General features: G+C 45.0%; 1 protein-coding gene, 1 long non-coding RNA gene and 1 pseudogene across 6 annotated transcripts; all 3 read left to right on the top strand.

The window, feature by feature from the left end:
- Nucleotides 1–4,924: 4,924 nt before the first annotated feature.
- Nucleotides 4,925–112,513, top strand: Tbc1d9 (TBC1 domain family, member 9). 3 transcript variants are annotated; one of them, NM_001111304.1, is made up of 21 exons: nt 4,925–5,777; nt 49,994–50,104; nt 61,011–61,129; nt 73,053–73,281; nt 73,685–73,946; nt 76,085–76,292; nt 79,404–79,610; nt 81,111–81,281; nt 82,095–82,245; nt 88,975–89,189; nt 93,031–93,148; nt 94,200–94,485; nt 95,368–95,497; nt 98,568–98,666; nt 98,877–98,945; nt 100,492–100,732; nt 104,420–104,485; nt 105,654–105,740; nt 108,556–108,630; nt 108,717–108,820; nt 110,467–112,513. In NM_001111304.1, exons 1-21 carry the CDS (start codon nt 5,648–5,650, stop codon nt 111,181–111,183), a joined length of 3,795 nt encoding a protein of 1,264 aa, NP_001104774.1. In that variant the 5' UTR covers nt 4,925–5,647; the 3' UTR covers nt 111,184–112,513. The 3 variants fall into 3 exon arrangements, with proteins under 3 accessions (NP_001104774.1, NP_082034.1, XP_030099631.1); XM_030243771.1 differs by lacking the exon at nt 4,925–5,777 and adding an exon at nt 40,387–40,560; NM_027758.4 differs by lacking the exons at nt 73,053–73,281; nt 73,685–73,946; nt 76,085–76,292.
- Nucleotides 62,478–69,569, top strand: Gm42027. 3 transcript variants are annotated; one of them, XR_003947409.1, is made up of 3 exons: nt 62,491–68,474; nt 68,606–68,844; nt 68,968–69,569. It is a non-coding gene; the product is annotated as a predicted gene, 42027 (long non-coding RNA). The 3 variants fall into 3 exon arrangements; XR_003947408.1 differs by having other exon boundaries at nt 62,478–68,844; XR_001778598.2 differs by having other exon boundaries at nt 62,481–68,730.
- Nucleotides 106,632–107,201, top strand: Gm17999 (predicted gene, 17999; annotated as a pseudogene).
- Nucleotides 112,514–121,896: the final 9,383 nt, after the last annotated feature.

Consider the following 121,896-nt stretch of genomic DNA (forward strand, 5'->3'; position numbering starts at 1 on the left):
TGGAGGACTCTCCTTGTCTATGATTTGCTGAAGAATGACACCAGGGACTCAAATAATATGTAAATGCAAAGAGTGTTTTACTCCAGCTGGGCGTGGTGGCGCACGCCTTTAATCCCAGCACTCGGGAGGCAGAGGCAGGCGGATTTCTGAGTTCAAGGCCAGCCTGGTGTACAAAGTGAGTTCCAGGACAGCCAAGGCAAGAGTTTTACTTCGCAGAAGTCCAGCATGCTGAGGTCTCCCCATTTGCAAGACAGAGAGACACCCAAGTGAGCTTGCAGGCCTGATTTAAAGCACATTAGGGAACCCTGGGATAGGTGGCCTCTATGTTAATTTGTTGGTTCTATATCTAGGGACATTCCATTACCAGAGTGAGGGGGCTGGAAACTTTCTGGGGAGGTATAGAAACTGTTACTGAGGAAATAGCTGAGGAAGTCTGGAAACTGCTGCTGACCCATTGTCCTTGCCTCAGGCCAGGTCAGGAGGCAGCTTCTGAGGCCTGAACTTGCCTGGAATTGCCAAGTTCTTGGAGACAGAGATTTAGGCTTAGTCTCCTTAACTGCCGATTTGAAGCCTGTCATAGAATCAACCTAGCCTTCTCTCTTGTTCCTCCAATCCTGTCTGTGAGGATGGTCCTGGCCATCTTAAAACTGAAAGAAAAAGGTGGCTTTTATGTCAGGAATGAGCTATATTAATTTCAGGCCTGCCATTGTGACTGGTCTATCTAGTTTTTCCAGATGATCCCATTGTGAAGATTTCTATAACCAACATTAAAGCTACTGCAAAGGCTTAGATCCACTATACCAGCCTCTTCTATACCAAATAGCCAGCTTTGGTGGTTTGAATATGTTTAGATCAGGAAGTGACACTGTTAGGAGGTGTAACCTTGTTGGAATAGGTGTTGCCTTCTTGGAGAAAGTGTGTCACTGTAGGGGTGGGCTTACAGACCCTCCTCTTAGCTATCTAGAAGACAGTCTTCTCCTGGCTTCCTTTGGATGAAGATGTAGAACTCTCAGCTCCTCCTGCTCCATGCCAGCCTGCATGCTGCCATGCTTCCACCTTGATGATAGTGGACTGAACCTCTGATTCTGCAAGCCAGCCCCAATGAAATGTTGTGTCTATTCACAACAATGGAAATCCTAAGATGTCAGCGTTCTTCCATCTCTAGACAGGAGAAATCCCAAAGAGCCTGCTAAAGCTACCATCCTTCCAGGTTGAGCAAGGCAGATGGGGTCATTTAAACCACATGTTCCTTATAAAGATGAGAGCAGCAGGCTTCTTCTGGGAAGTGATAGCCGTTTAGCTACCTGGGAAATTCCCTCCGCTGAAACTGAGACTGGATTCTCTACTGACTGAGCATACCAGGAACAGCCAGGGATGAAGGTCTCCTGGGTCAGACTCGGTGCTGGTCAGTAAACGGCTTGATTATTCGAGGACCTTTGTGTGTTGGTTCTTCTCAAGCAACACACGAAGTGGGAGAGCTCAGGGCAACACTGACACCCCCTTGAATCAGTGACCGCTCCCTATCTAAGCATCTGTTGCATGCTTTTCTCTTCATATGAAATGAAGTCATTTTGGAGCTTTAAAACAAAATGAACAGAACACTGAAGCTGTTCATTCATCTCACAGACTGTTAGAATAGCTAGAGCCTCCACGGATCATTTCTAATTGAGATGTATTTGATTATTTGTTCATTACAACACCACCTTATAATAAAGGCGCAGAAAGCAGAATTATAACGACTCTGGTTATACCGGAAAGAAGGTAGTCTAAAGAAACCCTTGTGGTGTCCTCCTCTCCTTTAAATGTCATACCATTGAAATAATGGTTCCCCCCAAATTAGATTTTCCTCCAAAATCTTATGTTGGATGGAATAGTTTGAAGCCTGGTGCCAGTAAGAAAATGAAATTGTACCCAAGGAATAGATTCCATTCAGTAGAATACCTTGTCAGATCACCCTGCAGGATAGACAGGAGCTAAGACAGTGACGATTGACAGGACCATACCCTGACCAGGGCTGCTTAGTTCATGTAAACCTATGCCTTAGAGCATTCCAGGACCCTGAAGATGGACGGGGGTAGGGGTAGGGGGATGGAGAGATGGGGTGATGGGGGTGAGACTGGGTAGGGATAGAGGGGTGGGGGGATGAGAGCCACCCAACATCTTTGTTCCAGTTCCCAATGAGGCCATATTGAGTAATCTCTTTTCTCTCCTTTTCAGTGCCTCTTACCTGTTTAACTAGCCTGTGATAATGGGCAGTTAAGCCTAGCTTGTTAGGGCTATCAGGCCCAGACTCTGATCCTGAAACCTGTTAGAAGCTTGGCACCAGCAGGTCACCACAAACTCCCTGTAATTCATCCATTTTGGTCAATGCCCTTAGGTTATCTGGTAGTCTAATTTGCCATATGTCCTCCATGAAAATAACTAAAGGTTGTGTGTGTGTGTGTGTTTATTCTGTTCAAAGTCCAAGTTTGTTCTCCAAGCATTTTTTTGAAAGATTTGTCTTATTACTAATTTTATGTTTTAATCTTTGCAAAGGCAGAGTTTTCCCTATGTTTTGTTCAATTTCTGTCCCCATGCCATGGGTATAATAGACATTCTATTGAATTAATGAGTAGGTGATTCAATGCATGCATTGCACAAGAAAATCATATTTTGGCGCCAAAACACTAATGAAAAGCTAAGCTAAATTTACACTTTAGGTTGTGTAGAGGTTTTGGTGTCAAGTCATGTATTTGTTGGTTTGATTTGGTTTTTGGAAAAAGGGTTTCTCTGTGTAGCCCTGGTCTGTCATGGAACTCACTGTGGAATAGGCTGGCCTTGAACTCACTCTCAGAGGTGCAAACGCCTCTGCTGGGATTAAAGGTGTGCGCCACCATGCCCAGCAAGCCAGGTGTGTGATCAAGATAAGGATCCTACAAATGGTGTGATTATGGGACCTTGTAGATTCTTTGAAAATGCTACTTTACAAGGTGGGCAGTTATGGAGAAGACCTTTAATCCCATCATTTGAGAGACAGAAGCAGGCAGATCTCTGAGTTTGAGGCCAACCTGGTCTACATTTGAGTTCCAGGACATCCAGGGCTACACAAAGAAATCCTGTTTCAAAAAAGAAAAAAAAAATACTAGTTACAGAAAGTACCTGTTGTTTTTTGCTTGTTGATTTTAATACTGAAAGTGCCAAACTATTACCAAATATTTAGGTCCACAACCCAATACCTCAGTTTCTATGTAGGAAGTAGAAATTGGTAATGGAAAACAATCTTTATTGTGTTTGCCAAACAAGACAGAAAGCACAAACTTTCTCTCCGTTGTGCCCATAGAAGTGCCTACATTACAGAAACCCAAGACATAAAGGACAGAAAAAACCCACAAAAAAACAGAAGCTAGATTTAACTGTGAGACAGTCTAATGCATGCTTTTCTCAAGGTGGAGAGACTTGAGTTCAGGCTGCCCCACTGTCTCCGTTCTCAGCATGGCGGGTTTATTGTAGTTTTAGAAATTATACTGCCACAAAGCAACATACCTGCGTCTGTTAACTGTGTTGAGCATCTTTAAAGGCCTGAAGGTCTAGTGTCTGTCTCCTAAAGAGACTGAAGATGAAAAACAGGTGAAAAGCCAGACCGTTGCTAGTGCAGACCAACCAGAGAGCTTCATGCTTATGCTTCATGAGCCCAGAGGCTCTTGAGTGCAAAGCCATTCTGGGCTACACAGTGGGACCCTGTCAATGGACAGGTATCTAAATGATTAAACAAATCAGGGAGAAGACCCTTGTGGTGACAGGAAGAGAGCCTTGTACTTCTTTAGCACCCTCAGGGCTGGGCACAAAGCCTTGATGGAATGGCTGCCAGTTTGCTCATTCAGCTACTTGGAAGAGTCCTTAACACAGTCAGAAACACACCCAAACCGCTCTTAGTCCATCTGTACTGTTGTCATGAAATACTTGAGATGGTAACTCTTTTTGTTGTTGTTGTTGTTCGAGACAGGGTTTTTCTGTGTAGCCCTGGCTGTCCTGGAACTCACTTTGTAGACCAGGCTGGCCCCGAACTCAGAAATCCACCTGCCTCTGCCTCCCGAGTGCTGGGATTAAAGGCGTGCGCCACCACACCTGGCAAGATGAGTAACTCTTAAAGGAAAGACTTTTATTTCGCATGGTTGTCAAGGTCAGTAAGTCTACAACCATGTGGGCCACATCTGCTGCTGGTTCTGTCTGCTTCCTCACAGAGTTGAGCTGATGGATAAACTAACCCAACTCCTGTGTGCTGCTTTCTGTGTCTTTCTCCATTCCTGATGAGGGACCCCACTCGGCCTAATTGCCTCTAATGGCCCCACAGATTAATGCTGTCACAGTGACTGAATTTGGGGTTGGAAGGACACATTTAAATCATAGGTACACACATAAAAAATGTGTTTGAATGGTTTGGTTATTTGAAAAGAGGAGATTCTCACGATTGGCTAACTTTTGGGCCATTGCAGAGTCTAGTCAACAACTCTGGTCATCTGAAAAGGAAAACCTCTTTGGCTGAAAACATTTCTCCGATCTCTCGGGTGAATGCATTTAGTCGCGTACGATACGCAGTAAATGAGCTGAGACCAGAAAGGGATTCCAGGAATGCAGGGAAAGACAAATTGTTAAAAGCATAAAGTTGCCTGGTCTGAGTGCCTCTGGTTTAATTTTCATAAACAAACAAACAAACAAACAATGCTAGTGTCCCTCAAAGCTCCTAATGCCCAATATAGGAACAGCTGTGGGGAGAATTAGTTGGTTTAAGCTTTTGGTCTGTTTCCAACTTCTCTATAGCTTACGCCCTGTAGGTCAAGGAAAGAAGTGATGTAATGCATTTAGCTGGGCCACTTTAATTACAAAGGAATGGAAGGGGAGTGGCCACCGGTGGTGACAAGTTTAGCGCGTGACTTGATCCAGGGATGCAGGAAACAAAAACATTACCAACCATTGGCTGCGTCCACCTTGGACTCCTGGCTCTAGAGCCAGGTCTGGAACCTGGGAACACACGTTTCCGGGGCAGGGGTGGCGCTGTCCCGCCGAGCGTCAGCCTTGAATACACACGCCACACGCAGGCTCTGGGAGCGGGGCAGCTTCCTCCCTGCTGGGATGGGCGTGGGGCCCTGCGCTCCGCACACAGTCCCTACCGGGCTCGCGAGAAGCCACCCGCGGTCACCCGGGCTCGCGGCGACTGAGCCGCGCTGTCGTCATTCATTCCCAGCGCCGGGAGCGTCCTTCCAGCTCGTTGCCCCGACGCGCAGTGTCCACGAGCGGTGATCTCGGGCTCGGCAGCTGGTGATCACGGCGCCCTGGGGGCTCGGATTCCCGCACAAGCTCGCCCTTGAACACCGCCGCGCCCTGAGACCGAGCCCCGACGCTTGCTCGCCCTGCGGTGGGCAGGGCCGGGCTGCGAGGCTGTGCACTTGGCGAGCGAGGAGCCGTAGGGAGGATGCTACTTGCTGGGTCCCGATCCCCGTCGTCGTTCCCGGCTGCCCGCTGGGTCTTTGTCGCGGGCCGGGAGCCGCGGGCCGCAGCCTGCTGAAGGCCGTCGCGGCCCCGCACCCACGGGCGGGAGGGCGCGCGTGTGCCCGGGAGAGCGCGCCAGTGTGCGGGCCTCTTTGTGCGACTGCCCGCGGCCACCAGGACCATGTGGGTGAATCCGGAGGAGGTACTGCTGGCCAACGCGCTGTGGATCACCGAGAGAGCCAACCCCTACTTCATTCTGCAACGAAGGAAGGGCCACGGGGGCGACGGGGGTGGCGGCGGCGGATTGGCGGGTAAGAACGGGCACTGCGGGAGGCTCCGCCCGGGGCTCTGGCTGCGGACACCCGGGACGCCGCCCGGTCTCCGGGGCTGGGCCTTTTGCCGGCCCTGTCTGGGGGCCTGGAAGGTGTCTCGAGTTGTGATTTTATTTTCCCCCAGACTAGGAGAGAAACGCCTCTTTCCTGACCCTGTCGGGCGATGGGGTCTTTGAGTTCTGGGTGACCCATAGTGGGTTAAGATGAAATTAGCAATGAGTGAATTATTAAGAATCGAACGCCGGGTTGCATACTCTCCCTACCCCCCTTTAACATACTGCTGAATGTATTGAGAAGAGAGATGGAAGATGCTTAGCTTGGACTCAGCTGTCTTTATGGGCAATTAGGTATAAAATACCCTTTTGTTACCAGGGAAGCAATCTGTCAAGAGGCTGATGTGGTCACTTCCTACATGACCTATGAGAATGAATAAGGAAAATGGAATTCTTTTGTTGCATGAGATCTGACATAAAACAAAGCAAGTTATTTGGTTCTGGTCATAAAAAGAATTCGCTGTATAACTGCATTTTAACTAGTTCAGTTAGTTCTCAAACTCCTTCAACAAAATGTTACCAAGATTATTAGCAATCTTTCTCTCTTATAACCCGGTTATTTCCATATTAACTAGCTGTTTTGCATAGGGGGAGGTTACAGGTAATACTGACTTTCAGTGCTAGAGATAGTGGGCCTTCCTTCATGTACTAGAATATTTATTATAGCCAAAGTCAGTGAAAGACATAAGTAGATGGTTTACTAGGAGAGAGACTGCAGACATGGGATGGACTGCTGACATCTTCGGGGTTGGGACCGCATTTCCCAGAGTTTGAGTGTTAGGTAAATTGCTCCCACAGTGCCCGCTGTGAGAGGATAGTTCTTGATGAGGTGAAGACATAACTGTGATGTTTATAAACTGCTTTTTTTCACATTAAAATTCAGATGTTTTCCAGTACAGCATATGCTAGCGTGCTTATGTTTGAAATATTTGGCTAACGCAAGCAATGGCTTGTAGGTGACCTGATGTTCTTTACACCTTAAAACAAAACAAAACAAAACAAAACAAAACAACAAACAAACAAACAAAAACAGTGATATAGAAAAATCTGTAGAGTTGCAGATCTTGTTGTGAAAATCCTGGCTAGCAGTCTCAGAATCCTGACTAGCAGCCTCAGAATGTTCCAGTTCATTTTGTAGATGGTCTTGAACTGTGTATTTTAATGTGTTACTTACATTGTAGTTTGGGGGATGTGCCTAGGACAACAAACATGAATAAATGTTGAGTTTGAGTTTCTGTATCATGCACTAAGTATTCATCTTTCCCAGTCACTTGCACTAGGGTGTGAAAATTAGTCAGGGGGCTAGGTATATCTTCTTAACCTTCTGATTGTAGTCTGATATTTAGAATTCCAGTTTGGGAGTCCATTGGCATCTCATCTTGTCCACTTAGAATCTGTCATTGACTTAGTCTGCAAAGATAAAAATTCTATGTTTTAGATGCTTTTGTAGATGCTGTTTCTGGAACAATTGAAATGATCTTGGAGCGTATGGCTATTCCTGCCAACAAATGCTGCTTCTCACCAACGGTGGTGATATGCCTGGTCTGGTACATCGGTACTTTCTCAAACCTAGCAGGAGCATCTTGGAAGTAGTTAGTTGTACTATGTCTCCAATGTAGTAAAGTGGGGTTCATTCATAAATTGTGAGATCATTAACAAGTGTTTATTGGCAGTGTCAGTGTCATGATGCTTGCAGCTTAGTAGAAGAGAGATGACAAAAAAAAAATCATAAAGCCATTTAAAGTTATTAGTGTGCAGGGTACCAGCCAAAAAGCAGAGTTCAGCTTTCATCAAATGATGAGGCTTTACTGAGCACTTAGGAAGACAGAGGCTGGGTTGGTTAGCTGAGTCAAAGCAAGAAAGTCTGTCAGTGAATTAGACCTGAAAGACACAAAGCAGTGACTTCACCAGAGCAAATCACGCTGGAGCCAGGGAGGAGGTGGTCCATCCTGGAAGAAGCCGCCTCCTGCCAGAAAGAAGGATGGACGTGCCCTGCCTCCTCTGTCCTCCCAGCTAGTCTCCACTGGAGATGCTATGCACAGGTTTGCTTGCTTGCTTTTGTTTTCTTTTGTTTTTTAAGGCAGGGTTTCTCTGTGTAGCCCAGGGTGTCCTGGAATTCACCTGTAGATCTATCTGGCTGGCCTTGAGCTCAGGGATCTGTCTACTTCTGCTTCCTGAGTGCTAAGATTAAAGGTGAATCCATAGTTATTGATAAAGCTTTTGGTGAGGTGATACATGCATTTGACATACTTATTTAAGAAGTTTTAACTGAAAAATTTAAAGTATTTTTAAATAAAATTGCACAAAATAAGGTGCAGAATCCAAGAATTTACCAGTAAGTGAAAATTTTGCAAACCCACACCAGGACAAAAAGAGGGGACTAGTACCAACACCCAGCCGAGCCTCATTTGACACTCTTACCTGCCCTTAAAGCTAAAAGCTGTCTCAATGCTTTTTGGTCAACACATCCTGCTTTTCTTCTGTTTGTTTGTTTGTTTGTTTGTTTTGTTTTGTTTTTTCCAACAAAGAACATAGACCTAAACCATGATATTTTTAGGTCTCTCATATTTTCCTTTTTTTTTCTTTTGCTTTTTTCAGAAAGGGATGATATGGAATCATAGATTGTTCTCTGTGTTGTTTGGTATTTATAAACACTGTTGCTTGTGGCTGTTTACTTTGTGTAAACCCCTTTATGAGTGTACTAGCATCAGCTCATCATCTGCTTGTCTATTAGTTACATTGCTGGTGAAACCTCGGTGGCTGGCGCATTGGGGTCCCTGAAGGCTGATTCTGCAACTTGTAGCTGCTTCATGGCACCAGTGGCCACATTCTCTCTCTGGTTTTTAGTGATACTGAGTGGCTGAGTTTTTCTAACTGATAAAGCGATTACATTCTTACATACTCATTGGCCATCTTGAAATACTTTGTGACATGGTTGCTGAAACATTTAGCCTTTTTCAACTGAGTTGCCTTGTCCTTTTCTTACTAACGTGTAGAGACTACTAAAAGTTCTAGACATGAGTCTAAGTAGGATCTCCATTTTCTTGTTTGCTTTTTCAGTTCCTTAATGAGAACAGGTTTTTCATTTTAACATTCAATTCCTTTGTAGATTCCTCTTTATTTACATTAAGGCTTTTGTGGTGGCCAGTAACTTATTCTTCTCCTTCTAGAAGATAAAATGTAATCATCGATAATATTTTCCACAGACTCTGTAGCTTTAACTTTCAAGTTTATGTCTAACATTCACTGGGGTTTAATTTTTGCATATCACCTGATGCAGAAGACAAGTCTTACTTAAGAAGAGTGTGTGTGCATGCCTAATCTGGCATAATTTACCAGAAGCTCATTGTACTCTCACTACCCCAGGGGTCTGCTTTTATTACAAAGCAAGAGTCCAAATATGTGTGCTTAGTCAGGGCTTTGCCCTCTCTGTTAGTAAATTTTCTACAAATACCACAATGTATTTTCATAAGAGTAGATCAAGTAGAACGCACACTCCCTCACTTCTTGTTCTTTAGGAACTTATTGACCATCCTTTGACTTTCACACTGATAATATTTTAGAATTAATTTAAATTCACCACAGGAAAAAACAGCCCCCTCTACTGGTGGGGAATGCTTCCTGCATTGGCATACTCTGAGAAGGGCATGAAGCCTACGCTGCTGAGCAAGCCATTTCTGCTTTTCACTTGGTCAGGTTTGGTATCTTCAGTGATCAAGTATGTCATAGCTTACCTTCTTTTAAAACCATAGTCTGGCTGGGAGGGTTGGGGTGCACACCTTTAATGCCATCCTTGAATCCCAGCAACTTGGGAGGCAGAGGCAGGCAGATCTGAGTTTAAGGCCAGGCAGGGAAAGCCTGTCTCTAAATAAATAAATACATACATACATAAATACATACATAAATAAATACATAAATAAATACATAAATAAATACATAAATAAGAAAGACATTTAAATAATCAGAAATAAAGTTGAATTCTGTACCCACAGAGAGCTTGTATGAGTGCCCATTGTAGGCACAGCTTTGACCCCTCCTCCCTCACCTTTCTCTTTTGTGTGTCCTGAGGTGGTGTTAGTAGATGTATTTGTACACTCGTAACTGCAGCAATCTCTTAGCAAGTTGAGTTCTTCACTCATTTTAAGAAACTCACCTGTGTCTTCTGACTTGCCTAAGTCTTCTCTATGACAGTTATAACGGTTTATTTTCTTAGTGGTTATGTTACCTTTTGAAATTTTACTTTCTTAAAATTTATCATTGTGTGTGTGTGTGTGTGTGTGTGTGTGTGTGTGTGTGTGTGTGTTACATGAGCGTGTGCCACCATGTGAGTGGAGGTCAGAGAATCGCTTGTTGGGAGTTGGTTTTCTTGCTCTCCTTTGTTTCTTTTTTTTTTTTTTTTTTTTTTTGTTGGTTAACAGAACTTTATTAAGTCACAGAAACTTTAGTGCAAAACAAAATCTAGGTCCATTTAACTGCACAGGCTGTCTCCTGGCAACCGGAGGCACAGGAAGCTTCTACTCTACACAGAGACCCCTCAGTTCATGGCCCACTGCCAGGCAGACGCTTCACTCATGAGGTGAACAGGCAGGTCAACAAGAGCTACAGGTGGTGGGAAAGCCGTGCAGGACTCTCCTTTGTTTCTGATTTTGCTCTGCTTCTCGCTGGAGGCTGACTGACCCGAGCTTCTGAGGGAGACGTTTCCTTCACTGAGCTGCAGGAGCCTTGCAGTTATGAACTCTTCTCATCTGGGCTCTGGGGACTGATTCAACTGCATTGAGTTTAGGTTGTTAGGCTTGCAGAGTAAGCAACTTTAGCCCTCTGAGCCCTGCTTTTTCCGTGTAAATTTAATTTTGTGAGATTTTCCTATGTAGCTGGCTGGCCTGGTACTCACTGTGCAGCCCAAGCTGACCTTGAACTCATGGCAATACTTCAGCTTGAGCCTCCCTGCTCCTGGGATCAGAATCAACACCAAACTGACCGCTTGCTTTGACATGATCTTGTGTTTGGGGCTTGTTTCTTAGCAATAGCAAATGTTCCTTTTCCTATGCATGTGGAAGCCTTTGCTTTCGCCGGCTTGTGCAGTCAGGGCACACATGTCTTGAGCATAAGCATACTATTTTACTAAATGCTATTGGCTACTTTCTGTTTTTTATCTCCACTGCCCTGTGGCGGGATGTGAGAGTTGTTGTTGTTGTTTGTTTGTTGTTTTTTCAAGACAAGGTTTCTCTGTGTGGCCCTGGCTGTCCTGGAACTCACTGTGTAGACCAGGCTAGCCTTGAATTGCAGAGATCTGCTTGCCTCTGCCTCCCTATTGCTGGGATTAAAGGTGTGCGCCACAACAGCCTGGCCGAGCTACTCTTTACTTAAGGTTATGTTTGTTAAAAGGTCTTTAAGCTACAACTTCTATGTGTAATCCAGTATTCTTTTAGTGGAAAAACAAAGGGAAATTACAAAACAACTTTTGACTTAGCAGTGTATGCTGGTAGTGCGCGTGCGCGCGCGCGCACACACACACACACACACACACACACACACACACACACACACACACACATTTTTTTGTTTTGTTTTTTTTTTTTTTTTTTTTTTGTTTTATTTTGTTTTTTTGAGACAGGGTTTCTCTGTATAGCCCTGGCTGTCCTGGAACTCACTTTGTAGACTAGGCTGGCCTCGAACTCAGAAATCCACCTGCTTCTGCCTCCCGAGTGCTGGGATTTAAAGCGTGTGCCACCACTGCCCAGCTTATACATTTTGTTTTTTAACTTTAAATTTTATTATTATCATTGTGTATATGAACCCCCCCCCAGTGCTTGCTCTCTCTCTCCTCTCTCTCCCCCACCTCTGTGTGTGTGTGCGTGTGTGTATGTGTGTATGGAGTGGGGTGGTGGTGGAGGATACATGCCACAGTGCATATGTAGAGATCAGAGGATAACTGGAGATCAGACTCAAGTTGTCAGGCTTGAGTGACAAGTGCTTTATCCACTGAGCCACCTCAGTGGCCCTGGTTTAAACTTTTTATTGGGGTTTTTGAACTTGAGATCTTCCCACTTAGCCCCGGGTACTGAAATTATGGGTCTGGACCACTCCATCTGGCTTGGTAGGCATGCTTTTTCTTCTTTTAATCTGTGTGTGTGTGTGTGTGTGTGTGTGTGTGTGTGTTATATCCTAGAAAATATATTATCCTAGGATTCTTCTTTGCCCCCAGTCCTCAAATTTTTATAACTCATTTTAATTAGTATATTTTCATCTCAAGAGTGTATAATCACTGTTATTTAAAAACAATTTTATTTTGTGTTTTTGAGTGTTCTATCTGCATGTGTTTATGTGTGCCACATGTGTGCTCAGAGCCCACGAGGTCAGAAGAGGGCATCAGACTCCCTGGAACTGGAGCTAAGCCATTTTTACATATTCAGTTATAATCACCCACATTTACCATTTGTTTATTTAATGTTCTTCTATCTTTGGTCCTTATTATAAAACCATCTTTTTATTTCCTCCAAAGTACCCTCTCCTCTCTCTGGGAGCACGCTAATGGGACTTCCCGAGTTTGCAGGCAGACTTTAGTGTGTTCTAGATATTCATTGTCTTCTGTGAGTTGTTTCTCTTGGAAAGCGCGCTAACTGTCCCTCAGACGCTGTCACTTTGTTGTCCCTATGGCATGTTTTCACCTCCTGCTTACATTTCTTTTTTACTTTTTCTGCTTGTTTTTGTTTTGTTTTGTTTTTCTATAATCAAGATTGGTGGTTTTCTTGTTTGTTTTTTTTTAAAGGCACCACCCTTTGGGCATAGTATAGTTTCTTTATATATTCTTTATATACTGTTTCATCTGTTTATCCAACCAACACCCCTCACCCACCACTGTCTGTGTATATCTCCTACTTCTCCATCTCTCTTTGCCACTCAAATAGATATACGTCTGACCATCTTACTGTCTCTTATTTATACCAGAGAGTGATTTTTTACATGTTTATTTTGTTTTGGTTTGTTTGTTTTGTTTTGTTTTGTTTTGTTTTGTTCTGTTCTGTTCTGTTCTGTTTTGTTTTGTTTTTCGAGACAGGATTTCTCTATGTAGCCCTGGCTGTCCTGGAACTCACTTTGTAGACTAGGCTGGCCTCGAACTCAGAAATCCACCTGCCTCTGCCTCCCGAGTGCTGGGATTAAAGGCGTGCGCTAACACGCCTGGCTGATTTGATATGTTTTATCTATTTTCTTCTGATCTATGTTCCAGTTCTTGGTTTCTCTTGCTGTGTTTAATCTCCTTTTAAGGACATTAACTCTGGAAAGTCCATTTGGTTTATTTTTATAATTTGCATATACCACAGTTCTCACACTTGGTTTTTAATATTATTGAGCATGCCTTGCTCTTCTGAGAGCCCTTTTCACCCCTGCTGCCTGCGGCCCTCTGTGCCTGTTCCCCTGCTGTTCTCAGTTCTCATTTAGGCTTTGTCATTTCATTTTTTTGATAATTACACTTCTAGTTTTAAAGATTTTTCTTTATTTTCTGTGTATGAGTGTTTTACCTGTCTGTCTGTCTGTGTACCATATGCATTCAGTGACTGCAGAGGGCAGAAGAGGGTGTCAGAGCCCATGAAACTAGAGTTACAGATGGTTGTGAGACACTGTGTGGGTGCCGGATGCTGGAAACTCAGTCCTGATCATTTTGTTTATTAGAGAATTTTGCTGTTGTTATTGTTATAAATCAAAGTTGCTTTAAATTTAGGTATTGATAACAATTTGAAATCCAGCTTCCACGTTGGTGATTTTGTTGGCAGCTGCTGTCATTAGGTTATGCGCTCTTAACACCTTCGTCATTTCCAGAGTGACCAGGAATCCTCTCCCTTCTTTCTTGGTAACGACTCCTGTGTCTGTCTGCCCATCTGCCTATCTGCCCATAGTTTTATTAAAAGCTAGTCGTCAGCACCGCCTGGCCTGGCCTGCCAAACAAAGTTGAGTTTTTGTTTTTTGTTTTTTTGGGTTTTTTTGCTATTGTCCACCTGACCCTGCCCAGCCCCCATACATAGTTTACTCAACAGACTTGCTTCCTTTCTTTTTTATGTTTTGTTTTTTGCTTTGTTGTTTTGTTTTTCCAGATAGGTCTCTTTGTAGCCCTGGCTGTCCTGAAATCTACTTTGTAGATTAGACTGGCCTCGAACTCAGAGATCTGCCAGCCTCTATCTCAGGTAGAGTGCTGAGATTAAAGGTGTGGGCCACCACTGCCCACCCCCCACCTGTCTTTCTTTTCCTTGGGTGATGTAATTGGTCTCTGAAGTTTTTGCTATTTTAAGGTGCATTTTGTCCAGTTTGTATGGCTATTCTCAGAATTGGGTATTGGTACAAATTACTTTATGTCACATATGCACCAGACACTATACCCTTTGCTTTCTAGAAAAGGAAACCAAGGCTCAGAGAGTCTGAAGGGCTTGTTCTCTACCCCACAGCTGATAGTGGAGGCTGTGTGAGTTTACATTTACTTTACAGTCACTGCAAGACTAATGCATAGGGTATATGCTGATCTAATTTCCATGTTACAACCACTGTGTTTGAGAATCTAAAAACAGCCCTGGGCTTTTCTAGGAAAAAAAAAAAAGAAAAAACGGATTCTAAGGTTTCACCTGTACCTTTAGGAGCTTCTTAGATTGCTGGTGAGTTAGCATTAGCAACTTCACCAGAGAGAATGGCAGGTTGTCAATTGCCCAAAATCAAAGTGTGATTCCTGTTCCTATAAGATGTGGTTGTAGGTAAAGTTGCCATTAAAGAACACAGCAATTCATAGTTTTTTTCCCTTAAACATTTATATAGCGTGTATACACATACTATTCACATATATGCATACATTTATACTTGTGTATATCAGTTCAATTATGTGTTAAGTCCTAATGGAACTTAATGATTTCATGACTTCTTTATGTAATAGTCCCTGGCTATGTGACTCTTGGCTCATAAAAATTTCATGCCGAGTTAAGTGCTACTAGAGACAGTCTTTGCCCTGAGCAGATCTCCTTTGCTTAGTCTGTTATCTCTTCCCGATGCTGTTCTCACCGTGGTCACCGTGCACATCTGCCTCAAAGAGGCAGTGTGAACAAATGGGTATAATTTGTAGAGGATTTGGCAGGATTTTTGACACCACTTAGGTGCTTTCAAACTTACCTAAAAATCTAGTCAAGAGACAAGCAGTGGCAACTTCCCTGTGGATCTATGAGGAATTTGAGAGGCTGACAGACTCCCTGTGCCAGAACACTGCATGCTCTGTCCAGCCTGGTTGGTACAGACAGGACCCATGCTAAAGAGGTCAGGGTTCCCACATATGTATACACGTCAAGGATTTGGAGCTGGGAGGTTCATCTAGGGCCAGATGTAAGTCTCCGATGAAGTAGATAGGTTCTTCTATCCTACAGCAAAGGCCTGGACCACAGACACACAGTCAAGTCAGAAACAGAAAGTTATTAGTAAAGAAAAAGCTTTCCTGAGAATGGATGGGCTGGTGAGCTGAGGGGAACCCCAACACGCGTGCCAGGAGGTGTCCAGCCCTTGATAGCCACTTTCATGGCACCTGCTCCTGCGTTCTTTTAGCGGGCTTTTCTGATGCAAGCTCTGTCTGCAAGGGAAGCCCCGTCTTTCTCTGCTGGCCTGAGCATGTGCCTGAGCATGCGCCGTTCGTTTCCTGAAGCCTTCCAGTCTGTCTCCCCCCGCTGCCTTTCTTCATATGTTCATCTTGGCACAACTTTCCCCACTCGTTTTTTTTGTTTTGTTTTGTTTTTTGTTTTTGCATTTTCTTTATGAAGCAGACAACATGTTTCTCTTGCTGTGTCCAATGTGCTTTGCAACGTTTCTCTTCCTGTGAGAGTTTAGATTTTGCTGGTTTGTCTGCCATGCGGCTAACTAGCCTTTTAGCACTTGCTTCAGACAGTGTCAGGGACATTATAAGGAAGTATAAAAAGCATCCCTAGCTGTGTGACCCAGCTGTGTGTGCACAGCTGGATGTATTTGTAAGCAATGGAGTCAGGATTCAGCAGATATCTGCCCACCTATGCTGAGCATAGACCTACTCAGAATAGCCAAGCACTAGAACCAGCTTAGGTGCCCATCGTCAGATGAATGGGCAAGGAAAACATGGCACACAGACACAATGGAATATTAGTAGAGAGAAGAATGAAAGTCTTGTCATTTGCAGGAAAATGAATTGAGCTGTAGGTCGTTGTGTTAAGCAAAATAACTCAGATACAGAAAGATGAGTACACCGGGTTTGCTTTCATCCATCATGTGTGGAAATCAGATGATTTGAAAGTAGTAGAGGGACACTCGGGACAGGGAGGGGACCAGGAAGATCAGAAGTAGAGGAAACATGGGAAGGATGGTTGGGAAAAATGGGGCCAAAGTATAGCATATGAGTGTTGGGCATGCTGCAGCAAACCCCACTGATAGGATGTACTCTTGATATGGATTGAGTGTAGCAATAAATTTGTAAAAGGAGCCTTTATGGCTGCTAGCCCATTGTCTTTCTCCCCTGGTCTGTGTTATCAGGTGCTTATGGAGGAGTGGTTGTTGTACTTCACCAGTGTGTTAGTGAAGGAAGAACTCTGCAGCTGGGGGGAGGAGGGGAGATGGGGGGGGGAAGAGACAGATGGGAGTAGAGGGGGAAGAGACAGATGGGATGGAGTGGGGAAGAGACAGATGGAAGTTGGAGGGGAGAGAGGCAGATGGGTATGGAAGGGGAAAAGGCAGATAAGGTGGGGGCGATAGATAGGGGTAAAGAGGGAGAGACATATGGGGTGGAAGGGGGAGAGACAGATTGTGGTGGAGAGGGGGAGAGGTAGATGGAGGTGGAAGGGGGAATGACAGATGGGGAAGGGGGGACAGATAGGGGTGGAGGGGGAGAGACAGACGGGGGGGGGAGACAGATGGGGATGAAATGGAAGATGCAGATGGGGGTGTTCTTTTAAAGCAGTCTGTTAAAGTAAATGTCTCTCTGTGTGACATTAAGGCAGTTTCACAGTTATGGCAGATATATATAGGCTTTGCAGAGAGGTAAGACCCTGAGACATCATTGTTTCTACTTACCTCATTCCACTTTCTCTGCTTCCACTTCTTTTTCTTACCACCACCACCCTGCCCCCCCCCCCGTCTCACTCCCCCACCCCCACCCCATCTTCTGTGCACATTTCAGCAGCTCTGTCAGTAAGCAGTCCTCAGTGGCTCTCCTCTCCTCTTTTCCTCCCTTTCTCCCTTTCACAGGACCGATCCCCTGAATCCCTTTGGATACGGATGACCCAGGGGGAGGACTGGGTGGGAGACAGAGGACCTCAAATCCGCCAGTCTCCTCCCTCATCTCTCACTGTAGCTGAAACAGGGGACTCTGGAAGTTGTTAATCCGATTTTTCCCTTCCTGTCAGGCACAGAGGACAGCCCAGTCACTGCCTACAGTGGCCCGATGTTGCCCCAACCTCTGGCTCGCTTTAATGGCATTTCAGTTTTCCCTTAGGTCATTTTACACATCTTTTCAGAGCTATGGAAGTCCACTCAGCAGATCTGCTAGTGACCCAGTGGCTCCTGACTCTCAGTTGAGTCAGAGGCACAGAACCGCAGGGACCAGACCCTTTACTGTGTGAGAGCACAAGGGAGAGAGAATTTCAGGCTGACTTCAATGAGAGAAAGCTGTTTCCCAGTGTGACTGGATGTGGGCATGAGCCCTGTCCCCCTCTGTCATGGTTCTTCATTCATAGTGTGCCTCATTATGATGGTACATCCTCTGCCTGTGGTGTGATCCTTACTATTATAATGAGGTAAAGGCTAGCCCAGTGACGGTCTATGCGCATGTATGTGCTTCCTGTTGTGGGGAAATGGCTAGCATTGTCTTACAGCAAGCATAGTTAATTCAATCTCGTAGTGAATTTGCAGAGAAGTTGCCAGACTTCAAAGCCATTGTTAGATTAATCCTTAGCTGAGGCCACGACTTCCCTTTGCCCCTTTCTCTTTGCTCTTCTCTGTGTCCTCTTTCCCAGAGGGCTTGGTGACCGCATAGCTTTGAAGACAGCTTTGAGTTTCTTGTTTTATGTTTCTTTGCCTCTGTCCTGTGTGACACTCCCGCCCCCCGCTGGTTTGTTTGAAGCCAAGTTAATTCTCAGAGCCACTGGTTTCTCTTAAATCTCCACTGCAGCCTGTGCTGAGAAACTTCCATTTGAGTGAAATCGACTCTTCTGACTTTGGCTTGGGGGCACAGACAGGTGACTAGTCCTTGGCGTGACACCGGCCTGGGAAATGTAAACTGGGGCACACTTTGCTTTGCTTTGCTTTCCCAGTCTCAGCATTCTGGGACTCGCTGGGCAGGAGTTTGCTTGACTGAAGGTCAATGCAGCTCAAGGATTGATCTCTGTTTACACTTCAGACAGGAAACGTGAGCTCTGCTTATCTGGTTCTCCTCCACCCCATCGGCATTCTGTGATGTTTAGTGACAGCAAAACTTAAGCCCAGGCTTGTTCTGAACTCTTGTGTAATATTCTTCAATTGCATTTGGTATATGTAGTGCGTGTGTGTAACTGTGTATGTGTAAGTGTGTGTATGAAGGTGTGTTGAATGTGTGTGTGCACTCATGTGCACGTGCGTCACCATGCACACTTGGCAATCAGAGGACAACTTGAGGAAATCTGTTCTCTCCTTCCACTTTGTAGAACTTGGGGACTGAACTTTTTGGTCAGCGCCTTTACCCACATCTCAGCTGGACTCTCCCTGCCTCAGCCCTCTGAGCATTAGAATTGTAGGAAGCATTACCACACTTGACCTTAGCACTTCCTAATAAAAGAAATTGTATGAACTTCAAAATTTGGAAAGAAATTTAGTGGATCTATGGAAAGATCCACTAATCTAGTAGCAAAGGTAATCTTTCATAAAAGTGCTTTTATTATATTAACTATTAATTATTATATTATTTATATTATCTATTATACAACATTTAGGTGAATTATTTTGTTTTTATATACTATTCATGTTATATCTTTATACATTTTACATATTACTTTACTTTATTTATCATTCTAGCATTTATTGTCTCTATTATACATAAATATATAAGATATATTTATTATTTATATTTTCATTCATATCATATGTGTATATAATTATGTTAATTATATTATATTTGCATATATTATTCATTATTATAAATTAGTAGACTTACTTGTGAACTCTGTGACTAAAACATAAGGGGAAAATCATGAGTTCACTTCAGTCTGACACTCTACACTTTAGCACATTTACTTACTTGTCGATCGTATAATGAAAAATGTAAAACACATTTCTAGAAGCATCTTTGTAATAAATCTTTGCATCTAAGTCATCTAAAGCTAAAATTTAACACTGTTACTGTAGCTGTCTGTTTTCATTAGTCTATGATTGTATCGCTATTTTTTAACTACTCTTACAGAAGCTTAAGGGAGGAGGATATAACATTTATATAAGTCCTGTGGGTCTGGCCTTCTGCTGAGATCTTTCCATAGATCCACTAATTTCAAAATTGTAACAACCCAAGAGGTTTGATATTCCTTCTGTGACCAGTAAGGAAGCTAAGTGCTCAGAAAAAGTATGTGCTAGCAGCAAGCATCCGTTGAGTTTGTGTGCTTAGCTTTGACTGATATCAGAAGGGAAGAGGCTAAACAGGGAGAGGAAAAAGGAGTGGGGTCGGAGCCTGGGAAGGCCAGCAAGGGGGCTAAGCCAGTTCAGGCCTCAAAGGTGAAGCCTTGAGTATGCAAATTAGGAGACTGGTTAAGAGATGCTGCACCTTACCTCGTACAGTTGTTATTGACTAGTGACTGTCTGTGAGTTACATCTCTGTGACTTGTGTGGCTCTACAAGGCAGCCTGTGCTGAAGGCCCACATTCCCTACTTAAAGTTTTTGGAGGTTAGTCCTCTGGAGAAAGAACAGCAGATCCCCTTGTGAGTCTGTGCTTGCAACCAGACTACCTCCAGCTTCTCAAGTAGGTCTGAGTTGTAACCTGTCATCTTAGGAAGACTTGCCCTCTGGCCTTTACCTAAGACAGCCTCCTTCCCCTCCCTACTCCCTGGCTAAATACATTTTCCCCTTTCCTCAGCCCACTTGACAGAGGATCCTGAACCATCCCCATAGGGTGTCATGCTGTTTTGTTTTTATAAAGTAATAAGCCTACAGACCATCCTTCTCAGAGCTCTATAATCTGCTCACTGTCATCTCAGTTGCAGAGTGGGTATTTGCCCACATGACCTGTCCATGACATCTTCACATTTCAGGACCTCTGCTTGTGTGCTTCGTGGACATATTTATAATGGCTTGGGATCCCTTCCCCTTCCTTAGGGCCAATAAAAACATTGGTTGAAGGTTCTGGAGAAATGGCTCAGCAGGTAAGAACTCTTGATATACTTCATAGCTGCAAGTTCAACTCCTATTCCCACATAAGGTGGCTCACAACCTCCTGTAACTTCACCTTCAAGGAATCCAACATTCTCTTCTGGCCTCCTAGGGCATCTGCACACATGTGCACATACCCATGCGTGCACACGTGCATACACACACACACACACACACACACACACACACACACACACACACACACACAAGTTAAATTAAGTTAAAAAAAAAACTGTTGGTGACCAAAAAATCTCACACCTTGCACCCTCGTTTGCTGGTCTTTTAGTTTGTCACAGGGACTGTTTATAATCCCATGTTTTAGCTGAGTACACTTGAGCAGGTACTCCTGTAAAGGCCACTGGGTCTTTACTGTTCTGATGCTTATGGTCAACTTTCTGTACAGTATTTTGAGCACTGACTATTATAAAGTCCTTGAGGAAGCATCTTTTCTTATTCCTTACTCTCATGAACTAGACCTTTGTTTTAGAGGTCCCATAGTGCTTACACAGAGTGGAGATAGTATTTTTCTCTGGCCTCTGGGAGCACACAGACATATGCATCCACATATACAGCACCCCACCTCCAACACACACACACCTTCAGGGGAACAAAAGCTTAGGAAAGTAGACAGCCTTGTAGAGGACACCCATCTTTGAAAGGAGTAAAAAAAGCACCAGTCTTGTTGAAAACGGTGTCAGAATCAAGCATCTGTCTTAGCAGTGCATCTTCTATTTCCACATCCCTTCATAGTCCCTCTTCCAAATTCCACTAAGCTCTGTGACATCACGGAGCCAGCGTGGTCAGTGTGCAAATGGAGCGGCCTTGCTCATCAGTGGCAGACTTTCACTAGGTCCCGAAGGAAGGTAGAGGGCAGAAGGGAAGAAAAGGAGACAGGAAAGCATTGGCTCTCATGGTAAATGTCCTGGCCTTTGTTCTTAATCTCACAAAGCAGAGGGACTATTGGGTCTGTCTTTGCAGAGTATAAAGCATGATCTCTAAGTCACACATAGAACTAAACAGAAGGCACAGACAATTCCAGGCACCCGTTCGACATACTGTGTTCCTTGGCATTCTGAGTGCCTTGTCAAGTATGGAAATGGAGAGAAAGCCACCAGCTGTAATCTGGAGACTTTGTCTCACCTGGATAGGTGCAGGCAGGACGAGATGGCTTTAGGAAAATGAGTGTGTAAACACAGGCAGTAAGAAGCTAATATTGCACAGACTCATTTCATAAGGTCGTTTCTGAAATGAATAGGCATCATCGAAGTTCAGTCCTCCCCAGAAAATATCTCCCTCTAGAGATTTTTCTGGAAAGACTTGTTTTTCCTGGGCAGGTTTGGTCTTGACAGCCAATAAGTAAAGGAAGGATTAGTACCTGGGTGTTATTAACTCCTGGCATTTAAAAATCAAATAATTGTTTGAAGGAGAACAGGAGTGGGGAGATTAGGAGAGGAGAGGGGGTGCTTTGTAAACATCAGTTTGATAAAATGTTAAATGCTTAGGAATATTTTTTTTTACTACACAGCAAGACTCCTGCCCTCAAATGTTTCGAATGACCGCATGAGCTTGAATTATTCCACCTTAGGTAAATGTTTAGCTTTCGACTACAGAAGTATGCTTCTATTCTGAGCAGTGCTTTTAGTCTCTAAGAATATGAGATGCTAAGTAGAAACTGCTCTGTAAGACGATAATGAGGACTGATCAGGACCAGGTTAAGTGTGAGTCCATGTCCAATGGAGGTGGCTGTCATTCACAGTGCCACTGTGATGCATAATTCACAGAGCTGGTTGGATGATGTTTTGACTGGTATAGTGTAACTGATGGTACTGCACTAAGTCCTGATTTTATTTTAGGTAATTAAGTCAGGCCTTAATGAGAACAGAACAGGCTTTATTTAGGCCTGGAGGAGCAGAAGTGAACAGGAAGTGTCCTAATTGGTAAAGGTGTCCTGATTTCTCCAAAGTCTTACAGTAGGCTGAGATAGATACCTTAGTGTCTTACCACTCAGGGACGACATATCTTCCAATACAAGCATGTCTGCAGCAGTACAAAGATAGTTAGTGTTCAGCTTTCTCTCCAAAGAAAGCCTGTGATGGGCCTTTGACAAGGACAGGCAACTGCCCATGAAGACTTGTGTCCTGGAAGTCAGCTGCAAATATTAAGGTCTAATCTATCTGTCCTAACCCCATTTCCCTCTAATAACTCAAAGCCCATTACATCATATACATTATTCATATGCTTATCAGGGTTCTGCTGAAATTATAGTTTCTGCTGGCATTGCCTCAGGGGACAGCAGTCTGGTGATTATGGCTTTGGAGCTGCAGCCGCAAGTCCAGCCCTGGCCTCCTTGCTGAATTGTGCCAGCAGGCAGTGCAGACACCCAAGAGGTTCCAGCGTAGATTTCACTGCCGCCTGACGTCTGTCCAGGTAGCTCCATGAATGCATACAGTGCTCAGAGAAGTGGACCAGCTTAGGACTGGAGGAGAACGCTCAGTGTCCCAGCTTCCAGCTCTTCATTTGACAAAAGACAACTTAAGAGGGCCTATACGCTAGAGTTGTTTACATTTATAAATGCAAAGTGCTGGGAACCTACTCCTGACTGTGAGGAGTTACAGAGAAAGAAAGAACAGCAAGCAGGAAGTGCAGTCACAGCTCTGGATATTGTTGTGTCCCTTGTCCCTTAGAAGCGGAAGCTGGAAGCAGAGCTAGTGAGTCAGGTAAGGTGGGATATGAAGAGGTTCCAGCTGTTTGAGACAATACAGGGAGAGGGGAAAGGAGTAACTATAGGGATTTTTTGTGATCTCCGAGTTGTGAGTCAGAGTGCTCTGAAGGACTCCAGAGGACTTTTGGGTTTTTGGGTGTGTTTATTCTTGTCACTATGCGGTTGCACAGGATTTTAGCCCAAGTGTTCATTCAGCAAGAAAGGCGGCAGTTTGTAATAACTGTTATCCCTGTGTAGTATGGGATGGGACAGAGTCTGTAGTGTCTCAGCCAGTGAATGCTGACGGTGATTGTTCTGTGAGCCTAGAGAATCTACCCAGAGTCCTCATCCACCCTATTCTCCCCACCCCTGGATCTGCAGAGCCTCAAAGCTGGTGCCAAGGGCTCCATGACCATAATAACCGTGTGTGTAATCAGAGAGGTGGGGGAAGGAGAGAGCGCACACGAGTCCACGTACCAGATCCCTGTATAAAAGGCAGACATCATTTAAACTGAGTTCATCAATGGCAAGCCAGCACTGTTGGACTGGTTGCTTAGAATAGAGAGGCTCCAAGGATGTCCTAAGCAGACCTCAGGTTTACATAGGAAGGTCTGTCTTCATTGATCCTCGTTGGGGCAGAGGAGTATCTGTGACTCATATCTGCTTTCTCTGGTGTTCAGATATCCCCGTGCCCTGTTTTGTGCATTGTGCCTTTGGTGTATAGATGTTCCTTTCTTGATGTCTCATGGACATTGCCACCAGCCTCATGTCAGGCTGCCATAGGACGTTTTAAGTGATACTCCATTTGTCTTGCTTGAAGGTGAATGGCTTCTTCTCGCCAGGTACCTTTAATCTAAAGAGTCTCCATCTACACACACCAGGCTGTGTAAGTAGAGGCCTTAAGGCCTCAGTGCAGACCAATGAGAAAAAGCTGCTCGGGTGGGTTCCTGGGTCTAGCAATTGTATCAAACAAAAGCTTTTCAGTGTCTTGAGAGAGTAGGCTAAAGCTCTGTGAATTTCTGGGGAGGAAAAAAATGAGGGTTGCTAAGGCTTGCAGTTAAAGTCCCCCAAAGGCCTATGTGCTAAAGGCTTCCTTGCCAGCCTATGTCACTGGGTTTTAAAAAGTGGGACCTACCATGCTCTCTAGTTTTAGTCATCCAAATTAAAATCATTGGTTCACACACAGAGACCAACAAACAAAACAAAATATCAAGAATAACGAATCAACAGACATAAAAGTAGGTTTATTTAGAAAAAGGGTCAGAGCCGGGCATGGTGGTGCACGCCTTTAATCCCAGCACTCGGGAGGCAGAGTCAGGCAGATTTCTGAGTTCGAGGTTAGCCTGGTCTACAGAGTGAGTTCCAGGACAGCCAGGGCTACACAGAGAAACTGTCTCGAAAAACCAAAAAATAAAAAAGGTCAGCGAGTAAGGAAAAGAGCCGTGAAGCGGTAAATGTGATCAAGCACTGCATACAGGCTTAATTGATTCGTTATAACGATCTTCAGAAAAGAAGCAGCACCTAGTGAAGGAAGTTAGGTCAGCGGAGGCGTGCCCTTGAAAGGGTGTACTGGGATCTGGTCTAGGTCTCTCAGTCTCTCTGTCTCTGTCTATCTTCCCCTCTACCTCCTTTCCTGCCTCTGTGAAGGGAGGAGTTTTCATCTCCCACACTCTTGACCAAGAAGGGCTGTGTCAGCCGAAGTTCAAAGGCAACCAGGATGAGCAAAACACACTGACCATCTTCAGCTGTGACCCACGATGAACCCTCCCTCCTTAGACACTAACTTCCCAGGTGTCTTCTCATAATCTGATTTTCCAGGCGTTTTGTCATAGAGATGGAGAACTAACTAGCCCATGGGTTAAGCTTTTTTTTCTGCTTACGAGCTGTAATCCATCCATATGTGGGTAAGCACCTCTACCATTTCCTAATACTTCTGGCCTTGGGCCCACGGAGACAGCAGAGAGTATTGGTATACTGGTCATGGTATCCCTTCAAGCACACACACAGTGCTTGCTGATCCTGAGTGACAGCAGAGCCATGGAGAATCTACAGAGGAAGGCAGTACTTTTGCATCCGTATTCTTTATTCTATTTTGAAAACCAAGAGCCTGGTGAGGAGATTGACTCTACCCATGTTAGCTAACCACCTCTTCCCCACATTGTTTCCAGGGGAAGTTTGCATTTCAAAGCCCAGTCAGTCGCCTTTATTCTGTTGTTACGTGAAATGTGAAATGTGGGCTGTGAGGCAGATTAACCAATTAAGCAGTTCTGTAGTGATGAGGTTACACAGTAGGTAAAATCCCAGAACAGGAAGAGTTAAGGATAGAAAAGGAACCGGATCCCTTCCCGGAAAGATCTCCCACATACAAGCAAAACACCCTTGGAAGGAGTTACAGAGACAAAGTTTGGAGTTGAGATAAAAGGATGGACCATGTAGACACTACCATATCCGGGGATCCATCCCATAATCAGCTTCCAAATGCTGACACCATTGCATACACTAGCAAGATTATGCTGAAAGGACCCTGATATAGCTGTCTCTTGTCAGAGTATGCCTGGGCCTAGCAAACATAGAAGTGGATGCTCACAGTCGGCTATTGGATGGATCACATGGCCCCCAATGAAGGAGCTAGAGAAAGTACCAAAGAAGCTAAAGGGATCTGCAACCCTATAGGTGGAACAACATTATGAACTAACCAGTACCCCGGAGCTCTTGACTCTAGCTGCATATGCATCAAAAGATGGCCTAGTCGGCCATCACTGGAAAGAGAGGCCCATTGGACACGCAAACTTTATATGCCCCAGTACAGGGGAACGCCAGGGCCATAAAAGGGGAGTGGGTGGGTAGGGGAGAGGGGGTGGGTGGCTATGGGGGACTTTTGGTATAGCATTGCAAATATAAATGAGCGAAATACCTAATAAAAAATGGAAAAAAAAAAAAAAAAAAAAAAGAAAGATCTCCCACATTCCCCAGAACCACTAGAAATGGATTTACAGTCTATGTAATTTTATAACAGGAAGTGCATTTCTATATTTTCTCAAATATCTGTTGGAAATTAACTAATTAAAAGCTTTGTTAGCACGCACACCCCTCTTTAAGGTAATGTAAGTAATTTCTCTATACAGTGGGAGCGTTGCTTGAACAAGAGAGAAGGGTGTTTCTTCTCTCAGTTGAACTGTGGCCAGCATTTCTGGTGATGTTGAGCACAGTCTAAGGAATGTGTGAGGTCTGCAGCCAGTGCCCTTACCGTGCACACTGCCTTTGCTAGAACAGCGTTTACATTCCTGTTAGCTTTCAGGCTAATGGGAACTTCTCGCTTTAGCTTTTGCCTTGGCAATAGGCCAGATACCAAAATCACTCCTTGGGTCACACGTCAAATCCTTTGCAATTAAAAAAAAAAAAAAAAGCTTTAAAATAACTGCATGGAAATCAAACTTTAAAATAAATGTTCCGTTATCAATTATGTATATTATATGGGTGTGTTCACAGGAGTACAGGTGCCCAAAGAGGCCAGAGGCATCAGAGCTTCCTGAAGTTGGCATAAACACATGGTTTTGAGCCACTTGATGTGGGTGTTGGGAGCCGAACTCAGGTCCTTTGCATGATCAGAAGCCACTGAGCCATCTTGCCCGTCCAGAAACTAGATTTTTGTTTTCCTGTTCTGTTATTGCTTTTATTTTTTTTTCCCCAGAGGCTTTTGTGAGCTGGACGAGAGCGTTGTCACTGAGAGAAACACTGAACCCACATCTCCCCTTTACATACTTTTAAATTTAATTTATTTTTTTATTGTGACAAGGTCTAGCCTCTGTCCCAGGCTGTCCTTGAACTCTTCATCTTGGTCCCCAGGTGCTGAAACTATAGGTGTGCCACATGCCTAGCTTAGACAAAAGGCTTAAAAACAAACAAACGAACAAGCAAAACACGTTCTATAGAGAAAGGTTTTAATTAGGAAAAGGTAATCTTGCTTCAGTACAATTAAAGATTAAAGATGTTGGAGACAGACAGGCCAAGTCCTCAGATAGAACCCACCACCATGAATTACTTTAATAGGCACTAATTTTGCATTTTGACCAATTCATCACTCAGCCATTCATGTATCCATTTACTCATAGGCAGACAGATGTTGCATGCTTATCACATGATATTCACTGAGGATCCAAAATTATATGCATCGTCTATGCTGGAGAGACTGGATTCATCAGGACTGCAGCTGTTGGATACTGGCATCAGTGTCTCGGGCTTTGTTAAGGCGTAGTGAGAGGTTTTGAAGCGCACACTGAAATATGTGCCCCGTGAGGAGATTGTTAATTGTTCAAAATTGAGACGATGCCATCATGGGTTGCCTACAGGCCCTCCCATCATGGGTAGCTTCATCTGTGCCAGGCAAGGATTTGAGAGTTGAGGAGTGGGCCACAGGGATACTGCCTGCCCCACGCTCGCTACCTCCAGCTATGGGCTGCAATGGATGCCAGGGAAAGGTCAACTCAGGAGCCAGAGTCTGAGCTCTCGGGGACTAGAAAATCAGGTCCATGGGGAAAGCCTCCTTTGGGGCAGTGAATGGAGGTGCGCATATCCTTATAAACCAGTTATAGCCAGCTACTTAGGAGCCAGTTTTACATACTAGGTCCTGACACACAGATTAGTCTCAAACTCCCAGCAATTTTTTTCCAGTGTGTTTGTGTTGTATGTGTGTGTGGTGTGTACATGTGTGTGTGCTTATGTGACTGTGCTTACTGTGTGTGCATCTGTGAAACTCAGAGGTGGATGTCGGTGTCTTCTATTGTTCTACACCTTATGTATATTTTTATATATCTGTATGGGACTATGTATGGTGATCATGTTTGTGTATGTGCAGGCATGCATGTTCACATACATGCAGGGTGCATGCTCACATATCTGCACATGGAGACAAAAGGATGGGAATCGTTGCTCTGCTCTGTTGCTCTCTGAGGTATCCCATCGAGATAGACTCTCTAAGTGAACCTGGAGCTAGACTCGACCCCAGTGACCTGCCTGTTTGTCTCTGCCCCAGTGGCCCAGGGTCACAGATAACTCCAGCCATGCCTAGCTTTTTAAGAGTTGGGATTCAAACTCAGTTCCTTCTACTCTTTCTTGCAGTCAGCACCCTTACCAACTGAGTCATCTTCCAAGCCTGTCACCTTAGTTTTTGAGACAGGGTCACTCTCTGAACTTTGAGCTTGTCATTTCGGCTAGCCTGTCTGGTCAGTCAGTAAGCTTACAGGATCATCATGCCTTCAGCTCTGAGAATAGACATTTATGTCCCCATGCTTTGCTTCTATGTGTGGCTGAGGATCTGAACCCACTGAGCCACATCCTCAGCTTTATGAATTTTAGATTTTTGATATTTTTATTTTTACCATGTTAATAATAAAGTAACCTCAATACAGGTTTATTTTAGATCATCAGAATGACCACCCCATGACTGGTTACTAACATTCAGGTTGTGATTACTGTTAACATGACAGGCTCTAGAATCTCCAGAATGTCTAAGGCATCCTAAAAAGCTTGACTAACTGAAGTGGGAAGGCCCACCCTAAATGCGGAGACACCATTGAGCAGGCTGAGGTTCTAGACTGAATAGAACAGAAAAAGCAAACTGCTGAAGGTCAGCATCCCCGTCCCTCAGTGGCTACAGGCACTCGCCACTGTGCCATCACAACCATGAGAGAGTTTATTTTCCTGCCCATTGCTGACAAGGCCACCACTGAGGGATGGGAACAACCCCCACCCCATCCCCAAATCTCAGCACTGCGAAGCCAGGGAGAACTGTCCTTGAATCTGCACTACTGTTATAAGCTGCTAACACCAGTCGAGATCTTCTGGTTGCTTCCTAAACTGTAATAGACCAACTCTAGGCTCAGCCTTAGCCAGTTTCTTTTTCTTGGCCACTGTGAGGCTCTGGGTGTTATGAGAGACGAAGGGTAGAGTAAGAGTGGCTATCTGACCTGAGAAATTAGAGACCGTGAATTAATGCAGTCATTTGATCCCATTTCACAAAAAGACTACCACTTGTGTGGCTTTGTGATTTGTAGAAGTTTAAGTTTATTCTGAAAGTACTACCAGCTTGATAACACAGTAATAGATAGCACTTTGCTTTTTAAACTGAATTTTTCTGGCACCCCAAGATTTCTTAAGGTAATTCTAAGAGACTACCAGTTTGAAGGGAAGCTATGACCAAGATTGAGAAATAATAAGATAAAATGTCAGCTCTGTTGGGAATGTTGTCTCCTTTAAACTCTCAGGGACAATGGCAGTAAGAGGTGAGGCCCAAGTCATGATAAGCTGTGGGAAAGGGACGTCCCTTTTCTTCATGCAAGAGTGCCCAGCACACTGGGGTAATTACTAGGAACCTGTTCATAGCTGAAGATATCAGAACCTGCACACACAGTGAGGCCTTTGTCATCGGGAAGGTCTGTGATGATTTACAAAATACGGTGTAATTGAACAGCCTGAGAAAAGGTTAAGTTCCACTCCTCACAAGGACATTGAAAGTCTTCAAAGAGAGGGAGAGATAAGTCAGGAAAGTAAAAGGAAGTGAGTGATTATAAATGCCAGTGAGTAACGACACCCCACTCACTGAACTTGGAGGACTGTGGGCAGAAGTCAGCTCTGCACAGGAGAGAGGACAACCAGGCATGCTCATGAGGGGACAAGAGTGGCAGTTTCAGATGGAATGGTGATGGGAAAGCAGAATGCCCCCAGAGAGCAGGAAATGACACTTTGGTAACTGCCAAGGGGTAAGGAGAAAGCCCAGGATGGAATCTGTTGGCTTAGACTTTTCAAAACATACTTTAATAAAGATTGGAACACTCCTCCCGCAGTTAACCAGACCTGTCCGGCAGCATGGCAGCTCACCTAGCTAGTCCTTGCTAAACAAACAGAAGATTGAACAATAGATGAGTTAGTGCAGCATATGCAGACCTCTGATGCCAGCTCAGGTGAGCAAGCATCTCTGTGGTCTGTCTCATCTTGGCTCCAGCAACATACCGTGTCCACAAGACCAAATACAAAGATCGAAGAGAAGGGGATTCAAACTTGACTCCGGGATGTGGTTTCTAGTGCCTCGTGCCATCAGGGTTTCTTAGTCTTTAGGTGTTCCCCTCCATTTTTTTTTTCTTTTGAGAATACAAGTCTTTTGGGGAAGTGGCTGTGGTCATCGGAGCATCTCAGACTGTTCCTTCCTAGCTTCTGTATGTCACTCCCTAGATAGAGGTTTCTGTCACTAGACCTTGAACATCACTTATTTCCAAAGATAGACAAAGAGACCCCAGGCCTTGTAGGAACTCTAGAATATGGAAGGTGATAAGTTCTGGGCTGGTGATGGGAGACCACACCTGTAATAAAGCTAGAATGGAGGCATTGTGTGTCTCATAACCGGTTGGCAAAGGTCTAGGTGGAGACAGGCACGTAGTACCAGCCAAAAGGACTCAGAGTCTGGAGAAATGGAATGCTAGACAGTTACCAGAATAGGCATTCATGCATAGGACAATAGTTCTAGACACCACTGAGCAAGATGACCTTGTTATAAGACCATTGGAAACGTAAGCACTCCTCAGAGAATTCCTCACAAAATTGAGCCTGTAGCCACACTTCAGAATTGTGGGTACCTGTACTGTGGGGCTTAGAAAGAGGCAGAAAGGGAGAGAGCATCTATTATAGCTCTAGCTATAGCATTCCTATATTATAGCCTGGGTAGTTAACAAGGGTTCAAGACAGTTTGACCAAAACACTCAGCTAGCTTGTGTATTTTTTGTTGCTTGACAACAGATAATTTATAAAGAGTACAGGTTCAGTGTTTGGATAAGTGTCCCTGAAAGCCCACTTAGTAAAAGGTTTGGTCCTAGGGTAGCACTCTTGGGAGATGGTGGAATCTCCAAGAGGCAAAGCTGAGTTGGAGGTTTTGGGGCAGCTCTTACAAGGGATTCTGGGAATATTTTCTCTGACAATGAGATAATCCATTTTCGCTCTCATGTGTCTCCTACCACTGACACCTGGCACCCCAACAGAGACCTGAAGCGGTGAGTCTGCAGTTGGACTGCACTCTGCAAGCCATGATAAAGCTTCTCACTTAGGAGTTAACATCTCACACGTTTCAAGGCAGTAGTGTGAAACTAACTGAGAGATTTATTTGGCCATGGTTCTGGAGGCTGTGTGTGTGTGTGTGTGTGTGTGTGTGTGTGTGTGTGTGTGTGTGTGTGTGAAAGAACATCACTCTCCCATTTGGTGAAGGCTTCTTACTCTATCATAATAGGACTGAGCTGGTCACATGGCGAGACAGACCAGGTTAGCTAGTTCAGGTCTCTGCCTCTTGTATTGACTGAGTGAACGGCCCTCATAGCAGCTGCTGTGTGTATGTTTCTTGCCTCTTCCCTCTTTGTAACATCATCAGAGGCAACAGAGCTCTTTTCCATACCCAGCAATGTGTTCTCTCCACACACGTGCTATTGTGTGATGGCGATGGGATCCTGTGCCTCCTGGACAGGAACTCCTCTTCCTCCATCCTTGTCCACTAGCATTAATCATGGTGAGCACCTTCTAACACTCAGAACACAGTCTTACAAGATACTTTCCTCATCACACACCCAATCCCTGTCATATTAGCTTCAGCTGCCAGCTTCACATACCTGGCAAGAGGAACCTCAGCTGAGGAACTGCCTTCATCAGAGTCACCTGTGGGCATGTTCATGGGGCATTTTCATGATTGCTCAGTAAGGTAGAAGGCCCCGGCCCACTGTGGGCGATACCATCCCTGTACAAGTGGGCTGGGATTTATATGATAGATAGGTAGCTGATTGGTGGTAGGGAGATGCGGGGTAGGAGTTGGGGGAACTGGAAGTGAGCCAGCAAGCAGCTCTTCTGTGATCTCTGCTTCAGTTACTGCCTCCAGGTTCCTGCGTTGGCTTTTGTTGATAGTAGTCTAACCTGTAAGTGAAATATAAAGTTGCTTTTGGTCATGGTGTTTATCACAGGAACAAAAAAGTAACCAGAGCTCTCCTTTCTTCTTCTTTAAAATTAAATGCTATTTTTAATATCCATCCTAATTTCACTACCCAAACAAGAGCATCTACAGCAGTGGTCCTCAACCTGTGGGTCTAGATTCCTTTGGAATCAAAATACCCTTATACAGGAGTCACCTAAGATCGTTGGAAAGCAATGGTAATTACATTACCTCATAACAGTAGCAAGATTACAGTAATAGAGTATTAAATAAATGTACGTAGAAAATAATTTTATGGTTGGGGGCGGGGGGGGGGAGGGGGGAGAGGAAACCATAACATGAACTGTATCAAATTAGGGCCACAGCAATAGGAAGGCTAAGAACCACTGATCTATAGTTTATGAAACCCATCTGTGTAGAATGTTATCTGATCGTCCCCACAACCTTGGGAGATTGGTAGGGAAGATGAGTTTTCCCGATTTAGTAACAGAAAGCTGTGTTGGGCTAAGTGGCTTTTGGAAGCTCCGCAGCTTGTGACCAGAACCATGAGGCATACCCTTCGCCCCCAGTTGCTTTGCCCTCCGTGGGGCTCTTCACAGTCACAGTGTACGTGAGTTTCCACAAGGAGGTAGACCAGTACAACCATCTAGACATCTTTGGGTTGCTGAGTACTCTCCCAAATTTAAGATAAACAGGTTAGTTATCTTGGGAATTTCCCTAGTGATCTTCTTGGAAATTATTCTAGGTGGTTTTTGTGTGTGAGTATGTGTGTGTGGGTTATTTTCTAGTTGCTTGACTTGCTCATTGAGAAGGTGTTCAATCCTGATGTTGGCACTTAAATTATGAACTACCCTCAAAGTTGCCAAGGAGGATGGGGACCCTGGTGTAGACCATATGTGGGACTCTGACCCAGTGTTCCCGGGGTTCATTCAAAGGGATGAGCAAAGAGGACCAAAGAACCAAACACTTTTACAAATGGGGAATGTTTGCCCTCAACATTCCAGGAACTTGCAATGTGAAAGGCAAAGACCGGGAAGATGTCTTTTCTATGCTCACGCCAATGAAAAGGCAAATCGTTTGTAAACATACACAAGCAAAACATATATGCAGGACAACACTGGGAAATAATATACTACCGATTCCATAGGATTTGTCATGGATGCACTGAAGTTAAAGGTATAGAAATAGCATCTAAAGCAGCCGTGACTAAATGGCTTTCATGTGCATTGTTGAGACCACAACAGAGCCTGGACACCTGCTTTGCATAATAGCGCACCTAGGAAGGGAAAGGATTTCAGCACATCTAGAAGTTGCCTGCCACAGAGGTTGAGGGGTCCTTGTCAGTGTTCCTCACAGCAGCACTGAGCAGCTGTGGCAAACAGACTTAGTGAATGAAGGGGTGGGCCCAGAGGACAATGGCTTTCCTGTCTGGCCAATCATAGCCATATTTTTCTGCAGTCAGGGAAATCCCCAAAAGGACAGAGCACACCCTTCTCCTAGTCACATCTTCTTCAGGCGACCATGACTGGGAAGAACCTGACTTTCCAATCTCTCCCCTCGATTCCAGAGGCTTTGCCCCTCACCAAGCCGAGGGCTGGTTTGAGAATGAGCAAATGCTGAGGTACGGTGCCTAATGTTGCCCTTGGCTATGCTCAGATGAGGTGAACGATTATCGTGACCACTACATATTTTAATCTGCCAGACTAGCATTCATAACTCTCACAGGGATTACCTAACACTGCGAAAATACAGATATTTACATTACGATTCATAACAGTAGCAAAGTTAGTTATGAAGTAGCCATGGCATAATTTTATAGTTAGGAGGTCATTATAGCATGGGGGACTGTGCTAAAGGGACACAGCATTAGGAAAGTTGAGAACCACTGTGCTAGACTTAAGTGAAATATTGTCACCAGGGCAACTTAGAGCCATGTCATATGAAAGGACAGGGATGGTAGCTCAGTGAGTTTCTTAGTCATTTGTGTAGTAGCTGTAGCACAAGCAGGCTCACACAGTTTGAAGAAGCGCCCTGATCTAGAAACATCAACAAAGCCATGTGTCCTGCTACACGCTTGTACACTGAGAAGGCAGAGGCTGGAGCCTGGAGAGTCCAAGGTCAGCTTGGGCTGCATGGGAAGATCTCTCAAAAACCAAAGCAAGACAACAGAAAAGGAAGCTGAGGCCTTCCTTTCCCTTTCCTCTGTCAATACAAATGGCAGACAGTTGCTTCTGCCTGTACCGTCTGCATCAGGGAACCTTCGCTGACCCTCGGGAGCATCCTAACCTGTATCCAGGGTGCCACAACCACCCAAGGAAGAACAGAAACTCCTCTGTGTATTCAGTGAGGACACTGGTTGAGAAACACTGGTGTGGAAGGCATTCTTGCATACAATTGTCTTTTTTAAATGTCCCATAATATTTATCTTTATGTGATTCTAGCTTCCACTGTATTTCATTAAATCCCAAAGTAGACTGGGAGCAAGTGTTGAAAGTCCACCCGCCTCTACACCTAATCTGCGTGGAAATCCTTTAAATGAACAAAGTAGTACAGCTGACCCTCACCATCCTTGGGCTCCAACCAACTGTAGGATGTCACATGGAAAATGTTGAAGAAAAGATAATTTCCGTACTAAACATGTCACATGCTTCCTCTTAGAATCATGGCCTAGAAATAGCTATAGAGCAGCTACTTACGTGGCATTGCACCTCATTAGGTGTTGGAAGAGCAGAGGTCTTAAAGCACCATGCGGGAGAAGCTTTACAGGAGATAACATAATATTGTGCCAGGAGCCCAGGTAGCTTTGGTGTCCTTAGGGAGTTCTAGACTCTCTGTGTATTTTTGTGTGCAGTTTCCTCCATAAGATTAATAATATTAGTGTTGGATGTGTAGTTTGAGGTTTGAAAACAACCTAACAAGGTCTTCATGACTTTAAAATTCCTCATTCATAAATAAAACAACAATACAAAATATAATGCTCCTCTTTCATCTTTGCTCGACATTTCCTTGCTGGAAGAGAAATGCAATGAGAGACAACTGCAGCTGTCACAACCGTTGCTGCTGGCTTGTTCTTGTCAGGGTGACAGGTTTACAGCAAGCAGCATGGGCAGACAACACTTTCTCAGAAGTGATTTTGAAATGACGTTGAAAAGAAACACATCTCCACTTTTGCACTCCGGGTTCTGGAAACCATGGGCATGTTTCAGAATAACTTGCATGCTGTTTCTATGTAAGCCTGGACAAGACAACTTCTTAGGAAATCTCACTTGTGTCCAGTGTGTTCCATAAGGAACCCAACTACATGTGCAGGTCATTTTCAGAGACTGAAAAATACTGATGTTACCCTAGACACCCTTGAGAAGTTAAGGGTGGCTGCTGGTTACAGACCCATCTCTGAACATTCTTGCTCCATTTACCCCATTTGTTGGTGCCATGGTCTTCTTCCAGCTCCCACTTTCTGTGTTGAAACTCGATGTAGGTCTTTGATGGATGGAGATCTCTCTCACTTATCCATCTCTCGGTGAAGCATCCCTTCACTTGAGACTACCCAGGGCCAGAATTCTTCCTAGGAGAAAGCACAGGTGCAGTGTGTTGAGATCAAACAAGACTCCTCTTCATCAAGGCAAACTGATACTCTGTCTCCCCCTGTAAATAGCCTGGCTGATGTAATTTAGGCTTCCTCAGCCATACCTTTCATCTCTATTAGGATATTTGGATGCAAAGCTGGAAAGCGTATTGTTAATTGTGGTTAATGCTGGGTACCTTAAGGAACTTGGCTCATTGTAGTGTGAAAAGGGGCATGCACTCCAAAAAAGGCCCGTGGAACCACAGGGGCTGCTTGGGCTTTATTTGGGTTCTGAGTAACACTAAACAGGGACTCATTCAAGTTATTTTGAATCCAATTACTTAGGTTTGGTTGCTAGGATACCTGGACTGGGAGCCAGATCTGGAACACCAAAGCCACCACGGGAGACAGATGGGCGGAAGTGGTTTTCTACTCTAGCTTTTTGGTTCTCCAGGATGCCACACGATCCCCTTCATGGTTGGCTTCCTCAGTGCCCGTTTTCCGTCTTGGGCATCTGCATCTGTTACCTAGCTTGCTGTATTCTGTTTTCATGTGGTCCTTTCCAGTCCATCACTATGAGCCTTTTTTTCTTGTGGTGTCTCAGCTCACATCCCTGAGAGGGTAGCGTGATGGGTGCCGTCTCTCTTCGAGGCTACCAACCAGTCCTTTGTCTGTTCTGATTGTGCCCTGGTCCAAGGCAGCCTATTCTACATAATATGACACATTGCCTCCTCAGGTCCGTTCAAAGGCATTATTCTAGGGGTTGCCAGTCCTTAGGGAGCTCATATAGAAAGTAGTAGGAGCCAATTTCAGTGACATTGTGGATAAACCTTTACAGTGGGTTCGTTGTTACGGTGTTTTGGTAGGCTATTTCTGTACTACTCTGTTATAACGTACACATTTCATAACCATTAAAATAGTTATCACAGATGTGGCAGGTTAACAATTGATCTTCTGAATATAGCGTGAGAGATAGCTTAATGGGTAAAGTGCTTACTTCACAAATAAACCCCGAGGACCAAGTAATCCTCAGCACTAACATAAAGCAGCCGGTGTGGTAGCATGTGTGTGTACCCAGCTGGGGAGGCCAAGAGGATCCCTGGGCCTCCCTGGACAGACAGTCTAGGCCATGGAGAAACCCTGTCTCAAAGGAAATGGACAAGTCTTTGAGGATGACACTTGAAGTTGTCCTCTGGCTTCCACAAACGTGTATGTGCATGCACACCTACCTTACACATGCAGGCCAGACAAATTCGCACATGCAGATGAATAAAAACGCATCACTACAATGTCAGGGAAGAGTGTGGCTTGGGGTTGAGGAGATTATGCAGTCGGTAAAGTCGGGGACCTGAGTTTGGGTCCCCAGCTACACATAGGAAGCTGGGCAACTAAGTGCATGTTTGTAACCTCAGTGCTGGAAGCCAGAGACAGGAGGGTCCCTGTGCTTAGCATCCCAGCCAGCAGGAACTATGGGTTCCAAACACGGTATCGAATTCTGTCCCCAAGTCCCAGTGAGGTTCCAGTATTGATAGTGTAGCAGAAGCCAGAATCCTCATACCAGACCAATGAATCGTTGCATTGAACATTTGCAAGCAAAGAAGTATGGGCAAAAGGGTATACAATGGGGCACACTGTTACACATTAGAGCTTCCACAATGACACGGGTTTTTTTGGCGGGGGGTGGGGGTGGTTGCTGCAAAGGTGAAGGTTGGGTAGGAGGGGAGGGAGAGATGAGTGGGATTGGCATGCATGATGTGAAGTGTACAAAGAACCAATAAAAAGTTTTTTATAAAAAAGGGAAAAAAAGAATTCTGTCCCAAGAAATGAGGTGGACAGTGATGAGAGAGGAAGACGCCACACCAACAGCCATCTTCTAGACTCCACATGGGCAATCACATTCACACTCTCGAGCACACACAGACACACGCAGGGCTAGAAGACTTGTTTCTGCCACAACAGTGAAGGCAACCATCCGTCACAGTTTGGTGTCTAGCCTCCTAGAAGTTTCCTGAGCCGCAGTTATCGTAAATGCAGCAGCCCTGTGTGGATTTGATGGTATGATCTCCCTGAGTGACAGTGTAACCTATCTGGTTAGGAAAAAACACTAATCATTCATTTTCTCATTATAGAGTATTAAGTGAACATTTGAGGTTTGTTTATTTATTTATTTACTTACTTAATGTTTGCGTGTGTGTCTGTGAATGTGTCTGTGTGTGTCTGTGTGTCTGTGTGTGTGTGTCCCAGTCCCTGTGTGCATACACACCCTGTGGAAAGCAGAAGAAGGAATTGAACCCCTTAGAATTTGAGGCACAGGAAGTCCTAAGCTTCCCAGTGTGTGTGCTGGGGACAGAATTTGGGTCCTCTGCCATATCTCTGCCCCTGAAAAATGTTTAAAAGTCCAGTGTAAATTAATGGTTATTAATATTCTGTAGATAATAACTAATCCTGGAAATTACAGCGGCAATTATTCCTTAACCAGCTAGTTCCCAATAACCAAACAGAAACCTCTTAATATTTGAAAACTTGGTTAGGCCATAGCTGGGCAGACTCTCAACTAGCTCAGCTAAGTAAACCTGACCACCTAGCCCCATCCATCCACAGGGCTAGCTATACCTTCAGGCCCATCATAATGTCTGTCTCCTGTCATGTTTCCTGGCAGAAGGTGTCGTCCCCTTTCTTCTTCTCAGAGTTCCTTTTTTTCTCCTGTGGTCTCTGCCTCAGACTCCAAGCCCAGGAACTGAAGCCCTGTCTAGCTGCTTTCTGCCTAGCTTTAGGCTGTAGGCATCTGTATTCAACCAATAGTTTTACATTAAGGAGCGAGGTCTGCATAGCAAAAGCTGGCATATGTGAGAATTCACAGCTAGAATTGAGGCAACTAAACCTTGGGATATAGAATTTAACATTACAATACATACAACAGACCAAACCTCAAGAAACCAAATTTGAGAAAACTTTAAAATTCTCATTTCATCTGTTTTTATAATCTTCATCTGATATGTACTTTATGCTTTTTAACACAAGGGAGATGTTTTTGTGAAAAATTAGGTCATACAGAACAAATATTAGATTTAGGTTTTGTTTTGCTTTTTTTCCCACATAGCATAGTAGGTGCATTTCACAATGCCATTAAACAGTTGTTTGGAGAGGTGATTTTTAATGTCTCGGTATTGTTATATAGATACGGTATATAGATATACTGTGATTTATTTCCAGTGATTCTCAACCTTCCTAATGCTGCGAGCCTTTAATACAGTTCCTCACATTGTGGTGACCCCTAACTAACAAAATATTGCTACTTCATATAGGTAATTTTGCTACTGTCATGAATCATAATGTAAATATCTGTGTTTTCTGATGATCTTAGGCAAGCCCTGTGAAAGGGTCATTTGACTCCCAGTCATACACGCAGGTTGAGAACTCCTGATTTAGACATTTCAAGTTACCATAGAAGTTAACTTTCAATTCAGCACTACTCTGCTTCAGAGCATTTCATTATGCTGGACTCTGTGGTGCACACCTTTAGTCTGAGCACTTGGGCCAGCCTGGTCTACAGAGCGAGTCCAGGGCAGCCTGGTCTACACAGAGAAACATGATGATGATGATGATGATGATGACAACACCGACAATACTTCCTATGGAGGTCGTGTTCTATTGCCGATAGATACTGTCTGGTTTTCTGAGACGGAAGCTCTGTGGTGTTAGGAGAAAGTTTGACACAATGGCTTTTATAAATGTCACCTCGTGAGAGTCGGGGTCTGGGGAGCATCAGGAAGAGCTGTTCTCACCTCTAAACTGGAGCTTGATCCTCAGCCCTGGAAGCTCCTCTCCCACCGCTTCCAAGCTGCCCTTGACTGGCTCGAACCTACCTGTAAACAAGATTCGAATCAGCAACCTTCCTGCTGTGCAGATGGAAGCAGTTATAGTCTACCCAATCAGCAGCTGTCCCCTCCCTGACTGCTGCCAGCTTGTACCCGCGGTGCCTTTTATCTGACTTCAGTCCTGGCATCCCATTGGTCTATGCTGGAGCAGTAATTGGTCCCGGTTGAAAGGCAGAGAACAGCAAGCTCGTTTGTGGGGTGATGAGATCACGAGTTGGGGTCAAGGCTATTCCTGAGGAACCAGCTGGGCAGAGGCACCTGGTCATTGCTTCAGTGTCCCAATGGTGCCATTGTGGAAAACGTTTCTAACAGAGATCCACATCCCTGCCATGGCCCTTGGATTTTGAGACAAGGTCTCTTACTGAATCTGAAGTAGCCAGTTTGGCTGGACTGGCTGGTCCCCAGGCCCTCTTTGTGTCACTGCTTCCACAGCTCTGGCATTGCTAACACTTGCTGACTTTTTACACGGGGGCTTCAGGTCTGCGTTCTGGTCCTTACGCTTGCACCAAGTTCTGCACTGACTGAGCCATCCCTCTAGCTGTGCAACCCACCCTTTTGTTTGTATGCTGGGCCCTGCCAGTGACATAGCAGGACAAGCACGTCCAACCATTTGGCAATGTGACAACAGTGTCATCTCTGAAGTTCACGAACAGCATAGTCAAGTTACAACAAAAGAGAAAGGGAAAAAAGTCTCGTGATATTTTAAGTAAGCTTATGATTTATGTGGGGCCGGTTTCACAGCTGTCCTTATTGAGCTGTGTTCAGGATGAGGCCTCACTGGTCCTGAGTGGGATGAAAAACAAGGTTTTGCACCGAGCCGTATTTCACTGATTCCTTTAAGCCACTGCCCCAAAGGGAAAGCAAGATTCTCTCCCTTTATGCAATTGAGTGCAGCATGTGTGACTTTAAAAGGATGCCCTTCTGGGGAGACTGGTGTAGCTCTTGGAAGACTTGGCCTTCAAGGTTCCTGGGAACCTGGAGCAGCTCACACTAATTGGCGTTCTCCCAAAGGCTCTGCAGATAAAGCGCTCTCAGATGGCAGCCTCCTGCTCTGTTTGTTTAGTCAGAAGCCAGCCTGTGCTTTCTCTTCTGAGGTAGGAAATAGAAAATCTTCAGCTGCTTTCTCTTCTGCTGGCTGCTCACTTGCTGTGTTCTTCCAAAAAAACCATGAGGGTGCTCCACCCGCCCTGGCTCTTGCCTCTTTAAGCCGGCTTCCTTCTTTGCAAGATGAGGTAAGGGTCTCTGGGGACCACCTGATACACTGGATCAGGTTCTCTCAACACTTTGAAAACTGTAACCCATGGGATCAACGCCCAGAGGCGGGGAGAAACCCTCCTTTCTCCTCCATTCATGTAGTCTTGCCCTCAACTGAGAAACGATGTAGGCTTTTATTTTCATTTTCATTTTCATTTTGAGAACATTATATTTCTCAAACTGGAAACTAAATTATAGAACTGAAGGCAACTTCTAAAAACTGTACATATGAGTCCAATAAGCGGACTCTGGAGAAAATGATTGTGCTTGCGTGGTGGTTCTCAACCTGTGTGTGTCGCAGTCAATCGTGGGGGAGGGTGGTTAAATGGCCCTTTCACGGGAGTTGAATATCAGATATTTACATTAAAATTCATAACAGTAGCAAAATTATAGGTATGCAGTAGCAATGGAATCATTTCATGGCTGGAGTCATCACAGCCTGAGGAACTGTATTAAATGGTTGCAGCGTTAGCAAAGTTGGGAACCACTGCTCTAGAGCTTTCTCTTCCTTCATTTAGTGGCCCGTGTTTAGTTTGTTATTATTACTTTTGAGATAGCATCTCACTGTGTGGCCCCGGCTTACCTCAAACTGAGGATCCTCTTGCATTGGTTGTCTGAGTGCTGACTTGGAGGTGCGTACCACCATACTTGGCTAGGTTATAGTATTTAAAAGACATAAAAGACATGTCTTTGAACTGTTTTTTATTTGTTTGTTTGTTTGTTGTTGTTGTTTTTTCTCAAGACAGGGTTTCTCTGTATAGCCCTGGCTGTCCTGGAACTCACTCTGTAGACCAAGCTGGCCTCGAACTCAGAAATCCACCTGCCTCTGCCTCCCGAGTGCTGGGATTAAAGGCATGCGCCACCACCGCCCGGCCTTTGAACCCTTTCTTATTGTTTTGCTCCCAGTTATGAATAAAAGCTTGAGACTGAGCATCTAGAAATTTAGAGCAATTTATTTATCTGTTGAATTTAACAATAAAACATGGTTGCTTGCTTTTTATATCATATTTTTTTTCTTTTACTGCTGCATTTTGTAAAAGTCTACAGTAGATTGGAAACTGTCCCAGTTACTTTTCTACTGCTGTGACAAAACACCACAACCAAAACAACTGATGAGGAGAAGTTTTGGGGACCTTACAGTTTCAGAGAGGGAGTCTGTGATTATCACAGTGAGACCTGTGGTGGCAGACAGGCATCGCACTGGCACAGTGACTGTCACAGCTTGAGACACAACTGCAAGACAGAGGGAGCCAGTTGGGAATGGTGTGACAGGCTTTTGAAACCTCAAAGCCCACCCCCAGAAACACATGGTCCTCCAACAAGGCCACACCTAATCCTTCCTGAAGAGATCAACTGATGGGGGACCACGTATTCAAACATGAGCCTATGGGAGCCATTTTTATTTGGACTCCCACAGAAACTAAAGTCACATGCATACACACAAACTGCTTCTTAGACACTTTGGGAAGTAATGGAGTGGCTAACAGATCTAGTGGTATATTCCTGATGCTACTATTCTTTGGAGTACTCTCCATCAACAACAGATTGGTCCCAGTGTGTGAGTGTCTGAGTGTATCTCATGCATATAACAACCACACTTTTCTTTAAGACCATCCCATTAGATCTGTAGCTAGGGTGATGCCATGAGAAGCAGTTGGAGCTAAGATGCGCTGTAGAGAGCTCTTTTCTCAGAAGATAGTAGGAGTGGGACAATATATGATATTTAAGACAATAAAATTGTCCTCAGACTGTTCTACCCTGAGTTGTGAGACTGGTTCCACACTTTCCCATAGCCTTTTAATTCCTTTCCTTAATGCCCATTAGTAGATAAACTTGAAAATAACTCATATGTTATAGGTTATGAAACAGAGGGATACACGGTGCCCCATTTCTTGCCTCAGTCATCCCTGTGACAAATCTCTCTCTGAACCCCTCACGTCTTCACACAGAGGACGGTCATTGCCTCTGTCCCTTCTCCAGCGTGCACCATGTTGTTGGCCACCTTGACCTCCAGAACCATCGTGAACCCAGGTGCATGCATAGTCAGGGGCTGTCGGTGCTCATCTGGCAAGCCCGGCGCTCCTGGCAGTTGATCCCTGCACCCTTGCCATGCTGTCAGCCATCGCCAGGAAGCTCTGCAAACCACTTGTGTACAGAGGACAAACCTGTCACTGCGGTCCGAAGGCTTTTGGCAGTTTTGCTTTTGCTGCCAACTGCTCAGCACAGCCTCTCCTCCTGAACACAGCAGCTAAGCACAGCGGTGAAACTGGCCCAACACAAGATCATAAGAGTACTCCTTTTTGTTGTAACTCAACTGTGCTTTTCAATTGTCTTTTCCCTTAAAATTCTCTGCTTTTGACCCAGTTAGTCATAGATGAATCTCAAACCGATGCTGAAATTAGAGAAAATGGTTTCTTCACATACATTTGAGTACCACCCCTTTGAAATGGAGTTTCTGGCCTTCCTATGTCCAGTCTCCTTTGACTGTGTGATCTTTCATTTTTAATTATCTAAGGCAGACTCGTTAAAGTTTGTTCTGCTGAGAACTGCTATGAAGATGAGTAAGTCTGGAAGCGACCCTTGGCTTGTGCTAATGGTCCATCGGAAGCTTGAAGGTTCTATTGTTTTGGACACTGCACTAACAGCCGGCTCCATGTTCTGAATACCATTTGGGACTTTCACACTGAGTGCGTTCCCTCAAAGAACTCACAGGAGGAACATGACACTTAGGGATTTTCAATTGGCAAACGAGGTGCTAATTCCTGTAGTAGTATAAAGTGAAAGGTGATTTCCAGAGGACAGAAAAGGGAGTGGTTAGCTCCCAGGACCCTCGGGAGTAGGTCCTATTGGCTGTTGACCTAGGAAGACTACTGAAAAGAAGTAGTACTTGTTGTTGTGTTTTATAAAAAGATAGAAGAGATAATATTTGGTGGAAGCGAGGTAAGGTGTCAGGGAGGGAGTGACTCTGCCGCTCCATGCTGAGGCATCCCTTCCCCCTCTAAGGTATAGAATAGAGTTTATTCAGGGCATGGGGAGAGGAGTTGAGACTGTAGTAAAGACAGAGAGAGAGAGAGAGAGAGAGAGAGAGAGAGAGAGAGAGAGAGGCTGTTGTCAGGTGGCTGTGGGGTGGAGCCTAGACTAAATGCTAATACCCATAAGCTGGGTAAACCTTATAGATAGTGGGAAGTATAGAAATAAACTAGGAAGGAGAAAATAAAAGCACAGAAATTTCAGACCACTTGACACACCGGGCAATGCCTTGAAGACATTAAAAACAAATCAGCAGGCACATGTCCTCCCTGAAAGGGATGTAAAACTGGCATCCTGGGGAGTTATCAGGGGTGGGCTCTCCACGGTTTTCCTTAATTACTTCTGTGCTGTATCATGGTGCTTGCATACGTGCTAAGATGTCCTGGGAGCGATCGTTTACATCCAGGGAGGAGGAACTAGAATAAGGTGCAGCCTGGAGACCCTCCAGAAACCTTCCATTGCCCCAGATAAGAAGACAGGCATAGATGTGATCTTTGGGGCTGCATATACATCAATCCACAATGGAAGCCTGGGCATACTGCTTCTCTATCTTTACAATGAGAACTGAAGCCTTGCTGACGTGCATAGAAATGGACTGTGTGTGCCAGTCGAGGTCTCTGAAGATCCATCCTGATCCCCTTCAACCAATGTCGGTACAGGAGGAACAGCAGAACACACGGAACGAACAGGCCAACGTCATTGGCTTCTGAATCACCAGAGACATGCAAATTGAAACACACAGCATGTAGATACCATTTTTTAAAAAACTGTTTAGATTGACTAAAAACAAATAAGTCTTGTTGGGGGGTGTCATGGGAAAACAGATACTATCAGGTTCTTTGATAGACAAAAATCAGCGTGGCCACCTTTAGGAATAGTCTGCAATAGCTAAGATTTAGAGATACACTTACTGTGGTACCCAGCAAACCCGTTCCAAAGAAATGTGCTCAGGTGCCTTAAGATTTATTATCTAGAGTATAATTGCATGACTATTATTGTAAAAAGAGGTGCGTGTGATAAGTTCAAATGGCCTTCCCTAGGAAAATGAATGTCAGGGCATACTTACGTAGGGAAATAGTGCATGATTAAAGTAAACTAATCAAATTTATTAGAAGATTTAAAAATTGAGCAGTACCTTCCTTGTTGTTGTTGGTGGTGATTTGACCTAGAGATCACGACTTAACTTAGGATGACCTTGAACTTATCCTCTTGCCCCTACCTCCCAAGGCCTGGGGTTACAGATGTGTACTGTCATTGGATTACATATGTGTGCTGTTATCCTGGGATTATTGCTGTCATTGTGGCTTATATAGTTATGGAGGAGTGAATCCAGGGCCCCTGTGTGGCAGGCACACTTTAACTGAGCTGCATTCCTAGCCCCCAGGGTATCTACTTTTTAAAAATATATCACACATATACATTACAAAACACATCAGTGTTAACACATGCACACACACATGGGCCAATGGAAGTGATATAAGGGTCTGGAGAAACCCTTAGGTTTGTAACCTTAGTATTGTAGGAACACAGAAGCACTTTGCTGTGTGCACTACATTGTCTTCCCTTGAAGACGTGAACCCACACCCGGAATGGCCCGTGTAATTTCCAAGTTCTTAATACTTTTCTATGGCATTTAATATCCTATTAAACAATACTTTGTCGCACCTTCAGGAAGAGGCAGGGCAACTGTGCGAGCTTCAGATCCCTCCCAGCTTTGTGTGAAGTTGCCTGTGATCATCCGTAAGTAGATGAATGGATATCACTAGCACCTTCCTATGACATGCACGCCCTCCTGACACATTCCTGCCCCTCCCCCACAGGGGCATCTTTCGAAGCACCGTAGACCAGCCACCTTGCACTAGTTCTGCTAGTGCTCCAGATGTGGAGGGTGACCATGATCCCAGACCCTCCAGTCACCTCCACCAAGGTTAGGCACATCGCTTCCCCATCGTTTTTCTGAGTTTCCTGCTGCTTGGTAAGATACTCCTGAGCTGAAGCAGAAGATGCAGACAATGGTTATTTTGAGGGCCATAATTTGGTTTCGTTATCTCAGGCGATCAAAGATTGTTTAACACCAGAAATAGCTGACTAGAGCAGCTGTTCAAACAGCGCTTTGTGTGGGAGATAATGATGGTGCAGTGTTATGACAGCTACTGCAGAACTCGGAGTAAAAAGACTTCTAAGAAAATCCTGATTGTTGCTTGTTGCTGCTGCTGGTTTTCTTCTTCTTCTTCGTTTTCTTCTTCTCTTTTTTCTTCTTTTTCTTCTCTTTTTTCTTCTTCTTCTCTTTCTTCTTCTTTTTTTTTTTTTTTTAAAGATTTATTTATTTATTATATGTAAGTACACTGTAGCTGTCTTCAGACACACCAGAAGAGGGAGTCAGATCTCGTTACAGATGGTTGTGAGCCACCATGTGGTTGCTGGGATTTGAACTCTGGACCTTCGGAAGAGCAGTCGGGTGCTCTAACCCACTGAGCCATCTCACCAGCCCCTTCTTCTTCTTCTTCTTCTTCTTCTTCTTCTTCTTCTTCTTCTTCTTCTTCTTCTTCTTCTTCTTCTTCTTCTTCTTCTTCTCCTCCTCCTCCTCCTCCTCCTCCTCCTCCTCCTCCTCCTTCTTCCCCTCCTCCTTTTCCTCCATCCCTCTCTTCCTTTCCCCCCACTTCCCTGTCTCTTTTGCTTTTTTCCGCAGACTAGATTACTCATCTTCTAATGCTCTAAATGAACAGAGGGTGGATACAGGAGTCTTGACTTGTATCATTGCAGCTTAGACAGCATTAGAATAACTTATGTAGACTTAAAAATACCTAGCTTATTTCTCTATCAAACACATGCTTAGGACTTTCTGGCTTCCAATCAAAGTGCCAAATCTGTGAGCCCTGCAGAATCTATTAGATTCAACAATCAAGAAACTTCCTGTGAGAAGGATCAGAAATGTGCCAGGCAAGGTGTATAGAGATTTTTCAAATAAATGCAGTTAGCACTGTGGGGACAGATGTGATGGAGAGAGGGAGAGGGAGAGAGAGTCAGAGACAGAGAGAAAGAGTTAGAAAGAGGTAGCATGAGAGTTGAGAACAGGCAGAATACAAATGGGATGAAATCGTGGTAAAGTGGATCTGGAGAGATGGCTCAGTGGTTAAGATCACACACCACTTTTGCAGAGGACCTGAGTTCAGTTCCCAGCATCCATGTCAGATGCCTCATAGTCACCTGTAGCTCCAGCTCCAAGAGATCTGACACTTTCTTCTGCCCTGTAGACACCTGCACTCTCATGCACACACAGACGCATATACGTAATAAAAATCAGATAAATACTGAAAAACAATCTGGTCACTGACAAAAGTATGAGAAGGCCTGAGGTTTTGGTGAACACAGAAAGTGAATATTTATTAACCGGAGTGGCCAACAGCATGGCTCAGCTTGCAGTGTTCTCTGTTTGAATATCTACTGCTTTGAATTTCATGCAAAAAAAAAAAAAAAGAAAGAAAGAAAGAAAGAAAGAAAGCTGTCTTAAATTTCTAATTTAATGGGATATCCCAATATTATACTGCTTATATAAAATATTTCAGCATGGACCCTGTGATAAATAGTTGTGTACTTTTAAATATTAAGTATGTATCCGCTTTTATCTAGTTCTTAGTGGAAGATGGTTGTGCTGGGGTGAAGGCAGACTCAGAGAAGATGAGAGGGCAATTCTAGTCAGCCCTCGCTGGGGTTCTGGGTTAAACAGTTGTTTTCTGTATCTCTAATTGACACCTGGCACTGTAATTAACCTTCTGATATTGGGGTTTTAGTTAGTGATCCAACAAAGATGGAGAAGCTGAGTCCTGAAGGCAGGATCTTGGAGGTAGGGAGTGAAGTGCTTCAGGCCCATGGCTGCCAGTGTGCACTGCTCTCCCATGGGAAGGTGTCTATATGTAACGATGCTCTATAGGCATAGATGCTTATTAGACAGTGGCAGATCCTTGCCTCCAGCTCTCCAGCCTTGAACTGAAGTCCACATGTTTGAAAACAGGCATGTAAGAGTTGTGGGAGACAGGGCATTATTGCTTCTTCGGACTGAAGAAGAAATCGGTGTAGTCAACGTGCAGTTATTATTGATATAGCTGGAGTCCTGGCTAACGTGTCTCCTGACCATCATGTACGCGATTTCTGGCTAGCACAGGAGGGAAACCCCTTTTCTCAGCCAGCCGTGCTTTCGGCCTTTCCTGTTGATATACCTCGCTATACTTTCCCACCTGTGGGTGATACAAACAACCAGAGATCTTCAGAAAATTGGAATCACAGTAAATCAAACAAAAATGCATTTGTGCTTGGTGTTGTGTGGAAATCTAGACCCAAATTCTGCAGGATCTACAAATTTTATTTTTTAAGAGATTTAACATATTTTATCTAATTTGGAGAGAAATAATTTCTACTTTAGGAAAAAAATGGTATTATTCTCCCTGATATGTTCAGGCCAGTTGATGGTTAGTGTGGTCTGCAGGGAGTCTAAATGGATGCTTTGCCCTTGGACAGCGACCAAGGACAGGCATAGGCCTTCCCTGTGGTCTACCTCACCTAGGCTTCATGAATAATGATTCTAGTTCAGGAAGACGTGTGCTGCAGTGGTCACTTTACAGCTGAGAAAATCAGACCAATGTGGAGCTAAATGGTTTGCCCGACTCCTGAAGAGGCTAGAGCCACCCATTTAGATGTGGCACCAAGCTTTCTAGCACTCAAGCTACCAAAACCCAGCGGAGGTGGTCTGTGGGCTACTGTGTGTGCCAAGGTGCTGCTTGGTGTGGTCAGAAACAAAGTCCAAGACACAGTTGGAAAGTGGCCTCAGGAGAGCCCAGTGGTGGTGTTTTCTGTAGAACACACAAGCTCTGCCTCAACAGAGCTTCGAGGCAGGTGTACTGTGGACTGCCCCAAGCTTGCCTGTTTTCAGGAGGGTGCTTCCAGGAGACTTGATGAAGCGGCCATAGCTGGACCCCAGTCTCCTCCTCCCAGCACTGTTATGTGGCCCAATGCCATTCCTAGTAAACCTACACACTTCCATAAAAGTAGACAGCCAGCCTTGCTTTAGGTCTTGCTCCGGAGTCCTCAGAAACTAGCTAGTGACTCAATGTCGCCCCCCTCCACCTTCACCCCACCCCTGCTTTCCCATAACTGAGAAACCAGTTTGAAAATGGTGCCTTGTATACAGCCAAAACTGCACAACATGAGAGGCAGAGGCAAGAGGGTCCCTTACAGAGAGCAAAGCCAGTCTCAGTTTGAGTTTGAGGCTGGCTGGGGCTGTACCTGGAGTGCTCATCTCAATACCTCTTTCCACACACAACAGAAAAATAAAAATCAAATAAAAAGTATCATGTCCTGAGGTTACCTAACTGTTCTGAGTCCTTAATTGCTCCTTGTGAATCCAAGCCCCACTGTATGTCAGGTCCTATGTATCTTTGGGTGAATTAGAGACATTTAAATGGAAATTGCTTGACTCAACTTGAGTCACTATAATTTACCTTATAAAACAAAAGGTTTATTTATCACATTGCCAATCAGACCTACCCTGGTATATAAGAGCACATCACCCAGGAAACTGCTTGCCACACAGGGAGCAGAAAGGCAGAAAGGCACAAGGGCCTCACGATTCTTTAGAGTCCCCCAGCCTTACTGATGTGTTATTTCAGAGTTCTGAGCCAGCTCCTGTGACCTCTGACTATAGTGAGGACATCACAGATGGCCAAGAACTACTACATGCGAGACTCTGCCTCTCACACCTGCTCACCGGAAGCAGCTTCCAGTCCTTGTAAACTCTCTCTCCCCCGCTGCAGGTGCCCCCCCTGACCCTTTATCCTCAGGATGTGTCTTGCACACAGTAGAAAGCTAGTAATTTGAGCTGAGTTGTACTAAATTTTTCAGGACAAAAGAAAAGTTTGGCAGATTAAAATACAGGTGGAGCACCCAGGGAAACCAAATCGGATATTCATGTTTGGTTCCTACAGCTTTGTCCAGTTATGCCCCCAAGGAGAATGTAGCATGTCGCAGACATAAAGATGGCTGGAGCAGAGACTCCAGCATAAAAGACGTATGGCTTTTGCTGTTATTGACAGGTACCCACAGTAAGCACGATATGCCAGGGACTGTGCTAGGGCCTTAGCTTGTGTACTTGGGACATCTTCTATTTTTCAGCTTCAGTTCCTCTTGGACATCACCGAAATGAGTAATGTAGAGCCCGAGTCCTGTAAGATGAAAGCTTAGGGGCCCAGGGGCCCTGACAAAGGCCAAGGTGTCAAGGTGAGAGGTGTGGCTGTCAGGAGATCCAGCTGGAGGGCCGTGCTCACACTATCTGGTGATGTGGAATTATGCCATGGGAATCCTAACCTGTTCCCTCTTCTCTATCCTCAGGCCTCCTTGTGGGTACCCTCGATGTGGTATTGGACTCCAGTGCCCGAGTCGCACCGTACCGAATCCTTTATCAAACTCCAGACTCTCTAGTCTATTGGACCATTGCCTGTGGTAAGTCCCAGTATTCAGTGATGCACGTGTTTGAAAAAAAAAAAATTCCAAGTAGCAGCTGCTTTGGAATGAATGTGCTTGTTAAACTCAGTCTTTTGTCAGGTTACGGTAATGAACCTTGGTCACTTTAGCACCAAAGTGTTGATGGCTTAACACGGTGAAATTTCTCACTCTGAAGTCTCATTGCAGTCTCCAGCTAGAGGAGGAGGAACACACAATTTGAAGGTCAGCTTACCAGGGAGGAGTGAAAGGTGTGGCCCAGCTGAGTTCACGTCCTTCCTCAGGCAGCACACAACACGCATGCTCACGCTCTGGCTAGAACCGCTCACTGGGATGGACCTCACTAACTGCAAGGGAGGCTGAGATAGAAGAGGAACTTGGGAGAGGTGTAGATGTGCTTACCCAGTGGCCCCTGATGTAGCAGTACAGTAGCTCATATAGGTGAGATTATTATCTCTTCAGATATTCTCCGTGCTGTCCTGTGCTTACAGTATATCAAGCTAGCACTGAATATCACGGTAGGGCTAAAACACTTACATCTACTGTTTACTTAGGCAAGTAAAATAAGCAAGAGTGAGCGCCAGTTTGCTATTTTGTTCTATTATTATTATTATTTTAATTTTTAAACTAATAGCCTCTACTTTTAGAATAGTTGTGCATTTATAGGAAAACTGAACAGGTAGCTCAAAGACCTTCTACTCCATGCACCTCCCAACCTTCATTCCCAACATTATTAGCGACTCACTCCAGTCAGTAGTAATATACAACAGATTAATATAATATAGAAGGCCACAACTTGTTCGGAATTCCTTAGATCTTCCCAGATTTATGTTATTTTTCTCTGTTCCAGGATCACACCAGAGTCACATTATCTGTCATCACCTCTAGGTTTGTCCTGGCTGTGGACAAGGTTTCCCAGGATACCTTGCTCGGGATGACCTTGACAGATATAGGTTAATGGTGTATTGTGGGATTGCTCCCCTATAGGACTATTCATTTATCTACTGCACTCCTGGGAATTGAACCCAGCCTTTATGTGTACTCCAAAAGGAAGCTGCGGGGAGTGTTTCATTGGCTGTGCCAGTAGTTGCTTGGGAAAGTTGAAAAATAATTTAAAATAATATAAATCTGACCCCGGAGCATGGAGGGTAGGATTAAAAACAAAGACAGCTGAGGAGATAGTCAATAGGTAAACAATACTTATCAGGACCGGAACTCGATCCCCAGAATCCACATAAGAAAGCTAGTGTGCTGTGCATGCTTACAAAGCTAGTACTGACGATGGAGAGGCAGGTGGATCCCTGGGGGTCACTCCTCCTTGGCTGCTCAAGACCAGTGAGAGCAGCCCCTGGGGCACAGTACCTGAGGCTGTACTCTGCCTGTGCACACATACTTAGACATGCATCTGTGTATATGTGTACACCTCTATCCACATGACTATGCTCATCACACACACACACACACACACACACACACACACACACACACACACACACACACACACAAACTAAAACCTAGAAAGGACATTAAAGATGATGGAGAGCCACTATAGCCCTTGACTTTATGAGGCTGATGAGGATGTGACTCTCTTGTTGCCTCCTCACTCACTGCCTCCTGGCTGATTTAGGGACCCTGCAGAAACAGGAGTCCTCGGGGCTCTTGGATCCCTTTGCAACCTTCAGGGCAGCTTGTCTCCCAAGTCAGGTTTCAGTAATGTGAGAGATGCCTTGTGTCATCCCCTTTCCTGTTGATTACCTAACATCAATGCTTTTCATTCTGTTGGTTTTGGGGCATGGCCATTCCACAGAGCAGTGCTTCCATGAACACTCACATGGGGTGGAACCTAGCTCTACAAAGCTGAGTTGTTCCCTAATTATCTGCTGAGCCAAGGCTAAGGAACAGTAGGCTGTAACTGGCGGTGGCATAATTTATACCCCCAAAAGATGCACCTCCACTTTTCTAGTAAGTAGTGTCTGTCACAACTGCATGATCTCATTGTAATACATCTAGGATAGCTTCATCTTTTATGTATATTGATTACCCATAGAGATCATCCAGAATTTCCTTACAGAACACTCCAAGGAAGTGAAGAGCATTACAAAGTCCCATCCACCCACCTAATTATTCTTTCTTAATGATTTTTCGATTCATTCCAACTTGAGTTTGAAATAGGAATTACTAATTTTAAAAATAGAAGCTCTTACCCCCACAAACATTTCCTCGGTGTGCTAACCTTTCTGTTTATAATCTTAATGTTAAAGTGTAAAGTTGGTAATTGGTAGGGAAATATGTCAGAGGTTTTTAAGTTTATGTGTATTTCACAAATTATTGTACAGGAAACTTCAAGAGAAAATTGGGTTCTATGGTGGTTTCAATAGGAATGGCTCCCCATAGACTCATGTGTTTGAATGCTTGGCCCATTGGGAGTGGCACCATTAGGAGGTATGGCCTTGTTGGAGGAAGTGTGTCACTGTGGGGGAGGGCTTTGAGGTCTAATATGCCCAAGCCTACGGATGAAGATGTAGAATTCCCTGCACACTGCCATGCTTCTCACCATGATGATAATGGACTGAACCTCTGAAACTGTAAGCCAGCTCCAACTAAATGTTTTTCTTTATAAGAGTTTTCATGGACATGGAGTCTCTTCGCAGCAATAAAACTCTAACTAAGACAGGTTCCTTGGAAAGCCGTAAAAATCACAAAGCTTTGTCCTATGTGACACTGTAAATTATCTATGAGAGTGAGCTGAATTAGGAGAGCATCAGTCACCCATGTCAGCCATCCATGGCCCACCTCTGTAGATCCGCAGGACTCTCAACTGTAAGTCCTGGTATGTGGTTTGCCTTAGATTAGAGTCAGACTCCCAGACAAGAGGAATTTTCTGGACCTGTGGATAAGTGTAGCTTATTGCTAACATGGTAATTACCTTACCGGGAGCATTGTCAGCTGCACTGTTTGATGGACACCACTCCTATTACACAGTCTGAACAGGGCCTTGGCTTGGTTGCCCATTGATTTGGTCTAACTTTGTTTTGCCAACTCAGAATCTCATCAGGGTCTTTTCAACCATTTGGTTTCAGAACTGACGGGGCCACCAGCCATCATTTCGTCAACCACCATGTTTTAGGAGGGCAGGGAGGGGCAGTGTTCACATTCCCAGTTATAGCTCCTTATGTACATAGAGCTCAACACTCATTGTCATGCCCCTGTGCTCTGTCTGGCACCATGTCAGGGGCACCATGCTGGCTTCATGATTACACATTCTTTTAGCCAGTAGTTTTATAAGACCCAGAGAGTAACCAAGCATTGCTAATGGTTCTGCTTCTAGTCATTCCCTACGGTAGACCAAAAAATGTCAGCTTATTAATTGTCCTTCTAGGTGAGATAGAACATGTGGAAGTTGAAAAGCATTTTTAGAACCATTGTTTCAGTCTGTGTAGTTCAAAGATGTTCTTATGTGTATGCATGTATGTGAATTTTCATGTGTGTGCAGGTACATGTGTGTGATGATGTGCATACATATCATGAATGTGAGAGCTATTCACTTAAGCTAATTGTCATTGCTTAAGTGTTTTTAACCTTGCTTTCTGTGGCCATGTTTCTCATTAGCCTGAGGCTCACCAGTAAGCTACGCTGGCTGGCCAGTGAGCCTCACAAATGTACCTGTCTTCCCAGTGCAGCGATTCCAGCCTTGTACCACCGTGCCCAGCTTCTGCCGTGTGGGTCCAGGAGACTGAACTCGAGTCCTCATACCTCAAAGCAAAACAAAAAACATAACCACCCAGCCCTCAAGAACCGGTCTTATATCTTTGGGAACACAATAACTTAAAGGAAATTTTTTCTTTTTTCTTTAATTAATATATATTCTTTGCAAAATAATAAAATATAGATAAGAAAAGAACATTAAAAAGGACAAAGCTGTAGTAGCATATCAGAAGTCATCAAATGCTCTCAAGCCTGAGAATATAGATGCACACTTTACATACTTTGTCTATATTTTCATTTATAGGTAAATATATGTACAATGTATATGTACTATATACATTTATATGTGTGTATACTATGTATTATATAAAACATATGTGTACATATAAGTATTTTAAAGCAAATGAAAATCAAAGTATAGCATTGAAAACAATTTCTATACAAATAAAAGGGTTTGCAAAACTAATATTAATAGGTACTGATTTGTTGGGCATACAACATAATTCAACTTGCCATTACACTCTCCTTAAAACATCTAAGGCTGTTTGCTTTGCAACTGTATTTTGAACACCCTGCTATCAGTGAGTAGTTGTCTTAGCTAAACCTCTGGACATCACCTTAGGATAAATTTATAGAAATAGATACTGGTAGTCAAAGACTACCCACACTGGCTCACTGAGTAAAGGCATTTTCTGCTGAGCCAGGTGACCTCAGTTAGATTTCAGGGACACACACAGTGGAAGGAAAATACCAATTCTAACCTCCTTATATATACTTGTCACACATGACTAGTGCCTCCCAGCCCCCCCCCACACACACACACACTCAGAGACGAGGTGTTTAAGAAAGAATGTCTAATATCTGCCCCCTAATTGTCTTCCAGAAAGATAAGAACATACACTCCCACCATTAGGTGTTTTTGGCACTTAGTAAAGGACACCAGCCCCTTATCTTTACTGCCAAAGCCAGACAGGCTCCCTGGAGCTCTCTTGTCTCCAAGTGATTACAGTGTGACAAGCATGTTGTTAGGACCTGTGAGAGATTAGAAGCAGTTATGAAAGCAGCTTGTGGCCTGTGCTCAAGGAGTTTCACAGAATGCTTTCCTGTGGTGATCTGGGCACAGACGTCGGGGTGCCAAGAGCACCAGAGACCTGCAGAGGGCACGTGACTGGGCAGAGGTCAGGCAGCTGGTATCTTTGTGTCCTCGGGCCAGAAGTTAGAAATATTTTCTGAGTCCTGCCTCAAGGTAAAGTTTGGTACTCTGCTGCTGTTGTGACAGTCCTAGCAAAGAAACTCTACAGGGCTTTCTGTGCTCTAGGTCCGTGCTAGATGTGCCAAGTGCTGTCGTGCTGAGTCTCTAGCACAAACTAATACAGCAAGTGTCATTGCCTATGTAGCACAGAGGAGAAACCTGAAGCACCAAGAGGCTTCTTACATCCCCCAGCATCCCATCTGCATTCTAGTCCTTGATAGTAGGAGATATCACGTAATAGTGACTTTCAATAGCCTGGGTCCTTATGACCCTGCAGAGTCTGACCTTTGTCCGTATGACCCCGGAGACCTATACTTGTGAAGTAGGGGAAGGAAGGATGGCAGTGACCAGCAAATATGGACATGGGTTTAAGAGCCAGAAAGTCTGGATCCGATACATAGCGATGTGAGAGGTCCTGCTTCCTCATCTATAGAGGATTATTATGGTTTTGCTTCCTGGGCCAACTCTGCTCTAGCCTGGCATTGGGGAGTGCAAGTAGCAGAATGCTGTCTTTCACGTTTCTTTACATTGTTTATGGTGATAGCTCTGATTAGATGCGGGTTTTGAGAAGGTAGACTTCTGAACATTTCAAGTCACAACAATGTGTGTGTGTGTGTGTGTGTGTGTGTGTGTGTGTTTTGCCTTTGCCTAGTCCTCCAAATACAAGTTTGTCCCTTTCCCATACAAGGACAAATACAAGTTTGTCTTTTTCCAGGTGCTGAGGTATAAGTGTGTCACTTGAGGTCCCCCTTGAGTGTGTACTGATGTACTGAGTGGGTACTGATGTACTGAGCATGAAGCCAGCTCACTCTACATAACAGCATCTCTTAACTGGAGAGAGAAGGACACAGTGATAGCCGGCCACAGGCACCTCGGTGTTCAGGGCACTGGGTGTTTCTCTTGCCTTCATTTGCGGGTTAACCTTAAACCTTTTGTGTATGGTTGCATTTTGGAGAAAACCACAAGGGATGTCTTTGTTGGTTTTCTTTTATTTGAGTAACTGAATGCTGTATATTTGAAGGCTGAAATAAAGCAGAGATCTACTCAGCCTGTTTTGCTTCTGAAAACCCACAGTATTTTCAGGCTCTCGAAGGTTTAGTGGGCTTTGTTTTCTGCTCTGTTGCTGTTTGCTTGTTTGTTTTATTATGCAGACTAACTTATTCTCGCTCAGTCTCTTCCCACACACCCTAACAGTGAGAAAATTTCAGGGCAGTGCTATAGTCTGTCTCCAGACCAAAGTCCAACGTGCATTATGTTAGTATTGCACCGGAGGTAGCCATTGGACATCGATCCACGGGGCCTTAAACCTTTGTTTTTAACCCTTAGAGATCAGGCAGCATAAATTCACTCTGCAGGTCTGTCTTCAAATTTCTTCTAATTTCAAGTACACACCATGGACTTGAAGATACATTTTAGGCTGGGTGAGACATCAGACCACAATGACTCTGTGTTTTCTGTTATTGTCATACATAGCATGTGTGACACATGTATGAGATCTCCTGGTGACTGTCCACAAATCCTCTAAAAACACAGCTTCTCATCTTTCAAAAGCCAGTGTCTAATCAACCTGAAGGACATCAAGTGTGGGCCTTGTTTTTTCTTAGCAGAGCTCTCTGGGTGACCTTCACCGCCAACTCTGGCTTTCTTTGTTTTTCTAGCTTAGTCCAGACAACTCAGCTTGTTTTTTCCTTGCTCTATTTCAGTAAGTGGGATCTTTCCAGAAAACTAACAGCCAAACCCTTTCTTTCACTTCTGTTTCTGAACTAAGTCTGTGTGGTGTTTTCCTTCACGCAGCGGTTCGACTGGGTTCAAGAGAGAAAGGTATGGCAGCAAAGCGTGGGTTTGTCAGAGGTGCACCACAAAGGCTGTGGGAGATTTGAAGCATGGGGCTGGCGTGGTAGCAGCCCACCAGTGGGAACTGAGTGATCTGGATGGAGAGATTTTGGAGCTCTGGGTCAGAGAGTCTCCACGAGATAAGAACTGGCCTGCGAGACTACTGTGGCTGAGTGGGAACTCGCTGTTCATTTTAATATTTCCAGCAACAGGTGGTGCCTAAGGTGGGGCACAAACCCACGACCCTGAGATTAAGAGTCTCAAGCTCTACTGACTGAGTTAATACACAATCTTGCACAAACTGTTCCATGAATAGACCAGGTCATGACAGTCATGGTGAAAGGGCTTCCTGTCAGGTTCCTTCAAACAGTACTGTGATTACCGGGCATGAGAGTGTCGTGGGTGTGTGTCACAATCAGAGGACAACCTGTGGGAGTGGGTTTTCTCCTTTCAGCTTGTGGATCCTAGGGATTGAATTTAGGTCATCAGGCTTGGCAAGTGACATTATCTGCTGAGCCATCACACATACACATAAACACACTTTTCAAGACAGTCTTACTGTGTAGTCCAGGCTGGCCTCAAACTCACTACAATCCTCCTGCCTGAGCCTCACAAGTGTTGGGATTATAAACATGTGCAACCATGCTTGAGATCTGGCTTTAAGCAGGGATGGCAATGCACCATGGGGGAAGAGTAGATGTTTGTCAAGTTAATGTGTGCATGCACACGCTATTCCTACTGTAGGTATGGGTGTGGTAGAGTTAGATATGCATAGCTCTGGATAGAGAAAATATGGAAGCCAGGTGGTGGTAGCACATGCCTTTAATCCCAGCGCTGGGAAGACAGAGGCAGGCAGATCTCTGTGAGTTTGAGGCCAGCCTTGTGTACAGAGTGAGTTCCAGGACAGCAAGAGTGAAAACAAAGAAACATTCTCTTTAAACAAACAAACAAATAAACAAACAACAAAAGAAAGAAAGAGAGAAAAAAGAATAAGAAAGAAAGCAGTCTAAAACAGTGCAAAGCTAAGATGCATCTGTTCTGTTCTAAACCTTAAACCTGATAAGTGTGTTCAACCCATGATAACCAAGGAGTACTGGGGTTAAGCAGAGCCAATAGGTTGGATCATGTAGGTGTAACAGGGAGTCTAACTACTGAGCTGAGGAGATAATCCAGTCAATAAAATGCTTACTGCACAAGCCTGATGACATGGATTTAACCCCTAGTATCCATGGGATTAAAACTAGGTGTGGTGGCATGTACCTGTAATCCCAGGGTGGGAAAGAGGAGAACCGCAGCCTAGCCTCATTGCTTAGTCCTGATATGTCATATTTACTGTCAACTTGACAGCGTGAGAAGCTCCAGAATGGCCTGGGAGATGGGTCTCTGGGTACACATGTATGGGGCTCTCTGGATTATTTTAATTGTAACGAGAGACCCCACCCACTATGGGTGGCACAGTTCCCTAGCTGAGATTCTGGGCTGTGTAAATAGAGAAAGGGAATGGGGTCACAGTCCTGCATCCATCCCCCTGTTTCAGACTATTGATGGGACTCAGATCAACTTGCTTCAAGCTCCTGTGACCTTGATACCTTGATTTCCCTGCCGTGTGTTACTGGGCCCTTGAACTGTGGACCAGAATAAGCCCTCTCCCTCAAGTTTCAAGTTTTATCACTCCAATAGGAAGAGGAAGTTTCTTCCAGGTCAACAAGAGACCCTATCTCAAAACTAATTTAGATGGCATCAGAGGTGTGTGTAGTTGACTTCTCTCTCTCTCTCTCTCTCTCTCTCTCTCTCTCTCTCTCTCTCTCTCTCTCTCTCTCTCTCTCACACACACACACACACACACACACACACACACACAGAGAGAGACAGACAGACAGACAGACAGACAGACAGACAGACAGACAGACAGAGAATAAAAGTCATAGTGTGATTGTTTTGCTTTGCTTTGCTTTGCTTTGCTTTGCTTTGCTTTGCTTTGCTTTGCTTTGCTTTGCTTTGCTTTGCTTTGCTTTGCTTTGCTTTGCTTTGCTTTGCTTTGCTTTGCTTTGCTTTGCAAAGGGCAGATTTCGGTAATAAGCATTCAAGAAGCAGACCTCCATTACCAAACCACAGCCGGCTTCTGGCACATTCATGGTGGTCATAAGATGAAGTACATAGGAGGCAAAAGGCAGAGGCTACGGGCCGTACAGTGTGGATGAGAAGCAGCTCTGTAATCCTGTGCATCTCTCCGTGGGCCTCTTTTCTAAGGTTCATTGTATCTGCCCATGCCAACAAGCACAGATGGAGCTGTGGGATGGCGGGCACTTGGTTGGCACTCACCCTGCAAGGTGCCCTGGATACCGTAACATCTACAGCTCATGGGATTGGTGACCTTGACAAAGACGGGCTCAGGTTTGCAGTGAGAAATTCATGCAATCTGAAGAATAGCCAGAGTGTGGGAGGCCCAGGGGTTTGTTTTAAACCTTTTTAAAGAAAAATTCCATTACTATTTAAATTTATTACTCCAAAGGGCTAAAAATTCTCTGTCAAACTCAACTTGATTAGTTTCCTAATTATTCCAAATAATCATTGCATTTTGAGTTGGAAAGACTCCCTGAGTTCTAACCTGTGTGTTAGACTCTCTCCCATGAGGTTTCCACAGGGTTAGTCTGAGGTGGGAAGGAGGTGCCTTTGTTGCTCATCTGTGTCCATTTCAAATGCAGAGAATTTGAGATGGATTTTAAAAACTGTCTAAAGCTAGCCAAGTAATGCTAGCTAAGTGGAGGGTCCCAGGTTAATCTGAGTTCCAGGTATTTCCACAGCATTTTGTGGTCACCAAGGATTTGCCCATGGCCCAGAGCCATGGAAAATGCATATGAAGCAAAAGATCTGTTCTTTTGGGTCCCAAACAACTGCTCTGCTGAGAAACCTTCTCATTTCCCTGTATGAGAGCATCCTTCTTACAATTTTATTGTTTACTGCAGTTCTTGGGATTGCACCTTGTAGGTGTTAGCTGAACACACACAACAGCCCTATATACGCATCTGTTATCAGCCATTTTGGTATCTATTCCCAAAGTAGAATAGCTTGAGCTTGGGTTCCCTTTTTGTCTTTCTTCCCACAGTGGTCCTGAAGTCCCTGAGCATGCCTGTCAGTGTCAAAGATATTTTAGTTCGGAGACAAGAGATCTGAGTTCAGTTGCTGATACCATCACATCCCTCACCTTTCTTTGTTGGAAACCAGCTTGTGATATCTTGAATGACTTGTGACAAAGAATGGAGAAAATGGGCGTTCTTGAGATCTCAATTAAAAGATAACTTGGGAATCATAGGCAACACCCAAAGAATCAGTGAAACCATGGGCTCTCTCCTCAGTGTGACTGTGGGTAGTTCATCTATAAAGCTTTTCCCACCATAAGATCATGATAAAGGGAGCTTATCCTCCCATTGCCTAACCTCATCCTGACAGCCATCCTGTTATGCCCTGCAGCGTAGTTACATATATTACAAGCCTAGGATGGCTAATTTAGAGGTTTCCAAGTGAGGTGACATGTGTTTCTTAGCAACTGACAGAAATGTAGTGACTCGGTTGGAAGCTACAGTATGACCTCATCTCTGTGTTTCAAGGCAGCTGCATAGGGAGGCAGTCTTCTACCAACGATCCACTTTCACATCTCATTCATAATTGAACAAGGCTCATTATGTGAGATGGCTCCATATCATCTCCATGGGCACACCACAGCTCACCCAGGGGTGGTGCTCACCCACAGAAAGCTCACATTATGACAAGATCTATGTCACCCTGTAAACTGCACACTCTAGAAGAGAGAAGAAAAGAGCTAAATTCCAAGCTCATAAAGGCCCATGAAGGATATGGACCTACGTTATACACTGACCCATGTCAACTCTGAACCAATCTCAGCTTCTGAACTGACCTAGTTCAAATAATCTAGAACACAGGACTTGCTCTTGGGTGTCATCTTGTGTGTGTCTTCTCTGGAGGCTTATAGTCAGAACTCTGGGAACGGCAAACAGTCTCCTTTGCTGGTGTTGAAAGCTGGTGAACTAAGCTTGGTTCTTAGTGTATTTGGCAAGAAACTTGACATCCGCTGCTGTCCCCTCTGCGTTCATGCAGGTGGCTCCAGGAAGGAGGTTACTGAGCACTGGGAATGGCTTGAACAGAACCTACTGCAGACACTCTCCATCTTTGAGAATGAGAATGACGTCACCACATTTGTAAGAGGGAAAATACAGGTAATAGTGTTTTCCTTTTGTTTTGGATGAATATTATTGAAATATGTAGTGTGCATGTATAAAATTCTCAAGGGATTAAAAATGTTCTTAAAACAGATAACTAGAAAAATCTAAAATTTATAGAAATTTCGCAAAAATAAGAACTATATATAACCCACCTGTGTGCCTTTTGCTCAGTCTTAACTAACATTCCACCCTATTTGCTTAGGATTTTTAAAATTTTTTATTTATTTTATGTATGTGAGTACACAGTCACTGTCTTCAGACACCCCAGAAGAAGGCATCAGATCCCATCACAGATGAGCCACCATGTGGTTGCTGGGATTTGAACTCGGGACCTCTGGAAGAGCAGTCAGTGCTCCCAACCGCTAGCCATCTCTCCAGTCTCATGTTCAGTATTGTCAAGGCTGACATTTGAGAGGAGCTTCCTCTTAAATCCTTCAGTGTATGTTTTCTAATAGTGATATTTGATGAAAAAATAAATAAACTTAACATTATTTAGCAATGAATGTAACTATCATTATTACATTGCTTTAATGTTTAGCATATATGCTAACTTAAAAATAGCATTATTTATCTTATGCATATGTGTCTTGCTTGCATGTGTGCATGTGCTCCATGTGTGTGCCTGATGCCCTCCAAGGTCAAAAGAGAGCATTGGGGCCCCAGGAACTGGAGTCACAGGTGCTTTAAGCTCCTGTGTGAGGGCTAAGAACCAAACTGGGTCTTCGGCAAGAGCAGACAGTGCTCTAAACCACCGAGCCATGTCCCCAGGCCCATATATTCTAATCTAAATGGGGTTGAATAGACCCTTGATAGCTTTGGTTTTTTTCTGTCTAGGAGGGAACTGAATTTAGCTTGCATCTCTTTAATCTCCTTCAGTCTGGAATATTTCCACAGCCTTCCCTTATGTGTCAGGACATTAATGTTGTTAAAGTGTGCACTTCTAGTTTTCATAGAAGGATATGTAATTTGGGGTTCTGTCAGATGTCTCTCTGTGATCAGATTCAAGTCTTGCCTCCTAGACAAACTTACGCAAGCAATCTTGTGTTGTCCTCATCCTGTAGTGCCCTGAAGCACATCATGCTCGCCCGCCTCTCGCCAGCATTACAAATCCATTCAAAGCATTGGCCACTTTTTTCTGCTGTAGAATTCATACGTTTATGTTTACAAATAATAATATTTTATAGGAAAATTTTATCTTTTTAAGAATTATTTATTTTATGCATATAAGTGCATTCTACCTTTATTCAGACACACCAGAAGAGGGTATCTGATCATTTTACAGATAGGTGTGAGCCACCATGTGATTGCTAGAATTGAACTCAGGACCTCTGGAAGAACAGTCAGTATTACTAACCTCTGAGCCATCTTTCCAGCCCTAGGAAAATATTTTAAACCACAAATACTACCCCTCTTTTTTTGTCAAAAGTTCCCTGTTGGTATAGTATCCATTACTGACTTTTAAAAATCTGAATAGTTCTTCAATGTGATAGTTTGCAAGCAGCGGTTTTATTAAGACAGTTGGCATCATCACTGTCCTCAGACACACCAGAAGAGGGCGTTGGATCCCATTACAGATGGTTGTGAGCCACTCTGTGCTTGCTGGGAATTGAACTCAGGACCTCTGGAAGAGCAGTCAGTGCTCTTAATCCCTGAGCCATCTCTCCTGCCCGAAAATTGACATCAACAGACTACTATTCCTTCACTTATATCCACAGATTCCTTCATCTCCTCATTCTTGTTCTCTGTATTTGGTGTGTGTGCTGAAATTGGCTCAGTCACTACCTGTGCTTGGATATTTAGATCCCTTCCAACATTTTGCATCTATAATTCTGCTACATTTATTCTGCATGGACTTGTGTTTGCATATGACTGAGGTTGTATCTTTAGGGTGAACTTGCACAAGAACTGCCGGATGGAAGGATAATGTGTGTGCTGTCTTTCTAACTATTCAGTTCCTCTGGAGGGCACAGTATCATTTAATACTCCCATTGGCATGTGTGCCGGCACCATCTTCCCACAGCAACTCCAGTAGTGTCGATTCTCCAGCTTCCCAACTCCTGCTCACCTTACAGTAGAGGAAGATGGCTTCCCTGGTGCTTGACGCCTTTGTAAGAGAACATGGGTCATGTTTCCCATGGTTAAGGGCCACAGTTTGTATCTATACACTGCTGTGTGTATCTCTTCTTTATCTTTCATAGGATTTGGGGGTCTCACTTTTCTTGAATTTTTATGGTGTGTGGTGTGTGTGTGTGTGTGTGTGTGTGTGTGTGTGTGTAGGCCAAAGGATATTTTAGGGTCATTCATTCCTCAAGTGTCGTCGACCCCTTTTGTTTGTTTGTTTTTTAAAGACCACACTGTCTCTGGCCAGGGACTTAGGTGCACACTAAGCTTCGAGCTCTGGGGGATCCACCTGACTCTGGTCCCACAGCTCTGGGATTGCAGGCATGCTGCTGCCCCATGCTCAACTTTGTCTTACTGGGTTCTAGGGGTTGAATTTCGGCACTTTACTGGAGGAGCTATCTTTCCAGCCCCCTCTTACGTTAATATAATAGTTATTTTTATCAAAAGGCCATTTTGCTTCTGTTGGTGACACACATGTGCCGTAGGTATTTATCCTGTTTGTCATTTGTCAGCCAATTTTGCTCACCATAATTTTTGCCATGCAAGGTTATAAGGTGACTTTCTTTATGCATCAGGAGAGGCTCTCAAAATGGTCAATTTTTTCTGTCTTAGCAAATGTGTTTTTAGACGTGGTTTAAAAAACAATCAAATCTTTTTAGACCCAGAGTAAGGAGGATTCTAGGAAGTGGTCTGACAGAATACTACTCATAAAATCCCTAGAGTGGTCCATGTTCTCTTTCTTCTATTTGACTAAAGTGTTCCATTGCTAAGAATAATGGAAGCAGGGTCAGAGGTGTTTGAAGAGGGGAGCTGATTGGACATGGCTGTATACAACTCTGACAACAGACTGAAGAAAAGCGCATACAGTCACCCATGCCTGCTCCTCAGGCTCAGCCTTCCTTCAGAATGAATACACACTCTCTGTTTAGGATTCCCTATTAGAGACTAGAAGAGACCTAAGAAAGGGATGGGATAATGCATTGGGAACGGCCAGTTAGTGTGTGTGTGTGTGTGTGTGTGTGTGTGTGTGTGTGTGTGTGTGTGTGTGTGTGAGAGAGAGAGAGAGAGAGAGAGAGAGAGAGAGAGAGAGATAATGGAGAACATTGTGTTGATGAAACTAGGTTTCTATATATATTCATGTATGTGAATACAGAGATCAGGAGAGGTTCTAATTACATCAAATATGAGGGGCTCAGGCAGCTGGGGTGGAGAAGATACACAGACATGGGACAACAGAGGCAACCAAGCCACCTCACAGCCCTGCCTGCCTCTGAGGCTGTCATCATCTCCGGTTAATGAATAAAGAGATAGAGGAAGACACTGGAGTCTCTGAGGGACAGTAGCTAGATAACAAATGAAGAAAGGAAGGACAAATCATACCAAATACTTTTTCTTTGCACTATATTAAATATGTCAGGTTTATTTCCCCTGAAACCGTTTATGAGGGGGAATTCCCATTAATGCAATTATGTGTGAAAGAATGTCGTTCGTGTGTAAATGAATGGCTTACTGGTTCACAGATTGCCCAGTAATTAAGGGAACCAGCAGGCTTATTTGTTATGAGATCTAATTAACTTTAATAAATTATAAATGTAATCACCATGCAGGGGAGAGGAATTCAATGCCGTACATAGCATTCTGTATAGCCTCTTTCTGGATGTTCAACATGGTGATCATAATAATAGGACCCTGTGCTCCTAGGAATCTGCTCTTTTGTTACAGCCTTGGCCAGTATCTACCATAGCTATACAATCATAGTTGTTTTACTAACAGAAGATAACTCCATAATTGACTTTACTTTGCCTTCCTAGAAGTTACCTCAGCTTCTAAATTAGCGGGGGATAACCAGACACAAATAAAGATGTGAACTTTTGTTCACATGACTTTTTTGCCACAAATTATATTTCTCCAGTCACTTTTGGGGATAGAAAGAGATTAATAGACGGAATAATTAAAAATTTTTAATAACTCAAAATATTTTAACAGATCATAAGTATATGCTGTTAAACCGGGATCTTGTAATTGCTTTCATATGACTTTTTCCAGGCTTATTTTATTGTTTTAATCATGAATGCATGCTGTGCCTGTGTGTAGTATGTGCTCATGAGTGCATGTGTCTGTAGAGCTGAGTCACAGGCAGGTAGGAGTCACCTGATGTGTATGCTGAGAACTAAACCTGAGCCAATCCCTCCAGCCTTTGTTGAAATGGCCTTGAAGTTTAACATCTTAATGTTTTAATTTTTTTTTCTTTGATTATGAAGCTAAACATTTTATTATTGTTAACCAAGTTTTTTTTTGTTTTATGTGGGTTTGTTTTGTTTTGTTTTGAGACTAGGTCTGTATTTCTGGCGTGTCTGGGACTTACTATGTAGACAAGGCTGGTCTTGAACTCACAGAGATCTTTCTGTCTCTGCCTCCTAAGTGCTGACATATACACAATATCTAGCCTTAGGTATACCAAGTTAATTTCACTTTTTAAATATACCTTTACATATTTAAATTAACAAATTAACATTAGGCATCTAACGTGTTAGATATATTGAATTTCTGACGTTGTTAGGAGCCGTTGCCTAGAACCAGAGTGGTTTTAGATTAAGTAGACCCCCATAGACCTTAGAGGAGAGAAATATTCCATCTCTGTGTTCCATTGACCTGACCTCCTGGCTGAACATTCACACAAAAGCCAAGGAAAGCTTTGACATTCCAGACTCTGTCTTTTCTTAAAGGTGGGAAAGTTGGAAGCGGGAGCCATTGATTCGGTCTGTTACTGAATGTACACTAGGCCCTGTCAAGTTTCAAGCTACCATTTCTTAGTTCCATATATTCATAAATCTATTCATACTTTAAAACATTTAAATGAATATTCTAGATGTTGTTATTTAGCACAGTGTTTTTGTGCCCGTAATTACAGGGCCTTACCCATGGTCTGGTGTACCTCACTTAGTTTTAATGCTCTCCCTATCCTGACTTTGGTAAGAGATCAGCCACAAATACAAGCCTGCTTGAGGTTTCCTGGATGATTCCAGGCCAAGGTGGTTGCCTAGGAAACCCTGACGCTGCTTCCCATTACTGTATTATTCTCCTTCTCTTATTGGGTTTTTGAGGGGCAAAGGGATTGGAAACGGTTTAACTCTGTAGCATATGTTGATCCAGAAGTTACTGTGTATCCCAGGCTGGCCTCAAACTCATCAAGATCCTTCTGAACTCTTTTCACTCAATGATCCAATGCCCCCAGGCTGCCTCTGGTTGTCTGACATCCCTCATGTAACTCTACCGAAGCCTGTTCATGTCCAGAATAACCTATGTCCACCTCCTTGGGCTGACAGGAGCTCTATATCTGTTCTCTCAGAGCAAAGCAATCTGATCTTAGATAGTCTCCCAGGGAGAAGGGTTGCTACTTGAGATGTCAGTCATCCTGCTACCCTGGATGAGTGCACAACTGAAGTTGACTTCGTAAGAGTCAACTCATAATGAAACAATGCAGATTTCACAATCCACAACTGGTATCATACAATAAAAAAAAAAAACAAAATATGGCTCCCTAAGATATACTCAAATATATTCTAACTTGGGAACACAACATATTCTCCATTAAGAATATTGTACTGAATACCCTTTAGACATTAGGTATATGTAAAGTTTCAAGGCACTATTGTTAGTGTTGGAACTCAGGTTTAGTGGTTGATGTATATAATATATATAAGTATGATATAAATATAAGCTGAATCTGTCCACCGACATAAATGGAAAGAGTATAGAACTGAGAGCGTTTAGATGGAGTCAACAGTTGCTTGGTTTCACAGGGAGGGAAGGCTGCCTAGGGAGAGAATGGGCAGGGAAACATCCTAAGGTGTGGCTGCAGCACAGGCTTAGGTAGGAATGTTACCAAGTCTCTGTTTCACAACACGGCTCTTACAAAACGACCTGAGTGGGGAGAGAACCTTGCCAGGAAGCCACTGTGATAATCCTGGCCTGTGTTGAGGGTCTAGGGGTGCCCGTGAAAGTAGACTATACTGAACATGAGGTGTAGGGTTGCATTCACCTGGGGATCCCGCTGTTTGCTGTTAGCTCTGTGCCCAAGATGATCAGTCACTTGAATGGTGATGGCAATGTTTGGAAGACTGAGGCTTTCCCTTCAGCCACCACCTCTAGTGGCCGCCACTGCAGGCCATAAGGTATGGCAATGGACATAAAATTCAGGAAACGATTTCAGGATAGGAAGCAGAGAATCACCATCACTGGTACTGTGTGTGAGGGAAGAAATCATGGCTGGGAGGTAGAAATTAATTAAGCCAGACTTGGGGAGTTGCTGTGGTGACAGACAGAGGGACTCTCAGGATGATGGGACCACAGAGGAGGTGAGAGTTATAAAGGACACCTGTAGGCCCAGAAGGTACCTCAGGCTGGCTGGGGCAGACTTCCCCATGGGAAATTATTCAGATACTGCACAAGGAAGGAAAAAGTTACAGTGTCATTTGGATTCAAACTGAATTTGACCCAGTATTTGTACTGTGACAGGAGTGGTGAGCTACTTAGGTTATGAATAATAAATGATGTAGACAAATTGGTTTCTTAATTAGTTTTATTTTTGCATATGCTAGTGTGTCCTGGTGCCTGTGGAGATCAGAGGGGAAGCTAGGTCCCCTGGGATTGCAGTTATGCATAGTTGTGATTCACCATGAAGGTTCTGGGACTCGAACCCCAGTCCTCTGCGATACAAGTGCTCTTCGCTGCTGAGCCATTGCTCCCATTTCCAAAATCAGTATACATGGGTGGAGGCAGAGGGTAATGCTGGGTGTGCTCCTCTGTTGTTCATGAGGAACACACACTCACATAACACACACACACACACACACACACACGTCTGTGAGGAGGGTGTATTTGTAGGGATGTCTACATGGGTGGAGGCAGAGGGTAATGCTGGGTGTGCTCCTCTGTTGTTCATGAGGAACACACACACACACACACACACACACGTCTGTGAGGAGGGTGTATTTGTAGGGATGTCTACATGGGTGGAGGCAGAGGGTAATGCTGGGTGTGCTCCTTTGTTGTTCATGAGGAACACACACTCACACAACACACACACACACACATCTGTGAGGAGGGTGTATTTGTAGGGATGTCTACATGGGTGGAGGCAGAGGGTAATGCTGGGTGTGCTCCTCTGTTGTTCATGAGGAACACACACACACACACACACACGTCTGTGAGGAGGGTGTATTTGTAGGGATGTCTACATGGGTGGAGGCAGAGGGTAATGCTGGGTGTGCTCCTTTGTTGTTCATGAGGAACACACACTCACACAACACACACACACACACACACACACACACGTCTGTGAGGAAGGTGTATTTGTAGGGATGTCTACATGGGTGGAGGCAGAGGGTAATGCTGGGTGTGCTCCTCTGTTGTTCATGAGGAACACACACTCACATAACACACACACACACACACACACTTCTGTGAGGAGGGTGTATTTGTAGGGATGTCTACATGGGTGGAGGCAGAGGGTAATGCTGGGTGTGCTCCTCTGTTGTTCATGAGGAACACACACACACACACACACACACACGCCTGTGAGAAGGGTGTATTTGTACGGATGCCTACATGGGTGGAGGCAGAGGGTAATGCTGGGTGTGCTCCTTTGTTGTTCATGAGGAACACACACTCACACAACACACACACACACACACACGTCTGTGAGGAAGGTGTATTTGTAGGGATGTCTACATGGGTGGAGGCAGAGGGTAATGCTGGGTGTGCTCCTCTGTTGTTCATGAGGAACACACACTCACATAACACACACACACACACACACACTTCTGTGAGGAGGGTGTATTTGTAGGGATGTCTACATGGGTGGAGGCAGAGGGTAATGCTGGGTGTGCTCCTCCGTTGTTCATGAGGAACACACACATACAAACACACACACTCACACACAACACACACACACACACACACACACGTCTGTGAGGAGGGTGTATTTGTAGGGATGTCTACATGGGTGGAGGCAGAGGGTAATGCTGGGTGTGCTCCTCTGTTGTTCATGAGGAACACACACACACACACACACACTTCTGTGAGGAGGGTGTATTTGTAGGGATGTCTACATGGGTGGAGGCAGAGGGTAATGCTGGGTGTGCTCCTTTGTTGTTCATGAGGAACACACACTCACACAACACACACACACACACACACACACACACACTTCTGTGAGGAGGGTGTATTTGTAGGGATGTCTACATGGGTGGAGGCAGAGGGTAATGCTGGGTGTGCTCCTCTGTTGTTCATGAGGAACACACACACACACGCCTGTGAGGAGGGTGTATTTGTACGGATGTCTACATGGGTGGAGGCAGAGGGTAATGCTGGGTGTGCTCCTTTGTTGTTCATGAGGAACACACACTCACACAACACACACACACACACACACACACACGTCTGTGAGGAAGGTGTATTTGTAGGGATGTCTACATGGGTGGAGGCAGAGGGTAATGCTGGGTGTGCTCCTCCGTTGTTCATGAGGAACACACACATACAAACACACACACTCACACACAACACACACACACACACACACACACACGTCTGTGAGGAGGGTGTATTTGTAGGGATGTCTACATGGGTGGAGGCAGAGGGTAATGCTGGGTGTGCTCCTCTGTTGTTCATGAGGAACACACACTCACATAACACACACACACACACTTCTGTGAGGAGGGTGTATTTGTAGGGATGTCTACATGGGTGGAGGCAGAGGGTAATGCTGGGTGTGCTCCTCTGTTGTTCATGAGGAACACACACTCACATAACACACACACACACACACACACACACACGCCTGTGAGGAGGGTGTATTTGTAGGTATGTCTACATGGGTGGAGGCAGAGGGTAATGCTGGGTGTGCTCCTTTGTTGTTCATGAGGAACACACACTCACATAACACACACACACACACACACACACGCCTGTGAGGAGGGTGTATTTGTAGGGATGTCTACATGGGTGGAGGCAGAGGGTAATGCTGGGTGTGCTCCTTTGTTGTTCATGAGGAACACACACTCACATAACACACACACACACACACACACACGCCTGTGAGGAGGGTGTATTTGTAGGGATGTCTACATGGGTAGAGGCAGAGGGTAATGCTGGGTGTGCTCCTTTGTTGTTCATGAGGAACACACACTCACACAACACACACACACACACACACACACGCCTGTGAGGAGGGTGTATTTGTAGGGATGTCTACATGGGTGGAGGCAGAGGGTAATGCTGGGTGTGCTCCTCTGTTGTTCATGAGGAACACACACTCACACAACACACACACACACACACACACACACAGACACACACGCCTGTGAGGAGGGTGTATTTGTAGGGATGTCTACATGGGTGGAGGCAGAGGGTAATGCTGGGTGTGCTCCTCTGTTGTTCATGAGGAACACACACTCACACAACACACACACACACACACACACACGCCTGTGAGGAGGGTGTATTTGTAGGGATGTCTACATGGGTGGAGGCAGAGGGTAATGCTGGGTGTGCTCCTCTGTTGTTCATGAGGAACACACACTCACACAACACACACACACACACACACACACACGCCTGTGAGGAGGGTGTATTTGTAGGGATGTCTACATGGGTGGAGGCAGAGGGTAATGCTGGGTGTGCTCCTCCGTTGTTCATGAGGAACACACACTCACATAACACACACACACACACACACACACACATCTGTGAGGAGGGTGTATTTGTAGGGATGTCTACATGGGTGGAGGCAGAGGGTAATGCTGGGTGTGCTCCTCCGTTGTTCATGAGGAACACACACTCACATAACACACACACACACACACACACACACACGCCTGTGAGGAGGGTGTATTTGTAGGGATGTCTACATGGGTGGAGGCAGAGGGTAATGCTGGATATGCTTCTCACTTCTCTACTTTATTTTTTGAAACAACATCTTTCACAGAAATCTGGGGGTCCATGATTCCACTAAACAGGCTGACCGTTAAGCCCAGGGATCCTCCTGTCTCCCCATCATTTTGGAGCTAACATTACAGAAATGGGCCTGTGGAGACAGCTGGTTTCCATGTCCGTTCTGTGCAATCCCTATCCAGCTATGCCACCACGACCACCACCAAACTTGTCTTAAGAAGATGTTTGAGGGTACTATTCAGGCTGCATTGAAGGAATGAGAACCCAATAGATAGCCCAAAGGCCAGGTGTTATAGATATAACGATCCTGTTAAGTTTTTAATCCTAAGGATGCCGAAGGACTCAGTCCTGTCTAGGAAAATCCCAAAGTTTTCCCAAGTTCCCACAGGTACAAGTGACACGGTGGAACCTGAGTTCACAGCTGCCATTCCCGATGAGAATGAGATCAGAGAAACTGAATATGAGCTAAGGGCAGACTTGACAATTACAAAGCCAACCATGGAATCTGAGAGAGTTTTTTCTTTATATATATATATTCTTGCACATATGTGTGTGTGTGCGTGTGTGAAAACCCTCACACATGTGCATTGTCATGTGTGCCATAGTGCCCATGTGGAAGTTGGAGGACAACTTCCCTCTACCGCATGGGTCCTAGGGTTTGAACTCAGGAAATCAAATTTGGCAGCAAGTGCCTTTAGCCACCGAGCCATCCCTCCAGCCCAAGGGAGCTGCTTCTGACAGAGATGCACAAAGACAGTCCCTAGGAAATTACAGAGGATCTGGCTAACAACAAAAAAACGGCATCTCAGGCTAGCAGAATGATGCAATAACAGATTTAGATTAGACCATTGTCTTAGGGTTTTATTGCTCTGAAGAGACACCATGACGAAGGTCATATATTGGAACATTTAATTGGGGCTGGCTTACAGGTTCAGAGGTTCAGTCCATTATCATCATGGTGGGAAGCATAGCAGAGTGCAGGTAGCTGAGATTTCTACATCCTAACAGGAAGGCATATAGGAGCAGACTGTCCTCAGGCAGCTAGGATGAAGGTCTCAAAGCCCACCCTACAGTGACACACTTCCATCAAAAAGGCCATACCTACTCCAACAAGACCACACTTCCTAATAGTGCCACTTCCTGGGCCAAGCATATTTAAACCATAACCAGTCGCATTCAATGCAAACATTTTATCTCCTGGGCATCTGTCAAAAAGTCTTTTGTCTAAAAGTTCCATTCTCATATTCATTTGCCTTCAGCTCAAACAACTCCTCAGGCACTGGGTCACAGGACAGATGTCCGTTAGTGACTTATATTCAGCCTTGCCTCCCTTGGTCTACTATGGTAAAGTGGGGTTTTTTGTTTTGTTTTGGTTTGGTTTTTTTGTTGTTTTTTTGATTGTTTGTTTGTTTGTTTTTTGGAAAAGCTAGAAGTTGACTCTGTCTTGATGTGTTTAGTAAACATTCAGTGACAAGATGCTTTTATTCCCTTATTTTAAAATAAAACAACTTAACTTTTAGTGAACATAAATTAATAAATAACCAATAGACATGTAATAAAATCCTTTGACAGTCTTTTAGTGCACAAATGTTACTGGTTAATTGGCTAGGCATGGAGGCTCCCCGGGTGGCTGACCCAGGAGGATCACAGTGAAACTAAAGCCAAGCTGGACTGCATAGCTGAGTTCCAGGCCAACCTGGTACTATGGAGAAGCCTAGCATCTGATGGGTTGGCTGCCTTTGAAGAGAATTAATCATTAAAACAAATCTGGTCTTAAGAGGTGCTTCACTCCTCTGTGTTCCGCTGCAGGCATAACCCCGTCTGTTTGCTTTGTCCCGACTAGGGCATCATTGCAGAATATAACAAAATCAACGATGTGAAAGAAGATGAGGATACAGAGAAGTTTAAAGAGGCCATCGTGAAGTTCCACAGGCTGTTTGGGATGCCTGAAGAAGAGAAACTAGTCAACTATTACTCATGTAGCTACTGGAAGGGGAGGGTCCCTCGGCAGGGCTGGATGTACCTAAGCATCAACCACCTGTGTTTTTCTTCCTTCCTGATGGGGAGGGAAGGTGAGTGGTCTATCGTTTCACTGAGACCTTTGGAAAATCCGCTGACGTTTTCCATGAACTCATAAACCAAATCAGAATAGCAAAACCATGAATACAGAGGGGAGTCAAGACTGTTTCCCAACTGTTTAATGAGTGAATTCAATTAGGTCCAATTCAGCAATTACAAACAAATTATCCATTGAGTATTAGAGTTTCAGTAAAGGTGCCGTTGACTCAGTAGATGGGACTTCAAGTCTAATAATTCTGATCCCAGAGTTCATGTAATACAAGTTATACCTAACGAATGAGACCATAAAAACAGATCAGGAGCTCAAAAGAGTTGGGCAGGTTGTGTGGTGGGGTTGTGAGCTTATTGTATCTGGAAAGACATAAGTACTGACCCACCCTTGTTGCCCGTGCTCAGCCAAGCTGGTGATCCGGTGGGTGGACATCACTCAGCTGGAGAAGAACGCCACGCTGCTCCTGCCGGATATGATCAAAGTGAGCACAAGGTCCAGTGAGCACTTCTTCTCCGTGTTCCTCAACATCAATGAGACGTTCAAGCTGATGGAACAGCTTGCCAACATAGCCATGAGGCAGCTCTTGGACAATGAAGGATTTGAACAGGACCGGTCCCTGCCTAAACTCAAGAAGAAATCTCCCAAAAAAGTATCTGCTCTGAAACGGTGGGTGAGAGAACCTTTAGAACTCAGGGATGGAAAAGCTTTCAATTCACCTGGGGCACTGAGCTCTGGCCAACTTCCAGCTCATGAGCGCTTTCCTGAGTGTAGATACAACAGGGAAAGGCTGCCTGAGGCATGCCAAGTCAGTGAGAGAAATAGGCATGACCATTTCCTCCACCATGTGGTGAGATCTCTGCTAGTCCTAAGGACAGAGTGCAGTGGGTTCACACTGACCTCAGGTGACCTCAGTGGAGCTGCTCTGAGCTGGGGTCATGGGTTATAGAAGGTGCACATTTGGTGCAGAAGGATCACATGGAGGAAACCCAAGGGAAAAACACCAAGAGCAGTCAGTCATTGGCTAGGATGTGGGATGAGGAGATGCAGGGAAGTGTGGTGTGTGTGAGAGCCAGGGTGGGGCGAGGGAAAGCCAAAGCCTCTTGATGTTGATCACGGACACAGAATTGCCCTTCCTAAGATGGGAAATGAGTCAAGGAAGACTGATTCCAGAGCGTCTGAGGGGTTGGTTTTGATGGTGTTGAGTGGAGTTGCTAACAGGACATCAGGATGGAGGTTATTCCTCTAATCACATAAAGGTGGGAAGTGTTGCTATGCAGGTGGGAATGGGAGTCTGAAAAGACAAGTGCATCATTAGAATGTCTTCTGGGGTTTCTTTCCGGTTTTGACCTCCTAGTGAACAACAGATTTATTCATTACCTAAATGAACTATATACCTAGTAAAACTCAAAAAGCAATTAACAGAGGAGACATTGAAGGCGATTGACAAAGAAGAGATGCTTTTGGTTTGTTTTGAGTTCGGAAAATATTTGATGCTCTGTGACTTTTTCCACAGAGACAGGGACACTGGCTGTTCATCCCAGATATGGCACTAACGACAAACCAAAGAAATGACACCCAAACCAAGCTTAGTGATCTAGTTAGTTTATTGGGGTTCCTGACAGGAGCTTTAGCTTGTCACTGGGACACTCACCCCAGCATGGGCATCACCTCCTGAGACTGCACCCCCAGAGGATGCTTGCATGTCCTGCAGTGTGGCCCAGCAGCTCAGCCAGATGGACAGCACCCTCTTCTAGTGTTGTTACTGCTCCTATAACCCTGGGAGGGGCCTGGTGAATGGTGTGTGTCTTGTAAGATTACTGAGCCTGGAAGTCTTGTTTACTTCCTGAATCCTATATGATCTGTTTACTTTCGGAGTCTTAGGAGTCTTCCTCCTCCTTTAGGAGAAATTCAGGGGGAAATGACTGTACAACAAAACATGGACTGGATGGAAGGCTCTGAGAGGAAAACTTTGTTGGGGAGGGTAGGTACCGTGATGAAGAAGCCTAAGGATGAAGGATAAGAAAGCGGTTTCCAAATGGGATCTTTGTAGGATGTGAATTATGCCGTTGTGTGCAGCTCCAGAGCCGATGAGAGAGGCAGAGCAGAGTCAGGCTATGGCTCTTGTGCGTTCACTGTCCGTGGGGAACCAAGCCAACGGGCGAACTAGACCTTCTGTGGGGCACGGGTGGAATAGAGAGTTCTGAGCAGGAGAAGCGTGTCATCAGGGGAAGTAGTGGAGTCAGCCGAAGCCTCAGGTGAGATCTAGGGCCTTTGTGTCTGGAAGTGTGCTGTTCCAGGTTTCTTCACCCTGTAGCTCAGGGTGCAGAGTGACACCCCACAGGGTTTTTTTTTTTTTTTTTTTTTTTTTGCTGTTCATGCTGCACAGAGCTTTCAGGGCTACACAGAGAAACCCTGTCTTGGGAAAACAAAACAAAATAAATAAAACCAACCAAACAAAAAAGTTGAATCTCCAAGAATGACTCTGGATAAAAGTTGAATGACCTCTTTCAGAATCCTTGCATTATTTGGAAAGAGAATGTGCTTCCTTTTTCAGACCTATTTTGCCCCAGATTTTAAAAACAAAACAAAAAAAATCAACATTTACTGTTATTAATTGTAAAATGGCTAGATTTTACTGTAGTAAAATTATGTGCTCAGGGGTTGAAGCTCCACCAATACACAGCCAAGGCTGGGAGGAATGGGTCGGGAAAGACTGAGGCAAGGGCTGGAACCCTCCATGGTGGGAGTTAAAAAGCATCGCTGCGTCTTTCTTGGTGACCTGAACAGCAGTCATTGGCTTGCAGTGATCTGGATGCCAGAGCGAAGAGCGAGCGATACCGCGCCCTTTTCCGGCTGCCCAAAGACGAAAAGCTAGACGGGCACACTGACTGCACCCTCTGGACTCCATTTAACAAGATGCACATTTTGGGTCAGATGTTCGTCTCCACTAATTACATCTGTTTTACCAGCAAGGAGGAAAACCTCTGCAGCCTCATAATTCCACTCCGGGAAGTAAGTGGAAACCTGGGATCGATTTTCTTTATTTAGACTGTGCCAGTGTGTGCTACATGCCTACAGGTGGTCGTGTGTGTGTGTGTGTGTGTGTGTGTGTGTGTGTGTGTGTATTGGTTCGTGCACCATGACCACAGGTGGAGGCCAGAGCATTGCTGTCCGTTGGCTTCCTCCATTGTCTCTTCTTGACTGCTATAAGCAGGATCACTCACGAAACCGGAAGCTCTCCAGTTCAGCTACACTGGCAGCCAATCAGTTCCTGAGATGCACTTGTCTCTGTCCCCTGTGCTAAGGTTACAGACAGATGCGCCCGCATAAACACAAGCTTTATGTGGGTTCATGGCATTCAAACCCTGCTCCTTGTGTTTATATACATGAAGTGCTCTTACCCACACCAAGCCATCTTTCTAAGGCTTTTTCTTTAAACAAAACATTGGTCAGGTTTTTGCCATCCGTGAGTACTGATGGTGCCTGGGGTGGGCGGTGTAGAAGTTGGAAGCCCTGCGTGCTTTGGTCTTTTTCAGTGAAGTTAAGGTGATCAAAGCTTTTGGGCTCTTCATCACCACCATGCTCAGAGCCCTGTGGTAAAAAGGGTTCAGGGTCCAGTCTGCTGCTCTTTGATTTAAAAATATTACTTTCCTTATATTTTAAGAGTAATGTGTTACTGTCTTAGCAAATTTCCAAAAATATTGATAATAAGAAGACAAAATTCCCACCTTGCTCCACTATTTGGAGACAACCCCCGCTGAACCCATCAGATGGGCTTTTCAGCTTTCCCAGTGCATTATCATGTATATGTCATACATTTAGATACAAACATAGGGAGATAGTTTTGTCTTACAGCAGCAGTGTAATTGTTAATGACTATATACTATTCCATTAAGTGTATGTACTTAATGTATTCCTCTGTCTAGCCGTGGCTGGAGCTTCTCACTGCTGCTGGGTTTCCCCAGGCACGGGTAAGATTTCCTCAGGTTATGGGTTACCAATTCCCTGAGGCTGAATTGGTCGATCAAAGAGTGCACGAAGTATCAAACAGGTGGCAGATCCTCTTCACTTAAATCATAGGTTTAGCTGAGTAATATTAGAACATATTCGCATTATCGTAGGTTTAGCTCAGTAATAGTAGAACGTATTCGCTTTATCGTAGGTTTAGCTGAGTAATACTAGAACATATTCGCTTTATCGTAGGTTTAGCTGAGTAGTAATAGAACATATTTTGAGATCAGGATAATTTATCATAGGTGAATTTGGGAAGATCAGTTATGTTTGCACTTAATGATAAACGGGCTTCATAATTTGTTCCTGCAAATTCATTTTGGTTGAATGAGTGAATTAGCAAATTCACTTAGTTCTAAGCATATTTTTTTAAAAGTGCATGCATGAGTGTGTGCGCGCGCGCGTGTGTGTGTGTGTGTGTGTGTGTGTGTGTGTGTGTGTGTGTGTGTGTGATGTGTGATGTGTGATGTGTAGGTATGAAGTGTCCAGGTCAGAGGATAATGCTGGAGAGGTGAATCTATCCTTCTAACTTCATGTTGGCTCCAGGGCTGGAACTTGGGTCTCCAGGCTTGGGTGGCAGGCTCTTGACCTGCTGCATGGGCATCTTTCGGGCCCCTTAGCATGATTTCCTTTACCAGATTCAGCCCGAGTGTGGTACAGCTGTTACCAGGAACAGCAAGGGAAATGCATTTTGGGATCAAGAGCCAACATAGTTTTGACACTGTGCAGTGGCCCGACTGCAGAATGAGGAAGACAAGAGATTCTAGCTTTAGATAGAAAGTTGAAGTTATGGTGGACACACCACTTAATGTTTGCTCTAAGATTTGTTGTTTTAATGTACTAAAGAAAAAATTTTTAGTATATTTGTATTTGTTTGAAGTTGATGAAAATCCTGTTCAAAACCATTGGTATTGGGCTTGGTAGACAGATATCTGTACTTTATTTGTTTGCAAGCATGAATGTCTGAGTTTGGATCCTCAAGACCCATCTTTAAGTTCAGGCATGGCAGTATGCTCCTGTTTGGGAGGCAAAGGCTGCAGGGTCCCTGGCACTCCCTGGCAAGACAACCTAGACAAACTGGTGAACTCCCAGTTCAGTGAGCAACCCTGCCTCAAAAAGTTAGGTAGAAAGTTATTGAGGGAGAGATTCCTCAGAATCCACTTCTGACCATCCTCATGCCTATGTTCACACATGCACACACACCCACATGCACACACACAAAACACGTATTCACAAATGCAGCACATACACACACACACAGAGAGACAGAGACAGAGGCAGGGAGACATAAGTCTTCAGTTCAAAGACAGCTATTTCTCTTTTCTTTTTCTTTCACACTGTAGTAGACTTGATTGGGCGCCCACAAATGTATACATGCATGCATATACCTGCAGGCACATGCGCATGCACCCACACACACATACTCACACACGTGCAGAGAGAGAGAGAGAGAGAGAGAGAGAGAGAGAGAGAGAGAGAGAGAGAGAGAGAGAGAGAGAGAGACGGAGAAAGAGAGAGAGCACAGGTGCACAGTTGTTCAGTTGTTTACATCCTGTCTGCTCAGGAACAAGTCCTTGAAAGCATTCGCTGCCAAGCCCTTGCATCGTATGATGTATCCAATGGACTGGTGGCATTCTGAAAGCCATCATAATCTTTACTTAGTAAAAGGAGACAGCATTGGAATTACTTTATTACTGATGATCCAGCATCTAGGAGAGCTGTCTCCTTTGGCTCCATGAAATTTTAATGAAAACTGGGAATTCCTTTTCAATCTCAAGCTTGTCATGACTGGCATCCTGGGCCAGTTATTGCTGCAGAGCTGTGCTCAGCAAGATGTCTGGCAGCATCAGAGTAGGCAGCTGTCACTTCTCCACCAGTGACAAACAAATATGCCTCTGGTTGCTGGGAAATGTCCCCTAGTTTGGAAAAACCCAGAAAGATCATTTTATTTTCTGTTTAGAGTCTCCAGTTTGATTTGTGTTGGAAGGTTGTCCTTTTGTCTGAGACATGGATGGCTTCCCCCAGGGACTTGGGATTTGAGCTCCTTGCTCCTTCAGCAGGGGCTGCCTTCCCAGTCCTCCCACAAGGTGCCCCTGCTTCCTCTTTCCCCAGGTAACCATCGTGGAGAAGGCCGACAGCTGCAGTGTGCTCCCCAGCCCTCTGTCCATCAGCACCAGGAACAGGATGACCTTCCTGTTCGCGAACTTGAAAGACAGAGACTTTCTGGTGCAGAGGATCTCAGATTTCTTGCAGCAAACGACTTCTAGGATCTACTCAGACAAAGAGTTTTCAGGAAGCTGCAACAGCTCAGATGATGAGGTTGGTGGGAGACACCTGAGCATAGTAGGGCTACTCCTATGTTCACCGGAGCATAGTGGGGTCAGCCCTGATGTCGGCCACCTCTTTGTCCAACTTGTTTGACTGTCAAATTTAACAGCTGTGTTAAGCCCCAAGTGCCAGCGCAGTATCTCAGCAGGATCGTCTTCAGTTATAAGGAATTGAAATTTGATCATAGCTCTATGATCAAGCAGTGGGTCTCAACTTTCCTAATACTACAACCCTTTAATGCAGTTCCTCAGGTTTTGGTGATCTCCTAACTATAAATTATTTCACTATCATTTTATAACTGTAATTTTGCTACTATTATGAATCATTGTGTAAATATGTTTTTTCGATCTTAGGAAACTCCCGTGGAAGGGTCATTTGACCCTCAAAAGGGTTGCCACCCAGAGCGTCACATAAACTAGTCAAGTGATCTGCTACAGAGCTATACCCCAGCCTTCACTAAGTTCTCCAGGCTGGCCTTGAACTCACGCTGTAGCCCACAGAGGCTGTGACGTGCAATCCCTTAGCTTCAGCATTAGCTGGAATTCCAGGTTTATACCACCAGGCCCAGTTTCAGCCTTTTTAAGTTGGAGATATCATTAAGTGACCTGTTCTGATTACAGGAAAAGCGACTCCTTTCTATTTAATGACATCAGTAGGAAGGGTTCCGAAATCAGAACTGAAATATAGCATCACTATGGTGATTCTTCTGTGCTGGAATGCACAGGCCACCGTCCAAAGAACCCAGACCCCTGGGACGATAAACAATCAGCCGGGGTGGCGGAGGAAGTTTCAGTTAGCTAAAGACGGCAAGGTTGCGGGGACCAACCCTGTCCCTGCTGCCTTGTCACATCTGTAGCATTTTTGAGAGGCCAGAAACTAGACTGGAGGCAAAACAGTTTTCAAAGCTTTTGCTTCTGCCGTGTCCTGCTTCACTTGGAGGCAAATCAGTGAAGTGGATAACTGCACACTTTTATAATACAAGGGAAAATGTTTTGTCTTAAGTTAACTTGGCAATAGTTCTCTGATCTCTCCGCAGATAATAGAAATCCTTGAACAGTTTTCCTATGTTCTTTTTCTTTTTCTTTCCTTCTTTCTTTTCCTTTTTTGGGGGTTGGGTGGGGGGACAGAGAACCAGCCTGGAACTTGGCTGTGTAGCTGACAATGGCTCCACCTTCCGGGATGCTGGGATTATAGACTCAGGCCACCTCAGCCCGTTTGTGTGCTGCTGGGGATGAAGCCCAGGGCCGTGTGCACTGTAAGCAAACCCTCTACCAGCTGAGCTACACGCCTAGCCCCAGGACTCCAAACTCTGGAGCAATGAATGCTGGAATTATGACTTTGCCCCAGAGTAACTTCTGAAAGGTGTTGACTTGCTGGTATTTCCCACTTCTTCACACAGCAAGAGGGAAAACATGACCTAGCTGTTAATACTGTACAGAGAAGGGAGCTATGCCACCAGGCTCATTCATGTGTGTCCTTCTCCATTGACAGGTGTATTCTCGGCCCAGCAGCCTCGTTTCCTCCAGTCCCCAGAGAAGCACAAGCTCGGATGCTGATGGAGAACGCCCCTTTAACCTCAATGGCAACAGTGTCCCTACAGCCACCCAGACCCTCATGACCATGTACCGGCGGCGATCTCCTGAAGAATTCAACCCAAAATTGGTGGGTGCATTTTTCTGTCCACTGAAACTTGCTGGATTAGAACAAAAGAAAACAAAACATTTTAAGATTTATTTTAGATATTTGTGTGTGTGTGTGTGTGTGTGTGTGTGTGTGTGTGTATACACATGCAGTTGGAGGCCAGAGGGAGCTCGGATCCCTTGGAGGTGGAACTATAGGCAATTTCAGCTTGTTATGTAGATCTTGGGATCTGAATTCTGATTGTATACTCTTGACCACTGAGCCATTTCTCCTGTCCCCATGTAGATATTTTTATTGTAATTAAACTAACATCAATGGAAATGGCTTTAAATGTTTGTAGAGATATCTCTAACATATTTTTTTCATAAATAAGTAAAAACAATTTTTATCTACGTGTGTCATTAGCTTGCAGAGTGGTTTATGGAAACCTTGGGAGTCACAGTACCTGTGTGACTTCTTTGTCTTTGGCCTTATTTTTTTTTTTAACTCCTGTGTAAACCAAGCAACAAATAATGATGCTCTTTCTTGGCCCACATTTAAAAATCACCAATTCGCATTCACGGGGGCCATTCACACAAAACTACAAGTATGACCAGCATTCTACTGGCTAGTGATTAGTCTACTATCAAGTAGATACTGAACAGGAGACTCTGATAGAACAGGCTATGAGTGGATAAAATTAGGAAAAAACTCTAAGCATCCAGAGCTCTACATTCTCAGGAGCTCTGCTCAGAGTCAACTGTCCATCAACAAGGACCAGTCTGATCTCTCCTGGTGTTCCTCAAGACCTCCCATCAGAGCCTAATGGGGGTCATGCACCACTGTGTCTTTCAGGCCAAAGAGTTTTTGAAAGAACAAGCCTGGAAGATTCACTTTGCTGAGTATGGGCAGGGAATCTGCATGTACCGCACAGAGAAGACCCGGGAGCTGGTGCTGAAGGGCATCCCAGAGAGCATGCGCGGAGAGCTCTGGCTGCTGCTTTCAGGTAGGAAGAGCCGAGAGCAGTGCTGCAGGGTGACCGGGGCTGAGAGCAGTGAGGCGGGGTGAGGGCTGAGAGCAGTGCGGCAGGGTGACAGGGGCTTCCTTCCAGCCTCCTTCCGAAGCGCAGCCAAAGTCCTTTGGGATAAGATACCCAAATCACCAGGTTCTGGAGTCAATAGTATCTTCCTTCACAGGGGAGTTTCCAAGGTCAACTGTTCCTATTCTCCAATGCGGTGGTTTCTTCTGTGTCTCTAGTGAGGCTGTTGAGGGGGAGGGAACAGGATCTGAAGTAGACGTGTAATACTTTGTGAGTTGAAGATCTGTTTCCTCCTGGCAATGTTGACTTCATCGAGAATCCTTCAGTGGGACTGGTTATGTTTTCTTTGGAGATGGGAATACACGACTCTCTGCTCACCCCAGCTAGGGCACCAGTGGCCGACTAGAATTCACTGAAGTCTACTTAGTGAACCAATGAGCTCTAGTAGGCTTCTTTGTTCAAGCATGGGTGAGAGGATACTTACAGGAGCATGGATCACTTACTGGCCTCTAAACCATGGAAGAAAGGTCTCCCAGAGAGGAGTGACAGCCATTAACACTACTCTCTGTCCTCAGGGCATGCTTTCTGAGACAGACAGACAGACAGACAGACAGACAGACACACACACACACACACACACACACACACACACACACACACCACATAATAGAGGCTAACTTATTAACTAGGCAAGATAAGATATTAATAAACTGGTAAAATTGAGCCATTATAACAATATACCACAATAAAAGTCATCTAAAATGGTGAGCTAATTTCTGTGATTTTTCTACTCGATTTTTTTTTCTCTTTTTAATATTTCAGTCATTTCAGAGAAGCCACTCCTATTTTCTGGAAACATCTAGTGCAGCCCAGGAATCTTTGTACCCCAGTCATCAGCGTCTACCTTTGGCTATCACCAATCTTCATTTTAATTGTTGCTTTAGCTGGATTGAGAAGGAAATGTTACCAGTCTAACTCAGTCCGTGGGAGGAGTTTTTTTATTTGAACCTACAGATGGCCCTACCCAAGTACCTTTATCATATTTTTTTCCTTAAAAGCAAATGATATTGAAACTTAAAAATAAAGTCACTTGGCTTACAAGAAAGCCTTAACACTTGTAGACCTTTCTGAAAGTAGACATAAGTGGTGAAATTGACTCTCATGAGATATATCTAAAAAAATAAGAGGCTCAGATCCTAGAAATAAAATTAAAGATAGTAATTGTTTTATCTATTTTGTGTAAAGTTGGTTTGTTTGATTCCCGCCCCTCCCCATTTCACTGTGTAGACCAGACCCAGGTCCTCCCTGAAATGTTAAATGTGAGCTGGGCATGGGTGTAGATTTTTGTAATCCTAAAACTGGGGAGGATGAGGCAGGACACTCTACAAGTTTGAGGCCAGCCTGGGCTACCTAGTGAGTACAACACTAACCTGGGCTGCTTAAAAAGACGCTATTTCAGAAAACACAAAGTAATGCTCAAATTTGAGCCTTGTGCACTCTAACTACATCCGAGAAGACCGTTGTTATAGAGGGTTCCCTTTCTTGGTTTCCCTTACTCTACCCTGTGTTTCAGGAACTGGTCACCTTGGCAACCAGATCCAAAGTGCTGACAGTACAGGAAAAGTTCCTTTCTCTCCTTCAGTTTAGAACTTATTTATAGCCACATTTTAGATTTAAACGAATTCACCAAGAAACCAGCACACAGCAGCTGCACCTAGCCCACTGACGTAGACAGACGTGGGCAGAGGGTTCTATTCGGTGTTTTGTTTAAAGAGGAGGCTGTCTGTGACCAAAGGGTCTACACACTATCCTTTGTTGGGTATATGTCCACATACCCATGGGTGTGTTGATGTGGGAACCAGCCTGCCCGTAGAGGTGGTCCAGTTTCTGGTTGAGAAGTCCATGTTGAGATCTGTCTGTTTTTCGTGACCTAAAGGCTGCTGCAGGTCTGGACTCTGGACCTACTGATGTCAAGTTCTGACTGTGTCCATGGAGGGCAAAGCAGCCAGTGTCAGTCTGCCTGTGACTGTCAGGCATAAGGACTGGGCCAACCACTGATTTGCTGACACTGCTCTGTAAAGTGAAATGTAAATGTTTACTTTGTCATTCTGCACATATTTTACCGTTTTTATTTTATTTTATTTTATTTTATTTTATTTTATTTTATTTTATTTTATCTTATTTTATTGGTTTTTGAGACAGGGGTTTTCTGTGTAGCCTAGCTGTCCTTGAACTTTGTCTGTAGACCAGGCTGGCCTTGAACTCACAAAGATCCGCCTCCCAAGTCTCTGCCTCCCAAGTGCTGAGATTAAATGTGTGTGCCACCACTTCCTGGCTACTGTTCATTTTAAATTAAACATCTTTTGAGAATGACTCAGGATTTACCAATGTGTACACAACGTAGTGATCTAGTATATATTCACAAATCACATCGTTGTCGGCACGGCTACTTTTACACTATTGTCACCTTGCTCCGTGCCATTGGTCAGTTATTCTTCATTTCCCATCAAGACTCCTCCTAGCTGTGGGTGCCTGGTGACCTACTTCCTGTCCCTGTGGATTGTCTACTGTAGACATCTTATGTGGATGAAACCAGTTTTCAGTATTTCGTGACCGACTTCCACATAGGATAACGTTTGCCGGTTTCAAGCGTGCTGCACCCTGTATCCACGTTGCACTCCTGTTTAGGGCCCAGAGCTGCACTTCATGCCTATATCCATTGTTGAACAGTTTAGGCTGTTCCCCTGTCTACCCTGGTATCATTGCTAGGACTGTTGAGTTGTGCCTTTTGGATACGTTTGTGAACGTGGGAGTAGGATTTCTGGCCTTTCTATTGACCCCATGCTTTACCTTCTAAGCAACCCCTGGGGGGTTGGCCAGGCAGTTGCATCTTGTCACATCCCCACTGTTGAGGGGACAGTCCAGTTTTTTCACATCCCCGCTGGTACTTACTGCCTCTGCTATCACTGTCCTTGTGGGTGTGAAGTGCTTTTAAAGTTGAGGCTTGGGTTTAGGGAGTTTATTTCTGTTGGCTTGATTAGGTTATTTGTTTTCATTGACTATAATATTTTAATTTATTCTTTGAGAATTTCATACATGTATAAATTGTACCTTGATCATATTCACCCTTCCTCCCCTTCAACTTGGGCCTATCACCACCAGGTTATTACTAACCCCAACTCTCAGTTTCATGTCTTGTTTTTCTTCCTTCCTTCCTTTCTCCCTCCTTCCGTTCTTCTATTCCTCCCCTCCTCCCTCCCTACCTCCCTCCCTGCCTCTCTGCGTCCTTCCCTGCCTTCCTATAACCATACCTGAGTCCGGTTAGTGTTGCCTGCAGGTAGGCATGCTATGGCTGTACGTTGTGATGTGGTCAGTATACCAGAGGCCACACCCCTGAAGAAAGATGACTCTTCTCGCTCCAGCTGCTGTCTATTGTCAGTGGGGGCTTGGTGAGCTTCTGTCAAGTCCAGAAGACCCCTTTTGACAGCAGTGCTCCTTAACCATAACAGCCTGTCTCTCCTTGTTCTGTGTTGTTCCCTGAGCCTTGGGAGTTGACACCTTGGTTTGGGGTTCGGATGCTCCCCCTTAGAGCTCAGCACTCCACACCCACTTATTCTCTGTAGTTTTCTAATTGCGGTTTTGATTCATTTTCTCAGTCATTTATTGGCTGCTTGCGTAGTTTTCCTGTGGAAATATCTACTGAGGTCCTTTGCCCATTTTTAATTAGCTAATGTTTCAATTATAATATTCAATATTTAGTTGTAAGGATTTTTAAATCGGTTTTGGATACAAAACACTTAGGAGAGTTTTCAGACTATTCCATTCTGCTGTCTGTGTTCTCGCTGTCTAAATGCTGACCTTTGAAGCACAGTTTTTAACATTCTGGAGGATGCTTTCTTTTGTCATTGTACCTTTAAGTCATGAACGCTTAGACGAGGGGTTCTCAACCTGTGGGCCGTGACCTCTTTTGAGGGGTGAACAACCCTTCCACGTGGATCACCCACAAACCATCAGAAAACACGGATACTTATGTTATGATTCATAACAGTAGCAAACTTACGGTTATGAAGTAGCAGTGAAATAATTTTATGGTTGAGGGGTCACCACTACGTGAGGAGCTGTATTAAAGGGTCACAGCATTAGGAGGGTTGAGAACCACTGGCTTTGACCTGTGCTTGCAACTGGGGCTTGAGATTATGTCTCACTGATCCGTTCGTTATGAGTTAATTTTCTGCGTGGTAGAAGGAATGGCGTAACCCCACTCCTTTCCATATGAATGAAGTGTTGTCCTGGTGTGTCTGTTGAACGGGCTCAGCTCCTCTGCATTGAGTTGTCATCTTCTCTGCATTTTCAAAGCTGGCAAGATGATTATAAATATGGGAATTTATGTCTGGATTTCAGATTTTTTTTTAAAAGATTTATTTATTTATTATATGTAAGTACACTGTAGCTGTCTTCAGACACTCCAGAAGAGGGCGTCAGATCTTGTTACAGATGGTTGTGAGCCACCATGTGGTTGCTGGGCTTTGAACTTCAGACCTTCAGAAGAGCAGTCGGGTGCTCTTACCCACTGAGCCATCTCACCAGCCCCTCAGATTTTAATACAATGGCTTATATATCTGTCTGTGAGTATCACACAGCCAAAATTACTGTAACTTTGTCATAAGATGTAAGACAAAGAAATGTGGGCCCTCCAATTCTTTCCTTTCAAGATTGGTTGGGCCATTTGGAGTCACTTACAAAGAATTTAGTATCAGCTAATCAGCAAAGGGCTCCTGTGGTTTTGATATTATGTTAAATCCGTAGGTGAGTTTGGGAGTTTTTCTCTCTTAGCAGAGTTGTCTTCTAATCTGTGGATAGAGGATAAATTTATTTAGATTTGGATCTTTGTTCATTTCTCTGAGCTACGTTTGTAGCCTGCAATGTGTTAGGCCTGGTTTAAGTTATTTCCTTACACTCCTAAGTATTTTAATTTTAGAACCTATTATAAATGGGATTATTTCCTTTCATCTGGCAGTTGCTCATTGTTAGCATATATGCGTAAGTATTTTAATTTTAGATCCTATTATAAATGGGATTATTTCCTTTCATCTGGCAGTTGCTCGTTGTTAGCATATATGCGTGGAACTTAGTTTTGTATATTTATCCTGTATTTTGTGTCTTTAATGGATTCATTTTTCTACTTTAGTTTTTATTTACATTTGTCTAGTGTTTACTAATGAGGGGGGGGGGACTGTCTCATGGACTTGTTACCCCGTGATAGGCCTCTTTTTGAATAATGTCTGTTTCTTTGCCTACTTTTAATTGGACTTTTTCTGATTTGTTATTATTTTGTGCTCTTTTCCTGCTGTTTTATATGACTTTTTTGTGATCGTCAAGTCCTCTGTAGCAGTATGGAGCTTCCTGACTCAGTCGCCAGGAACTGAATTCCTATCCTCTACAAGAGCAGCAAGTGATCTTTACTGCTGAGCTGTCTTGCCAGCCCCTATTTTTTTTATTCTTTTATTTATTATTAGTATGTGTATATGGTGTGTGTGTGTGCCACAGGGCACGTGTGCCAGTCAGAAAACAATACATTTAATGTTGATTCTCTTCACTCTGAGTTCCAGGGATCAAACTCAGGGCCTCAGATTTGCAGGGCAAGCGCTTTTCAGAGATACCTAAATCCCTTTTACAGTTGTGTATTTTGGATAAGCACTCTTTATCGGATGCATGGTTTATTTGTATTTTTTCCATCCTGTCAGCTTCCTCTTGTTGCTTGAGTCAAGCTTTGAACTTACATGATCTTACCTGTTTCTATGTTTACTGCCTGTGCCCTGTGGATGTGGCTGGTATCACATGCAAAGACTAATTGCTCTGTAAGAAATGTCCTCCCTGTTCTCCTCTGGTCCTTTTGGACTTTATGGCTTATGCTCTAACCCTTGACACATGTTGTTGACTCGGGGTGTCTGTCAGGTGAGGGTTCGGTTTCATCCTTCTGACTGTGAATATTCACCTCTCCCAGTGGCAATGTAAAGTCATACTGAGATTGGGTCTTAGGCATTGACACAGATGGGTGTTTCTGTCTTTGAGAACCTTAACATAAAGATCTCAAGTCAGTAACTGTTGGCTATAACTGAACCTATTCTTCAACCCCATCTCTGCAACCCAAGGGGCTCTCCCATCAGAGGTAGAGACTCAGCTCTACCGTGAGGACCCTTGCCACCGCTACCTGCAGCTTTAGCAAGCCCTCAGCTCTCCTGTCACTATCATGCCACTATTGTAGAAGAGCTTTAAGAAACAGGCTAAAAGTTATTTTGAGAGGCAATCCTATTCTCAAGTGAGACTTTAACAGACCCTCTCATAAAATAAAAGCCAAGAGAGCAACCAAGACTGAGAATTCAGCCTGGCTCACTCTGTCTAGTGTTTCTCTTATGTCCCTGAGCAGCCCTCAGTGCTGTCTCTGTGAGCTTGGAACACTTTCTCGGACCTTTAGCTCATGCTGGGAGGTGGCGTGGCCAGGTCGCTGAGGGACCGAGAGAGGGAAGGTCACAGGTAAATTACCAGTCTGGGTGTCAATGAAAACACCCTATAAAGGTGATCTTTTTTTCAGTTTCCTTTGCTTGGTGGAAAAGCAGAATTTCAGCCAATCATTGCTGTCTATAGCTGGATCAGCAGGATTTTAGCTTTCTTGATGTCCTATCTGTTGTGTCCCAGGGGCCATCAATGAAAAGGCCACACACCCCGGGTACTACGAGGGCCTCGTGGAGAAGTCGATGGGAAAGTACAATCTGGCCACCGAGGAGATTGAGAGAGACTTACACCGCTCCCTTCCAGAACACCCAGCTTTCCAGAACGAAATGGGCATCGCGGCTCTGAGGAGAGTCTTAACGGCTTATGCTTTTCGCAATCCCAACATAGGATACTGCCAGGTAACTGCCGCAAGTTGTGTTTGGGGAGGGCTCCAAGTATCCTCCAATCTCAACCCAACCTGCAGTCTCAGTTCTTATAGTCCTGTAAGAGGAGAATTCAGACGAGATTCAGCATCAGACCAGCCAGCCGGGAGTTTAGTTAGAACAAGCAAGGAAGCCCAGCCAAGCAGCGATGGGCCCAAGCCCTGCAGGCAGCAGGTTTGTAACTCTCTTCTCCCAGTTTTCCCCTCTGTCATGCCTCTCTCCATGTGATCATTTACAGGGAAGGGGCTGCTTTTCTCAAAATACTGTTTTACACAGATTTTAGCCTGTTGTAAGTAGACATGTAAGAAGCCAGAGTATCCCCAAAGTTGAAAAGTTTTTACTTGGGGAAATGTCAGCAGGACTCTACGCCTCTTCTCCTAGAGGAGTCTGACCTGGCTAGGCTGTACCACCATTGACCTTGACATCGGTTTGGGGGACTCAGAGCTGACCCACCCACTGTCCATCACATTCAGTTTTTGGGACCTAGCTGGTCAGTCCTCTGCAGATCTAACCTCCTTCCTAACACTTTCTTTTGTTTTGTTTGCCAGCAGATAACAGACAGGGAGGCACTCTGGCTAATGGGGGTCACTGCAGCAGGGTGACTTAACCTCGGCACCATCAGCATTGTGGGTTCGAGTGATATAGGAAAAACTCAGTGACAAGAATGATGTTATCAAGGTTTTGGGAATGGATTTGCTCAGGAGCCATTAAATCATACCAAGTAGAGTTTTGCTGAGGGGACTCTCTCCCCCAGGTACCCCAAAGATAGGTAGTGTGCTAACCAGACCTGTTAGAGATAAGCAGTATATGAGGTGGGATGTAAGTGTTTGTTCACCATTGGGCAGCAGCAGTCAGGCCCATCCCCAGAGAACATGCCTCTAACAGGCAGCTCAAGGGGGCAGCACAAGGTCTCGACCAATGCTAAGTCCTCAACTGCTGTAAAGCCCCCACGTTCTCTTCTGGAGAAAAGCCAGATGGGGGATGACCCCAGGTGAGGACTATTTAAATAATGGCGTACCTGTCGGTGCTAAGTCTCCATCTGGCCAGTGGCCAGACTTGCAAGCCTCCTGTTTAAATTGTTCAAAGTGTGACTGGAGCTGGGACCTGAGGGAGATTTAAGGATGACATTGTGTATGAAATGCACAACCCTGAGGTCTATGAGGTGTATAGAAGTTAGGAAAATCTCTTGTTGGAAGCCAAATCCATTTTGGGAGTTAGCTCCAGTCAGCCATGCACAGGCTTACAAACTGCTCTTCCTCCACATCTGAGTCCACGGAGCCCACTGGGAGAACGCATTGTTTCTATAGGAAGAGAACTCTATGTCCCAGGTGCTATGGTCAGCATCTCTGTCATCTCTCCACCAGGTAATAGCTGAAACCGCCACTCTGAGGATTAAAGTTGCCTCCAGATGTTGCAACGTCTTCAGAGAAGCGCCCTCTCTTTAACTCCTGCCCTAAGAAGGGAGCCAAAGGCCACAGAGGCTTTCTGTGCCAGTCTCTGTTTAACTAAGTGGCTAGGGAAGGTCTTTTGCTTAGCACCCCACTGACCTGCCTTCTATCCTGTGGGCGGAGTCCCCAGCTTCTGTTGGGATTGCCTGTCTGCTTCTTCTCAAACATGTCCTGTCACTGAACACACAGCTTTCCCATGCTAGGGTTATGCTTTAACACGTGTTAAAGTCAATACTTAACGCAGACTAACAGAAAAACGACTGCCCACATAAAATTAAAATAGTGTCGTATACTAGTACCTTGAACATAAGTCACACACACACACACACACACACACACCCCAGTTTCCCCTACCACATTATTTTCGGTTTTGGTTTTCTCGTTGGGAGCAGCCGTCAGGCTGGAGTGCCTGCCCTCCCAGCTTCCCTTGCTCCCTCCTCTCACCCAGGACCCAGGACAAAGTAGAACCGTGGAGCCCTGTCTTCTTGCCTGATGGCCCAAGAGCTGACCTTTATCGAGGCCGTGGACTAGAACTGGCAGGCTAATTCTCATGTGGAATTTTAATAACTACTTGGAGTACCAAGGCTTTTAAGGAGGAACCTTCTCATCCAAGCACCTCTTAGGGGACGTACATTGCACAAGTCTGATGAATCGGTGCTAGTTTCTAGAAGATCAAAAGGGACTCACAAGCTGCTTGGCCTCTGACAGAGTAGAATTCATTTTTACCTTTTGATCTTCGTATTTTAATTAAGGGACAGTTAACGTTGAGCCGCTTAGTGGTTATGAGCTTTTTGATAATATCTTTTAATAAAATAAAGTTCCTTTAGAATTTAAATCACCTTTACTTATCTTGGGCATCTTTTCCTGGAACGCAGGCACAGAGCTCCAAGTCTGAAAGGGCTCCTTGTTCTCAGAGGGAGCCTGGAGCCCTGTGCTTGGCTATAGGAACTACTGATGAGAGCTTAAAGGGAAATATTTTCCTCCCCTGCGTTAAGGATTAAGAATACTGAAAGGATTTAGCAGGCTGAAAGCTTTGTCCAACAGGCTTGGGGCAGGGGCTCTGCAGTGAGGGCTTGCCTCTGCATGCTTGAGTCAGGTCAACTGTAGTGCCAGTGAAGACAGACAGACAGACAGACCCTTGGCAGTTGCTGAAGAGGATTTGTGGATTTTCCACTCTAAAGGGGAATAAGCAGACAGAACTCAGAAGAATATTCACCAAGCTTTTGTGGCCCGGAAGTTCAAAGCTTATTTATCTGGCTTTTCTTGGGAGTTTATTGGCACCTACAAGAATGGCCTTTTCTTTTTTCTTTTTTCTTTTTTTCTTTTTTGGTCAGTGTTGTGAGCAAACTATGTCAGAAAAATAGACAAACACATTTATATCTTTCCATAATGCCAGAATTTAGTGAATAACAATAAATTTATGAAGAGCCAGTGGTTCAGTGGCAGGAATTTGTCATATACTTCCACTTTCACGGCAGTCTGGCTCAGCTGAGTACAGGTTTCAAATTCTAACCTTGACTCCAACTACCACCTCTCATGTCAAACTTGATACTGTCTGTCTGTCTGTCTGTCTGTCTGTCTGGGATATAGAATGGCTAGATAGAGTTAAAGAGGCTGTGTCTCGGGCCCTGGCTGGCATAAATGTAGATAGATCCGTGCTGATAAGGGTCCTCAGCCGACTGCCAGGAGGAAGCTGCCGTGGTAGCCTCGGTGCTGAGGGTCCCAAGGGTTGCCAGAGCTATAAAGCTCAGTTCGTCTGCAGAGGCAAACTGGGAGGCCTGCAGGAGAGGAAGAGGCCCACAGATGGATGGATGAGGAGAGGCCCAGACATCTCAGCCCCTGGGACAACCCTGCGACAATCAGCCATTCTCTGCCTGTGGCTCCCGCATGCGCACACTAGATAGCACAAAACAAGTTAGTGGCAGTTCTTCCATTGCAGCCCTGGCTGCCCTTCTCTTTATGGGCTCTAGGTGAGGGGGTTAGACCCTTTCTTCAGTCTGGCAAGTCCACAGAGTTCTTGGCCTGAATACTCTGATAGAATTTTAATCCTTCCCCACTCCCCTACAATCTCAGTTCTGCCCAGTTTATTGATAAGGCACCTACTTTCAGGAATAGCTCATTTCTTGAGTCTGTGCTGTACGGGTGGTGCCAGACAGATGGTGGAGGCTGCTTTTCAAATGGCCTACCCTGAGATACCACTGGTTTCCCATAGTTTGGAGTAACATAGTGAGGGGCTCAGCCCCTGGACAGTGAACAAGATTGCCACTGTGTATGTTCGCTGTATTCAGACTGTGTTTGATGGCGTCCTCTCTCTCTCTCTCTCTCTCTCTCTCTCTCTCTCTCTCTCTCTCTCTCTCTCCTTCCCTCAGGCCATGAACATTGTCACTTCAGTGCTACTGCTGTATGCCAAAGAGGAGGAGGCCTTCTGGCTGCTTGTGGCCTTGTGTGAGCGCATGCTTCCCGACTACTACAACACCAGAGTTGTAGGTATGTGGGGCTGGGTTTAAACACCTTAGCCTGCCTCCATAGGAAAAAGATTGTAGCAGTGTATTAGTTCTCCTCCTCAGAGCTGCGACACGACGCCTGGCCAGAAATCAACTTAGGAGAGGAAGGGCTTGTTGTGGCTCAGAATTTGCCCACACAGGGCAAGTCACGGCATGGCGGTGGGAACCAAAAGCGACTGGTCGGTCACATTGGGTCCCAGTGTGCAGAGAAGGGACATTAGTGCTCAGTCTGCTCTCTCTTATTAATGTAGTCCAGGACCCCAGCCCTGGGGACAGCCCACATTTTGGGTGGCCCTTACCACTGTAGCTAGACTTCTCCAGTAACACCTTCCTGAGGATGCTCAAAGGTGTGTCTCCTGGGTGATTCTAAAGCCAGAAAAACTGACCATTGCATGTGTGGTATCAGTTTAAAATGTCAGCAAGTCAGTGGTGACTGTGTACAGCTAGAATCTCTTTGAATTAAAAAAAATATATATATATATATAAATTTAAAAATCAATCTATGTCTTGGGACCCCATAGCTACAGTGTTTATATAAATAAGGGCTTAGTAAGTGTTTTGGTCAGTTCTTATTGTGAATTTGTCATAGCCCAGGATCACCTGGGAAGAGATTCTCTGTGAGACGTTGACTAGACCCTCAGGTGAGCCTGTGGGAATGTCTGCAGAGGATTGTCTTGCCCACCGTAATTCATGTAAGAAAGCCCAGCCTGAGTAGGGGAGCAGCACCATTCCCTGTGTTGGGGCCCTGGGTTAACTATAGAGAAAGCTAACTGAGAACTAAGCATGAATGTGTTCATTTCCCTCTCTGCTCTTGCCTGTGGCTCACACAGGTTCATGTAGCCTTGGCTTCCCTGAAGTGATGGACTGTACCCTGGAGCTATGTGCTCAATTAAACCCTTTCTCTCTTAAGTCACTTTTGGTCAAGGTATTTTTGCCATGAGCACAGAGACGAAAGCAGAACATGGTCCATCCATTTGCTGAGGTTCTCCAGTAAGATGCAGGGCTAACTGGTCATTTTTATGTCGTCCGTTCAGGTGCCCTGGTGGACCAGGGAGTCTTCGAGGAGCTGGCTCGAGACTATGTCCCGCAGCTGTACGACTGCATGCAGGACCTGGGGGTGATCTCTACCATCTCCCTGTCGTGGTTCCTCACACTCTTCCTCAGTGTGATGCCATTTGAGAGTGCAGTGGTGGTTGTGGACTGTTTCTTCTATGAAGGAATCAAAGTGATATTTCAGCTGGCTCTCGCTGTACTGGATGCCAACGTGGATAAACTCTTGAACTGCAAGGACGATGGAGAGGCCATGACTGTTTTGGGAAGGTACCGTGCTATAGCTGGCTCTGGGGCCACCTCATGAGTTTGACTCCATTGAGCAAAAGGCTTATTGGTCTCTGTGGCCAAGGACATGTTTTCACATGCTTTTTCCTTTTGAATGTGTATTTATTATCTGGATGTTTATGGTATTATATATGTTCTGTTATATATATATACTATATATTATATACATTGTATATACCTTCATATATGTGCATATAGATGCATGTGTGCACATGTGCTGAAGGCATTGAATATCTTCGTCCATCACTCTTCACACATTCTTTTGAGGCAGGGTCTCCCGCTGAACCTGGGACTCATGTTTCCTTGGCTAGGTTGAAAGCCAGTGAACCCCTGAGATCCTCCAGTCTTGTATCTTTGCCTCCCTTGGAGCTGGAGTTACAGTGTCCTGGTGTGTTATGTGAGTGCTGGGATTCAAACTCTGCTCCGCAGGATTATACAGCAAGTGCCCTTAAGCCTTTAACCACTGCCCCAGCTCAATATCCTTTTCTTTAAAAATGAAGGGGGTTTCTGTTCTTAAGAAAAATCTTAGTGAGACCTGGTGTTGCACACTGTAATCTGAGCTGCTCAAAAGGCTGAGGCAGGAGAATTATATATTCAAAGCCAGCCTGGCCAATTTAATGTGGACCAATCCCAAAATAAAAAGTAAAAAGGGGGCTGAGGCTGCAGAGTTGCTCAGTACGCACAACGACCCAGGTTCAGTCACAACGACCCAGGTTCGGTCCCCAGTGCTTCAAGGAGAGATAAACAAACAAGCAAAAGAAACAAGAAGCTCTTAGATTTTTGTTTCAATGTGCTCAGTTTGAGATCTACACCCGAGGCCTTCTAGTTCGTTCCTAGTGACAGCTGGTTTGTATCTCGTCTAAGGTACCTAGACAGTGTGACCAACAAAGACAGCACCCTGCCTCCCATCCCCCATCTCCACTCCCTGCTCAGTGACGACGTGGGGCCCTACCCTGCCGTGGACATCTTCAGACTCATAGGGACGTCTTACGAGGTAGGTTTTGCTTCCCAGCCATGTGGTAAAGGTGCCCCAGCGTCCCCACCCAGCTCGGGTGGGCTTCTGCTGTGGTCATAGAATACAAGAATCCAGCTGCTTCATAAAGATTAAGGCTGGATTTCTCATAATCCTAGAACAGTGGTTCTCAGCCTTCCTAATGCTGCCACCATTTAAAACAGTTGTGGTGACCCCTCAACCACAAAATTTTCATTGCTACTTCATAACTGCAATTTTGCTATGTTATGAATTGTAACATAAATATTTGACGTTTGAGCCCTGTGAAAGGGTCATTCGACCCCTACAAAGGTCATGACCCACAGGTTGGAACCCTAAGGCTGGCCAGGACCTTTACAGATGAGAGCCCCAGCTTTCTCATCAGAAAGATGCATAGCATCTTGTCCACAGGAGGCAGTCCTTCTAAGACCTGTAGATAAGGCCTTTCCCATCAACCCTGCAACACCTGGGCATTCAGTTTCAACAGGAGTTTGGAGACGGACAGAAATCCTGTCCCCTCTTTACATTGGTTGTCTGAGGCAGGTGACTACCTGAAGATAAAAGCTTTGGTCTCAGAGAAGGCTGCTGAGTGTATATTGGGATTTCTCATGAGCCTTAACTTGTGTTGTAAATGGTGTAACAAGCTCTGGCCTTCTGACACCTGATCTAGAAGCGTGTCAGATTCAGCACTTGGTGAACAGAGGCGCAGTCCCAGGAAATCGTCACAAATAATTCATTGCCTGTTCTTACACTAAGCAATGAGAACACCTGGAGTAGACAGTTGCGGATATAACAATTATTTATTTATTTTTAATTTATTTTTCGTTTTACTGAGAAAAAGTCTTGTTTTATATCTTGGCCTGTCCTTGAAGTGTTCCAGTTTTCCCACTATAGATCACTGCGCAGTTCATAGCCAATTAAAAATCTTTACTCCAGCCATCAGGAACCACACCCAGGTATTCAGGGAGCCAGATGTGACCCCAAGTGTCCAGAACGTTGGGATTTTAAAGGCAAAAACCACATCCTGATTTTTGGCAGTTTCAGCAGAAGCAGCTAAGATAAGCAGCTAGCTGCAGGGGGGTCTGTACAAAACAGGCTAAGACAAGCTAGAAAAGTTACCTGGGGCATCTTGATCTTAGGATCTTGAATAGAGCTGGGTAATTTTCCACGGGATTCTCCATCAAGGGGTCATAGCTCTGGTCAAGCCTACAGTGGCCTTAGCAAGAATTCAAAATGGAGGAGCTTTTGCGCTGCCTTTCCTTGTACGGAAGTGAAGTCAATCCTATATGTCAGCCTCTTGAGGCCTTAGAAGTCCTGTGCTGCTACATTTGTCCCCCCTCATGGCTACTGTGGGGTTGGGGGTGTCTTTCGAGTACATGTGTGTTTGTGTATGTGGGAACTGTAGAGCAATCTCATGTCCTTCCTCAGGAGCCAGCTGCCTTTGTTTTTGAGACAGGCTCTCCCCCTGACCTGGAACTTGCTCAGTAGCTAGATTGGCTGGGCGGAGCCCAAAGCCTGTCATCAGAAACACCTACAATATTAGTAAAAGGGCACGGGTGGATGTGCCTGAGGGCATTCCAGAGACAGGTGGCCCATGAGGGCTTGGGGCTAATGAATGGATGGTTTTACAGTGTGATGGAGTGACTGGGGGTGGTAGGGGGTAAGAGGCAGAGCCTCATAGGAGGAAATAGATCAGTGGGGCATCTCCCAGGGAGCTCTGTCCCTGCCCTCAATTTCCACCCTTTCCTGTCCTCTGATCACCATGATGTGAGCTGCCATATTCCACTGTGTCCTTACCCCATAACGCATCCTCTGAAACCATAGGCCAAAATTAACCACTCCTCCCGTAAGCCTTCTCTGATGGGTGTCATCGTGGTCACAGGCGTGGACAAAGGCCATCCATACACATGCAGACCACTAGGGCGGAGTAGCCCACAGTCATAGGGTTCCTGCATGGCTGCCCCACCTGGATGAAGGAAGATGCTTTCTAGTCCTGATACTCTCAAATCAGCCCAAACTGCTGCTGCATTCCAGACTAGGAGTCAGGAGCTCCTGGGGCAGAAGGACCCTAAGACAACTCTAAGGGCCCCTTAGAGCTGGCAGTTTGTTGGGTCCTGAGGTTCAGTACCTGTTTACTCTATGGCCTCTTATTTCCTAAACTTTGGGTCTTAAACAATACATTAGAAAGCACAAATGTTGTGCCTTCTGTACAATGGCTTTTTTCATCAATTGTTCCCTGCCTTTTGTGAGACAGGTTCTTCTTTACTAAACACAGAGCCGCACAATTTGGCTGCCATTCCAGAAAGCCCCATAAATCCCAGTCTCCCATCTTCCCAGTAATGGTATTATTGGTTTTTGGGTGGCAGGGATTTGGTATGGCTTCTGGGGATTAGAACTCGGGTCCCCAACCCTGACTGGCAAGCCCTTTGCTGGTGGTCACTGTAGAGCAGTCTCTCCCTGAGCTGCTGTTCAGATCAGAAGATGTCCCCACCCTGGGAACTTTTCTCTCCTAACTGACTTAACTGACTTAGCTAGAAGGAAACGATAACTTGGCAGACTTAGTGGGAGTGAATCTTCTCGTCATTAGGGAGTGGCAATTCCTACCAACTCCTGAATTGGGCTGTTTAGGAGAAATAAATATTAAGATTTGGTTTCTTGTCTGAGTTAGGAAGACATCAGGCAGTGCTAGGTGTTAGAGTTTGGAGAGATAGCCAGCTCACACAATGCCCGTGTGGATAAAGGAGCATGGAGATCGGCAAGTGTTCCTCCCTACCTCCTCCTCTCTGAGCCTTAGAGCTCCCCATGCCCGTAAGTGATTAACCACAAGCCTCAGATCCAAGCTTTCTTCTTGAGGGGCTTTCACTCGAAGAAGACACGTGTGACTTTGAAATTTAGTTCTGTCACTGGGTATAGGACAATCTCTACATTATTGATTTACAGTCCCTAAATGGCTTTCTCATCACTGTCACAGAGTCGTTCGTCCTGTACCGCAGGTGTTTCCACCAGTCTGTGCATGTGACCCTGCGTGCTTGAGCACATTTTTTTCAGAAACACCAAAATTCCTCCTTTCTAGAAATTTGGAACTATCCGGGCCGATTTGATTGAGCAGATGCGATTCAAGCAGAGGCTGAAAGTGATCCAGACCCTGGAGGACACCACCAAACGCAATGTGGTAAGCCCCGTGAAGGGCAGCGGGGAGGGATGGGCGGTGGGACGGGGGCGGGGCAGGGGCGGGGAATACCTCACTTTGCCCCTCCCAGCTCACCCTCCTGCTGCCGCCCCCCCCACCCCCCCAACCCCCGCTCCAGCTTGGCAGAATTTGAGAAAGAACCTAGAGGCTTTCTTGGTGTGCCATGTTTTGAGTCTGCGCGCTCCCTTACAGGTACGGACCATTGTGACGGAGACGTCCTTCACCATCGATGAGCTGGAAGAACTGTACGCTCTTTTCAAGGTGAGTTTCAAAGTAAATTCAGAGGGATGAAAAGAACTTAATATGATGAAAAGAAGCCGTAATCGCTCAGTGAGTCCTTGATCTTTCTGTTCGGTGATTTGGGGCTTCCCTGGGTCGCCAATATACATGAGAAGGAAGACAGAGCCGGGAGAACAAAGCTGTCCTGCTAAGTAGGAAGAGTAAATTGGCTCTCAGCATTAATTTAAGTGGACATTTTAGCTCTCTTCCTCACCATCTGGTACAGTTAGTTTTCTTGGACCTTAGGACATGGGATCTTGAGTTCTAAAACTCCATAGACCAGTGGTGATCAAAGTTCAAATTCTGCCTGAAATTTCTATACCTACTAAGCTCCTAATCACCCTTTAAAAAATGTATAGCTAGAAGCAGCAGCATGGTATGTAGGAGACGTGGTTAGAGTTCACTGTTTCCCAAGTCCCCTGGCGGTGGTGGCCAGTTCTGTTAGTGCTGTGGTGATGCAGAACATCACGGAAAAGGAGGAGAAAATCTTCACAGCATGGCAGCCAAGGAACAGAAAAACACTAAGAGAGGTCCAAGACAAGAGAGAGTCCTCTAGAATATGACCCACTTCCTCCAACCAGGCTCCACATCCAGAAGTTTCCGTCATGCCCCGATAAAGCCAGCAAATGATTAATCCACTCATGAAGGAAGACCAGGCAATTGTGACTCAGTCACATCTCAGTGATGGGATCCATCCTTCAGGGACCAAGTTAACAGCATATAGCATTGTTGTGGGGATGGCTCATAGCCAAACCCTAACAAAAACTGTCTACACGCCTAGCGAAGGGCATCATGAGCTTAAATTCCTGTGGTTTCCATTTGTTCGTTGAGCCACTATTGGTATTGATCCTTAATAAGGATCAATAAGGATCCTTAATAAGAAAAATATAACCTAATAAGTTTTAAATGTGATTCTTCTACAGAAGTTTTTTGTCTTCTCTGGTCAATGTCACGGGTTGGAGTGTGGCAGTTAACACAGTACTTGGGAGTTGGAGGCAGGAACATCAGTTCAAGGGTGATGCCAGCCTGGATTGAGTGACACCATGACTCAGAAACAAAAGCCACCAGCAGATCTCAGTGTGGTTCTTTTGAGCAGGTGAAAAGATGATCTAGGAACAAACATAGAAGAAAGCATGGACATCCTGTAGACAGCTCTTACAGGAACTGAGCATAGACCTGAAGGGTCTCCCTAATGCGCCCTCCTACATCTTCACCACTAGAGGGCGCCAGTGTCATTTTTCCTCTCTCCCCTGGTAGGGAGGCCAGATGTGTATTGACTCGATACACAAGTCAAGCTCCTGCACTCTTCTGATGAAACACTGATTTCTATCCACCGCATCAGGAAACCACTGCTGAGCCTAGCTCTTCGTTCTCACCATGGTATCTTCTAGACTTACAGTTTCACAAGCTAGGTGCTCCTGTGTATAGTAGGAGGCCCACACACAGGCAGATTGGACACTGTGCCTAGGGTAACAGCAGTGGTCTGGGGCTGTATGAGTGACAGTAACCACTTTGCAACATTTTTCAGGCTGAGCATCTGACCAGCTGCTACTGGGGTGGGAGCAGCAATGCCCTGGACCGACACGACCCCAGCCTGCCTTACCTGGAGCAGTACCGCATCGACTTTGAGCAGTTCAAGGGCATGTTCGTGCTGCTCTTTCCCTGGGCGTGTGGCACACACTCCGATGTGCTGGCCTCCCGCCTGTTCCAGCTGTTAGATGAGAATGGAGACTCCTTGATTAACTTCCGAGAGTTCGTCTCTGGGCTGAGTAAGGATGCGATATTCTTGTATGAGCTGGGTGGGGACAATGGGGGTGTCACCTGGGGTTCCCCTCGATAGCACTCAGGGTCCCCACACTGAGTCTAGAGGAAGGAAGAATGCATACAAGGTTTGCATGCTAGTTGTAAGATTGTGTCTGGTTAATAGCTGTATTAATGGGTAATCTACAGCCCACTTGACACATGAGACAGATGGGGTTTTTTTTTGTGGGTTGTTTAGTTAGTTAGTTTGTTTGTTTGTTTGTTTTGAGATAGGGTTTCTCTGTGTAGCCCTGGCTGTCCTGGAACTCACTTTGTAGACCAGGCTGGCCTCGAACTCAGAAATCCACCTGCCTCTGTCTCCCGAGTGCTGGGATTAAAGGCGTGCGCCACCACGCCCGACCATGAGACAGATGTTGATATGAGTTCAGAACATGTTATCAGGGCGCTTGTAAGAAGATTCATCTGGTGAAGGTGCCTGCTTCCAAGTCTGATCTGAGTTCCCGTACCTTCCTGGTGGAGAGGGAGGGCCAACTCTCACAGAGTGTTCTCTGACCTCCTTCACACAGGACTGTGGCAAATACACACACACACACACACACACACACACACACACACACACACACACACACACACACATGCACACACACACCATAGACATAAATAACTAATATGTAGGCTTTTTAAAAAAAATACATGAATAGAGAATGCATATGGCAGTAAAATGCTAACATATCCTGTCAACCCTGACAGGTTTCCCAGGGAAAAAGGAATAGCTAGATGGTGGATTGGATTGTTTTACAAAACAATATAAAAATTAAGAGATACCCTATATAGAATAATCACATATAGGTAAGCCTTTGTAATATATGGTTTCATAATATTTCTAAGTAACATCAAATCTATTTTAATTAAAGACTGGAAAACCATAGCATAAATGGAAGTCTTTGCTGTCTGTTTCCTGGCTAAAGGACTGTCTATAAGTGGGATATGTGCACACTCTCACAAGGACTGCGTCTGGCTAGGACACGCACACATATGCGCACACATGCACACCAGACACCTGACCAGCAGGGTACAGGATGCTGGCTATCTACCAGCTTTGCTCACTTCTCTGCTGTGATTGGACCTTTATTCCATTTATAATGGGATGGAGAAACTGTTGCGTGGTAAGAGAGCTTGGCCCACTCGATGTGAAGTCAGAAGTGTAGCAAGCCTTGTGCCTGGACGTCAGGATGAATTTTTCTGAGGGAATTGTGCCTGTCTGTTATCTTGTGCATCCATCCCTTTTCTCATCCCTGTAACAAGATGACCTACAACTTAAGCAGCTTAAGCTGGAAGTGTTTCTTTTGGCTCACAGTTTGAGGGCACAGTCCATTTCAGCGGGGAAGCATCAGCAGCGTGCATATGAAGTGTCTGCCTGGTCACTGGATGCAGTCAAGAGCAGGGACATCAGTGCTGGAGCTCTCAGGCTCAGCTCCGTTCAGTCTGGGACCCCAAGCCATGTTATGGTAGCGCTCATATCTAGGATGTGCCTTCCCACCACAGTGAACGTAGTCTAGAATCTGCCTAGGTGATTCTAGGTCTGATTACACTGGCAGTCATCAGTAGTAGCCAGTTGTGCTTGCATCCTATGCTTGAAGTGATATATCCAGGCAATGATGCAAGACTAGGTTTAGAGTCAGTGATGGCTCCAGACAGCACTCTTTCTCTATAGGTAAAATGTCTAGAAGGTCAGAGGAAGCCGGAAGTGTGTTGCTTGGAAAAAGTCTTCTTAGGTTAATTCTGTCCTCACAGTTATGTGAAGCCTTGTGCACATACTTAGGGTAGGCTTGTCTGGAGGAGTTTGAAGTATGCATACACAATGCAAACAGCCCTTCGGACTAATGATGGCACTGAACAATTGTACAGTATTTTTCATGTCAGGCTCTAATGCAGTGGTTTCTATGTATGTATTTATTTGCCCTAAGGCACAAGTTACAAACTTCAGGTTTGAATTCTGACAGCCCGTAGGCATAGTTTGTGCTGTAACTGTCACACTGAGTGAGAAAAATTATCACTGGTCTCAGTCCATTTTAGCTATTCTAACAAAATGCTTTTTAGTCCGAATAATTTTTACACAAAAGAAATAAATTTCCCATAGTTCTAGAGCATGACTGGCCCAAGATCAAGAGAACATCACATTCCATTTCTGTGGTGAACAGTTCTCTCCATGTACTGATGCATGGTGGAAGAGCAAGCAGCCACCCGTGAGTTCCTTCAGTAAGGACTCCAATTTCCATGGCAGCACTGTCCTGACCTACTCAAAAGCCAATGGCACCATCATACTGGAAGTTAACATTCAGAGCAGGCCTTATGAGGTGACAGCAACATTTCAGGTCACAGGTTATCTGCCTACCCACTGATGGCCTGCTTAGGGTTTTACTGCTGTGAACAGACACCATGACCAAGGCAACTCCTATAAGGACAGCATTTAATTGGGGCTGGCTTGCAGGTTCAGAGGTTCAGTCCATTATCATCAAGGCAGGAACATGGCAGGGTCCAGGCAGACATAGTTCAGGAGATGCTGAGAGTTCTACATCTTCACCTGAAGGCTGCTAGAAGACTGGCTTCCATGTGGTTAGGAGGAGGGTCTCATTGCCCACCCCTACAGTGACATACTTCCTCCAACAAGGCCACACCTCCTAATAGTGCCACTTCCTGAGTGAAGCATATTCAAACCATCACACAGAAGGGACAGAAGCTCAGCAGCTTGCTGAGACTCCACTTCTTAGGCAGCAATAAGTACCTGCTGTCAGAGCCAGCTGAGAGAGCTGCATGTGGTTCACATCGGTCAGACCCAGGGTGTAAATGAGATTATCCAGCCAAAAGCTTCCCCTTTTTTCCCCATGCAGAAGACATTTCTTCTAGAACAGTCCCAAGAGGCATTGGTTCAATGTTAGCATAGATGCAGGCTATAGATAAGAACCCACGGGGATAATCATATCGTCCCTTTCCACCAGGATTCCAAGGCCTCTCTTCCCTCTTCCTGAACTGGCTCATCTTCAGTTAGAGACTTTAGTAAATACTTCCAGAAAATGTTTCTGATTCCAGGAGCAGCTCAGAGTTTAAGGAGAGAAGCACGACTCTTTTAATTAAACCTTATAAAGGCAGAATAAATTAAAATGAAGGCTAGAACAAGTTAAAAAAATATTTCAGGGAACTCAAAAGCATTGAGAAAGGATTTCTCAAGTAAGGAATTTGGAGTTAATCTTAAATGTGCTCTTCATACATTTCTGATTTTGTAGTTGTTTAGGATGTTAAGGCCCAGTCTTAGGATGATATATATAGTTATTAGCTAATATACTTAAAATCTTTGCATGTGCGAACGTATGTAGTTCTTTATGTGTCATGGGGTCCCAGTGTCAATTACTGGTAGATTTTTCTGTCATAATCTCACCTCACAAAGGAGAAACTGAGGCTAAAGAGAGGTGGACCCTTCTGTGGTGCACAGTTGTGAAGCACAAAGCATTTGAAGCCAGACCTCCTGGGTCAAGAGTCTTATAGATAGATAGATAGATAGATAGATAGATAGATAGATAGATAGATAGATAGATAGATAGATAGATAGATAGATAGATAAAAAAGAGCTCACTGAGCCTGGGGGGCGACACTAACCCACAGGACATATTTCACACTGGCTCTTTCTCAATTTCTAGGTGCTGCATGCCATGGGGACCTCACAGAGAAACTCAAACTCCTGTACAAGATGCACGTCTTGCCTGGTAAGTGGGACTAGGAGAGTCTGCATGCACACTGACTGGCACACATGCACACTGACTGGCACACAAGACCTGGGTCCACATCACTTCCTTTGGTAGCATCTCTCTGCCTGTTTGGATATTAGATCATCCATTCTTCCTCAAAGGCCAGGCTGAGGTGCTACTTCACATGAGTTCCTGAATGCTGACCTTGACTTGACTGTCATTTGCCTGTCTCAGAACTGAGTTGAGCTCATTGGAAGCATGACAGCCATCTTCAAGAGAAAGGGTAGCCTTTCAGGGGCATACGATAGCAGGTGGTTCCCATTCATGTATTTATTTAGTTTACACCTTAATCTCAACTTCCCCTTCCCTCCCCCCACCCCACCCTGCCCCTCCCCTCCCCTCATTCCTCCCCCTTCTTTCTCCTCAGAAAAGGGAGTGCCCCCCATGGATATATCAACCAGCCTTGGCATAACAAGGTGCAGTAAGACTAGGTGGATCTTTTATTGAGACTTACACAAGACAGCCCACTTGGGGGGAAGGCATCCAAAGGGAGGCGACAGAGTCAGAGCCTCTGCTCCTGCTGTTAGGAGTCTCACATGAAGACCGAGCTGCACAGCTGTTACATCTGTGCAGAAGGCCTAGGTCTGTCCCATGCATGCTCTCTGGTTGGTGGTTCAGTCTCTGAGAGCCTCTATGGGCCCAGGTTAGTTGATTCTGTAGGCTTCTTGTGGTGTCCTTGACCTCTCGGGCTCCTTCAGTCCTTTGAGTAGAGGTTTTGACGTTGGAGGGAACAACCAGGCACGCCGCTGAGGCTTGGAGTTCAGTTTTAAATAAGGCTGGTCTCGGCTGGGGTAAATCTATCAGATACTGAAAATCATTCACACCCCCAGATGGGAGCAAATGTGGTCTTGAGTAGCAGACAGTGTCCTATAACTGACCCAGAAAGTACTGTCTCAAAGTCTTTGGGAAATCGTTCCGATAGAGAGGAAACTCAAAGCGCGGGGGGGGGGGGGGGGGTAGAAAGAAGATGGAGTTAGAACGATGCAGTTACCCACTGAGCCCACAGATGCCTCTGAGGCCACCCGGCCCTCCATCCCACTTTGCTGACTTCAGATCTTCATCCTCCCTGTCACTCCCTGGTGTGGCGGAGCTGACCCCTCACGTGTCTGTGTCCCCTCTCTCACAGAGCCATCCTGTGATCAAGATGAGCCTGACTCCGCCTTTGAAGCCACTCAGTACTTTTTTGAAGACATCACCCCAGAATGCACACATGGTAGGTGAAGTTCTAACCCCCACGGAGACTGTTTTTGTCTCCTGTAGCGCCTGCTATTACTGGGGAGGCTTAACTCCAAAGTTAGAGAAGTCTGTAAGTAGGTTTGCCTAACACAGTCATGAGGTTTGCACACCGACCTTGCCTTCTTAGGCTCTCAGTTTAGAGGGTTCTTCTCTTATGCAGATGCTTCTGAAAAGGCCACACTGTGGAATGTCTTTACACGATGCTTCTTCAGAGCGGTTTTCTAACAGAATCCCTATCGAGTTGCTGGATGTTTCAAAACACAGACTAAAGTACACAAGATAAGCTGGAAATCTTGCTCATACAATAACCAGCTAGTCATAGCCTGGCATTTTGCTTTTCCACACTTTCCTACTAGTGTATGTGATCATGTGCACACACAGTACACCCATCTAACCTGCGATCTGGCTACTTACAAACTTCTGGTTTTGTTTTTGCTAAAATTCTGAGGACCGAATCCAGGGCCTTGCTCGTGGAAGGATTCTCTACATCTCTTTTCACGTGTGCACATGCACATGTATGTCACAGAGCATGTTTGGAGGTCAGAGAAGAACTTGCTGGAGTCGCTTCTTTCCTTACACTATGTGGGTCCCAAGGACTGAAGTCCTAAACATCATTAGGCTTGGAAGCAGGAATGAGCCCAATTTGCCAGCCCCTATTTTTATTGTTCTATTAGATGTGTGCATATATGTGCTTCATTAATTATCGTTTTCCTTAAAATGCAGTGAGAAGGTGATATCATTACATCATTAGGGCTTTTTTTTTTCTGAAAACATTGTCATTTCCTCTGATGCCCACCAAAAATCTTCATATCACAATGGGCCACCCCCCACCCCACCCCCCGTGACCTCCCCACCACTCAGACGCCTATGTTATGGTCTCACCAGAACAAGCTGTACCCAAAGTCCTTCTGCCAAGACGTCTCCGATACCGAAATCTGAATTTCTGACATGGTATGGAAGAAGGCAAAAGTTGATGAGCTCCCACTTTGTAGCCACACAGTGTCAGATGAGTTTAGGTGACTCTCTCCCTAAGCCCTGGAAGCCACCTGTGTTGGTGCCAACACAAACATGATAAAAAGTGCAAAGATGGCCTTGATAGTGAAGAGCAGCGCCACCCTTCCTATGTCACCTGCATCAACAGGGGTTTCAGTGCTGGGGCTGACAGGCTCCCGACAGCAAGCAGAGTGCCACAAAAAACCCCAGGCCACAGTGACCAGGGTTTGCTTAGCCAGGTCATCCTGTCCCTCTGCACCAAACTGCAGCATTAGGAGCATAGGGGGAAGGCCTTTCATGTAACCAAGATCAAGTTTCCTGGTTGCCCAAAATCCCAGAAGAGTTTGGCTTTACCAGGTTTAATGCAAATGAATTTCAAGTCGTGGTAGCCAAGGAGTGGTCCATCCCCAATAGATATGGGGTCAAACATATCATCAGTTTTGGGACAGGCCCTGCACTCCTGAGGGCTTCCACTGTGCTGAGTCCTGTGTCCATCAGCTCATGTGCAGTAATAAATCTCATTAGCAGCCTGGAAAACAAATTCATAGAAGGATAGTTTTTAAATGATTGCATACTAACCACTGCACGGGTTTGCTGTGCACTAAATAGTATGGGTGTCTATTTGTTTCCTATTGCCTTTTTCGTGAAGCAGGGAAGAGATGCCCTGTCCCTTTAGCTAAAACACTGCTAAGGGAGGTTGGAAATCCAGCTGTGACCGAGTTAGCTGAGAAAGTCCAGGAAGCACTCACAGCCAGCCAAATCCATCAGACTCTGAGACTGTTGTAACTCTTGTCCTCCCCAGTGTCTGTGTGTCCTGTCGTGTCCAGTTTCAAGAGGAAAACACAGTTATAACTGGGTTCTTCAAAAATGATATTTTAGAGTTGCCAAATTATGTTCTCTTGCTTCTACTATCATTCCCGTTTCCTGTGAAGGATATGTTCTTGATCCTGTTACAAGTCACAGCAGATGCTTGTGAGTCTGTAAGATCCCAGGCAGGATGGAGGAATGGAGGCTTATGGGAAATTCCACACCACCACCTCCAGTAGCTTCTAAAGACTGCATGACATCATCCATCATACATCTTTCATTGTACAATAAACCCTCTGCTGTGAGAAATAAATCTGGGGCCATCCTTCACCTAGAGGTGGAGTGTCAGATAAAATATGTCCAATAAAACTCAAATTTCTGGCTGGAGCGATGGCTCAGTGGTTATGAGCACTGACTGCTCTTCCAAAGGTCTTGAGTTCAATTCCCAGCAACCACATGGTGGCTCACAACCATCCTTGATGAGATCTGATGCCCATCTTCTGGTATGTCTGAAGGCAGCTATGGTATATTTACATACATAAAATAAATAATTCTTTCAAAAAATTCAAATGTATAAAGAATAACTTGTTTAGTATAAGTATACATCATGTGCTATTAGAAATGCACTTTGACCTACAGATTATCTGACAAGGGATGCTGGTTATGAATATGTATGTATGTATGTATGTATGTATGTATGTATGTATGTATGTACTGTGAAGATTTGTGTGTGAGTGTGGAAGCTAGAATGTATCAGATTTCTCGGAGCTGGAGTGACAGGCAATCTTAGGCCACCTGATGTAGGTTGTGAGAGTCGAACTCTGGGTCTCTCTGCAAGAGCACCATAGCATGACTAATGCTCTCCAGTCAGTGTTAACATTAGTGTCTGCTAAGTCAGGCCACCCTGCCCACAGAATCTTCATTTTCTCCTACACTAAGTCCATGATTTATATTCTCTAACACCCTTCTTCTTTCCGAATATTCCCTGATAGTTGTTGGCTTGGACAGTAGAGGCAAGCAGAGTGCGGACGACGGCTTCGTCACAGTGAGCCTGAAGCAGGACAGAGGTACAGATGTCCTCTTCTCTGTTTACCAGTCTGCTGTTCTTGTTTCTTGATCTATGAATGCTCATCTCTTGACTTTTGGGTTTTAGGGAAAAGGGCAAATTCTCAAGAAAACCGTAATTACCTAAAACTCTGGACTGCAGAAAATAAGTCTAAGTCAAAAACTGCCAAGGATTTGCCCAAGCTGAACCAGGTAAGAGACTGTTCTTTGCAGCCATATATAAACTTAGATTAAAATATCTCCTAAAGACAGCGGGGACTTGGGGGTACTTAACTATGTTCTGCTTGTATTTGTTTTGGTGTTTCGTTTTTCAAGACAGGGTTTCTCTGTGTAGTCCTAGCTGTCCTGGAACTCACAGAAATCCACCTGTCTCTGCCTCCTGAATGCTGGGATTAAAGGTGTGCACCACTGCCACCCTTTGGATTTATTCATTTTTTTAAAAGACAGGGTGTCATGTAGTCCAGGCTGGCTTCCAACTAACTATGTAGCTGAAGATGACCTTGAATTTTTGATTCTCCTGCCTCCACCTCCCAAGTGCACAGGCATGTAGCCACCATATCCAGCTTATGTGGTGCTGTGAGTTGAACCCTGGACTTCACGGATGCCAGGCAAGCACTCTCAACTGAATTACATCTCTATTTGTATTTATTTCTTTTGCATCAAAAATTATGCTCTGTTGTGAGAAAATGTTCTCCTAAAAGAAATATTGAACAAAGTACTCGGATCTGAGACTACGTGTGCTCCATCCCAATTGGCAGGATTACCCTAAGATACTCAGAAGTTAAGTTCTGCTGTCTTATATCACTGCACTCAGCAATAGAGATGTCCCTGAAAAGCTAAAGTGTACTGGGGAAGAGATATAAGTGGGTATAGTCATGAAAGGATAAGTTTCCAGCTAAGGTGCCAGGTTAAACACAAAGGTGTTGTTATGTACAGGGAGGTGAAGAGTTGTGTCATGGGAGACTCTACTATAGCTAACCTTGGGAACGGTCTTCAAAACTGCAGAGACACGAGGAGAGATGAGTCTGATGCTTCCTTAAGATTCTTCAACTAGGAGGAAAAGAAGAGACAAAGACAGAGAGAGAGAGAGAGAGAGAGAGAGAGAGAGAGAGAGAGAGAGAGAGAGAGAGGATGTAGTGCCTAGCATGATAGTCCATGCCAGTAGCCCTGCACTAAGGAGGCAGAAGAAGGGGATAATGAGTTTGAAGCTAGCCTGGCCTACATAGTAAAACCCTGTTTCAAAACAACCAACGTGGATGGGGGCAGCAGAGGAAGAGGAAGAAACTAAGCAAGATGTAACTTATCCACTGTGCGTGAGGAGTATATTTTCATGTGCATAGGCACAAATATGTGGGTGCGTGTACGGAGGCCAGAGGCCAACCTCAGCTACCCCTCAGGAACCACCCTCCTTGTGTTTGAGACAGAGTCTCTCATTGGCCCGGAGCTCACCAAATAGGCAAAGTTGGCTGGCCAGTGAGCTCCAAGGGTCCATCTGTCTCTGTCCGCCCCGATGCTGGGATAGCAAGTGCACCTCCCCTCACCTTCCCCACCCCTTAAACTATGGCTTCTCTGGAGACTCCACAACTTTACCAACTAAGCGGTCTCCCCAGCCTCTGCCACAGTCATCCTCCACTCTTGGTGATGAGTCTTTACCATTTCATTCTTGCTCTTTTTATGGATGGCTCAAATTTTCAAAGAGGGAGGGGTCTAATAGAGATGCCTTAACAGTAGGTCCATCCCTTCTTTGTAGAGCATTTCCCGGGGGCTTTGAGAGTCGTAGTTTAAATAGCTGTTTAGTCCCTCCTCTTAGAACCTTGCCTTCCCTACTCATTCTCCAGGGGCAGTTTATTGAGCTCTGTAAGACCATGTACAACATGTTCAGTGAAGACCCCAATGAGCAGGAGCTGTACCATGCCACAGCTGCGGTGACCAGCCTCCTGCTGGAGATCGGAGAGGTTGGCAAGTTCTTCATTACTCAGCCGGCAAAGGAAGATGCAGTTCCTGGACCACCCTGCGGCCAGGCCATCCCAGGCATGCTCTTCCCTAAGAAGGGGTCCAGCCAGTCCTATGTGGTGGAGTCCACAGAGCCACTCACAGCTAGCCTGGCAGTGGACAGTGAGGAGCACTCCCTGGGAGGGCAGATGGAGGACATTAAACTGGAGGACTCCTCACCCAGGGACAACGGGGCCTGCTCCTCCATGTTGATCTCCGATGATGACACCAAGGATGACAGCTCCATGTCATCCTACTCGGTGCTGAGCGCCGGCTCCCACGAGGAGGACAAACTGCACTGTGAGGACATTGGAGAGGACACAGTCCTGGTGCGTAGCAGTCAGGGTAGAGCCACCCTGCCCAGGAGCAGCAGCCTGGACCGGGACTGGGCCATCACCTTTGAGCAGTTCCTGGCCTCGCTCTTGACGGAGCCCGCTCTCGTGAGGTACTTTGACAAGCCAGTGTGCATGATGGCCAGGGTCACCAGTGCGAAGAACATCCGTATGATGGGCAAGCCCCTCACCTCAGCCAGTGACTATGAAATCTCTGCCCTGTCGGGCTGATGAGGGGAGGGAAGCCAAGGAGTTTTTTTATGTTCGTCTGTGTTGGGGGTTGGGGGGAAGGGCTCTTTCCTTTTAAATTAACTATTTATTAGTACCTGGCTTAAAAAGCCTAGTGTTTTCATAATGTAATACAATGAAAAAATGGTGAGAAATAGATAACCCAAAGTAAGGCACTAACAGTCTGCCTACGAGGCATGGCTACCAGAACCTACTTTATTCATTGATTTCCCCCCAGAGACCAAACTGTCAGTGAAATGTGTATTATAACTTAGTTCTCTTGCTGTATCCATAGTAAGAAAATATCTCTGTTCAATGCTAATAAAGACAGCCGTGCTCTGAGGTAAAATTAGACCTAGAAGGAAAATGGAGACTAGACTGTTTGTAGAAGGAAGGGGCATTGTGAGCTGGGGTAAAATCTCGAAGTACTTTAGTGAGACTTCAAAATATTTTTTAAGATTTGAAATATATTTCGTAAAAATCCTCTATCCAAAAGTCATATTCTACACTGGCCCCCTCAAGGGGACACATTTGGGTTTCAGGTAGTTACAAAAATATAAATGAATTTGCGTGATGCTAGAGTGGCATATTTGATCAGAATGGACATTTACAACTTACTCTGATTATTTATGTCAGCTGTCCGGGGGGTGGGGGTGGGGGGGATGTGATCCATCTGAGAACCCGAATGTGAGTGCAAAGAGGTCCCAGGACACAGGATCCAGCCTTTTGTTTCAGTTTTTGTTTTCGAAGGACTAGAAGTCCTGGTGCCTCTCGTGCGGGGTTTTTAGATTCTTGTTACTCATTGAAAATACAGCAAAATAATAATAAAATTAAAACAATGATTTTTACCACTTCCATACTTTCTGTAGAGACAAGAAATTATATCATGTCGCTATAGAGGTTACGTTTGCAGGGAGGGGATTCTGCAGGAAGACGTAACTAGACGTGTAAAACAGAGCCTGTCACTTTATTTAACAGAATGGAATGTTCTGGCTCCTGGTGGGGTGTGGCCATCAAAGCTGGCATGTCTGCACTTTGAATCCTTATTTCCGTTTACTGCTGTTAGCTTTTGCTGGTTGCAGCCACTGGGAGACCTTCCGCTGGGGCTCTCGGCCACACAACCACGTTCCTGTTCACAGTACCTCTGCCTGTTCTGAGGTTGCTTTCCAACGTTCCCTTTGTTTATTACATACCGTGTCCTTTCTTTAGCTGTCCCAGATGTAATTTTTTTTAAATTTTATTTGCAGAATGATTTTTAAACTGTCAAATGAAGGAGTTATGAACCTCGGCTAGGATAAATGTGAACAAATAAAATACTTCAGATATGGCTCGATGTCCTTGTACTTGAGTTTCTGCCTGCTTGAGTTTCTGCCTGAGACCATATGTTGTTCCTTTGACAATTTTGTAGGGAATCTATCAGCAGACGACCATTTCGAGTAAGTAAAATTTTATGAGAAAATATTTTGAGATAAGAAAATGTGTAGAGCCAAGAAATTTTTTTTTTTTTTGGTGTTTTTGAGACAGGGTTTCTCTGTGTAGTCCTGGCTGTCCTGGAACTCACTTTGTAGACCAGGCTGACCTCAAACTCAGAAATCCGCCTGCCTCTGCCTCCCGAGTGCTGGGATTAAAGGCGTGCGCCACCACGCCCAGCTCAAGAAATATTTCTTAAAAATAGAAGTACAGTGCTGCATTCCAAAAATATTTGAAATAAAAAAGATAGTTTATGTTAGGGTTTCCATTACTGTGAAGAGACACCATGACCACGGCAACTCTTACAAAGGCAAACATTTAGTTTGGATTGGGTTACAGTCTCAGAGGTTTAGCCAAATATTATCATGGCAGAAAGCATGGCAGCATGCAAGCAGACATGGTGTTGAAGATGGAGCTGAGAGCTCTACATCTTAATCTTCAGGGAGCAAGGAGAAATTGTGTACCACACTAGTCATAGTTTGAGCATCTCCGACCTCTAAGCCCGCCTCCACAGTGACACACTTACTCTTACCGAGGACACACCTCCTAATAGTGCTACTCCCTGTGGGCCAATCATTCAAACACAAAAGGGGGCCATTCCTATTCAAACCACCACATAACGGTTAGCAGTTATCTCATTTTAAAGGCTTGGGGCTAGAGAGACGGTTCAGCAGTTAAGAGTGTCCACGTACGTCACTTTCAGAGGACCAAAGTTCTGTTCCCAGCACCCATGACAGGCAGCTTGAAATGGCCTGTAAGACACCTCAGGAATGCTGAGAGCAGGAGAGAGTCTTTCCCCGGGACAGAGCACACAAATCGGTTCTCCAATACCAAGTGGTCCGCTCTGAAAACACACACACACACACACACACACACACACACACACACACACACACACACACACACACACGTAACATTATATAGACTGAATAAGTTGTACTTGCATATTGTGTACGAAGGTGTGTGTGTGTGTGTGTGTGTGTGTAACAACAATTAATGAAATAAGAGGCCATGAGGGAGCATTGGGGGGAGGGAACGAAAGGAGGAAAGATGTATATAATTATAACTTCTAAAATAATTGTTTAAATGGCCTGTAGCTCTGGCTCCAAGGGGATCCAAGTCCTCTGACTTCTTTGAGCACCTGCACTCATGTCACAACTTAAAAAAACCAAAAGTTTAAAATGCCTGTTTTTATATATGTCAAAACATCAGAAGTCCCTGTCTGATCCTCATCTGTGCACTACAGTGCTCCTTGACATGGATTTAATTGAGTCATTCGGAGTCAGTATTTGACTTAACTCTAAAGTCCTTGCTCCATTGTGCCACGCTTTCCCACCTGTAAAGATCATTTAAATATACCTCAAGAAAGAACCTCAGATCTGACCCCACTTGACCAGCACAGCCGAGGGATGGGGGAAGGGACTCGAGCTGAAGCAGGGTTGCGGGGCACTGCAGGCCCTCATCTCCTGACTGAATAACTCTGCTGTGAAGGAGAACGGGGACTGAAGCAGGGTAGCGGGGCACTGCAGGTCCTCACTGGACAACTCAGCTGTGACACTGCATTTCTATCTTCAGGCACAGCATAGCGCTCTCCCTCCCAGCAACAGCGTGCTACAGTGTGGTGATTAGCAGTCGGTTTTCCCGTAAAGCTGCCTGTGCAGGAGCCCCCAGCCCTGGAGTTATTTCTGTCTTCCCTCTGTGTCAGAACAACTACCTCAGAGATAGATCCCTTTCCCTGTTTGCCTCCAGATGGTTTGCTCGTTTCAGAGAGCCACTGCCGGGGTCTCTGTGACCTTAACAGGAAGCAGGAAGGCAGTTCGACTCAACACGACTCAGCAACAGGTGTTGGTTCAAACTTCAGAAGTCTGACTCGGACTCTTAGGCAGTTTCTCTTAGGCAATATTTAATCACAGCATCATTAGGTGAAAATGGTTCTGGTGTTGACTGACTCAATTGCACATGCATAACAAGTATACATAGATCTGCTTGAGGAACAAACTAAGCTAACTGTTAAGCTGACTACATTGAAACTCTTTTTTTTTTCCATTTTTTATTAGGTATTTAACTCATTTACATTTCCAATGCTATACCAAAAGTCCCCCATATCCACCCACCCCCACTCCCCTGCCCACCCACTCCCCCTTTTTGGCCCTGGTGTTCCCCTGTACTGGGGCATATAAAGTTTGCAAGTCCAATGGGCCTCTCTTTCCAGTGATGGCCGACTAGGCCATCTTTGAAACTCTTGTTAGGTCGGTAGAGGTTAGGTGCTGTGGACTAAAACAAGCTTACAACAAGCGTCTCTGGGAAAATCTGACCTCACAGCCCAAATGTCACCAGGCTAGAAAACAAGTCCACACCAGCCTTCTGGGCACATAACAGGTATTGTGCTCCTTCTCTTGAAAGAGCAACCCCGTATGCATAGCATTCCAGGTTCTCCTAATGTTTATCTGTGAGCACAGAGACCCCCGTGCCTCCTACAGACTTGTGTTCCTCCACCTGCCTTACAGTGATGGTGCCATGTGATCTGCCCAGTCTCCCCTCCTGGGACTTGCCCAGAGCCCACTGTGATGTTTATGACTCCATCTGCAGTCCACTGACATCCATGTCTCTCAGCCCATGCCTCCTTCCTAAAACTGTTCTCTTCTCAATGTGCAGCAGAGGTGTTGGGTGTTCCAGTCACTCTTGGCACCTGTGATAATACCAAAATAGACAAAGTATCTCCTCTCCTTGCCTGGATTTTACCACATGCACCCTCAAAGCTACCACTGTTTTCTTCCCACATTTCTCCCAGTTACTTCTTAGCTTAATTAATAATGTCAATATCCGTTTGGCACCTGAAGCCAGGTACTGTTCTTAATACCTCCTGATTGTGTGTGGCCCACTGTGGTGCTTAGTTTCATCAGCTTGGGTCCACCTAGAATCACCTGGGAAGGGAGTGTCAGCGAGGGACTGTCTAGATCAGTTTGACCTGGAGGTTTGTCTTGACTATCTTAATTAATGTGAGAAGACGCTGCCCACTGTGAGTGGCGCCATTCCCTGGGTTGGGTTCTGGCCCGTGTAAGAGTGGAGAAGGTGAGCCGACTAGCAAGCATGCATGCATGCATTTCTCTCTACTCCTGACTGTGCATGTGATGTGACTAGCCATGTCACCTTCCAACCTTGATTTTCCCATAAAGCTGAGACAAATCCCTTTCCCACTAAGTTGGTTTTGTCAGGATATTTTATGAAAGCAACAGAAATGAAACTAGGATACCCACGTCTGGCCACCGAGCCCAGTTGCCATAGTGCCAGCTACCCCACTGAACTCGGCCTTGTAGCCACTGATTGGCCCAAGCAGTAACAGTACACCCATCACACTTACGATGTCCCCTTTACTCCCACTTGTATGTCAAACTTTATAAGTCAAGCTTCCAGCCTTATCCTATATTTTTATGTTTGTATATGCATGTGGGTACGTGTGTGTGTGTGTGCATATAATGTGTATGTTTGAGTGTGGGTGCGTAGGCGCCATGGAGACCATATGAAAGTTGGAGGGAAACTTTCAGGTGTGAACTCTCTCCCCACATCATGGGTTTCAGGGATCATATCCAGGTTGCCAGGCTTGTGCAGAAAATGTCTTTGTGCAATGAACTGTCTACTTCAAAAGCTGGATTTATTTTATTTCTAGTCAACATATAAAGTAACAGGTTTTCTTATGTCATTTTCATATGTAAGATTTGTTGGCTCATCCCTTCTCTTCCTTGGCTGCCCGCTCCTCCCCCTAGCTTGTAAGCTTCCACCCCAGCATTTCCCTTGAATTTTTATATCATATGTGTTGTACTACACTGTAGTGGGTTGGTCTGATGCTGCTTGTATTTAAATGCTAGATTCTGTAATCCAAGATCTGGTTGCTCCAAGACAAACAGATCCTCGTGTATACCAGCTTTTGTTGTGTAAACCTTGCCCTCCCAAGTTATCCGTGATTGGTTAATAAACATGCCTACAGCCTGGGCTGGGAAGAAGACAGTCAGTAGAGCAAAGGTTCTTGGCCTTGGCGTTGGAGGCAGGGACCAGGAGGAAGGAGAAGAGAGGAGACCAGAAGAGGAGGCTGACGTGAGAGGAGATGGACCATGAGCATGTGGCCAGGAGAAACAACGAGTAATAAGAGACACATGGCTGGAATATAAGTTAAAATGGCCCACAACCTAACCCAGTACACCTCACTCCTCACCCTCCCTCTCTTAGTCCTTTTCCCTCCCTGTCATGGTTCCTAGCTAGTCTCTGGCCTCCATAAAGAATTGTCGCCACATAAATACACATGTGTATAATTAGAACCTAAGCTCCAAATGAAATGTTCCTGAGTTTGAGCTACCTAATTTAGTATTTTTCAGTTCTATCCACCTTACTGCAAATTACATAATTTCATTTTTCATTACACTGAACAAAATTCCATTGTGTACATCTAACACATTTTTTATTATCCATTCACCTATTGAACATCTATACCAACTTTATTACCATAAACCAGTGGTTCTCAACCTGTGGGTCCCAACTCCTTTGGGAGTCAAATGACCCTTTCATAGAAGTTGCCTAAGATCATGGGAAAACACGGAGATTTACATTAGGATTCATAACAGTGGCAAAATTACAGTTATGAAGTAGCAGTGAAAATAATTTTATGTTTTGGGATCACCACAACACAAGGAACAGCATTAGGAAGGTTGAGCAGCCTTGCATTGTACAACAGGAAAAGTCCTGCTGCTTTTTACTTTAAAAACCAAGACATCTCCATGAGCTGTGAATCCAGGGGCTTCTCACCATGGTGCCTCTTCGTATAGCTTTGCACAATTTTGATATTCAACCCTTATGCTCCAATGAATGCCCCCCTCCACACGCACACACAAAAGGTAACTCCGTTTTGACTGTGCAGCATGCAACCAACAATGACTTTGAACTTTCGATATTCCCGCCTTTACCTCCCCAGTGTCATGAATGTATGTGCCAGGCAAGCACTCTGTCACCTGAACTACATCCTCTTGAGTCTGTCACAGGGAAGACCCAACCAGGGACCTCCAGTTCTGTCCTTTCTGCTGTGTCCCACGCAAGCTCATAACACCTACTCTACTCTCCCAGGAGGGGTGACATTGAGTTAAAGGAAGTTCCCTGGGACTAACGAAGCCTGCATTTAATACACCCTAGCTGAAGTTTTACTTCTCTGGTCAAAATTAACTGGAGTGCCGCACCCCTTCATGCTGCAGACAACTGGGGCAGAAGAGGAGGCAGAGCTTTGAGTAAGAGTGATGGGAATATTACCAGGAGGAGCCTGAGCAGGTCCTGCTCCAGGCAGGACTCCATAGGCACCACAAGCCTCTTCTGTGGTTTTGTTTTAGTTCCGGAATGTCTCTAACAACCCAGGTTACCTGCCATCAAATACTTCCACAGGATTTTAGTTCTGTTTACCGTGTAGCTTCCTCTCAGGCTATGACTCTAAGCTGCTAACCCTCCTCCCAGGACCCTGCCAAAGCCACATCTCTGCCAGAATAAACCATATTAGTCACCAAGCCTTCCTCCGCAGCCAACAGCAACCCTCTCCCATCAGTGTGCTGGCCAGGACTCAGTCAGACAATTCCCTGGTGGCCTCCCTGACCACCACCAGCTCACTGAGAAGCACGGTGTTAGGCTGTGGCAAAATTTCCTCTACACATTCTGCAATCGTGCACAAAAGCATAACCCAGGACGGCCAACCTTTGCCCTTTGAGGGAACTCAAAGCTCACTCCGAGCATTGCACTTGAGGACCCACTCGGCTGCCTCTGCAAAGGAGCGCAGCAGCCACCTTCTCAGAAACTGAGTGGAGAGCCTAGTAGACAGCGCTGTTGGCAAAGCACTTGCTCAGCAGGTATGGGGACCTGAGTTTGCATCCCCAGATCCCACGTAAAAAAAAAAGAAAGAAAAAGGAAGGAAGGAAGGGAGGGAGGGAGGGAGGGAGGGAGGGAGGGAGGGAGGGAGGGAGGAAGGAAGGAAGGAAGGAAGGAAGGAAGGAAGGAAGGAAGGAAGGAAGGAAGGAAGGAAGGAAGGAAGGAAGGGGAAGGAAGGAAGAGGAAGGAAGGAAGGAAGGAAGGAAGGAAGGAAGGAAGGAAGGAAGGAAGGAGGAAGAGAAAGGAAGGAAGGAAGGAAGGAAGGAAGAAAGGAAGGAAGGAAGAAAGGAGGGAGGGAGGGAGGGCAGAAAGAAAGAAAGAAAGAAAGAAAGAAAGAAAGAAAGAAAGAAAGAAAGAAAGAAAGAAAGAAAGAAAGAAAGGAAGGAAGGAAGGAAGGAAGGAAGGAAGGAAGGAAGGAAGGAAGGAAGGAAGGAAGGAAGGAAGGAAGGAAAGAAAGGAAGAAAGAAAGAAAACTGGGTGAAGGCTTTTAATGCCAGTGCTGAGCAGAGAGAGACAGACAGATCCCTGGGGCCCATTGGTCAGCCAGTCTAGCCAGTTATTGGCCAGTGAGTGACCCTGTCTTTAAAAAAAAGCTAAAATAGGTGAATGGCTTCTGAGAAAAGACACCAAGGTTGTCTTTTGGCCTCCACACTCAAGCACATGTATTACAAATGTATTCGCATACATCTGTGCACCTGCACATACAGAAATATGCACAAACACACACACACACACACACACACACACACACACACACACACACACACCGACTAAATGAAATGGAAGGAAATGCCTAAAGGATCTGAATTAAATGAACAAAGCCATAGAATGATGATGATTCAAGAGCGTGGCTCTGAACACAGAGCAGCCTGAATCTTCAAAGAAGGGACATCGAGTAGGCCTTCCACCGAAAGCTCACAGGTGACACCACCAGCAGACAAAATGATGTCATCCCAAAGTATAGAGACAACCTAGATGAGAGCAAACAAAGGTGAGCTCAGAGCAGGACAGTGAAGTTGCGTGTCAGCAACATTGGGACGCCAGTGCTCTTCCACGGTGTGTGTGTGTGTGTGTGTGTGTGTGTGTGTGTGTGTGTGTGTGTGTGTACCTATGTGGATGTATGTGCATTTGTGTGCACATGCACATGCAGGCCATCAGTCAACCTTAGGTGCTTTCCCCTAGAAGCCACCTCCCTGAGTTTTGCGACTGGGTCTTTTATTAGCTTGGCACTCCCTGAGTAGGCTAAGCTGCCCAGGCAATGGACCCTAGGATTCAACCTGTGTCTGCCACTCCGAATTGGTATGGCACGCATGTGACACCACACCCTCTTATCAAATGGGTGCTAGGGACTAAAGGTGGGTCCTTATGCTGTACAGCCAGCACTTCAGCAACTGAGCTTCCCAAATGACATCTTTAATGGTGACATTCCCAAGGCACTGAGGGGGTAAGGCACAGTGTTAGCTGAGCCAGGTATCAGTAGAAAATGTCGCTTACACATGGTCCTCCCTCCGTGATTACAAAGAAAGCACACACCCGGAAGTGAAAAGAGTCCATGGCCCTGACAGCTGGGAGGAAAGGAAGTGGGATGTGCACCAGGAAGTCACCAGTGTGTGGAGTTTTGGAACCCCTCTGATGGGCAAAACATTGTTTTCCACAGAAACCCTGCCCTGGCCTAATTGACTCTTGTCTGTCTTTTTCTTTCCTTCTTCCCTGGTAGCAGCTTCCATTGAGATAGATGTGAGTGGAAAAGCCAGCCCAAGGTCTAAGCGAGCACTGGGGTCCTGTGAGACAAGAAGGAAATTCCGGGAATGATTTCATGAGACCAAGCCACAGGCAGGCCCTGTCACCTTTTTTTTTCATTCTTCCTGTTTCCCCAAATATTCATTTACATGGTAACCCAAAATTCCAGCCACCAGAGAGCTAGTTGGACTCAGTGCTGTCCTAAGGTGTGGCCCATGGGTGTCCTGTGTCGCTGGGCCTGTGTTGTGTATCCCCTCATACTACCTATACTCATACCTATTCCTGGTATGAGGAAAGAGGACAGAATGATCAAGAGAGCTGTGATAGCTTCTATTCAGACTTCACTCTGGTACCCAGGGGACCACCATTGCCTACCCACACCACTCTGGGTCTCGTTAGAGATATCCAGTCTTCCTCTCACGCCCCCGAGAGCAGAGCCATGAATAAAAGACACAGCATTCTATATGTAGACAGAAGACTTCACAAGAGTTACAGATACGGGGCTGGTGAGATGGCTCAGTGGGTAAGAGCACCCGACTGCTCTTCCGGAGGTCCAGAGTTCAAATCCCAGCAACCACATGGTGGCTCACAACCATCCATAATGAGATCTGACTCCCTCTTCTGGAGTGTCTGAAGACAGCTACAATGTACTTACATATAATAAATAAATAAATAAATAAATAAATAGTTACAGATACGAAGATTGCTTGTGAAGCCACTGTGTATAAACTGATGCCTCATGGCCAGGCCAATCAGTGTCAGTAAATAGAGAATGACAGCAGACTTCAGATAAAAAGGTAGTCTTGAGGACCTCCATGTAGTCTCCCCACATCCAAAAATGCTTGGTTTAACTCTGCTTGAGTTAACACTCTTTCTTCAATTAGAGACAGCAACTAAGAATTGGGCCTCATGGTGCAAACTCAGATCAGGGCCATCCTCGGTTACCTAGCAAATTCAAGAGCAGTTCAAGATACATCCTGTCCTGTTTTAAAAGAAACAAAGATGAGAGAGATCCAAAAATGCCTAACTCCTTATATGAAGGGGTTCTTTAAGGCCACCCTCCACTCAGAACAGCACACGTGTCGGGATCAAGCTGGGAAGAATGTGGTCCTGAACTAAGGCTTTGGATCATGAGATGTGTGGTCGGCGGCTCTAACCAGTTCAGGGGGTCACACCCTGAATGGCATCACTATTCAACCAGACACAGGTCTTCATTTCTAAATCCAGGCTTGCATATCTCACCCATAAGGCCTGGGAGAGAACATGGCACAGGTGCAAGGGCTATCAGCCCTGCTCAGAAGAGACACCTTCTTCTCTAGACAGAGGACAACCTACAGAGAGTAGAGGGCTCTAAAGATGACAGTGCTGTGCTGGAGATGTGAGCTTGCATTTCTAGAAGACAATGCATCCTTTCTGGGATGCCCGGGTGTATTCCATACTTTCGTATTTGCTGTGATACAACACCCAACAAGGACCACTGCAAGAAGGAAGGGTTCACTCTGGTTCATAGTTCAAGGGTACAGTCCATCATAGTAGGGCAGACACAGGGGTAGGAGCATGAGAAGGCTGGTAGCATGGTATCTGCAGTCAGGAAGCAGAGAGAAGCAAATA

This window comes from Mus musculus, chromosome 8 (genome assembly GCF_000001635.26).
Source record: "Mus musculus strain C57BL/6J chromosome 8, GRCm38.p6 C57BL/6J".
NCBI classification, from domain to species: Eukaryota; Metazoa; Chordata; class Mammalia; order Rodentia; family Muridae; genus Mus; species Mus musculus.

Coding starts and splice junctions, on each gene's coding strand:
- Tbc1d9 (NM_001111304.1), top strand. CDS start 5,648: ATGTGGGTGAATCCGGAGGAGGTACTGCTGGCCAACGCGCTGTGGATC. Junction 76,293..79,403: donor TCATAATTCCACTCCGGGAA/GTAAGTGGAAAC, acceptor CTCTTTCCCCAG/GTAACCATCGTGGAGAAGGC. Junction 82,246..88,974: donor GCTCTGGCTGCTGCTTTCAG/GTAGGAAGAGCC, acceptor GTTGTGTCCCAG/GGGCCATCAATGAAAAGGCC.